The 125608-nt window shown below is 31.6% G+C and overlaps 2 protein-coding genes across 2 annotated transcripts; one reads left to right on the forward strand and one right to left on the reverse strand.

Annotated features, from left to right (window-relative positions):
- Positions 1 to 55020: 55020 nt before the first annotated feature.
- LOC132745794 (centrobin-like) lies at positions 55021 to 101226 on the reverse strand. Its single transcript, XM_060734773.1, has 12 exons — positions 100997 to 101226; positions 89546 to 89779; positions 84579 to 84721; positions 83375 to 84030; positions 82464 to 82575; positions 78584 to 78719; positions 78139 to 78211; positions 76311 to 76472; positions 74904 to 74981; positions 61676 to 61770; positions 60472 to 60681; positions 55021 to 58522 (listed from the first exon to the last, which is right to left on the reverse strand). The coding sequence occupies exons 1-12, from the start codon at positions 101197 to 101199 to the stop codon at positions 58444 to 58446; spliced, it is 2181 nt and encodes a 726-aa protein (XP_060590756.1). The 5' UTR covers positions 101200 to 101226; the 3' UTR covers positions 55021 to 58443.
- A 15071-nt stretch (positions 101227 to 116297) lies between these two features.
- On the forward strand, positions 116298 to 120750 carry LOC132745798 (snaclec agkisacutacin subunit A-like; the record flags this gene model as incomplete). Its single annotated transcript, XM_060734780.1, is given in 3 exon segments — positions 116298 to 116384; positions 119204 to 119289; positions 120660 to 120750. Coding segments are annotated over 3 exon segments (235 nt in total), but the record flags the coding sequence as incomplete, so codon positions are not given.
- Positions 120751 to 125608: the final 4858 nt, after the last annotated feature.

Here is a 125608-nt window from a genome sequence, read left to right on the forward strand (position 1 = left end):
ATTTAGATGGAATAACTCAATCTTATATTTATTTCTATAAAAACGGAACTTATATATTGAAGGTGTCTGCATTTTAGTGACATTGATAATAAATATTAGGTAATTGTAATTAAGAAAATTATGATTTTACCTTTAAAAAGGTTTAATTGAGAAAAAAAAACTGTAGAATAAACTATATAGTTGATTTATATCAAGGAAATAAATATGTGCAAAAATGTTATACTATCTCAGTATAATAAAATTGTTGAAATTTTCTGTAGATAACTGGTTTTTATTTTTACAGAATTTTTAAACACTAAGGAAAAAAAACGGCCAAGATAAGACAATCAAAGCTCTAAGATAATTGTAACAATTAACTTTAAATTCAAAACAAGACAAAGTTTTATACATAGATATATGTATTATGCCGATTTGTAACTAGCCCAGTCTAAAATCTGTCCCGGTATCACGTTGCTACGAGCCGTACGCTAGGGTACTCGGAGTTTTAAGATAACACAATGATAAAATCCTAGTTACCGGCCAACGGTGGATTTTAGAGGTGACGGAAATCCCCGTTTAGCCTATTTTGCCTTGGCCCCTATCAAGGGCTTAAGTAAAAGATGGCAATTTCATAATTACTGAAGTGTTATAATCCAGTTTCACAGGGATTCCTTGGATTTGACATTTTCCGTTATGTTACTATGCATTGGAAATCATAGTGTTATAATTACTTTAATTTCACTGTTTTTGGAATTATTCATGTACGATGTATTGCCAACTATAATTTTGTAATTTTGCTCTGTTTCTGTATGGAAAAAATAGAATCTAAAATCACATTTAAGCCGCATTCACTGAAATAGTTAATTAACAAAAAAGCTAACGTTTGGAATTAAGAAATAATATATTATAATTTTTTTAGTTGATAAACAAAATAGTTTTTAATGGGAAAAAATATGTACAAAAACGAGCTGTCGTATAAACAGATATAAATCGACGTTTGATAGCATAATGATTGCAGGAATAATATTTACAAATAAATAAGCTTTCAAGCTTTCACATTAAACTGTAGCCGGAAAAAAATGATCTAAGTTTCCGTTATAAATTTATAAAAAAAATCTAATCTAAACGAAATGACGGATAAAGTAGGGATTGTCTTTATCCAAGAACTAAGGCATTTTAAAGCACGCCCTACACAATTTCATCAAAAATCGCCGACATGTGATTAGTTATAAAACTATTTTGCATTTCCTTTGTAGTTCCCAGTTGCATTACAATTCTAAAATGTCACTGTAAAAACAGTGTCTATCTATAGGTGGCTATCATCTCTTTGCTAATTAATTTATAAAGGCTATAAAAGTGGCATTTCTGTAGCAATTGACGATTATTATTGTACAATTAAACCAATATTTCTCCAAATGGGATTTCCTTAATCTTGATAACAACAACAATTACAAAAATCGACAAAAATCTGGATAAATGTGTAATGTTTTTACAAATCATTGTCGCTTTTCAAAATTCTATTATACTTTCATAATGGCCGTTTGCACAGATGATAAGCACCAATGTAAATCTTTTGATTGTCTTTAAACGGAATTTGTTATGCTGGGATTAAGACAAAATAGGATTTAGATGCGTCTCATCCATTTAGTTATTGATACTGTCTTTAATCCAACACATTTCTTTTTCGTGTTTCTTTAAGAGATTTATTTTCCTCTCTTTTTAGAAGGACAGTGATTCGCACAGGTGCTAGTTCTTACGAGCGTACCGTTAATATTTCTTGATTATGAAGATCCATGTTTGTGCATCTTTTAAGCGAAATAGATAGCCATGTTTACAAACATTCTATTAATAAAGAAAACATACTCCTACACCGAATTAACGTTATTTTAACCAGGGTTCAACTTTGATAGTAAATGTAGCACGACTGGAACTAATCACAGAAATTTGGATAAAAAAATCTCATTTTCTTCTGTTGCAACAAAAGACTCAAAAGATGCAATAATATGAATTTTAAAACTTAAGAAGAATATAAAATCAGCATTTTTGTCCTGCATATATAGCGTTTTAAACGACAGCGTTCGGTTAAAATTTAAGATGAAAAAACTATTAAAACTAAAACGCCTTGTCATAAAATGCAACAGTATAGAATTTGAAAATTTTTAACAAGATAAAGGAAAAAAAGTTCCCATGAAGACGTTTTGAAATTGTTGAAACTTCGAAATAAAAGAATATGGAAAATAACACGATTTAGTTTTATAAATTGACGTCTGAAAACGGCTGGTATCCTAAATAATAATTCAAGTATTATTTCAAAAACTGCGATCTTTTCATTTCAAAAACTTGTGAATTTTCAATGCTTCTATAGCGGAACCAATGTTGTAAGGGTTTTGGTTAACAATGAAACTATTCAGTTCTAGGTCCTCATAACAAAATTATTATATTACATACACAAGACGCTTACTAACTCTACGGTATAATTCTTATTTCAATGCATATTGAATTCTCAACACTCAAAGCGAATTCGAATGACCTTTGAAACATTTTTTCTTAAATAATTCTCACCTTCACGTAAAAACTAATTACAGGCGAGGTGTAAAAGCCTATTTTCGTATGGATTTTGAACTTTACAGTCTCAGTCGTATACAAAAACACAAGTCTACAATTAAAATTAAAATTTAAAAGTTATTTCCAATATGTAACAGCCAAAAATGTTTTGGAAAAAAATTAGATTACATGCTTTACAAGTGGTGAAGAAAAAAAGAGAAATGACTTTATTGAAAAATAAACTAAAATGCAGGCATCTTGTCTAAGTTTAAAAAAATCAAAGTTTTTAAGTGTGAGAAATATGCCCAATTACATAAACATATCTAGCCTTTGATCTTTTGGAATATTTTTTTTCTAATTTAAATATTCAAATTAACTTAAAAGAACTTTAATTCTAGAATGCATGTTATTAAAACACTGAGTAACCATAAATGCCAACGTCACTGCAACTTAATTTATTCTAAATGGAATTTAACTTGAGTTGAGTATCAAAATTTTTGGACAATACTGTAATTTGGCTGAGACATCGTTTATTCAAACATTATATGAGTAATAAATCGAAAAGAATTGTTGCTTTACATACATTTTTCAGATTCTCAGACGAAAAGAGCATGGCTTTTTAATCTCAAATTTATCGACATTTTCAAACGCTTAAAAAAGGTAGATAATTATACTCTTACAGTTGTATTTTAAATCAAATGAAATGGTAAAATAATCAATTGAAAATTATAGCAGCATAAACAAAATATATTTATCATACATAACGTTTATCATAGAATTATAAACAGGCGTTCAAAGCATTGCCTGACAGCCATTTCAGTCTGGCAAAGGGTATCGAAATTGATTGCAATGTTTGTCAAAGAAGGCCAGTAACTTTAAAAGAAATCAAGCACTAATTTTTGACCAGGTCTTTTTATTATTTTATAATAACATTATACCTTCTACCAAATCACAGCAGAGTTATGAATTTCGGTCACGGAACTAAATGGCTTTTCGAAATTTCACTATCATTATGGACTGGATAACAACATTGTTGCTGATTGGCCTTAAGATAGGACGATAACAAAATCTGATTTTTTTTCTTGTGATTCATTAACTTCCTTCAAACATCGTCATTTTAACCAGTTAATTGGATGAACATTATAACGTGCATTGTCACTTATCACGTGCGCGCCGTGACGTAATGCAGAAGGTCAACGTAATGATACGGGGACTTTTAAAAAAAAATATTATTTCCAAATCGATATCAAATAATCTTGATCTATTATTGTACAGATCACAGTGGATGTGATTTGACCACTAATACACTGACGAATTACATTTTTGTTTTGTTTTTGATTATTTTTTTCCCAAACTAAGACACATCTTTTCTTTTTTGGTATACAGACAAAATGGAAGCGACATAAATATACACAGATTTTTTTCTTTCCGAAATTTGTTCCGATTATGTTTTGTGCGAAATACAAAATGTTACAATTTTTCTGTCAATGTTTAACCCCGACTTTCTCGCCTCCCCCCTTTAGACAAAATAATCGTAATAATGAACAACCAATAATGACTAAATCGGTGGATAAATTGATCAATACTAATTAGTTAATAGATCAATAATTAATAACTAAATTGACAAAATTAAAAAAAATACGTTTTTAAATATTCTTGTTTAGTATTGACCAACAATAATACCAGAAAAGTAAATAGAAAATACCCCCAAAAACAATAAAGAACGTAGTTCTTTATTAGTTCTTTATTATCAAAAGAACAACAGTATAATTAACACATATAGCATATCTATATTAATATACTTATTGTTGACCTTATATATGTAATAATCATAAACAAACACAACGCTTTCTTTCAATAGTTTTACTTTGGGATGATAAATCACTTTTTTTCCAAATGTCTGTGTTTCCATTCCTGAAAAAGCAAATATTTTGAAACTGTAAACTAGGTTAACAACGTGTTGAATTTTCCCTCAATAGATATATAGGAATGGAGTAAACAATTGTATTGCTGTTAACATGTGTACGAAACCTCTGTTTGATTTAATAGCAAATATAGATAGATAAATTTGTCAATTTAGGGAAGAGATTTTCGATTTTCACTCGTGAAGTTATTTGTATAAGCTTATCTTAAGCGTGTGTCTTTTGCAAACATCATTCAAAATGTGTAACTAAATAAGAGACAAAAAATGCATATCCGAACATAAGTACATTTTAAACGGTCTGCAGTGCAAACATGCCTTTCGCTATCTCGCGCAGTTAAATAGTAACCCGTACTGTATGTAGGAACATAAAAAAAACGAATTAAATTGATAAAGACGCAAACGAGATATATCATCAAAGTAGCACGGTTTTCTCGCGCAACAGAAAATAAAATTCATTTCCGTTTTTTTGTTGTCGTTCCGCTTTTTTATGTTTTTTGTTTTACCATTTTTATAAATTTCTACGGAGTACATGTCAAATGTGTAATTTCAATATACATTTAATTAATGAAATGACATTATATAAGCGCTATTCCAAATAGGGAAATGCAAATGACATGTATATTATTTCACTTAGAATCCCATGGGGTAATCATCTAAACAGAAAGTTATACGCTAAGTAAGTGATAACATATCTACTTGATTAAAATATAACGTTACTTTTCACGAATTGATGACTATAGACTAGAAAACAATCGTAAGTGGATTTTAACGATGCAATTTCATAAATACAGGAATTTATATTTTCAAAGGCATTTTAATGAAATTGAATACTGCCTTTTTTCTATTCCAATTATGCATATTCAATTAAAAAATTTTAAGGATATGACCAAGACTCGCAGAAACAAAAATCAGCGTTCTTTTATAAGCTATGGTTTAATTACAGGGTCTTTAAATATTCTATTTGAAAGACCATGACCTCAATATAGTAACTTTTAGACAAAGAATTCAACTTTGTCGATCTTTTTAAAATAAAAATTGTATATACATGTATTTTTTTTTTTAAATAAGTCTTTTAACCGTTTAGTACTTGTTGCTTTGGCTAGCAATCTAAAAGCACTCGTTCTTGGATAGAATATTAGCGAATTAGTGGTTGAATTAATATGATTGAAAGCTTCTTTTCGCTTTAATGACAGGTGCATAGATGAGATGAAACGAAAGGGGAAATATGATGTCTCGTTCAGAACTATTTTATCTATGATTTAATCCCATCTCCATTAAAAGACACAAATGCTTTTACACAAAGCTTATATGGTGAATGCCAAATAAACACACTATAGGAAATAAATGTTATATTAGACAGTGTTGTGTTGATTTAGAGATTGTAAAATTGTCATGTATTTAAGTCTAGTTTCTATAGAAAGTGAAATATATATAGGTGGTATTTTATGTTTAATAGACGAAAATGTCAGTTTTGAAATTTCCGCATGGAAATGAAATGAATTGATAAATCTCTCATTTATGTGGCTTCAAGATTGGAGAGTTTTCATTGGAAGAAAAAAAAACCAAGACATTTTTAGAGTTATGAAAATAAAATTTTAGCGTATTTGTTTTAAAGCTTTCAGTTGTATATAAAATCTTCAACAATAATTGTAACGAAAATCTATTATTAAACTATATCTACTAAAATGAGGACAAAACCTTTGGTGTTTGGGGGAATTTATTTAATTTCGAAATGTTATCTCTCGCATTAGGACAAAATGCAACGATCGCTTTTACTGTCTCGCACATCCGGTATGTCCGAAGAATATTGATAGACGGTGACAAAATTATAATCCAAATTACGTGACAGTCACACATTTAGCAGTCCATGTCGTATCTTTAAAAGTTACGTGGTCAAGCCTTTTCAATGATAAAAGATTGGACAAATTGAAATTAAATAAAAACTCCAATAAAATACTGAAAGGTGGATTTGAAACATTTAAAATGCAGTGACACTAAGCCTCTCTCCATTTAAAACTCAAAATGACACATTTGTAACATCAGTGTGTCTGCAAACAAACTTTTTGTCACTTTTCGTTTCTTAATGGACCTATTCGCGTAATAATCATTGATAGATATGGGCGAAGAATACGTACAACGTATTGTTACTTCTTTTCAATGTTTCGCGCTATTAGTGATCCTTTGTTATAGACTTGTTCTTTTGATAGTTTTATTATTGTGGTATTGGCAAAGGGAAATGGTTTATTGTTGAAGAAGCCTAAAACTAAATGTGCTTCGATAGCTAAATAAACAAGTCTTCTTTTCACACACTTGTTGTGAATTTGGACAGAAATAATTGCCCTTTAGTGGCGAAAGCTCGCAACTTTTCGAAATAGGAAACGGGATCATTTGGCCTAAAGAAAATGTCATTTTTCCCAATTTGATTGGATTAATAACATATATGTATTGCTTTTACCTAAGCGGGGTTGGTACTTCCTCCAAAAAATGAAACATTTTATCTTGCGGAAGTGTAATAAATGTCATGGTACAAATATTAATTGCAATGAGAAATTGCAATAAGAGCATTATTTTCAATAGGTTTTAAAAGGTTAATCCTAAAGGTGATTTTACCGATTATTAAAAAAAAGGATACAACTATAAGTAAATGTAAAAAGCAATGGTTACATGCAATTTTCATTAAAGCGTATTAGATAATCTAATTTATTTTTATTATTCACGAGAAATTAAAAATATATAAAAGCCGATTCGTTTTATGTCAAGGAAAATATTTAACATTCAAATGTACTTGTAATTTCAAATGTTTCTAAAAAAACTTTTTTTATAACGTTTGTCAGATATAAAAAGAAAAACACACCATGTCTGATAAAACATTTCAATCACAAAAAATACTTCCTTTTGTCACAGAAAAATAAAATAATTGTGATTATACCATTGGCGGCGACGCCTTAATTCAGACCTTTTCGACAATTTCTTTTTCTATAAACATTAGTCTATGGATATCTTTGTGCTATCAATGCTGAAAAGACCTTTACAAATCACAAGTCGATAATATGTTGATAATTTTATTCCCATATTCAAAGAAACTTCTATAAGCATTGAATATAACAGAGTCGCGACTGCTTTGCCCAATATACGGCTATTGCGCCTATCTTATTTTCCACGATAACGTCGTTCGGATACCTAATGGTTGGCTATGTATTGATTCGATACGGACTTTATTATATCGCAGAGCAAGGTAGTTTGTCACATGAAATTTATAAATTACAATGAAATAAGGTATGTAATAAATAAGACCCATATATCTTCACCATTTCTACTTAATCAGGGGGCATATTGAAGGGTTTATTTTGGGGATTGAATCATGAATCACAGGGTGCGGTGAACGGTGACAACTTAATCTTTTTTCCAAAGGACTATCAGAACATGAGGGCTAGTTTTGATTGCAGTTTGGAGAGGACTCGAAGGATTTCAAAGAGAGACACTTGTTGAAAATTAAGATGCATAATGATAAGTTTTACAAGACAAAGAGGTATGTGCACCATCATGCCGACGAGATCACTCGAGAATTTCCGAGACATTGTGCAGACGAAATTCTGCATCAGAGGGTTAACTTTTACTTAAAAAAAAACAACAACATAAAAAATCCGAACCATTGACATTCTTCACATGAGATTTACAGCACCTCCTCAAATAAATGAAATAGCAAAAATAAAGGCCGATGAGTTCTTTTTCCTTCACATAGACAGTCCTCCTCTTCAAGGCAGTGCAAAAGCAAATCACAATAACTTAAGTGATTCACAGAGGACTGTTGTCTTAAATATACATTTTTTGTTTCTTACTTCAGTTAATCCTAACTAGATAATCTGTAAATTATCAGTGAGTATGGTGCATTGTCGAACTTCACAAAATACTGTAAGAGGTGTCTTTTGAATGTGTTTATAGTTTAACTTTGTCCAATGTTCTTTATTTGTAAAAGGTATTAAGAATTCAAAATAGTTATTACCAGAAAATACTTACAAAAATGTTGTAAAATGCACAACACAGGGAAAACAACAACAGTAAAAGAGTACATGTAAATAGGTTCATGAGAAAATAGATTAATTCGATATATAAAGTACATGTCAAACAATAACTGACTTCTCAAATAACTTAATATATTTTCTCAACAAGAAAAAATGATCAATAAGCCACGAAGGTTCAGATTTTCGGATTCCCTTTTCTACTGTATGTTGGTGTAAGACAAGTTGTGTTCGAACATGCCTTGTTTACTGATGATATCCTTTGTTCTCAAATAGTGACATCAACTTCCACATCAAGATAAATAACACATATTTACGACTCAATAACTTCATTTCTGACATGCAGAGATTTAGAAACAATAAAAATTTCAAGTCGCCATTTCTTTTGATAATCTTCTCACCTTCAATTTTGAAGAGTATTTAAGAACGGGTAAATGAGTTCACAATAGACCATAACGGCTTTATTACACGGACAGATTTTGATTACTGTTTTACGACCAAGATTATGCAGTTATAAACATTCCCAAGTTCTGAGAAGAAGTGCTTGCCAGTCGATATTATGACTTTAGGAGAGCTCTGTAAACAAATTGTTTAGTTCCCATAAGTTGCATGGCAGGCGGTTATAGACCAGTAAATCGGACAATAAAATTTGTGGGCGGGAAAATAAAAACTTGCGTTTCTGTTTCAGGTCCTTTTACGGGTGAAATGTCAATAAACGTCACAGAAAAGTGAACCAAGCTACATCTGTCTTTTTTTCTTTCTTTCTTCTTTCAATAAGATATTAAAAGTGGACCTCGGATAAAAACAATAGTTGGATACGAGGCTGCGATACTTCTGTAAGGCAAAGTTTGATTTAGTATAGTTAAAACACAACTTTGACAAAGCAGATTTGGTATTGAATTATTTCTTGACTATGTTATATTTAGACACAGATTTAACACTTACCACGCTAAATGTCTTAAATGAACTTGTCTGTCTTTTAATAAGGTCAAAACCATTCAATCATTTTAGAACAAATTCCAAAATATATACTAAATGAATAGCGAACAGTGCAGACCATGATTAGACGGTTGGTACATGGTCTTTGTCGTGCACTGATCGCATAGGTAAATTGAGATGCCGCCAGCTTAGCAAAGACAAAAAATCAACAGAAAAAAATATCACCGCCCAAAAATGTGTGACATTTTGTTTTTTAAATCAAAATACGGTTATGCGCACAAAAAGTCATCATCTGGGCAAAACATTACTAATTTTATAGGTTATATTTTTAAAACAAACCTTAATCTCATCATCATAATCTTAAGAATATGTTCCCTCAAAATACAGAGCATACCTTATAATCTGTATTAAACTGGTTTGTAATACTCGTATATCTCACAAAAAGCCTTTTCTTGGAGACGCAGGAATGGCGAAATATAAATTAGGGAACGCCGAGGCAGACGATCCAGCGTTGGCGGGAAATGGACTTCCGCTACATTATGGATGATTATGGAGTGACCTAAATTTTTAAAGTTTTGTTTAAAACGCACAATTTAATAGACAAACGATCTAATGTACACCCAAACATAATAGATGGACCAAACTGATAAAAATGATTTGTTTTTATAATTTATGGATATTTCTCAAACCTTTATTGCCCTTACAAGATTCAATAAAACTGATATAGAAAGATGTATAGTCAAATTATTTTGCACTCTATATATGCTTTAGTGTCATTCTAAACTATTTACAGGCTTGGTTGTTTAGGTTTCATTAGAGAATATTCTTGACTTTGTTTATGCTTAATCATGAGGAAAAGCTGATCTGAAGCAAGGAACTTAAAAAGAGAAAGACATTACATGTTAAGTTTCCGGCGTGGAATCTATTATATATGAACAAAAAGAAAATGGTTGCAAAAAAAGACAAAAATACGTTTATATAAATAACAGACCAAAATAATGATATCAAAGTCGTCTTTTGATGGTAATATTAACATTTTAAACAATCAAGTGTTCTGTAATTGTCAAAATCCTTTGATGTTATAACTAGATACATAAGTGCTAGGCTACCTTTTGTGTTGTAGATGACGCCAAAGGCATTGACTGCTGCATCGAATGAGAAAAAGGACAAGCAAGGTGGTCGTTCTTAATTCTTTGCAATGTTTAAAACCTACTACATCATACATGGTGTCGACGATGTAGAAATTTTGATATGATTAGATGAGAATTGGTGATAGATACCTTATTCTTCTTCTTTTTGTTACTCTTCTACTCTTCGGTGCAAAAGGTCAAGGTGTAGCAAATGCAATGCAAAATGTCTTCTTTGATGTTGATCTAACACAGGCGACATGTTTAATACAAACGCTGACCTCTTCATAAATGAAGAAATGTAAAATAGGTACCTACCAAACAGATAAACTGTTGCAAATTAATTTTTGAGCTTTCAAAAGTTTATGGGGTAACGTTACTTACAACCTAAGACATAAGTAATGCTGCGACATTTTACAAACACTTTATCATAAATGATTAGCTGCACCTGCAACGAATATAATATGTAAACAATACAACAATTGCAATACAGTCATTTGTACAAAATGTTGCCGTAACATTATTAAAAACATTTTTTTAATCAAAACATTGCCATAAAATCACTAAAAGGCAAAATGTTGCCATTACATCATTTAAAACTACAACTTAAACAACAGTTTGGTGTAACAGCACTAAAAGACAACACAAGATGAAACTGTTGTCACAACATATTTGCAAGAACACCATCGTTTCAAACCATTGCCACAACATAAATGCAAGAATACCACTGATACAAATTATTGTCACAATATAATTGCAGGAGAATCACACCACAACACCATTGCTAGAGTACCACGGATACAAACTATTTCCAAAAAATCATTGCAAGAGTACCACTGATACAAACTATTTCCAAAAAATCATTGCAAGAGTACCACTGATACAAACTATTTCCAAAAAATCATTGCAAGAGTACCACGGATACAAACTATTTCCAAAAAAATCATTGCAAGAGTACCACTGATATAAACTATTTCCAAAAAATCATTGCAAGAGTACCACGGATACAAACTATTTCCAAAAAATCATTGCAAGAGTACCACGGATACAAACTATTTCCAAAAAGTCATTGCAAGAGTACCGCGGATACAAACTACATGTATTTCCAAAAGATCATTGCAAGAGTACCACTGATACAAACTATTTCCAAAAAATCATTTCAATACACCTATAGATACATATACCAGCTATTGCTGTTAATCCGTATGGCATTCAATACAACAAAATCAACCACTATTAATAACCGTTGCCATTGCAGTATTGCAAATTAACCATTTTTCAAAACTTTTGCCATACCAAAGATGCAGACGAAAACAAATGTTAAAAACTCATCACAACAACAATTTAGAAAACTGTTGCCATAACAACAAAACAAACTCAAAAGTGATGTATGTTTTTTCTCAAAATATACAATTTCCAAAAATGAGAGCAAATGGTATGTATTGAGGACATTATCTGCCGATTAAGCACACAAAATACTTCAGTTGCAACTTTCATAACTAATAAAAAAACCTATATAAGAGAAGATCTTTTATTCTCTGAATCAAAAATTTTGAAATATGATGAAAATAATAGAGCAAATAATTTCAGGAAGAAAAGAAAGATTGACACAGATTTGATTTTTTTTATTATTTTACAGGGTCAGGTTGAGTATCTCGAGACAAAATCAGTGTGTACAAATATATACACCGGTTGTGTTTACAGAATGATTGTGTATAGACAGTCGTTCTATGCAAACATTTGCATGTTCAAATAAGATGGTCTCAATTCAAATAACTTTATCAGAGAAAATTTTTAGTGTCAATCTAATATTACGGGCTTTTCATATTTAAGTTTGTATTTGTCTGTGCAAGACATGGATGTTAAGCATTTGGAAATATATATGTTATATATGTTATTATTTACTTACTTGTTTGACATATATTTTAATGGTGGATATATTAACTGTGTCCGAGAAAAGTAAAGTGAATCTATCAACTGTAAAACTTTATTAATATGGTTGGAATAAGAGACTTTGTTTTCAAATTTGGGATTTGAATAAGTGTTCGATACTTGAGATAACTTTGGTGAAAATTAATTTTCCGTAATCACTATTTAGTGATATCTTTCTTTGAAAATATTGTGTGTTAATTATTTAAATAGAAATTAAATAGTTTTATATTCATAATGAATTAAAACGCTAAGTGTTGTTTTTGCTTAGATCAATACATTTAGAAAATAATTTTAAGCTGGCATGATAAAAAATGTTGAAGCTTGTCGGTACCGAATCATTTGAATGATTTATAATTGTCCTGAAGTAAAAAGAAATTAATTGATCAATATTGAGTAAAAATAGTTCAACATTTTGCCCTTTGTGCCGTTGACGCGTGAATCTTTCATAAGGATCAGTTTGTACACAGACACCGGCACGCGCGGAACAATATGGCGAACAAAGCCAACTGTCAGAATACATGTAATCAATTAGTAACGCAACTGTATCGCTTCAATATCAACACACATATTGCTGAAGTGACGTTACGGGTGTTTGGTTGTTTGGTCATCGGACTTTAAAGAGTCTGTTGGCCATTACAATATTTTTAAGATACAATGGTGTGGTCACGTGTGCCTCGTTTCCAAAATAATGTTGGTCATTGTACAAATATTGTAAGGAAATAAAAGTACACAAATAAATCAATTAACTATCAAATCAACTCATGAGCATAAGATTATAATATAAAAACTTCCTTTCCGCCGTTTCATATTTTTAAAGATCATCCTTGAAGCAATATACAAAATAATAAAGTGCACATTAGTGCGTTTCAGGTTTTTATCTTTGGCTTCTAAAGTAATTATACATTACCTGTTCATTTTAGCCGTATTTTTACCTGTTGTCATGTGAGTATTTTATAAAATCACGAGGCTCTCAGATAATCATAGGAAGTGGGCCATTAATAAACGTTCAATACTGGGAGATATGCATGACACAAACAGATAACACATCAATCCGTAACCCAGGTGGGCAATTCACTGCAACGTCATTTTTGTCATTTACGATTCAATGTTTGTTTCATCATGCTGTTTGGTAAAAAATACAAACATTTAAACCATCAGTACGCCGTTGAGTGTTATAATTATTTGCATCTGAAATTAATTTTAATGTTCTGAAAATTACACTTCTGAAAAGGCCTGATCTCTATTTGATCAAGAGATATTTCTTATATTTATAATATACTTTACACCGGGAGTCGGGGCACGGGTGTTGTGGGGGATAGGGGTGGTAAACATTATATAATGTGTTTTACTATAGTTAGTATGATAAAAGAAGTGGAAAACTTATATATAATAATTTTTATACATCTAGTTTTTATCCTGTTTTGAGAAAAGGGGTGTATATTTTTTATCTTTTATTTTTAGAAATGTACCAAGTTTTACCATTTTTAAAAGTTCAACTGAAACAGACAGTTGTAAATAACAACATAGTATAAATAATATAGTACATTTTATATCAGCATATCATTGTAACTAACCCAGTCACAACTTGACGAATCGTGGGATTGTCGCAGACCCCAGTATGAACAAATTCACCTTGAAAATTTAAAACATCCTCAAGAGTAGTCATAAACTGCCGTTATCAGTTTCCGTGTGTCAGTGCGATTATAAATCTGAGGGACATCAAAAGTTGCGCTGTTTTATCTCTAGTACTCTTTGGCGATTTGAAATATTTCCCAATAAAATTTTATTACGGATTAGAAATTATCAGTAATTTACGGTAAAATCCGTACACCAGGTGTAAGACAAACTACTAGTACCGTAAACCGTAAACTAATCTTAGTTCGTATCATGTTTATCAGAGTACCAAGCTTTGAATACCCGGTTGTTCTTTTTGTTTTATAACTAACGCTGAATATAGTAATTTCTAGATTTTAATAATGGTATTGGTATAGTTGGCATTAGAACTTCGTAACCTAACAATAGTTCTGAATCAAGCATTCTGTGTGGTGCAAAAGAGAGCAAAGCATATCTGAGAAGAGCATAGTAATTCAAAAGAGAAATTTGAAAATTTACGGGACAAAAATTTGTATCACTAATTCCATGAAACTTTTGCCTAGAATGATATTCCAAGCATTCCGGCCATTGTCATTAACAGTTTCTCAAAGATGTAATGGTATTTATAATGTGGGCAAGTTACTATGGACGGAACATTTTGCTTTTGCAAAACGTGCATGCAGTTTCAAAAGAAGCTTGTTTTCCCCTGAAAGAAAAAGCAATCATGTCCCGGATTCTGAATGACTGCCGTCCTGAAATATTACACAATTACAATCAAACAATTAATTATATTATCCTGCTTTACTGTTTAACCATTGATTTTCATTTCACATTTGTATAGTTTATTGCCACGGTTATTGCAGTATGATCCGGGAAACAAACAACTTAAAGCACCGTATCTTGGTCGATCTGCCGGGGTAATCAATGAGTCAACTGTCGATAAAAGGAAACGTCACGGTGTAAATTATTTCCGGGCAGGTGTAAACGACAATTTCTCCCAAATCATCATCATCGTTATCGTCCACATCTCATTTGTCATCCATCCATGAGCTCTAGACTCCGCTACTGGAACAATCAGTGATATCTTTTTGAAAACCGATATGCTTGTATATAAGAAATTAATGGATTTAAAACATTTAAGTTCTATGGGTATTATGGCGTTCGAATGAAACAATTGTGTCGTCTGATTTTGTCTCTAAGAGTACAATTGCAAATCAAATTAATTTCTAATCATTTAGTGTTTTTGTACGATTGCGTTTTGGCTGCAAAATGTTAGCTGCTTTTAAGTTATTGTTTTTGCTTTTTTTGCTTCGTGTGATAAAATTTTCATTAGAAAAAATGCAATAAAAGGACAATTCCATGCGCGTGCTCAAACGTCTGCATGAAAGTGCTTTATAGCGGTGAATGTGTATATTTTTACTAGTGCAGATGTTCCTCATACAGCCGAAAGTTTTTTCTTTTAATTTTACCAAAGACGGTAAATTTTCACACCTTAAGTCCAGTTGATGTCCATATATTTACATCACATTTTAGACTAAAATTATTTATTTATCTTTTATGAATATTAAGATTTCACATAAATATAAAGAATTTTACATAGATAAATACACGGTTAATGAAAAAAAAAATGAAACGAGTTCACTAGGAAACTCCCTGAATTTATAGCTCTGAATATGCACTTAAAGTGTTTAACAATCATGTACACATTTTTGGGCGGTTACAGAAACTACGTCATAGCTTTAAATTCCTTATTCAATTTTAAAATCACCTTTATGGTTTTTCGAGTAATAATTTTCCTGTAGACTTCAATTTTATTTGGATTTATTTATTGCTTTAAGTATTGTTTTCCTCCTACAAAAAGCTTTGACAGTTTTAGTTTCAAATTAATTTCGATGTACATGTATAAGATTTTAAATCTCGAAGTACTCAAACTGTCGGGGTCCAGTGCGATAACACACGGCAAATTGCCCACAACCTAATCGCGGTATATCTTGACAAATTAGCACACCCGTTTACCGTCAACCATTTGTACATGTTTGAAAACTTGGTAAATTATCGGTGATAACGTAACCTTGGAGTGTACATGTATATTCGATATACTTATGTATTACTTAAAGGCACATAATGCCACATAAATTTTTAAAAAAAATCCTTCTTCAGGAAAGGCATACACCAGTTTTTTTTTAGCATTTATATGATGATTTGAGAGCATGTTAGATGTTTTTAACCTGAACAAAGTAGCGACAAATGTGAAACTATTTGTCGGAAAACTAGCAAAATGTAAACAATGAAATATTCGGACTTCCATAAAAAATACTAAATCACTGTAAGCGTACTAGAAGGCAAAAGAAGCAAAAGATGGTTCAGTTAACCGCCGCCAATGAGATTATTTTTAGCTATAGGAGGACACCAAAAATAAAAGGCTTTTAAGAAATAAAAATAAAAGCATTAATGAAGCATAATGGGCCTTTACGGTATTTTGATTTTCAGGTTTCATTGAAAAACGAAATATATCTATACAGTCAAACTTGTACAAAAAGAACATCCCAAATTAAGACCTTTTTGAAAAAACAAAAAACAAAAAGCAGTTTGCCTGTATGGGGTGGTCAAACTTTTTAGTTTTCAGGTATCAAAATAGTCACGTTTTACATTTCTTCTGACTGATCTTTTAAGACATGTTTTTTTCTTGCTGTTTACTAATGAATCTCTCTTTATGAACACGAGACTTTAAGGAGTTGTTCAATTCTTTATATATACATGTACTTTACCTTAGAAAAACAAAGGAAAATAATGTGTCTTTCGGTGTTGTTTTTTTTTACTTATCTTCAAAAATTAAAAAAAAATATTTACATGACATTTTCTTTATTTTCGATATTTGATAAGAACAAACAACAACAACACACTCCATTATTGTTTAAAGAAACATAATTATATAGTTTATGACATTTCTATATTTTCGATATTTGGTAAAAACAACAAAACATTCCGTCCAAAGAAACATAATTATATAGTTAATGTAATAAGCATTCAAATTGAAATTTAGTAAGGGTTGTGTTTAATGTGGATTATTGAAATTTTTTAGAGATATATTATTTATTTTAGATATAAAAAAAATAGAACGCCCCGTTGTCTTCATTTTTAAAAGGTTTAAAACTTCTATACAAAACTCATTTGATCTTAGAATAAGATAATCATCTTTATCATTGACATGTTGAAGGCAAAAACTGACCATTTGGAAAACATTCGAACACTTTTTTCATATGTTTTTTTATTTACATGTTTCTTTCACTTTGGCATTAATTTCTTTACAAAAGTATACATATAATATTAATTGTCAAGTATTATTAAATCCAAACTTTTTATAACTACGACTATTTATGTGTTGTCTTTAAATGTTAAATGTTGTAAATCTTGTATTTTTTGGTATTTGTATATATATGCAAATATTGAAACAAGGCTAACAGAAAAAAATATATCAATTACATCTAATTTATATTTCCTTTTCAAATTTTATTGCATTAAAATACAATGTATGTTGATAGCATAATATTATTAAGGTAGAATGGAATTTATAACAAGAACATAAAATACAATTTGGTATGAAATATATCCATATAACTGAATTAATTATTATCCTTGAATAGATATCTTTAAAAGTAACTCTCCAGTCAAATTTTGAAAAAGTATTTCCATAGATTTCAAAGAATTTGCGTAATTTTCTAATAAGTATTTCAGATTCAGACAATTCCAAAATTATGAAGTTCTGCATTGAAATTCATGAACAATAGTATTAAAAATAATGTCAAAAATGTATTTTCTTAAGGTCAGTTTATTGTGGACCTGTAAACAAAAAAATGACATAAGTTTTTAAATCATTTTGACATAAAAGAAACAATTATTAAGTATTTTTTTCGTATCTTTGTATGTTTGTATATCTTAGACACTTATGTGATGAAGTACTAAAGTCTAGCACAATTCTATTTTTTTTGTCCTGAAGCTAGTCAAGACAGTAAGATTGCATGAACAATATTAGATTTGATAATAAATATTAAATATACGTTCTATAACATCGTAGTCAATTAACATTTTAAATGAATGTTGTCAAATGTATGAAAGTTCACATAATTTTGAATTGATGCTTTTAAAAAAAACACAAAAAACTAGCATTTAAAAAAAGTGAATGATTGTTGATTGTTGAGTTAAAACTATGACATTATCATGACATTGGTAATTATCATTATTCTAACCTAAATTACCTGCATTCAGTGCTTACCCCAATTACTCACGGTAGAATATCAAATTATAATTTATCATAGAATGGGAAACGGGATTTTTTTAAAAATCATTTTATATATATTATTCATGGAACACCAATATCTACCGTTTTCGCTCCTCACAACACATGTGGCAATTCCTAAAATAAAACAAAAGCGACGCAACGATATCAGAACTGCTTAAGTCAATCTCTTTATGCAGCATTAATTAAAAGAAAAACTTGCCTGCATAGAGAAATGGCCAATGGCTGACATTGTATTCTTGGAGGGGGGGGGGGGGGGGGGGGGGTGGTGGTGGCAAGGTGGGGGTTTAAGGTTGAGTAGAATTCAAAATGCACGTGTCATCTGACTAAATATCATAGAATTTCTAGAATCGGATAAAAACATATTTTTTCTTAACTAAACTAAAAATGCAAAGTTGTGAAACTTACGCACATATCAAATATGATAGCATTTGTTTAACTATATCTACTACAAGGTGTTTAACTATGATAAAAGATTTGACAGCACATGTCAAGAAATTTTTCTTTGATACATATACGTATTTAATATGGGGTTTTAATCGTAAAATAAAAATGTTGAAGTGTGGTTAAATATATACGTTGAGTGATCCTTGAGAGTACACTGGGTTATAAAAGAAATCCACCAAAGTTTAACATTTATATGAACTTTAATGACATGTTTGTTAAAACTGTATGTAGAAGAAAATCATAATTGTACTTATCGCTGAAAGGTCATTGCCATTCATATAGAACTTATTTGGTTTGTCTTTCTTCAAGTTGTTGAACACCACCATTAAACTAAAAAAACTAAAACTAACTAAAAAATACTAAATAAACTAAAATACAACTAAAAATACACCACTTAATTGTGTTTTTTTCCCCCGTTTAAATGTTGATAATGTTTATTTTATTTAGACAAATTCTTAGATTTGTACCAATTGTGCGTTGTAATTTGATAGATTTATAAACATAGGTTATGTGCATATGTGACATAATTATATCACATTCAATATATGTTTATTCTTTGTATTATAAACTGATAATTATAAATTATACACTGATACCAGGCTCTGAAGTAAATGGATTATTTGGTACAATATATCAACAATATAAAGCTGTTCATATAAACATATAAAAGTGTTGTTTTTTTACTTCTTAGTAAACATATATACAAAAGCCTTAATTTTCAAACGTATTATATTTTACAAATGTATTTCAAATACGGTAGCGAGAGAGACGCATATCATTTTGGGTCCGTCGCGAAATAAATGTCTAGCATAAATATATAAGCATTTAAGAAAGAATACATAAAACAGGAATGTTCTTTCGAAACTAAAATTAACCATATCAATTAATGGACGTTTACTAAAATTCGAATTCATCCAATCGCCTTTTCCGCAACATAATTCTTTATTCGAAACATTGTGAAAATGTCGTTTTAGTTATTCTGATCGGCAACACCAGTGATTGAAAGACGTGTTTCTGCCCTTAGAAAATTGCAATTGAATGGTTGTTTAATTTGCTGACAGACGGTTAAGGGACCCTGTTGTTGTGAGACCCTTTCTGCTGATTGTGCGCCCTTTCTTGAGATAATTCACTAAATATTTGCTCTGTCACGCACGTGGTTTTAGCCCGTGTTTTGAAGGAATCGTTTGAAGTAGCCGGGGATACGGGGTTCCATAGTCCTGCACGGACGGCGTACTATTCTATCATGCAGTTTGTGTCTTGTGAAAGACATTTTTAAATTGAGATTATTGTTTCTCTTTCTAAAATCAGACAGAGAAAAATTATCATATAATTTCTTTTTAAGTATTGTATTGGATTACAATGGTCAATCGTCTTGTCTTTGATAAATTGAGCTTCAAAAATACAAATAGGAATTAATTAATAAATTAATATAAAAAACACAAACAAATAAAACAACCCACACATTTAAAAAAAACAGCAATAGCAATCCAGTAAAACGTACCAAAAAATGTAGCACATATTTAATGTTAAGATTAATTTATATTTAATGCTTATTTCGTGCATGTTTAGAAATCTGCTACAGATATCGTATTTAATACAATGTAGGTTTCGGGCGTAAACGTGGTCGTTTTTTTAGGACAAAACTACTATACATGTTATGCCGCTTCTATAAAGTTATAGGAATATAATTAATGATCAGTTTTCATTTGACCAATATTCGACTTAGCATTACTGATTGAAAGCTTCTAAAAATCTGGAAAAAGTGTGATCCCTCGGAAGCATTTACTACAACTAAATTACATAAAAATTGCAGACTCGGTTTGATTGAGACACATGTTTAAGTGAAAGAACGAAATTTAGTGAAAACGAATGTTGCTGGCAAAAGCAGACGAACCAGTGGTGAATGAAATTATACGGGATTAATTAATGAAGTTATATGGTATACATAAACAAACGTTTGTCATTGCCTGTCTGTTAAGATATTATATGGCACACTACAAACAAATATATTAAATCGAGAAGAAAAAAAACATCTAGTCTTCAGACAGTGTCTATATTAGTCTGCACAAAGTCTTGTACTGTCCACATGGTACTTAAAACAAGCGTCATTCGGTTATTTTTTTATCTATAATACAGATATTTTATTAGATAAGTAGCGGGTACATGACTACAATTTCATACAATGAACCGGAGAATAAATTATGCGAAAGCTGTATTTTTAAAACGGAAAGATCAACCGTAGAAAAGGGAAATCACGAACAAATTGATACGGCTAAGCTAAGATGGTAATAAAATGGCTGTTTATTACAGCTATATATTTACTGTCTCCAAAATGGTACAAATCAAAGGATAAGATATAGTCACAAATCACAAAATCCGACCTCTTGAAGAATTTTCGACTCTAAATTCATGATTTATACTGTTTATATCCACTTGTATTCAAATAAACTATTTCGAATTGAAAAAAGAGGAAAATAAAAACACAAATTGAAACAAAGAGACGAATATACTTCATGGCCATCCTTCTTTAGCCCAGAAATTACTAAGTTTTATTCGGTTCGAGTTGTAATTTATTCTCATCAGTTTGGCTCTCCGAAGTTCACCTGTCCAAAAAAAAGTTAATTAAATTATCTACCATGATATTCAACTTTTACAAGACAAGATAGATGTCCTCTTAATGAAATTTTGCATCTAGAAAATAGTCCGACAAATGAAACAAGCAAATAATCTTATCCAGAAATATATTTATCAACCTGTAAAAAAAATCGAACTTTAAAAATGAAAAAAAAAATTAGATTTAAAAGCCCATTATAATATAGGCTAAATCCTGAAAAAAAATTGTCGAACGCTCTTCTTTTTAATTTTTTTAAGCGGTGATATTGCAAAGTGATAAGTGTAGGAATGTGTTTTCAAATTGAAATTTCGTTTTCGTCTGTCTTTAATACCTTTGTAAATTGAACGCAATTTTAATACCCATCTCATGATTTGTGTTTGAAGTTAATTGAGCTTTACGAAAGATGCTGTGGGCTGATGTAACGATATCGCTAAAATTATTGATATACATATTACAGTCGGGCATCCCTGATTAATAAGCTTTCATTATCATTTTTCAAAACCAGTCTGGTGATAATTTTTCAACCAATCGATGCTCCATGCTTTATTGCTTTCGTTCCCAACCTCACTGATATGCAAATGAGATGCAAATACTGTAAATCATGATTAAACGACGTGCAACTACGGCTCTCCAGTTATTTTCTGCGGATCAATTTATTCCATGAAAATTATATTCATAAACATTGCTTTTGAAGTTTTTATTCGATTTTTCTCCCCCCTTTAATATCAATAAAGACCAGATCAAAGGGTTGCTGTACATTGTGCTAAGTACCTAGCGGACAATAATTATTATGTTTTTGAAGAGAAAAGACAGAATTACGTTGCAATAACACAATGTTTCGCTTATATTTTTTTTCAGAAGGAATCTTTTTAAATTGACGTCACCTTTTGTAACATTTCAAAGCTAAATTTATGTTTAACCTGGTGTCCCACAGAGTTGATACAAAACTGAATCGGAAATAAAAACCATATTTTTTATGAATCCTTTTGACAAAAAATCCTCCTTTTTTAAAATTATTTTTAAATACGATAATTATTATTGTCAATAGGTTTGAACAATAGGAAGAAATAGGCCTTAATCAAGCTTCCTGTTCACCAATTGTCCCGCGGATGTTACTTATTAGGACATAAAAATTTGTGTCTCGAAATACCGCTCTTTTCTATGTCAGTTTTCATTTATTGACCAAATTTAACTTCTGTACTATTCACATGGAACCACCATTTGAAAGTCGACACCAGCCACCTACAACCGGAAGCTGTCGTGCTGGCTGGGAAAACATCTTTTTTTATAAGCTATAGACGTCAATTTTTATATGTATTTCATATGTATATTTCTAAATAAAGAGAATGGATATTCGTATCTTGAAATTAACTCTTGAAACATGGCAAGAGTGTTACATAAACAGACGCGGTACCAGTGATTCAATGCATCTAGACTTATATGGGAAAATGCTAAATATAAACTTGTCAAATAAATTATGTGTAAATAAATAATACCATTTAAATATGGATTAATGTTTAATACAAACTTGCCAAATTAATTCTGTGTAAATGAATAATAATACATAATGTAAAATAATAATAATAATAATAATGATAAAAAGTTGCTGACCTAAATGACCTTATAAATGAATATATAAAGCAAAGTGTTTTACTTTTATGCAATTCTATTCTTTACGGCTATGTAAGCTAAATATTATCAATCACATTTCAAGCTTTGTTTATATTAACATGGTAAGAATTACAGTAATATCCAAACAAGTCATAAAGACACAGAAGTATATTTATCAAAACGTTGTTTCAATATTTACCTTCACCCTACTAAAACCATAGAATAACGCGTGAACGTAGCCACTTTCAACAATTTCATTGATAGAATTTTCATCTTACGTAAATATTTAGAGTTTTTATAGACCAAACCGACCTAAATGAACTCAAAGATTCAATATTTGCAATCAACGGCACTCACTATCACACGGATTTCACTATCATTCTGCGGCCATATTCAGATTGTATTTATAATGTCTGTTTCTATTTGTATATTTGTTGAACATTGTTTATATACCGATAATATCGTATATATCGATGCGTAAATTGTCAAATATAACTTCACGCCTAATGTAACAATATTAATAAATCTACACAGCGTTTATTGGTTCTATTATAGAGAGCATGTGGTGCGTTCGGGCATTTTCTGTCAAAGTGTCTGACAAGCAAACCAGATATCGTAGGTTCGAACCCTTCAAACAATGTCCTATATATCTTATTATGGGTAAATAATATTTTGTGCCAGGAGGGAGGTATTTCTTTTTATTTTCTTGATTCATTCCTTAGACTATGTAGGCGTGCTTATGTAAATTGAATAAATTACAAACTACATAAAGTATACAAAATAATGATAGAAGTCCGCACAACTCACGTCCCGCATAGGATAAATCGTTGCTTAAAGAATAAAACCTTTTTTTTTTGTACCTTTGGCCTTTTGTACATTAAATGTATAGTGCCATTATCACAGACTTCTTATTGACTGTCAAACTCTTTGGCCCATAACCCCATTCTTTATAAAGGATTGTGGTATTTCGATGTTAATGAATCCTGTATATGTTTGAAATACTAAAATTATCCTTTATTACTTGTATTCGATAAAGGTTATCTTTTAGTTTAAAATCTATACTTGGTCTTACAATTGTCAGTTGTGATGCTATATTTTGAGTTTTTCCTTGAAATACAAATGTACGTCTTTTTGTGAGTGACGTCATATGAGAGAAGCTACGGTATATGATTTTTTTCTAAGTCTACTTAGAAGCATCGGCATGTTTCATCATTAAGAAAAGAGGTAGCATTAGCGTTTGAGGTGCAATTAAGACTATAATTCCTTTAAAATGGTATTATTAAAGAAAAAAATGATTCAAAGTTTTTACGGACCTTGATGACAGAGACAGAAGATGATTTATTTATGATTTACTGTCGAATGCATTTTCAATACATTGACAAAACGCATGGTAACCACTTAACTAACGTAGTTGAAATAAGAAGCACACCTGTAGTACCATGCGCGCACCTGCAGCACCGGACAAAAATAATGAATAAATGATGCTTAACTTCCTCTTTGACTCTAGCACTTTACAAAGAGCTGTCGGTAGTCACATATAAGTATAATTTGAACATACTTAAGAAGTGAAATGTCTTTGATATCTGAAGAAAAAAAATGATTTTTTTTTATCAAGATACACGCTGTTTTCGAAGAAATGTGTCGCTGAGATTTACACTCAATCTGCTCGATGCATTTTTAATAAGTAGGGTAAATAAATACACACGTTAAGATAGTTGCAAGGTCAAACTATGGTTATCATTTTGAAAAATGTTTGTTAAAAATGATCTAAATCATCAGAAAAGAGAACCACTTTCTTGACGCGCAAAAGTAGCACCCGAAATCGCATACCTGAGTTGAAGCAAAGAAACGATGGTGCTTAGATGTGCATTGAGAAGGCGTGATACATGATATGTAACCAATGTTATATTTTATTATTATTTCATTTATTGTCATAGTTAACACTTCTAAAAATTATATCCTGAGCATATAACTTGAGCATATAACTTGTATGTCTAGAATGGCAAAAGAGAAACTATTAGAACCACAAGTAATGTAACAATCTGAAACACACACATTTGTACATAAGCATAGAGTTAAAAGATTACTCTCGAAAGGATAGATGCTTTGAGAGCAACGAAAACAAAACATAAATGTGAAAATTGTATACTCAAATTGACTGAGCTTGTAACTGAGCGGTTAGTTAAATGTTAAACACCTCTCACACCCCCTAGCACCGGCTAAACTACATTTTCCGGTTCGTGCAAGAAACCTGGCTTAGTGTCTAAGATTACAATTCCTGGGAGCATTTATGAATACTAGTATATGTATTCTAGGCTAAATATAGGGTATATATGTCCTTTATTAATCAATAAAAAGTGGAATATATTTACCTCCTTAAAATTTCCACAGAGATTAATTTTGAGCCTAAAAGAAAGTGCGTGATAGTACAGTGGCCAATGACACCTAGAACGTCCAGTAACCAGACGTCCAAACCCATCCTTCATCTCCCGCCCCTGCTATTTTGCTAGTTCGTAGGACCACTCCCCTCGACTTCAGTTAGGACATCGACATATTTTCGCCGAAAAAAGTTCAATAAATCTTCTGCCGATTTCATTTGCCTGTCAAGGACGCACACATATACAGGGGAGGAGAGAGAGAGTCCGGGAACATCTTCTAAAGTAAAAACTTACCAGTACTCATCTCAAGAAACCACAAAATAAGAGAAATATGCTCTTCCTAAAATACATGATTGTATAATGTCCTTTTAGATATTAGTGAGATATTTACAATGATTTTTTGAGACAATTTTGATACAGATGACCTTTTTAATTATATTCAATAAAACGGAAAGTTTATTGATATTATTTTAAGTTGATTAAACGGAAAGTTCATCATGCCATACGAGAAATATTCACGTCCTCATTTGATGCCCTATACGGTGGTATTGAATACCAATTAATGCATAAAATGTGTCTAATTTTCCGGGTAATAAACGCCGGGAGGCAATAAACTATGAGACAATTTGTACCTCTAGTTATCCTTAACGCGAAGCATCTTGTTTCAAAACCCTAGACGCTTGCAGGTAAAATGATATCAGTTAGAACGCAAGAGGGAGAAGTCATTAATATTCCATAAAAAATCTGACAAGTTTTATTGTTTTTAATTACTTCCCAAAACAAATTAACGTTATTCAATGACATTATAGTTTCCTAAAAATGATTTAAGCACTACAAGGTATTTTTTTGTTTTCAAAATATAATGTAAATGTGATTAAGGGATCTATTTCAGTTTCCATATAATGTTCCCATTGTCGTAATTGGTTCATTGGTCTAGTCGTAGAATGTCGTCTGCGGGCAACAAGACCCTCCACGCTCATCCGGGGAACTGACAAGTCTCGTGGTAATTAGAGCAGCAGACGACATGAAACAAACCTTCTGCACGTGGCTGATAAATGCGGAACAAAAGTCAGCATGCTCCATAGCTTGGTAATTATTGTTCATCAAATTATACAGCGAAGGGTAATGTTATATACATTTATATCAGAAGATAAACTTTATAAATAAAATATTTGGAATCCTTAATATGGCAGTATATATGTTAGGTGAAGTATTGAAATCACATACATTTTATGATCCGAAACAAAATGATCCACACAATGGAAATAAGCAATATAGTTTATTTACTTACTGACCGAAATATACAATAAACATATCACAAATGCCCTTCTCTACTTGTTCATATGATAATCATGTATGACGGTAAAAAAGGCACGTTTGGACAGGTTGGAAAACAGAAGAAATGTGCTTAAAAGTACTTTGTATATACAGGTATATAAGTGTATAAATAGTAAAAATCAGGAAAGGACGGACAGGTCACTAGAGACGAATAGAAACAAAATCTCAGGCTCTATTTGATTAAGTCTGTTCATGAGAGACAAGCATTTTAGTGCAACAGGCCTCACGCGGCGACGCCCCTTAGCACCGTCTCCGACAGAATAAAATCTGCAAGTCTTGCCAATGACCTATGCTTTGACAGTTAAGTTAAAGAATGAATTTCTTAATGATTCTGATCATGGTAGATCTATGCTAACAATATTTTATATTGAAAAGCTAAATGCATTTTAAAATAAATTTCTTGTGCTTAGAGCTTATGCCATTACATTACAAGTCAAGGTTTTGCCGAGCTCGCTATTTCATAACACCGTATGAAGATTTAGTATTTATCATGAGTGAAAACAAATAAAAGCCAAAGATCACTAAGAAGATATCTCTTAATTTTCATTCATTTTAGAAGAACGCAATTTATGGCGTTGAAGATATAGAATTATATTTTAGAGAAATTGATACAGATTCACCTTATCTTAATGCAGCGTTCATTAATCTTCCCTTCATATCCCATAATACATTTCGATTTTTACGGGAATTAGTTATTTTCTATTAACGGTACAAACATTGATTGTGAAAATTGAAAATCAGATGCTTATCTGAATGCCGATTGGTGAAATTCTAGAATTGCCGGGAAACAAGGGATGATGGGAAGATATGTGGCACCTGCAGAATCTCCATGAACCAATCAATACGCTCGCGGAAATATGACACAATATTCACGGGGAAAAACAACGGTAAAATAAGAACTATAGAATCCTTGAATTGGTTTATAATGTTTAAATGACAACTCAGCTTGAATCTGATGTCTTAAGAACTATAGAATTGAATAAAAATAAGTTGTCGTCTGCGTCGTAAAAAAATGTCGTCTGCGTCAGAATATATTGCGTTTGAGCTTGAACAACAAGACGCTTGTATTCTGCCTTTTGTGCCAATTCTGTATTGGTACGATGCGAAGCAGCGTATTTGAATAAGTCATGCATTTTTAATTGATTACTGCTGTCCCATTTTTGTCTATTTACATTAGCCATTATTGTTTCACGAAGGCACCAACAAGTTCTGTAAAATATCTCTCTCTTTTATATCAAGTACGGATGTTGAAAAGAGACATACACTCAAAGAACTGTCTCCCCATTAGGAACATGCTGTCTGATACTTTCGTGGCTTCACGTCGGCGATCTCAAAGTAAGAGTCCATTTTCCCATTTTCCATGGTGACAAAAGTATGAAAATACAATTAACAGCTAATAGTCTTGATGCATGCCAGTATTGTTCAAACAATGTAAAAACTCATCTTGCCAAACATGGAGACGCCGCCCCTTTTTGTTCACTTTTTAAAAGCTTATGCCTGTTTGTGGTCAAGTGTCCGCGCGCCCACCGCGTGCCCAATTACACGGTCATTTTATTTCTATAAACACCGAGTCAAATAACACCAATTAACGCCAAACATGTTCGTGTCAACTTTTTTTGTAAGCAGACGACAACGGAACCCTCTATCTTAAATTCCTACAGGCAACTTTTTCAAGAGGATATTCTGAATAAAACATAATCTAATAGGTTGGTTTAGCTTTCAGAAAATATTGTCTCTTTTGTACATGTTACCCGCCCTATATGGCCTATGGGGTAAAAGGTCATTTCGCCTGATTAATTCAATAATATGACATCTAAACATATACAGTACTAAAAAAGACTAGTTTCTTTTTCTTTTTAGAATTTCAAAACGTCACAAAATATGACAGGTTTCAAAGTACACGTGTGTAGCGTCATTTTCCTGGTTCACCAGTTTTTATCTATATTGAAGAAACGGGCCTTTTTCATAAGATAGTATACAGTACGTGTAAATACATTCATAGAATGTATGCAATTCTAGGACTATAAAATGTCGTTTAAAGCAACAAGTTATGATGAATTTAAGCACTGGTGTATTTAGACAGTTTTTTTTTTCTCTTAATCACCGTTGACTCCTATAAAATTCAGATCAGTTTTATGACAGTTGTCATAGTCAGTAACAATCCGAATAATACCTAAGAACTTGAAACGCGTGTTATATATACTCTATATTAATAATTCTATATTTTATGGCACATTCGTTTATCATTAAAAAAATGCATCGAGTCCTTCTCAAAATACAAACATTAGAAACAAAACCATAAATATCTACTAATACAGTATAGTCAGCAACGATGTAAAAAAATTTCCCCGTATGTACATATATTATTAAAAAAATGAAAACTTCTTACTTATTTCGCAAAAATCAGATTTAATATCTTTTCTGCTCTTGAAAATGACATAAGAGAGTAAAACATCACTTACAGGGCCAAATAACCTGAAAAAAGTAGGATGGCGACCCCCGCCAATTGTTCTTCATTTATATGTTTCAGTTACGATTCTCTTTAACCATGCAAAATTTAAGAAGACTCCCTGCTCAAGTTAAAGTTTGCCTCCTTTGCCGTCGCAAAAAATCAGTAATACCAGAAATGTCTTGATTTTTGAATATTCACTTAACCGGAAGTGCTCTACAGCAGCAGACTTTACTGATTATCTATTTTTAGAATGATACACACTACGCGTATGTGCTTTTTTTCAATTTTAAAATTTTCATGAATTGCACTTATATTTGCATTTTATCCAAATTCATGACTTGTTTTTATATATAATTTTTATAAAACAACTCAACGATTTTTAATCACCACGAAGTATAATTACCTGAACCATAACAACTAATAAGTATACACGGTGTTTTTACAAAATATGGGCTAATCTGCCGGTAATCGTTGACGTCTCATGATGGATCGCTATTCTAGAAACATGACGAATTCGTAATGGAGAATGGGTGGTCTGGGATTCTATGTAAACAAACTCTCCCAATTTGGAACACTCAAGCAAGTAAAAGATGAGTTGTCGGCAAACATAGGCAACTTTTCTGAAATCTACCCATCGAATTTAATTGATTCAGTACGTGACATACACAGAATTTTCTAACTCTCGTTTGTTTAAACATAATTATGGGAAAAAACTTGTGGCTATGTTCCTATGACTTGGCATAAGAGTTTGGCACGATTCAATTTCTGATGCGTCCCCGAGTCTCAGGGTTAATAAATTTTCTTTCCGTCATTTATTCTATCCGTGTATCAAGTTTCATAATCGTTGGGTTAATTAGAAATAAATCCTCTCTGTTTTAGAAACATCTTTTGTTAGCTATTTTTGCGTTTCCGTTAAAATTTGTGCGCATTTTGTGAAAGTGTACTTGAATATATCTTCTAAACATGAAACGCCATGATGGTTACAAATATATTTGTTGTTTACATTTCATGTATTTATATAACTCTATTTAAGTCCCTTCATAATGTTGCACCGTGTGGTCCAAAACTGAGTTTGGTAAGAGTTTTGAGATGACATCTTCATCTTTGGACTTACAAAACTAAAGGACTTTGGTAAAAACAATGCCACTGTATATGGCTTTTACTAAAAACAAACATCTGGCTGATTTTTCTTCGTGGTATCTAGAAATAGGATTGTCTTTTATCGACGTTCTGTAAAAAAATCAACATTACTAAATTCGGAAAATTTTTGAAGATCCTTAAAGCCTCTAATTAGTAAAGATAAAAAGGTATGGACCAAATTCATACTTCGCCAATACATTAACAGATTTGGTGTGTAATACTCCAAACGAAAAATGACTTTACTTTAAATATGATACAATTGGTCGATATGAATAGTTATATATAAAAAGATGTTTCTGAGAAATACGGTTAATAAATACAGTTGTAAATTACGTTCAAACTGCAAGCGTTTACAAGCTGTAATGAGGAATGTGTGATCTGGGCTCCCATGGACCTGGTCAGAGTGAAAGCGCTTGCAATATAAAAGTAAATTTAAAATTACAGTATTTATTTCCTGAATTTCTCAGAGATTCACTTTTATATGTTTCTAGATCCACACATGGCAGAGATTTCTTCTTTTATGTGTGAATATTTATAAGTAATTTATTTAATATAGTGACATGTATAAACATGTCTTACAGTTCAACTTTGATAACACATGTCTTCAATGAAATAAAACAATTGCAACTTTTGTTTCATAATGGACCAACAACAAAAAGCTGTATGTAAAAGTATCTGACCAAAAATAAGGATGAGCACAAAAAACTCATGAGCAATCATTCAAAAAAAAAAAAAATACATAAAATAGTAAATCCAATTAAAATACAAAATGACATTACTTATGATGCTTGATCATAAAGTTTTTATTTGTGTTACATTTTAGCTTCAATTTCCATTGCAACCTGTTACAAATAAAATAGCCCTTGCACTTTTTCCCATAGCTACATCCGTCCATGTATTGACCAGGCCAAGGGAAAACGAACACATGACTAATTACGGCTTTGTTGACTTAATTTAGTGTCAACAAATGTTGAATAAAACATTATATGTCAACAGACGTGGTCAAACATTGTCAAACATACCAGATCTATTCAAAGTTCGAACCTAGGCCCAAGTTGCGTAAGAAGCTTTGATCACCGCAGTATCTACGTATTTTTACCGGCGTTTGTACGGGTTTCGTTACATGATAATGTTTACTATTAATTTACGGCAATCATCTAGCTAATGTTCGACCAATATCTTTATTAAAGTTTTGGTCAGTTCAAATATTTGCTCTTGTCTTTTGTCCGAAACTTTTAATTTCCTTTGTACGGCGTATATGAAAATCCCATTGTTTGTTCATGAATAGAAGTTGCGCCATTTACATCCAAACATGAAATTCATTATTTTGTGATAATAAACTGAATTCACTAAAATGAACTATAATAGTAAAGTCATAATGATAAGTTAACATAACACTTCGAATATAACGAAAAAAGAAATGTAAAAAATGTCAGTTTGAAAGTAAAATAGAGAAGTAAAGAACGGCAATTGCTCAGTCCAAAATAAAATAGTCCTGGTTTATAACTAATAGTACTAGCTATTTAAGATAACAATTTGGATATATAACAAAAACAATCCATTTCAATATTGAATCGACATTTATATGAATGGTAATAAGCAAGTCTTTAAGTACATTGTAATGTTTCTTGTTATTTTAAAAACAAAATACGATTGTTTATAAACTTCTTATAATAAAACAACTTAACGTAAATGTTTATCAGTTTTTGACTTTATGACCCTGCCGATGTGGTTATATATACATTATCAATTTCCTTAATTTTTTCATTGGCATCGCAATGCAATTATCATAAGATTCGGTTTTGTCATTATTAATACGCGCATTTCATGATTATTAACGTTCACAACCATCATGATAACCTTCGTCACTTCCCCTATCATTGCTATCATTATTATCATAATTAGTCATGTCATCTTTATCAATATCATTATCTTCATCATCGCTATCGTGTCCGTCGTCGATAACTTCACTACCGTCGTCTTACTCCTCAACATCGTCATCATCATCATCGTCATCATTTTAATCATTACCACGACCATCGTTGTCATCATCATCATCATCATTATCATCATCATCAACAACAAAAACAACAACAACAACACAATCACCATTATCATTACCACCACCACTACCAACATCATCATCATCATAATCATTATCATCACCACCACCACCACAATGACCTCCGTAGTAATAATTATTATCATCATTAACACACTCATCATTATCATCATCATCACATCATCAAAACCACCACCAATGCCATCACCAACACTACCATAATCATCATCATCTTCTCTCCACCATGAGCAACATATTTATCATCATCATCATCATCATAATCATCATCATCATCATCATCTCCACCATGAGCAACATATTTATCATCATCATCATAATCATCATGGTCTTCATCACTATTATCATGGTCATTCTCCAATATCCAGATTCTCGTCAGCTTCACCAATGTCGCCGTCATCCTCGGCTTTGTCATCGCTGATATCGTTTAAAAAGATTTCAAATTCTAATTTTTTACAACGCTTATTCAATAGCAGATTTGATTTGACACACAATGCACTAGCATTATCGTTTTGATCAAATTAATAAAGGAGTAATTTTTTTCTAGTTCCAGTTGTCGTCAAATGTGTCAAATTCTTTTGATCAAGGATATATTAATTTACTTAACACCAGTATACCTTTCTCTGTAAATATATTTTACGATTAACAAAATAGATAAGAGCATACGTCAAATCAGAAAACAAATTTATTTTATCAGTGGACATTGCAATTAATAAATACGAAATATTTACATCTAGATTTTGAATAAATACGCACAATTATGAACGGTATTTGTCATATAAATCAAGAAGAGCCATATTAAATATGATTAAACATTGTTCAGTGTGATGTTCAAATTTGCATAGTTTTTAGATAACAAATTTGTATTTCAAATGAGGAAAATATTGAAACATGCTTTGCTACTATTATTTGACTTTGGCTCACTTGTAAAACATTTGTTTTTCAACCATCCGTATTTGTTGTTAAATATTTTAGTACCAGTCTGATTAAATGTTTAAATTTGGAAAAAGTGTAAATACTTATAACGCCCTCGTAAGGCCAAGTTGTGTATGTGTAATTGAGAATATTTTGCTATATAAACGATGCTCGTATATTGTACAATGTGTTTGAATTAATGGAACAAGATGGGGGCTTTTCTGCTCTCAAACGCGAGTGAATGAAGGTTTCAAATTAAGATTATTATAATCGAATTAACACGCTTTTATTGAGAGAAAAGAACTACTAAGAACAACTCTTAATTAACAAAACATAAAAGACTATTTTGTAAGAAAGGAATTGCAAAGCAAGTCATCCGCATGGCTTCTTTGTAGCATAATTAAACATTGTCAATTTGCCCAATGTCTTCTCTTTAACATGCTGTCGGCAACAGATCCAAGCAATGCAACCATTGCAGACAAAGATAGGCCGACATGTCCGTGCAATCCGATCATGGTCTGCACTGGTCGCTACTATGTCAATGTTTATTTCTAAATTTCCCCCTAAAATTGGCAAATGGTTTTGTCCAGATTGAAAGACGGACAGGTCTATTTTAGATATTTAGCAAAGGTTTAACGGATAACAATAGTTCACCAGTACTGCATTGAGACTTACTGTACCATACCTATTTTTCTAGATTTGATATTTCTTTTCAAGCACTTTGCACAGACATATTACAGGCAATAGAGAATAAAGCTACACCACGATGAAACAAAAACTAGATCTGAAAGCTTATAATGCACCAAATGCTTCTTTCCTTTATGTAATATATTATTGTTGTAAATTGGACGGCCTTATGAAAAAAAAATGTTTGAAATATTGAGTAAATAGATAACATAACTATCGTTGACAATATATTAGATGAAGATTAAAAAATAAAACTGCTGATCTAGAAGAAAAAGTAATATTTAGAGTTGAGGTACCTTCGATGCAATGCCTATCTTTTGTATGTTGTATGTATATGGTTATTTAATTTTAAGACCTACAAAAACAAAAGTGACATAGCGCGGCTGTATATCTGAAAAGGGTAAAATTAAGAGCTAAATTGATTCATTGCAATGATAACCTTGCTACTTCATGTAGATAGTTTAATTAAGTGAATGGACGAACAGACAGAGTTATCAAAGCCTTAAATTTGCATAATAAAATAGAAGAATGATAGATTATCTTGAAATGAAACAAACAATTGATCATCCAAATAATAAACAAATACCCCGTAAAAACAAGTATCGAAGGTATCAGTATTTACACAGTGAAGAAATAGCCCTTCATCCGACCCCACCCAAGAAAAAACCATGTATGGATTTAATAACTAACTTTATCAATTATAATTTTGAAATACACAAATGTTTCGGACTGAGAAAAAAAGATAAGTTTATAATATGGAACAACGCTTACATTGACACTCGATTGCCACACCGAAACAAACCGCAATCGAGCTATCGTCTTTAATTTTCAGTTTTTCACTCGACCTATTTTTACTTTATTCTACAACGCTCTAAATACACTTGAGTAGGCAATGCCTTCTAATTAATGTTATTTTAATTACTTTTGAAAAAAGCGTTTAGGCTACAGGTGTTTCGAGGTCATTTACAATGAAGCCACTTTTAAGAGCCGATGGGCTTCACCTTTTAAGTGTCACTTTTTCGCCCTAAATAATATCTCTCGATATAAAAGCCCACACCCTGACACTCTATATTCAATAGTTTTTGTGTAGTTTGATGAAAACCCTTGAAATCGAAATGGTGTGGTCATATAACGTCACGATGCGGTCTCAGAGAAACATGGGTCTGTTAAAATCTCCGACCAATGACAATTGTTTTTATTTTGGATAAGTAAACTGATACGAATTTTCCCGTTTAACAATTACTTTACCTTTACTATCCCATGTTCATCGTGTAAATCGTCCGAAAATATTTGCATAAAAGATAGGAAAATATTGTCTTTGAAAACCGAAAAAGAGTTTGAAGAACACTTTAAATCGTGTTCTAATTTCTTTGCACTAATGACCTTTTAATAGTGTAATATTTTGACAGTTTTGATTTGAGGAAAACTAGGGTGTTTGCTTTTACATGCCCAGTCATGAAGTTTTTTTTATCTTTATCAAGTTATATATACTGATATAATATTGCTTAAATATGAAATTAAGCGACAGTATCTTTAAGTTATAAAAGAAAAGAACATAAGAGAACAGAAAATTTTATTTGGCACGAGCATAGCAAGTGTATTGCCGTATTGCAGATACCAAAATATCATGCATAAATGATACCAAATAAAGCATAATTATTGTAAATTAATGTAATATGTAAATGTTTTAACATTTTTTTTTCAAATCAGATTAACATTTGAATATATATGTATCACCCAATATCTGTAGTTTTAAAAGAAGATTCACATAAAATATTTGCATACATTATCATAAAATGAAAATATATCGAAATATATAATAAATTAATATGAACTAAAATAATATTTTGTAATTTTTTGGAGAATTTTAGTAATGCTCACCAACAGAACTCAACAAACAAAATAACCAAAGTTTCAATAACTACAAATCTTGTACATATATTTCTATCTTTGCTTTGAAATTAAACATGTGCTTTTTTTCTTTTTTTATTCTTGCAAGATTGCCGTGCTTGAAAAATCCTTTGACATATATCATACAATTCTCTTGATGCACGTTTGTTATGATGTAAAATGCAGTTCTAACGCAAAAAGCCATTTGAAACTACATGCACTTAGATATATTGTTCAATATATTTTCAAGACTATTTCCGTTAAAACACTTGGTAATGAATTATATATAGTATGAAAAAGTTTACAGCTTTCAAAAAATAGGATTTTCATAGGTGGCAATACAATTTGATAGTTTGTTTAATACATATTACATTCTGTATCATTTTTTTTTATTTTTGCAAGCAATGTTGGATTGTTTGGCTATCTTACAGTATGTTTGATATTATATTTAATTGTTTATTTTTTTCAAATTGTCCAAATAAACACAACAAAGCTGAATTTAACTGTTCTAGAAATCGTACTCAAAAAAAAATGGCATAAACTCTTTTTCAAAATATCCTTCGCTCTTTAGATGCATGATGTAATTTTAAAAAGCAAATCAAATTATGGCAAGGAAAACATTAGTTACATGAAGCCCCATTCATATAGTTTTTTGTTTAAATGTTGTATAAACAAACTAAGAAAAGTAAACAATGTATATAGGAATGACTTATACCAACAAAGAACAATTTAAGTAGTCAAATATACGTATAATAAGTACTCTAATATACTGACACTACGTAACGGTTGACATTTGGAGGACTGTCCGCAGACGTGAAACAAACACAGATTGACGCCATTTTGAAAACAAAACGGTGCTTGAAAATTTCACTTCTTTGTGAGAATAACTGTTAGGCGGGATTAGAAAACTACTAAATTTTCATGAGGTGCCACGGATAAAGAACAAGTATATTAATCTTTAACCTCAAGATTATCAGCCAAACACTTCATGACGTAATGTTTACATACCTATTCGTCAACATTTCTGCCTGACACCATGCCTCGGTCAGAATAAAATAAATGACACCAGTAAGTTTTCTAAACATTTACTTATGTATACAGATTTGTATTTTACTTTTTTGTCCCTTATCAACAGACTTACAAGCCTTTTCAAACTCGCGACATTTTTATCACCATCTTAAAACCGCGACTGACGAAATTCCAGCTCCTTTTGTCCAAATGTTCACTCTATTAGATATAGAAAGATACTTAATTTTACCTAAGTCTGCGACCACGAAATGTTTGATAATTTTAAACGATGAAAATAAACTGTCAAAGTGTTTACATCTCGTGTGAAGCCTAACTCAAAACAGAAATTGATTTTGATAAAAAAATGAAAACTGCGCACTTTAATTTTAGAGTGAAAGATCAATTTTAGACGGGAGTTTTTGCACATTAATTAAAATTTTGACAGCCGATTATCACACACACCTGTTTGTACTGTTATAATTATCGACTGAAATAAACGAGTCTTTCTTGTTTGCTTTTTAAACAGGTGGAGATAGAAGAAAAAAGAAACATGTATATAAATACTGACATATTATCCCATTTTGTGTATTTTAGTTTCCTTGATAATGCCTGAGTTATAAAATATGTATGCAAACATTTTTTTAAGTCTATAAACATTGAAAAATAATATTCATAATGATAAAAGGCTGCAGACACAAAAAAAATGTATAAATGTATCATGTCTAAAAGCAGAAATACAAAAATAAAAAAATTTTAAATTTTCATCTCACCTAAGCAGACTAGTTTGGCTTTGAAATTCGGAACAATCAGTTATTAGTTTGCGTGAGTTCAATATAAAAATTGAGCATCTAGAAATATAGAGCTTGGTCAGACTTCATGAATGTACAGACTGCCTTGGATCTGTATTCTAGACAAGACCCACTTTGCACCCATTTAACCCATAGGCTGATAGCGGCAACAATGTCTTCTAATGCAATCAGTGCTGGGCAAAGTTCAGCCGACATATCTGTGCCGTCTAATCATGGTCTGCACTGATCGCTATTCAGCCAGTACATAGAAAGTTTCCCTAAAAATGATAAATGGTTAACTCCAGATTGAAAAGTGGACAAGTCCTTTTAAGATATTAAGCATAGTTAAGGGTAACAGTGAGAGTTGGAATATATAGTCTACGGTTTTTAGTTTAAAAGGATCGCGGCATATGGTAAAATTGCCAGACTGTAAACATACAGAACACAATTTTTCTGTTTAGTTGTAGTCCGCACTAGTGTAAGCATCATAGTCTATAAAGCTAATCATGTGAAATATGTTTTAGTTTTCTTAATATTAGTTACATTGTAAGAAATATTGTCATTTTATACGTTTCGTCAAAGCTTGGTAATGTACATGTATTCATTGCGGTAGTTTAAAATAAAGCTTTGAAGTATGAAGATACCTTGTAGAAGTCAAAAACACTTCCATTATACACCGTAGATATACGAGTATATACCAACATTTGCTTGATTTGGTCCTTTGAAAAATGGTTTAGAAACATTTACATATAGATATGTATATTCACCCCGTCTGCTTTTTAAGACTTGAAAAAAATCCACCCTTTAATCAACATACAACAGTTTTCCTCTTATGTACCAAAGTTGATGGCGGATCATTTTGATGAAAGGCGTCTTTATACAAATTCTATGTGAAATCAGAAATCTGATTGCGATGGAATTAACAATTTAAAAATGTAATTTGTACGCTATTTTTCAATAGGTCATTCTTTTATTATAACATATTAAAAATGAAGTAGTTTTGTCCTACATGAGATTTTTTACGACAATGGATCTTCACGGGCGCCGTACAATGGCGGAAGGTGACTCCGTATGTTTATGAAATTTTCAAACCCAAGACTTCTATTTACCTTTTTTGTTTGGATAAAAAGTAATGGGCGAGTAAAAGCATCCAATCAATGGTTTGTGGTACGGAACATCTTCTCTTGGCAGGTGTGCTCGATTAATATTTTTCTCAAAATCGCAGAAATTGGAGACAAATCACATACCTTTTTTATTGTATTTATTGTTTTAAATTTCATTTAGTATTAGTTAGTTAAATGGTTAGTTAGTAGCGATATTTTGATACCTTGGAAACTATAAAGGGATTTGTAAATATAATATGTTAACGGATATGGTAAATAGGTTTTTTTGTATCCAGATTTTTTTTTCATTTTACGTGGTTGAGTAGTGTTTTTACGCAAATGTAGTTGTCTATGTGTATGTTTTTTCTTAAATATATATATTTTTAAATAAGGTATGATTACTATGAATATTTAAACCATATTAACTGTATGCTAGTATGGTAAACTTTCAAAATATTGAAAACTCATATAAATAAGTTAAAAAAGAATATAATACTTGTTGCATATTCAAATAATCACACAAATAATGTCACATGAAATTCTATGATTTTGAGTACCATACAAAAATTCACGTTTTAATTTTTACATATTTCCAATACATAAATAAATATATAAATGAATAGATCAATATTGGAAGGTAAAGAACTAAATGAGTAAATAACTAAATAAATAACTAAATAAATATCTAAATAAATCAATTAATTTATAAATGAATAAATAAAATATAAAAAATAAATAAATAAATAAATAAATAAATAAATAAATAAATAATAAATAAATAAATAAATAAATAAATAAGTAAATAAATAAATAAATAAATAAATAAATAAAAAATAAATTAACAAACAAAAATTATTTTCGGAAATGGTAGGAATATTTGTCAGAACAAAATTTTATGTCAGGTATATTATGTTTTCTGCCAACAGTGCTTTAACGTTTACTTTTTCATTCAGTTTCAATCAAATGAGAATATTAGATTAAAACTACAAGCATACAAAATTCCTTCACCTCGTGGTAGGGCGTATATACCGTGTCACCTTCCAAAACTACAAGAGAAAAGCAACTATTGTTTTACATGTTTGACAGATAATCTTTCTTACCTACATGTATTATTTATTGTACCATATGTCAACACAATATGCTATATTATGCTATATTTTATGCTCTTTTATGCTATGATGAGAGGAACAAAGTTCACACGGTTTAAAACAATCAATGGCAGCTCTTTTTTCCAAGCTGCCTAACTAATAAGGCAGGGCTCAAATTTTTATTATAAAAAAAACGGTGTACTTTTGCAGTGTGACGCGTTTTAATCAAAGGGGGTCGGGTTAATTTTTAATATTAGCCGGCGAGTTCTTTTGACGTGTTATCGGGTATCGTATCTTATACATCTATTTAATTGCAAATAATTAATTACCTACACTTCGAAAATGTTTGTGAACAAAAAAAGTACGAGTTGCATTTATTTGTAATGAAATTAATACGCAATAAGATCGCGACATCTCGTTGTCTGTGCGACATGTGGCACTCGGTTGGTGGCTTTATGTGAAGAGGGCACAGAACCTACGTATAAAAAATAATCGAAACTATTTCTCTAATTTCGGTAACATTTTTTTTTCTGTAAAAATTGAAGAAAAAAATGTATATAATCGAGTGAGCATTTTATTAGAGGCTACATGTATTTATGGATTTGCCAAGGGAACGACACTGGGCAATTTGCATTTTTGGCCCTTACAATAGGGACATAGACAGATGAATATATTGTTCCTGCAAAAAAAAAAAGAAATGTAATCAAATACAATCCCTCCTTACAGTGCCGACGTTGCTTAACTACAAAACCTACACAATGATTTTGCATCTAAGACGCCGTTGGCATCAAAGAGAAAAACAAAAACATCAACAACATCAACGAAAATTAGCAAATTCGAGGAAAGTGCGATTTTAATGTCATTTAAAATCGTACATGAGAAAGAACAAAATAGATAATTTACTCTGAAATTAAGAATCTGATTTGGTGTAAACTATATTTATTTCTTCTTCCATATTTTCAAACAAAATTAAAATACATAAATTTCAACTAAGATTGAGTAGAAAGCTTAAAGATTATATGAAACCCTCCAAGAGTTAGATTTAATTTCATCTCGTAGATAATTGTAATAAATATAATTTTATAATGGTCAGTAGGACATCTTTATTGATCGTAATAAACTAGGAACATATACAGCAGGGGGGGGGGGGCTTATCAACGTGTCAAAAGAGAAATGGTCCGTCCTAACGTTTGTCATTAATGTCAAAGCTTAAATGAATTTCATAAAAATATTGTTGTTTTTACTTATTAATATATATTAAATTTTACTGGAAATAATTGTTGATCATTAATTATAAAGTATATGGTGTATTTAAAACAACAACATAACATAACATGACATAACATATGTCTGAAATTAATATTATTATTGTTTTTTTTTTCTCTTTTTTTAAAAACCTGAAATGAATCTTAACATGTACAAATTTTATTGTAAAGTTCCGCTATTATATGACATAAATAAGTAAATAAGTTAAACATCCTGTACATATCTGTGATGTTAAGGCCGACATATAGAAACTAAGCGTAGATATTTTACAGCAGGAAATCTAAGCTAAGCAAATAAAACGACATTTTATAACTAAAAATTCATCTCATCAAAATTTTTAAGTTTATTTTTGAAGAGTTTGAATTTTCGTTAACTTTCTTATTCCTAGCATTATGAGGACACAGTCTAGACTCAGATATATAAAAAGTTGGTCCAGTGATGTTGAGAAAAAAAAATTAGGTGCGATTGAGGAAAACATGAATGAGTTTCAGCAAGAAGTGTAGAACTGTTTTGGTGGATATATTTTCTAATTACGATGTATTATCTATCTATTTTATTTATTTATTCATTAATTTAAGTCTCAAACATGTATATACAATATAACAATGTTTTTAAAACATGACATTCTATACCATTTATAATAATTTTTAGGGGCCCTACCATCAGTTTTATATAAAAAGAGATGACTAATAGGATAACTAAAATATTGTTTCTGCTTTCGTTGTAAGAGCGAAATTTGCAAAACTTATATAAGTCCGTTAAACTGAATCAAAAATAAAGAATGCTGAATAAGTAATAGAAATGATAATAAAATGAAAGCAAAATATAAAAAAGTGTGCATAAAAACTTACAAGTTACTCAAAGAAGACTCATGAATTTCTATGAATAAGTGGTATGCAAAAGATTTTTGGTTGGGTATTACGACGCATCAACACAGTCTATAGGTCACATGGCGATTTGGTGGAGTGCACTTCCGTGCATTATTTTAGACACGAGCGGGCACCTAAGTAGAAATGCCGACGTTCCGTTAGCTAGCTGGAAACCTTCCTCCCATGAAAGATTCCAAAAGTCGAGATTCGAACCAACAGCGGCGAGGGGCAAATGGTTTGAAGTCAGCGACCTTAGCAACACGGCCACAAACGCCCATTAGCTGAAGAAAATGATGCCGGATCATAAACAAATCTAAGTATAGCTCGCAACACTGCTTCCGTAATTAGCCCGTACGTCGCTAATGTTCCTAAATGGACTTGTCCATCTTCCAGACTGAACTTTTATCATTATCTGACTGAATAGCGTTGCAAACTATCGTTAGATAGCACGTGTGTGCCGGCTAATCTTGGTCTGCACTGGACGCATGGGTAGCAGACTGACGTTTTATACAAAATACAGTGGCAATAATAATGATAATAATAATAATAATAATAATAATAATAATAATAATAATAATAATAATAATAATAAATAATAATAATAATAATAATAATAATAATAATAATCATCATCATCATCATAATAATAATAATAATGGTAATAATAATAATAAATAATAATAATAATAATAATAATAATAATAATAATAATAATAATAATAATAATAATAATAATAATAATAATAATAATAATAATAATTATAATTATAATAATTAAAATAATAATAATCTAATCTCGAAAAATAGAATATTAAATTTTCATATGCGTATAAAAATTGTAATTTGATACACAGTACATTATATATTTTGTCCACGTACATAACATGATTGCTGAATATAATGACATAATAAAGGGACATCTGCACTAAAAAGTACAACAAGAAATCCGAATCTGATTTAGTCGTCAAAACACATTGTGTCAAGATTAGTAAGTCCTAATAGTTTTAGTTCTGATTGGGAAAATGGGGAAACACTTATGTAAATAAGGAATGGAATATAATTTAAAAAGAAAATGATAAATAAACGAAAAAAATAATGAAGAAAAAAACACAACAAAAAACAAAAAAACATTTGACATGTAAAATGAGAAAAATGTGAAGAAAGAACTATGTGTCAATTTCATTTTATAAATTTCATTTCTCTAATTTCAACCTTTCTAATTCTTTATTTATAGTGAATTTAGTTTATTTATTTTTATTTATTTAGATGGATTAAAGATTTTTAAAGAATGCCGCTGCTTTAGAAAATGCCTGTTAGTTAATTTTATATGAGAAAGAAAACAATATATTGCTCCTTTATTTTTTTTATTTGTACATGTTTACTGTAAAAAGCTTATAGTTTTAAAATCTGCAATTTGTGCTGGTTGATAATTTGATTTTATACCGTATTTTACACAATTCATTCATGTGCGTGTGTTTTTTTTTTCTCTTGTGTTTTTGTTTGGTTTTGTTGTGCCTTTTTCTGCTGATTTGTCGAATTCTACATTTTCAGTACGAACAATGTATACAATTCTCTAAATTTTATTTTAATATGACACTTTCAATATTCAAGAAAAGTACCAGAAATTTTACACATGACGCCCTAGTTTGCTTCATTTTACAAATGTGTCAAAAAATGAAAACACACCTCTTCTACAGATACTTTTCATTTTCATTGTTATGGGAGTTTTTTTACACAGATGGTCAAATTTAAATATCATCCTAGATGTATTATCATATATCTTATTTACGTTGTTATGATGAAAGTGCACATATTATAAAACACATATGACGTGTGGTTGCCCCATAGGTCAAATCTTGCAATATTTGGATGTTGCGTTGCTCCCATAAATCATGAAGCTTGACGTTATGAGAATATACATGTTGAAGATATACTATGCTCAAATTTGATATTTCAAAATATTATGAATTGATTCAGTCTCCTTTCATGTATAAAATAAATATGTTTTGACTTCACATAAAGTAGATATGTTATTTTTAAACTATACACACAACATGAATATAAAGTGTCATTTAAAAAACAACAACAACAACAAAATGGCATTTATTTTTTACAAAGGGCAAATTTTTCTTCACCCGTTATAGGGAATGCAGCTTTCCATGCGCAATTTGTACATTCTTCCATTCAAATAAGACATATTCAGTCACAATTTTAAGATTTTAGATTTTAATAAGTTTCTGCAATTAAAAATATTCACCAGCATAGTATATCTTTAATGAAAGACAATGTCCTTTTTTGCAAAACTGTGGTAAAGATGAAATATATGTAATTACAAAAATATTTTATGTACGCATCAGTTAAAAATTTGACTTTGACAAAGCTTAGTTGAGAATTTCAACGTATTATCAAGGTTTAAAGGTTTCAAAAGTTATTAGCCATTGGCATTTAGTCATATTTACATAAACTTATATACTAAGACAGAAGTATGTATAGTATATACAAAAGCATACAGATATTTTATATAGTATTATAATATTTTTTCGAACATTCTAAAAAAAAGTAATATTTTCCAGACGGTATTGTTTCTCGTGGTAAAAACTTTTTAATATATTAAGCAATGTTATAAAAAATTCTTGTTCTTTGGTTTCATATAACTGTGAAAAATATCATTTATGCAAGATTAATAATCAATTCATATTTACATTTCTAAGATTCTTATTTACTCAACAAAGCATTAAATGATATTCACAATTATTCATATCTATTGAACATGTATTTGTAAATACTTAATGGCGAGAAAGTTTAATATTAATTTTCTTTTCTGTTTTGTTCCGTTTTGATAGCTTGTCAAAATTTTCTTATCAAATCTGCTTATATGTAATAAAACCGAACCGAACAGAATTATCATAAAAGATATGTCGTATGTCAAGAATTGGCGAAATATGTTATATAAAGAATTGGTGAAATATTAACAGAACATTTATTTTTTATTTGTACATAGTACATCTTCATATACAAATAGTTTTCAAGTAGCATGCACATTTATTTCGGGGTCCGTGCCTGAAAGGTTGGATGGACCGTTATCAAGCTTAGAACATACACACATGTTCATTTATTTGTTATATCAAGAACTGGTGAAGTATGTCTTACCCATGGCTAACTCATTTTTGATTACATGGAAAACCTTTATTTTCATTAGATGTGGTCTTCATTTTTTTTAATTCGTAAAACGCACAACTTAAATAACATCATTTAGCATGATTAACATAATAAAAAAAGAAGATTTTTTCCTCTAAAAATTGAAAATTTTACACACTGTGCGAATTTAAATCAGGCACGCGAAAAATAAAACAAAATGAAGTACATCGCGCAATCAAAACCATATCAAAGGAACTAGTTTTAAAAATATTGAAAATTCATAATCGATTGATCGTCTAATTGTCAAAACAAAGATTGAAATATTTTGACTCCAACCTTTACACACTTTTGCCGACAAAGTGGGGTTAATCTTGCGTTATGCAAGTCAGTTTATGAATAAATATTCAAATTCCAATCGAACAGTACCGTCTCCCAACTTACAGGACCTTGCTAATGGGATTTACGGCTGACTTTTAAAAGGTAGATTATTACTTTCATTAGGTAGATGCACTTCAAGAACATGTTCTACAACGGTTTGTGATTTTCTAACCGAGCACACTACCATGTTATCGCCAAGACGGAGAACCTTTTAAGAGTTCTTCAAAAAAAATCAAACGCACTTCTTCCATGTTCCGGTCTTTGAGAGTTTTTTTTAACTTATTTTTTACTGTGAAGTGTAGTTGGGACTGCAATGTTTTAACTGCAATGAAACATATCTACAGTTCTAATTCTTAAACTTTACAGAATATTTGTATTTCTATGTTTGAACATATAGTTAGTCAACTTTGTCCTTAAAATTTACCACGCAACAAATGTAGATAGATGCACATATTTCTGTAAGATTTTAAAACAAAAATAATTTTATTTTGAAATCATTCTGTGCGTCGTTTGGGATGTGACGAAAATTGCACTTCTATTTTAACTATTATTACGCCAGATATCTTGAATGGAAGTACCAATCGCAACCATTTATTATTGCTCTTGGAAATTTCAAAATAAGTACTGACTGAATAGCGAACAGTGCAGACCATGATCGGACGGCCTGACGTGTCGGCACGGACTAGGTCTGCACTGGACGCATAGGCAGAATAAGTCGCCGTCAGCAGGCTATATGTTAAAAACTTTTTACGGGATTTCAGTGCATTACATTGTATGTATTTAATCTAATGTTGTATTAACAAGATACATGCATTATATATGTTAATAAAAATTCTGTTCTGTTTTTGATATCAGTGCGGTAAATGATTTTTTTCTACCCAACATGTCGACCAGACTGTGCCAGGTGCAGGAAATTGGGTGAGCGGGGGGTGTGAGGATGGTGGTTTCCGCTGAAATAAATTATGAAGAAAAAATATGGAAAATTATAACATACCAAAAAATAAAGAAATATATACAGTCAAAACTGTCTTATGTGACCCTACAGGGGACTTTCTTAAGAAGGTCACATAAGACAGGGAGTCTCTTAATACAGGTTTACAGTAAAACATCCAAACACTATTAAAAAGTTAAATAATACTAATACAGCATATACATTTAGTGTTAAAACATTTATTTATGATAAGAGCATTAAAAGTGTCTACAGTGTTAAAATTCTATACATGTAAAATGCTATTGAATATTTGATTGTAAAATTGATTATTAAAAATTAATGTTTATATATTTAATAAAATATTAAAATGTCAGAATTATTGTTTCTTTACCGTGTTAAAAATTTAAACATGTACAATGTTATTGATATTTAAAATTCATGCTGCATGTCTCCGACGTTTAGAATTCAATGGAACATTATTTTCAAAGTTCGAAATTACTTCCAATTTATGTTTACGAAGGTTTTGGATTTGTGTTTTTCCAACACAAAGTTCTTCTGCCATTTTATACGCCGGTATTCCTTTATCCAATTTTTGTAAGGCTTCATATTTCTGTTGAAGATCTAAAACAATACGTGTTTTTCTTTCTTTCCGACATTTTTTTCAACGAAACAGGAAGTAGGAACAGAGTCATCTTTTATAACATAGTCGCTAAAAACAGTGTTTAGCCCGTTCCGGACCGTTCAAATCACGGTCGCTAGTCACGTAACATGGTGAGTCGTTTAATACAGTGCAACTTTATAGCCAAAATCGTTGGGCGGACCCAAATAGGGCCACATAAGACAGGAAGTCACTGAATACAGTGGGTCACTATGGCAGTTTTGACTGTACTATTAAACACACTTTTTGGAATAATGTAAATGTAGAAAGAGCACGTAAAACTGTTGCATTAATTTGATTAATATTCCAAATAAGACCTTAATTAAATATTTTTGGACATTGATTTTTGATACACAATTTAAAAGTGAAAATTTTAAAGATGAATACTTTAATATTTTTGGTGCAAACGCCAGCTCAATTTCAGTCAAAATAAACGGGGGAAAATAAGTAATACTTTAACTAACTAACATTGTAAACAAAGAACGTTGCGACATGAAAGACATCCGCCATGTTTACCATACTAGTTTCAGGGCAAAGCAGACTCTATCTGTAAATACTTTAAGCAAAGAAACATGTAACACGTTAAAATATTACTAAAAATTCTTCACAACTTTTGTCATAACACCCACCAGACTCTAGCCGACGGTTAAACAAAAGTTACAATAGACTGCGGTAGAATTTGTTAATCCCTAAAACAATTTCGCACATCCTCCCTTCACTGACAGTTTAGATGGTGAGAAAATCTATTCCAGCGTTAATCGTTTCTTTAATTGATGTAAATATTAATATCCGAAATTTCAACATTGGGAATATTGCAGTATAAAGGTGCCGCAGATTTTGTTAAGGAGCCGCAATATTTGTGTAAGGAATAATAACGGATTGACCGCAATAGATCACACACCATGATGGTATGTCCCCCCTAACACCTACAGCGGAGATGCTGGTCAGATTCTGGTCAGTAACAATAATTTTGAACCGTCCACGTTTGCCCTCCTCCCCAACTCCGAAAAAGAAAATCCTCAAAACGATTTTGAATTGTGCCAATGGAACCTTTTTTCCATACAATACAACAATAAACAAATCTTCCTTTTATACATGTATATCAATTAACAGACTTGATTTCTATGTATGTGTGACAGCGTTATTATTTTTAAAAAAATCATTTATGAGTCACTTCAGATAAATATGAAATATTATTTTCTTACTTTTACTGTGCTGTGTTTTCTTTCACATTTTCTATACCCTAAAACAAACGATAATCAAGTTTAATTTGGATGCACAAAGACACAACTTTAAATCTGAACCTTTTTTTCTTATTTTTCCTTCACATGCAAGCGTTTAAAATGCGCATCTCAGGTCGTGCAGTTAATATGTAAAGTGTGTGCTCCTTAAACCGATACGAAAAAGAAAGAGAAATATAGTTGCACTGTGAAAAAAATTTGCATAATTTTTCTTTTGAAATTGTGCCCGTTTTTGTTTATAGATTTTCATTTTTTATGTTCGCTCTTGGTTTATTTTTTGTTCGTGAATATCACAAGTTCACCACATTAATATTACGAAAATAATAAATCGTAACCTTATCAGAACAGAATAGAACAGAACAATTTTTATTAACTCAAGTTACAAACGGAAAATATACACAAATAAACATTGGTATATCTTTATAAATTAACATATGACATGGTTCTATTTAATATTTCTACATACATTACAATATTATTTTAGGAATTTATAAAGGGAAAACTAAAAATATCATGAGAGAAAGAAAAAGACAATATCATAGCTTCATCTACTGTATACATATAAAAGAATATAAAAAAAAAAAAAAAAAAAAAAAAAAAGAAACACGGATAAATACTAGTATATAACAGGCATGTGTAGATATTCTAATGAGGATTTAATGAGAGAGACTGTTTTGCATTTTGTTGCAAAGTTACAAATGATGAAAATTTTATCTGATGATACTATGCGTATGCCTTACTTAACTTTTCTTCAGAATTTAAAGACACTTAATCACTACAATTGTACTTAATTATTGCCAGAACAGAAAAAAATGGTTAAAATAATTGGCCAGTGAAGTAACTTTTATGGAAATAAAAGTAACGGAACACCAAAAATAAAAAGCTTTTAAGAAATAAAAAAATTAAAGCATATGACGCGTAATGGGCTTTTTAATACAATGTGTGCCCTTTGGCCATATTTACTGCAAAAAAAAAAAAAAAAAAAAAAAAAAAAAAAAAAAAAACAAAAAAAAAACCCCCAAAAAACATAATTTGGACAATTCTATTGGGGTAATTTAAATAACCCTGACTAACTTGTTTCGATGAAATTTTGCGTCTGTTAGGTGGACTGACCGCCCTGTTATGACAAAATGTTTCAAAACCGGCGAAAAAACAACAACAAACAATACAAAACATAAACGAATTTAGAAAATAATCTATGTATTTATAGGTCACTTTTTGGTAGACAATAACCTTTAAGGACATGAATGGTAACATGTCCGGGGTCCATACTCTCAGTGCCAAAAAGAACGGATCCTATATTGACATACATACAATCTCTATACCCTCTAGTCCATCGCATATGTCACGGGTGGCCAAATATCACTCGCCTCTTTACAATTATCCAGGCCTTACCAAATTTATTCCAACATGTATGTGCTATATCATTTATACATCCATAAAAAGAAAACAAAATCATGAAAGTACTAAGAATTGTTTTTCATGACATAAATGAAAAATTAGAAATGCACATATATAAATTATGTTCTTCTTTTTCTTAGCGATTCTCCATGCACTTTTTATAATTTTATAATAATAATAATAATAATAATAATAATAATAATAATAATAATAATAATAATAATAATAATAATAATAATATTTCAAGAAGGTAACAAATATGTGTACATAGATAACGAAAACTTCAAATATTATGAAACATTTGAGCAAACCACTGTAATAAATATTACTAATTACATATATTTATAACTTTGCGACATTTTATACTATTGGTTCTAATGAAAACTAAAAATGTAAACCACTGTAATAAATATTACTAATTACATATATTTATAACTTTGCGACATTTTATACTATTGGTTCTAATGAAAACTAAAAATGTAAACCACTGTAATAAATATTTACTAATTATATTTATAACTGAGCGACACTTTATGAGATAAAATTTACAGGTTAGCGCACATTTTTTCTGATAATGCCCGGTGCAAATTAATAATAATAACAAACCTAAATCAAATGAATAAATAAATTTGTGAAATAATGGTATGCAACCTAGTAGGGTTCTCCGTGCACGTGGTCGAGTGGTTTCGGTCGCCGACTATAAAACGCTTGCCCTTCGCTGCTGTGGGTTCAAGCCAGTCAGGGACTTCTTTCTTTCATGCAAGGAAGCTATCCATCTAGCTTACGAAATGTCTGTGTTTCTCCTTGGGCGCTCTCTCGTGCCTAAAACAATGCATTAAGAGGCATCTGATGTCTTCCCCGAAAGTCGCCATATGACCTTGGTTTATAATACATAAAATCCAACAATATCCGACCCCAGAACGAGACTTCTTAACTACAAGGAAACGTTTACACTGACCTTGCATCCAAATTTAATGAGGAAAGAAAAAACACATATCTTGTTCAGTGTGTTAAGCATTTTAGCAAGTCATCCCCGACTTAATAAATTGTTTGAATTAGATAAAATGATTGTAATGTTCGGCATTTTTTTTTATGTTTCTGTGTCTAGGCGAGCTTCGAGTCTGAAATTAACTTTTACTAGCTGGACTTGAATCATTTTCTCTTTGAAAATATGTGACTCAGAACCTATTTACTATATACATGTAATATCAACAACATGGAGCCTGATTTTTTAATCTAGCACTGTTGCTAGAAGAGGTGGGGATAGCACTGTTGCTAGAAGAGGTGGGGATTTAACTTTCTTCGACAGCTGTTCTTTTGTTTTGTAGTAACTTCCCACACCCGCCATCTTGTTTTAAAAATAGTTCTTCAATATAGTCGTGGTCCGAAACTTTGCTTGTTCAACAAAATTTTTAAAACAACAACAACAACAACAATAAATAAATTCATATATCATTTGTAATAATAATGTAAAAGCAAAGCCTTAGAAGACGGACAGGGTAAAACGCAGACTTGATTAAAATGGCGACAACAAAAAACAAACACAGGACATTTTTTCATAACAATTTTATTAGTAATCAACTAAATTACTAAGTACTGTTAGATAAATCTTTAACAAAATATAGGCATTGCTATATAATTTCATTGTATGCGTAAATATCATATTATGGAAGGAATGTAGATTTTCTAAATGAAATCATAGGAAAACAACAACAAACAAAACTAAAAATATATTTTACTGTACCAAAAAAAGAGAAATAATTTTAAACCGGATGTGTACAGTCTGACAGGCACTATAAGCGTCTGCTTCACTTCAACCCCCTTCCCCCAAAAGTAATGGTCGGTCCCGAGTCCACATAATCGACAAGGTTAGGGCTAATACAACCATATACGTGTTATTATGTTCAATTCTTTTTTTGGAAATCTGCAGAATATATCCTTTTATAACAGAAGAATTATCACATATTCCACATTCTTATATCATTAATTTAAATCTTCAATTACCACGCTAAATAACTTAAATGGACTTCAAAAATATGTACTGACTGAAAAGGGAACTACGTTGACCATGATCAGAAGGTAGAGAATTACTTAATTATTGTTATTAAAGTAACCAATAATAAAATTTGTGAAATTCAAAAACGGCATAGCAATTACACAAATTCAAAAATGTAAGATCTAATGGACCTTTTAAATAATCATGCTGTTTTGTTCCCAAAACAAAATCCATTTTATATAAGTTTAGATTTCTTCCCATTTTCAAAGAAGAAATAATTCCCAGGTATATGTGATATGCAATTTACTGGCTTTGAAATACACATACATGTATATACATGTATCTAATCATAATTATATATAAAATATTATTTCACAACTACATTGTACACATGTATATGTAATTAAAGTGGATTGGCCCATAATAGAAGATTTGTAATACCATAAATAATTATGTTTATTTAGTATCATACATTATGAGTATATTGTATCATACATTACAACAAACCGGATAGAATATTACATGTATATAGATATTGTTGGTCAGTGTTAGATACATGATCCAATATCACATATCTATTTATAGCATAGAATAAAATGTTCTAGAAAAAACTATTATTTTTCCATTATATTACTGTTCATACTAAACCACTTATAACTCTTTCAACATTTTTTTCCAAGAAATATTTAATAAAAATACCCAAATAATACATTGCTCTTGTTTGTATCAATATCAGAAATTTTTATGGAAAATTTGCCCCATTGTAGACCAATCCACTTTAATGATACACAAAAACTAAAATACAAAAGAAAAATATCACAGAAAGAAAATTAATGTAAAATAAAATAAAGTACATACATTGTATATATTATAAAATGTAGATCATTAATTCGATCTCTAGGTCATATTAAATTTATAATTACAAAATTAACTTACCGGTAATTTACCTACAATTGGGGGAGATAATTTAAAGAAAAACGGTTTTAACTTCAAAAATCCTAGAATTTTTACGAAAAAAAAAAAAAAAGGAAATTTTATTAAATAATATTTTTACTTTTTGTCACATTTAATACACCATTTTATTTCTAAAAAAAAAATCTATTTTAATAAAACAGGCGTTATTTGTTTATGACTATTTTTACTGTCATACACCATACATGTATAATGCTCTATTGTATATACATGCAATACAAAGATAATTTTGTAGTTGAATAAATTCTCTACAAATGTTCAAAAGGTAAAAACACGATTGAGACAGACTGGGGAGATTTTTAAACATCATAATTATGCAAAATATGTATAAAAATCAAGTAAATTTCTTTCTTGAATAAAAATAAAATTTTGTAAATACATGTAAGTAATACTAGTTTTAGGCAAATATAAAAAAAAAACTATTTGTCTGGATTATAGGCTATTATAGTGTAAAGGACAATCTATTTGACTGGCTTATAGGCAAAAACATTGTAAAGAACTGTCTATTTTACTTAATTATAAGGCTATTATAGTGTAAAGGACGGTCTACTTGACTGAATTTTAGGCCAACATAATGTAAAGGAAGGCCTATTTTACTTGATTATAAGGCTATTATAGTGCAAAGGACGGCCTATCTGACGGGATTATAAGGCCAATATAATGTAAAGGACAGTCTATTTGACTGGATTTCAGGCCAAAACAATGTAAAGAACCGTCTATTTTACTTAATTACAAGCAATTATCATAGTATTGCAAGCAATCCATAAGTCCCCTACCGGTAAGAGCCCAAGCAACATTCTGAAGGGCCATTGGCCATTTACTTAGGTTCCTATTTTAAGTAAATTTGTTGAAAAAGTTCTTTAAAAGTGATCACAGGAAATAGTTTTTATGTACAGACAGACTGAAAGACACTCTAAAGTTATTTTTTAAACATCCCTGTTATCAAAATATAACATTTTTAAAATCCTATCATGATTGAAGAAGTTGGAGTAAAAATTACCAATTTCTCAAAAAAATGTCTAAGTTCAAAAGGGGCATAATTCTGGAAATAGTCTTGCTAGAGTATTGAACACTCACAAATGTTGAGTGACAATAAGAAACAATTTATATGAAGTTTGAAGTAGATACATTCAGAAAAAGAAGTTATTAAAAAAATCAATGTTTTTTTCATGAAAATTTCAAGTTCAAGGGAGGTAATTCTGATAAATTTTGTGCTAGAGTTGTAAACCTTATCACATATGATGTGGTTGATGACAAGCAACTTATATTTAAAGTTTGAAGAAAATACCTTAAGAAATAAAGAACTTAGAGTGAAAAAACTTAAAAACTAGAATCAGAAATCTTGAAATTCAGTCTATTTGTTGCCATAGCAAACAGAATTTTCAACATAGGAAGATAAGAAAAGGATGTGAATAATTTCCATACTGCCATCTACCCATATGTCAAGTTTCATAAACATATTTTCAGTACTTTTTGTGTTATCACTGGATTCAGGTTATGTGTAAAATTTGCCATATTTTCAGTCTATTTGTTGCCATAGCAACCAGAAGTTTCAACATAGGAAGAAAAGAAAAAGACGTGCATAATCTCCATACTGCCATCTATCCATATATCAAGTTTCATAAAAATATTTTCAGTACTTTTTGCGTTATCGCGGGATCCAGTTTATGTGTAAAATTTGTCATATTTTCAGTCTATTTGTTGCCATAGCAACCAGAATTTTCAACATAGGAAGAAAAGAAAAAGACGTGCATAATCTCCATACTGCCATCTATCCATATATCAAGTTTCATTAAAATATTTTCAGTACTTTTTGCGTTATCGCGGGATCCAGTTTTGTGGACGGACGGACTGACGGACGGACAGACGGACGGAGGGTAAACCTAAAGTCCCCTCCGGTAAACCGGTAGGGGACTAATAAGGCTATTATAGTGTAAAGGACGGTCTACTTGACTGAATTTTAGGCCAACATAATGTAAAGGAAGGCCTATTTTACTTGATTATAAGGCTATTATAGTGCAAAGGACGGCCTATCTGACGGGATTATAAGGCCAATATAATGTAAAGGACAGTCTATTTGACTGGATTTCAGGCCAAAACAATGTAAAGAACCGTCTATTTTACTTAATTATAAGGCTATTATAGTGTAAAGGACGGTCTACTTGACTGAATTTTAGGCCAACATAATGTAAAGGAAGGCCTATTTTACTTGATTATAAGGCTATTATAGTGCAAGGACGGCCTATCTGACGAGATTATAAGGCCAATATAAATGTAAAGGACAGTCTATTTGACTGGATTTCAGGCCAAAACAATGTAAAGAACCGTCTATTTTACTTAATTATAAGGCTATTATATTGTAAAGGATGGTCTACTTGACTGGATTTAAGGCCAATATAGTGTACAGGACAATCTATTTGACTGGATTATAGGGCAATATAATGTAAAGGATGGTCTATTTGACTGGATTTCAGGCCAATACTTTGAAGGACGGTCTGTATGAACTGATGAAAAAAAGAAAAAAACGAAGAAAATTTCAAAGAATTTTGAAATAAATAAAAAATATCACACACAAATGGAGACATTAAGAATGAGTAGCACATATAGCGTAAGAATTTGTAATAAATATGTCCGACACCAAAAGTACAGAATATATTATATTAAATATAATATAATATATTAAATGAGAATACAATTTAAATATCACCTTAAGGTCATGGTTTAAAGTATAAATATTTATAATGTACATTCAATAAAATAACTAAATTTGTCATTTTGAATTTAAAAAGAAAAAAGAAAAAGAAAATTACAATTTTTGTCAAAATAATATACACTGTATAAAAAAATGTTAGTTGTGGTTTCAAGGTTTTTCATATTATCAGTTAGAAACCAAACAGATCTATGTTTAGATTGTAACACTATACAGAGGTCAAGTCAATAATTATTTTTTTCAAAAATATCTTCAAACATGTACAACTTATATCACTTTCAATGCTTTTTAATAATAATAAAATCAAGTAAAAGAAAATCAATAAAAAAAAATCTTGCAACATTATGAAATAACATTACTTAGCATAAAAAGATCATCACAAAAAGCACAATAATTGAGATTAGGGTCATAACAGTTTACAAGAGAAAATGCACAGAACACAAGACAAAAAAAAAAAAAAAAAAAAAAAAAAAGAACACAGACCAACTAGACAGTGTAGTGCTTAAAATATATAGACAGTTGAAGACAATACAGTTTCACATTTTTTCCCGACAAAGAGTTTGTTTAATGGAACACAATGTAATAATTTGAATAATTATATACCTGTAGTACATATTCATTAATATATATGCACAACATTTCCCTATATGCACAACATTTTCCCTATTACATACAAGATATAGATCAGTTAGCAAAGAAAAAAAAACAGTAAAGAAAATCCCCAACAAATTTTATAGAAATTTGTGAATAAACAAATGTAATTACAGAGATAAAGTAACTTATCAGCTGCATATAAACTTAAGATTAATATCATAATTAATATTATGAAAAATATGGTGCACACATTTTCTTAGAGATGCATAGATTCCAGTAATTCGAACCAATATAGTTGCCCCTTACGATCACTAAGGCTTAGACAGTGGCTGAAATTCTTATGCTTAAACCCGTAAAGGCAACCCTTCAGACACAAGCGGCAAGTATATGGAAGTTAACTTGAGAAAAGTTTACGTAAGTAACAAGCTTTTGCCATAATTCAACTTAAAAATATTACACAATTACAACCAAATGTTTACACTATCACAGTCAAATATAATCTATAAATAGAATAAATACATTACATGCACTTAACATCTAAAAGAGAAAAAGAAAAATTGCAAACAGTCAGGTTGTTCAAATGTGTAAAAGTAATAACACAATTATTTACATTGTATATAAATTTTGTACATTCTTGTACATTACATATAAATGTAATTGTAACAAATGTGCATTTTTTTAATTGCTATACATTGGAAGTAAAAGTAATCGATTACAAAAATCATTTCACCAAGGAATATATGACTACCAGTTCATAAGTTCATCTATCCCAGAAGAAAAATAATGGTAATTGAATATGAAAATTATTCATTTTGACTCATAAATGGTACATAAAAGTAGTCAATACATATATATCCACATGAGATATGTAAATGTACCATATCACTTACAAGAGTAATAATGTAAAGTAATTGTCATGATCAAATTACAATTGCAAAGTAATCCCTTTACCTAAACTGATAAACAGCATTTACAAAAGCTTAATTCCCATAAATCAACTTTTTCCCTTCTAGTAAGCAAAAAATATATGTAATTGCAATTTATTACAAAATAAATCAAGTTTTTTTTCTTCTTCTATAGCAATAGTAATAAGATACAAGAAAATTAATGTATTACATAAAAACAGAGAGAAATATATAATATGGCTACTGTTATATAATTGGTTAGTATTGCATATATTGCACGAGATATGTATAATGTCTACAAAATGCTGACTTCACGAATGAGAAAACATGATTATCTTAATGAATTTATAAATATATTTGGTTAAATGTTATTGATAAACATAACTGTAATGGATAATTGATAAACATAACTGTAATGGATATACTTAATTGCTTAAATGTAATTGATAAACATAAATTGGCTAAAGGTGATGGACAATCATAATTGCTTCAATGTAATTGATAAACATAACTGTAATGGATAAACACAATTGCTTTCATATAATTGATAAACATAAAATGGCTATAGGTGATGGATAAACATAATTGTTTTAATGTAACTGATAAACATAATTGGTTGAATGTAATGGAGAATGTAAATGGCTAAATGTAGTGGATAAAGTACCATTTTATACTAATGCACCTAAACATGGCAAGTACTGGAAGCATTCCTTACTAATTTTTTCATTACAATCATTAAGGCCTCTAGTTATAAAAGTAAAAAACAATTTACAAAAAATTAAAATGCCCACATTTTTATGTAAATGTTTTAATGCATATAATGAACAGTGATTGAAATAATGATTTGAAATTACACTATGCAATTACACTATTAAATTACACTATGAAATTAATTATGTTCGTCATTTGATTAAGAACTTAACTAATCCGAATCATATTTTAATTTTTCTATTCTCCTAAAGTTCAAAATCATCAATTCAAATATAGTGATAGAATTTGTTCTCCTATTCATTCATTAATTGGGGATTTTTATCTACCTGAACTTTTCATTTACGCAACCACTGATGATCATGAATATAAATGCAAATTAGGCCAAAGATAAATATACAAATGTTTTACTGCAGCGCATCTATTAGGCTGCAGTATTTTTATACATTCATTTATCACACACCTGTACCGAGATATTTAGCCATGTAACACCCCATGTGTGTAATGCTGAAGGAAAACATTTAGTTGTGTAATACCAAAATGTACTGTCAGGGCAATATTTCATAAAAGAAACTCTGAACTTTTGTATATTTTGGTAGAAGGAGGAAAATATTTAGAAGAATAAGACTTTAAGTATAAAAAGAATGAAGAGGGAAAACATTTAGCAAAATAATGACAAGTATGTTTAAAACATAGAGAGGAAAAAAAATTGGTAGTGTAGGGCCCATCATAACTACAACAACAACAACAACAAGAGCAGCGGCAGCAGCAGACGTCAGGTTTTCAATGTTGAGCATCATCTAACTGTTCATCAGCCAGTTTGTTCAGCTTTCTTTTGAGAACATCAGTAAGTCTCCGGAGTCTGGAAATAGTGAGATTGTAAAGATGCATTATTGTTTAAAATAATATAAATAAAATGCTCAATTAATGCAACAAAAGTAAACAAACTTATATCCTACTCATCTTACTTGCAAGTGACATAACACAATCTTTTTAAAACCAAATATTTCAATTTTTCAAGGTCAATGGTCAAGGTTACAAGTCACATTGCAGTAATGTTTTGTAACATTCTAGTTTAACTGGTGGTTGAAGACCAACATTAAGTACCACTTTGTGGAATTTTTCAGAAACCATATTTCTGAGACATAACTGAATATTTCAATCCAATGAGAGAATTCAAAACCCAAAACAGATTTAAACTTGGAAATGTGAACAGAACCTTTAGTCATTTATGTCTTTTAACTAGAACCACAAGAACCGGTTGAACCGGGTGATGCTCCCCGAGAAGGTGCTGGACACAGGAAAGTATAAAAAAAATGAACAAAGGGCAAAAACTCCAAAATTAGGCAAAGCGGAGTTATGTTTTTTTGCACTGCACTTCTATTCAATGAGATCTATCTATCTATAAAGTTTCCTGATGATATCAGAGTTATGTCCCGGGTAAAGTGTAAAAATGAACAAAGGGCAATAACTCCATAATTAGACCAGGCTTTGTTTAGGTTCTTTAAGCATTGCAATTCTATCCAATTATATCTAGCTACCTACAAAGTTTCATGTTGATATCTCTAATAGTTTTTAAGTATTGTCCAGGACAAAAGTCAAAAAGTAAAAATAAACAAAGGGCAATTACTTCAAAATAAGGCAAGGCAGAGTAATGATTCTTAAGCACTGCACTTCAACCCAATGAGACCTATCTATCTACAAAGTTTCATGTTGATATCTCTTATAATTTTAGAGTTATGTCCCAGACAAAGTCAAAGTGTCAAAATGAATAAAGGGCAATAACTCCAAAAGTAGGCAAGGTAGAGTTACGGTTCTTGTCCACTGCACACCTACTCAATGAGATCTATCTATCTACAAAGTTTCATGTTGATACCTCTTAAACTTTTAGAGTTATGTCCCGGACAAAGTTCAAAGTGTAAAATAAACAAAGGGGGATAATTCAAAAATAAGGCAAGGCAGAGTTACGGTTCTTGTGCACTGCACACCTACTCAATGAGATCTATCTAACTACAAAGTTTCATGTTGATACCTCTTATACTTTTAGAGTTATGTCATGGACAAATTTCAAAGTGTAAAATAAACAAAGGGGGATAATTCAAAAATAAGGCAAGGCAGAGTTACGGTTCTTGTGCACTGCACACCTACTCAATGAGATCTATCTACCTACAAAGTTTCATGTTGATACCTCTTATACTTTTAGAGTTATGTCCCGGACAAAGTTCAAAGTGTAAAATAAACAAAGGGGGGTAATTCCAAAATTAGGCAAGGCAGAGTTACGGTTCTTGTGCACTGCACACCTACTCAATGAGATCTATCTATCTACAAAGTTTCATGTTGATACCTCTTATACTTTTAGAGTTATGTCCCGGACAAATTTCAAAGTGTAAAATAAACAAAGGGGGATAATTCAAAAATAAGGCAAGGCAGAGTTACGGTTCTTGTGCACTGCACACCTACTCAATGAGATCTATCTACCTACAAAGTTTCATGTTGATACCTCTTGTTGTTTCAAAGTTATGTCCCGGACAAAAAAGGGGACGGACGGACGGACGGACGGACAAGGCGGCGACTATATGCTCCCCCGAAATTTTTTCGGGGAGCATAAAAAGAGAGCAGCCTTTGCCACCAGTATAGAGCTAGGTCAGTCTGCAGCTCAATTTTTGTATTTTGATATTGAAATCCTTTTAACTTTGAATGGACTGTTTCAAATTCAAAGCAGGACAGATTCATTATAGAAATTTATTAATTTAAGGGTGAAATGACTTGGTCATGGAGACATGGGGAAAAATATATGTAAGTATAGAATACCTTTCTTTGTCAAGTGACACAGACTCCAGAGCTTGCTCTAACTGTCTCTTGTCAATTGTTGTACGTCGAAGTTCTGAGGCGAGGCGGCCATTTTCTTTCTGTACTGCCTGCAGCTCTTGTTTCATAGCTCTCAGCTCGTCCTGGTCGGAGACGACGGTGTTATTGGGCGACTTGTTGTGGGTGTTTTCAACGGTGAGGGACTTGTGCAAGCTGAAATGGAAAATTATTCAACCTTCAGGGCCGGCAAAATCTGGTTTTGACTTACTTGTCCATTTTTATCTGAAATTTTTCTTAACTTGTCAGTATTATATTTATATACATGTCTTTAATTCTTGAAAATGTCCACTTGTATGTACAGGCTATAGGACAACCTGGGCAATACAGACAATTTATTTTGCTGCCACTGGGCTATCTAATATTGTTTTTACAAGATAAAGGTTTTTACAATATATTAAATGAAATTTTTTTAGATTGTTCTTTTGTTGTTATAAAGACATTATAAAGAAATAAATGCACATGATCTTTTCAAGATAGAACTAAAAATTCTTATGATGATTTTCTACTTTATCAAATAATGTACATGTAACAAACTATACATTAATATTTCATGTCCGTCAAATGACTAAAATTCAAGTACAAAAAAAAAATCCTCATAAATATGAAAAATCTATTATAGTTGTTTTTAAATGCACATTATGCCTCAGTCAAATCAATAATTTCTAACTTATTCAGAAAGGTGAAACAAGTGTGTTCATAATGTTTAAAATATTTAGGTATTTAAAGCATCTTAGATGTTAAACAACTGAAAAAAGTAATGCTGACAAGCAGTGTGTCATAAAGGTAGCATTATGTAACAAAGTGGTATTTTTGACTTCCATACAAAATACTAAATCATTACATTGTATTAATATACAAATTGCCAAAGAACAAAAACAATTTATCAATATTACCAATATATAACTTGTTGAAAACTTTTTTAAGATACAAAATATAAGAAAGTTTCTGAGAAATAAAAATGATAGCATTTTGGGGGCTTATATATTATAGTGGACCTTAAATATATAACTTGCTTACTTTTGTAATTGCATGCTGCGTTCATTGAACGACGCCTTTCCTTGATGATCTTGTTTATCATATTTTTACAATACAAAATGAAGTACAGCCAGAACAAAATATTAACTTATGATTGGTAACTATAACTTACCTGTAGCAAATACGTAACGTCTGAATTTCGTCGTCAAGTTGTTTGGATTTGGCAACTGCCATGTCCCTTTCTTGTTGAACTGTGGCGAGTTTGGCCTAAAATTACAAACAAAAAACCGACATGATCATTAAGATACAAAATAATTAGTATTGTGAAGAACAAAAGAGAGGTAAAATGAATGTCTTCTTTATAGTTTGTGTTTTCTAGCTTGCATTGACTCTGTTTGCGACTGTTTAAACCTTTACAAAAATGTTGGAGGAAGACCTATGATCCTGCTCTTTTTTTATTATTTGACGAGCAAGCAGAAATCAGAGAACCTTATTAAAGTAATTATAATGAATACCTTCATGAAATGAAAAAGTTGCACATTTCTGGACTATAAAATATGTAAATTGGACAGAGTGGTTTGATAAGTAACATTATACCATATGTACAGCATTGAAAATGTCCTGAAAATGAAACAGTATGACATAGATTAAATGGTTTTTGTTTGTTTAGTATTGTTTGGTTTTATGGCGCACCAACACAGTGTAGGTCATAATTATGACACCAAAACTGGAAAGATGATTTTGGCTAACCTGAGGTGTTACAAACTTTAAGCAACACAAGGTGTCAAAACCACCTCACCTGCTGAAGCTAAGAGATGCACTAAGTCAAATAATCCCAACCCAATTTAGTTGCCTCTTATTATCAAGCAGGGTCAAACGGTGGCTGCAATTCTGATGCCTCAAACCTGTAAAGGCAAACCCTCAGCTAAAAGGGAAAATTGATGGTACAATGATGTTTTCTACTTGACATATTCAAATTATGCTCCTTTTAAAAAGTCATTTATTATACTGGTATATGCTTAAAATTAATAAAAATCCACAAAAATCTGGCAAAATCAAATCTTTCAAAATATATGTCTTGAAATAAGCCTTCGCCCCTATATGATAAATACAATATTTCTTTCACTATAGATGAAATCTAGGGGGATTGTACAACTTTCATTTTACTGACACTAAATCAGTAAACTTGTCACAATCTTCTATCATTTCATATCAAGTAAATCTCATTTAAACTCATTCTTTAATCAAAGGATTTTCATTTCTTTAATTATTTTCTTTTCACTAACAGATCTTACTTTGTATTTAGACTATTATAACCAAGCTATTGTAGGATGTTTAGAATAGTAAACATTGGTCCAATATTGGCCTTAACAAATTATTGTAGGATGTTTAGAATAGTAAACATTGGTCCAATATTGGCCTTACCAAGCTATCGAGGGATATTTTAGAATAGTAAACATTGGTCCAATATTGGCCTTACCAGGCTATCGAAGGATATTTTAGAATAATAAACATTCAGGTCCAATATTGGCATTACCAAGCTATCGAAAGATATTTTAGAATAGTAAACATTGGTCCAATTTTGGCCTTACTAAGCTATTGTAGGATGTTTAGAATAGTAAACATTGCTCCAATATTGGCTTGACCAAGCTATTGCAGGATGTTTAGAATTGTAAATATTGGTCCACTATTGGCCTTACATTGGTCTTGGGTGTCAACCTAACTAAAAATCCTTTAAATGTGTATCTTTTAAGCTAATAAAGGTAGTTGTTTCAGCTCAGATGACCCCTATACATATATGTATACACTTTATAAACTTAAAGAACAAATCGCCAGTCTAAAAAATAACCAAACCTGTGACCCTCGCCCCTCGCAGTCATTTTCCTTGTGCTTGGGATTTGAGCCTTATATTGCTGTGAAGAATTACCTCCAAAGTAATAAAACCTACTGACTGGGTACTTGTATCACTACTTCATTTTAGTTATGATGTAGGGTTCATTTTAACCCTGTTTATGCTTAAGTAACAGGTTACAAGATTTCTCATCTACATCAAAGAATATGGTGGAAATAAATATGCAAAAATTAACCATATCAACCCAAATTTGGGCAATGGACATGTCCAGTTTTGGATTGAGTGAGGATAGAGGACTAAAGGACCAAAAGGCTGAAATTAAGTAGAATTAGAATTAAGAATTTGAACAATGGACTGGAGTTGTGCAAAATAGACAAGTGTAACTTTTGTGCTTACGTCACATGTATAAAAATATATTTTTACACAGATAAGCAATGACAGAATTTCATTCTGGAGACAAGATTTTTTCTTGTAGTGTGGGCAAATCTAATTGCTTTTCAAGTGTTTTTACTGGCTTCAAAATGAGCACTTATTACTACTACCTGAGCAATTATTCATGTACCTTGAAACAAGAAAAAAAAAGTAAAGAAAAATTGTTTTGAAAATATAAAAACTGCGTGTCAAACTAAGCCCGAAACCTCATAAGGGTACAAACTTTCCCTCAAAAAACTCGCCAAAAGGGGGAAGTAAAAACCATCTATGTTGACAAGAGTCTTATAGTTTGAAAAGTTTGTAAATATTTCCTTAGTGCTGAATACACAAATATATCACTATTTAATTTGGCTAACAAACAAACTAACAAGATACATAGCTGATAAGAAGAGATTGGGGGAAAATTGTCATGATATGTTACAAATTTGACAGCTGTCAAATAATCAACTGCGAGTGATCCGAACTTGAAAGATGACAAAGTTCTATCTCTGCTTGTCCTCAGCAAGACATTAAGTTATTTTTAGAAACAAAGTTTTGGTGATGTACATGTATATATGATTTGATTATTATATATGGAGATATATAAGGGGGAGAGGTTAGTGACCTCTGTGAATCATGTGCTTGCTCCTCAATCGTTTGCCCGTAGTGGGTTCATAGTACAGGCTATAGTTGTCATAACAACCTTTTTTCATATGACATCAGTACATATTAGTCTTAAAATAAAAAGACTAGGAAAGACTAAAAATCTTTTTGTTGTTTTTTTCTGTCTGCAAGTAACTGCCAACTTCTCCACAAATATCATTTGACAAAATTGCTTTTTTATTCACAATAGTCATATTATAGACACAAAAATTAAATTAAAAGTTGATTAATTCTAAAAAACAGACACCAATGTATAAAGACCACCTTTAATAGTAAGTAAAAAACAACAATAATAAATTGTAGACAAGAGTTTAAATTTACACAGGATTTTCTCATTCTAATAATAATCAAGGGCAGGTTGCAAAACAGTTGTTACTCATTCTCTATGTCATCCGTTATCCTCGATAACCCATGCATACTGGCATAACATATACGTTCAGTGGGGTGAATCAGTACTCATGGGTTCTGATGAAGTAATGCCATAATCTGCACGAATATTATCTTCATGAATTAAAGGAATCATTGAAAGGTAGCCCAAATGATAAAGAATATCTTATGATGCCTGTCTGTATCAGAAAATGCCTGTGTTAAAATTGAAATACTGAATGTACATAATTTATACTTTGGGCTTTTGTCCAAATATTTTATTCACACTAGATGTATTTATATTCTTGCCTGAACTATAACTAGAATATACGAACCGTCTTAAATTACTTCGTCTTGTCTTTAACAAAGTACAAATTGAATTTATGATTTTAATTCGATGACAAAAAACCCCAAAAAACAAGAAAAAAAAACAGGGTGTAACAGTGAGAATGTAGAGAAATTGCCAAGGTAATCTGTGTGATTTAATGCATTGTAAATCCCACCATGAAACGACTTTATTTTTCAATTTCGTTGTCCCCAGTCGCTAGTAAATCTGACTCCTGGAGTACAATCAATCAGGTTTCAAGTTGACCGAGTGATGTAAGATTTCAAGTGGCCAGATAATGGACCAAATATTGAATATTATCTAACAAATTTATGAGGGCCCTCCATGATATAAACTTCATAAGGCCACAATTAAAAATTCTTGTGTTTCCAGTCCCAGCTGTTATTTGTTTTTTGTTTCTTTTATGAAAACCAATCGAATTATTGGACATAAAATGTAGAATATATAAACTATATTATATAAACATAACACTATTTTGTAATATTGCACATAAAACCTGTTCAAACCTTATTCATTTTCGTTTAAATATTGATGAAAGCTAAAATCATTATATTTAATTTACTTGCGAGTTTTTGCCCAGTAGACTAAACCATCACAAATTGATTACATGGCTGAAATATAAACGCATCAAAATGTTTCTATTTACATTAAATGATGTAAATAAAACAAGTTTTGAAAATTGTAAGAGCGTAATCTCAGGATTTATAGTAAGGTCACTAATCAATGCAAATGGTTTGTATATTTTCTGTATATTGTATATTTGTATTATATATTTGTATACATCTGTATCTTATTGTTGGCAAAGTAATTATTTAATTTCCCTTGGCAAATACCTTATTTTAATTAATAATCATTATGGACACTTTCAATTTAAAGGCAGGCTAGTTCCTTATAATAAATTTTAGTATGCGAGTATTAAAGGGACTTAACCCTGTCTGAACTGAATTTTAAAAAGTTAATTAAAGGAAAGGGGAACCTTGAATGTTAAAGTATTAAAAAAGGACTTTAACCTGCCTGAACTGAAGTGGTTAAGACTAAGCCTGCAGCATAACATGTATAAAAAAATTTCCTTTAACTATTAGATTCTTACTCCAACTTACATTAAAAGGGCAGGTAAAGTGTACCGCTTTAACCGTTTCAGTAAGTTAAGTTCTTAATTAGGTCAGACAAACCTATTTTTCAACTTAACACCCCTCAAATCGGTAAAGGTCACTTACCAAAATTAAAGTCAGACAAGTCTGTTTAAGAAATTAAGCAGACAAGTGCAGGCATTTAAGGAATATAGATATTATTAAATACTGTAAAATCACAAGAAACATTGAATATTTTCATAAAGCCTTGACATACCTGGTACAAAAATCTTTATCAACCCTAGCAAAGTCCGTTAAAGTAACTGAACTTCAATCTGTACTATCAGGTCGTAATCTATGTGACATTTCATAAAGTCTAAAACAAATACAGGTGTACATGTCCGTCCCTCTCGTCTCCCAGGTAACGTAAATGGCCATCCTTAACTGACCAATGAGCATTGAGTGTTTTAGAGACATTCAGATTAGGTTTTCATCCAATTTTCCAGAGAAACAGATGGTATATAGAAGAATCTGATGAATTTTTGTCAATCATGACTTAAATAAGACAAAAACAATAACATAACATTCATTCCTTTATTGTCACACATCAAAGCTGTGGGTAAATCTCATTTATTAATGTACAAAAGGTTATTTGTTCAAAAAACCTTAAACTCAGTATGCAGAGTTAATATACAATGTATTCTTAAACCATAATGAATGTGTTTTCATGAATAGCCAAGGGAAATAAACTACTCTAAAATGACAGTTTGAAGTTAAGATCTTGAGTTTTCTATATTAACAGATGAAATACAACTTCTTTATTTAATTGTCTTTTTATTTTGGGCTTGGTTTAGGTGACACAATTCATCCTTCATTTCAAGCCAAACTTTTTTTTATTATGTCCAGTTTAGGTCACAGCATCCTTTATTTCATGTCAAACATTCTGTTATGTCTGATTTAAGCCACAGTATCATTTAGTTCATGTCAAACTTTTTATTATGTCTGATTTATGTTATGTAGCATCCTTTATATCGTGTCTTTTAACTTTTAATCATGTTTGGTTTACGTTACAGCATCCTTTATTTCATATCAAACATTTATTATGTCTGGTTTCGGTCACAGCATCCTTTATTTCATATGGTAAGCTTTGTCTAATGTTTTAGATTTTAAGTCACAGAATTTTTTCCCCATAATTACAAAACATTTTTTCAATCCCTCCTATGGTACTTTTTTTCTTCAAAACTCCAAAATCAAATAGCCACAACCGGCCTTTCCCGCAATTTTTATCCAAACCATTATTTATATTCTTTAATATAATTATATGTAAATAGTGAAAGCCAATCAAATCTTTCATTCTTCTCCTTTATTTCCAGTGTTGATACATTAAGTACAAAGTCAACATGTGTGTAAAAAAAAAACTACTATGAGGACAATTTTACTACAAAAGTAAACAAGAGAATGTGTGCCTGTTTTAAATATTTGATAAATTGACATAAATACAAATAGTACTATCTCTAAATTATAACAACAATGAGCTGTTGGAGTGATCATCAGAAGTTGAATTAGAGAACTGAATAAATTTACCCAAGATCCTATGCATATAGGACCAAGATAACCCTAATGTTTACATATTTGTTGATATTTCACGATGTTACGACTTCTATTTTCATTCTTAAAAAAAACCCTCATAACCAAATCAATGGCAAATGTTACGAAGCTTTAAAAAATCTGTTAAAAACACAAATATTTTTTCTGCGTTGTCTGAAAAATGACCACCCTGTTTAAGCCTTTCGTGAATACCTAATTAATCTGTAATTTTAGCCGAAAAATTCACATAGACATATTTAAACTGTCATAATTTGGTGTTGACATACGATGTTTGATTTTAAGATGTATTCACAACTCGAACCCTATGTAAATTTACACAGCTAGAATGATGGCCTAATAAAAATCAACACTCCTCGATTTTGCACGGATAAATCTTCAAATAGCCTTCAAAACAGAGACAAACAATCTCTATTGACGGCAATAATTGTTCCCAATTACAACAAACCTTTCAAAAATCGTACCTTAATTAATGCAGAACCCTATTCCGTTAATGCGTGTTTGTTTGCTTATGGATAGAAACGAAAAGTGGCTAAACATCGTCTTTTGTCGAAAAGCTCGGCAAAACTTCACTTTCGGAAAAAACAAATATTTAAACATTGATGTAAGACTTATAGACCCTTGAAAGCTCTAGGCAGAACATGCTTCACGATGTCGGACAGGATTTTCACAAGGTTTTTAATCTCTAAAACAAATACATTTATACAAGACACTTTTGTCGTCTCATTAAAATTTGAATTTTTATATACGTGTAATAACTTATATAAATCTATTTGGAAACCCTCTGATTTTATTTTCATAAATCTTTTTTCCCAGCATTTTAAACAAACATCGAAGCACTTTAACGGTATATCATCACTCTTCAAGACTTCAATACAATGGTTCTAGATTAAACTGTTCATACAATGGTCTCTATTACAATCCATTCACAAGTTTCTGCATGAACTTTTAACTTATTTCCACAAAATCAGTCTGTGCATGAAAAAAGGATCTGAATGTGCATGAAAAACAAAGAGCAAATTTCAGCACCAATTTTATAAATGCATTTTCTTCCTTTGCATAAATATACTAAAAGAACAAAAATATCCTTTGGCAAAACATATACATGTAGCATATTCCAAGGCTTTTAGCTAGTATGCAATTCCGCGAAAGATTAAAAGCTTTACCAATATAAATCCAACAATAATTTTTTTGGTTTGGTTTTATGTTGCACCAACACAGTATATGTCATATGGTGACTTTCTAGTTTTACTGATGAAGGAAGACCTCAGGTACCCTTCAGTGCAGTTTCAGGCACAAACAGGCACCTGAGTAGAACCACAAACATTCCATAGGCTAGCTGGATATCCTCCTCACATGAAAGAATCCAAAGTCCATATAGGGACTTGAACTCACACCAGTGAGGGGCAAGTCACTGGTTTGAAGTCAATGACCGTAACCGCTTGGCCATGGACATCCCCTAAATCCAACAATACAATCTGAAGATAATTCTGCCTCAGTAACAAAAAAATATAATTTTCTCCTTTATAATAATAAGGGGCAAATACACATGTATGAGTATTATAACATTTAAATAATGGTTTTAGAGCATTGTTAGGTAAGATGTTTATCCCCTGAAGAAAGGAGCGCTGAGTGTGAAATTATTTGTTATAAAAGTCAAGCAACATAATATTTTGACTTTGATACAAAAAACTAATTCACTATAACTCTACTACATTGTAATTGCTATGCTAACATAAAATTTCAGATGAATAAATCAACTATTTCGCCACTGTATTTTTACCCCATTTCTGATTAAGTTAGCACTTTTTTGTATTGTTTTACAAGTGATTGGTTATATAAGCGGATATTAAGTGTCTATGAGTATCCTTCATTAACTATATTTGAGCCGCGTCACGACAAAACCAACATAATGACTTTGCGACCAGCATGGATCCAGACCAGCCTGCGCATCCGCGCAGTCTGATCAGGATCCATGCTGTTCGCTATCAGTTTCTTTACTTGTTATAGGGTCTGTAAGCGAACAGCATGGATCCTGATCAGACTGCGCGGATGCGCAGGCTAGTCTGGATCAATGCTGGTCGCAAAAGCATTATGTTGGTTTTGTCATGACGCGGCTCATTTGTACGTTTTAAAATAATTCTTAAACTTTCATGAAGAAAAAACCCCCACACCATCATGATCTGAATGTATGACACTACAACAAGAAATACATGAACATATTGAAAACTCCCTCGCCAAATCATGAACAATCCTATAAATATGTTGAACTAGTGTTAACTTAAGATCTACGCACACATTCAATAAGATATCTAAAAGTGACGCATAAATGCATAACACACTACTAAATGCTATACTTCAACCATCATAAATTATCATCATATCAGCTGCCGCTAATTTCTACAATTTTAACCAAATTCCGCCCAATTATCTGGCAAAGTGCATACACTCCAACACCTCTAATAAATAAATCTGCAGAAAAAATCATTGGCGACATTAGTTCATATCTTATTGAATTGCACTAAAATATTTAATGGCATATATAAATCTTGTTGCCACCACATCTGTTACTATAATTGGTTTAACTGACGTAACTTGTTGGAACTGGACAAGATAAGCCTTTGGTAACACTGAATATAGCCAGGCCAGCCTGGGCGTCTGTGCAGTTTGACCAGGCTCTATACTATTGGTATTACTTTATCTTTTATTTTTTAATTTGAAATCACTAAAAGTTTGAATTGACTTATCAAAATTCAAAACTGATCAAATCTATTACACATATTGAGCAGTTTTTTTAAAGGAACTCAAATGAGGTCAAAAAGCCTAACATAAAATTTGAATATATTATACAGATCTGCTTGGGCACTTTAAACAAATAGATATGCATAATATAATTAAGAAATATACTCAGAAATAAATTGTAAATTGTATTTTTGTGCTCATTTCAGCCCGATTTGTGTAAAAAGCTTCATCAGCATGATTTGTGTGTAAAGCATTGCAACACTTTTCAATTTCAGATCATTTTCAAAGTAAAATTCTTATTCTTGAAAAACGGAGTGAGCAAATGATCTGAATTTTTGCAAAAGTTATTGGTCTACTGGTCGGGGACCATCAACCGGACACTTTTTGAACATTTTTCCGTACAGATTTCATAATTTTTAACCTAGAGACCTAAGAATTTGAAACAGTTCAGCTAGGTTCTTCTCCTAACTAACAAACTAGTTTGTCTATTTCTGATTGTATTGACACTTATATCTGAGGCTCGAAAAGGGGGGTATAAAAATTACCTAAAATGTCTTCACTACAGTACCATGTGTCCGGACATATATGTACATGATGTGATTTAATTCAGATAAAAGCTTGGGTGTTTTAATTTTTGATTTTTAACATGTTATACAATATTTCAGCAACAAATGCTGAAGTTTTGGATATTCTATTGTTTACTTTGCAAATGATTATAGTTGGTATATGAGGTCAGGCATTGCTTTCTTGACCCCCAAATTTCAACGTCAACATTCTTGAAATAGACATTAAAATATTACCATTTACGGAGGTTGAAATAAATTTATTTACTTAATTTTAGAAGAAACATGCATTTATTGTTGATAAAAAGTAACTGACAACCACTGAACAAAGAAAATACTAAATTTAGCATTTTCTGAGCCGTCCGGTTTTGGTGGTTGTCCGGTTTTGTTGGTCCCCAACCAGTAGACTTACTTCAAACAAACAATAGTCTAAAAAAATTATTTCCAGTTATGTCATGTCCGAAAACCCTCAGTGGAGTCCCTTTAAAGGTTAGACCAATACCATTGCTAAAGAATTAAGTTATAAAGCCATAGCCCTTAAACGCCATTATGTGCTCATCTCACATCAGATTCTAATACATTTAAAAAGTAAGTAACCTCAATATTAAAAAAATTATACAATGTGAGGCTCCCTTCCATGTCGCGAGACTAAGGAATTGTCACCATTTGCCACCATGTGCATATGTACAAATCAAAATTGAACCGTTTAAACAATCAGTCAGAACAGACTGAAATCCAATGAGAGCAATGGCCTAGTAGTTTAGGTGTCTGCCTCTCGACCAATGGTTCATGGGTTCGAGACCTTCTCAGGTCACGACTGGTTAGTTCCTCTGGTTAGTTCCAGGAAGCAGACTCGAAAGTGATTAACATAAGTTGCAAGAACTTGTTTCGCAATTGAGCTTAAATAAATATGCTTTATTCTGAACATTTCATTTCCTGAAAGCTCTTAAAATCTAACAGGTACCGTACAAAATAAATTAAAATCAAAACTTGACTCATTCCTCCTACATGAATCCTTGGTCTTATTCTAATGCCTTTTTCACAAGGAAGTGTCTTCAGTGAATATTTTCGAAATATCACAAAACACTCGTGCATGATGTGCGTTACTCACCGTGACAGTGGTTCTGGGGGTGGACTTGGTGCAAATCTTATATTAATTTCTTCAGTCTAGACAAAGATCAAATCCAAAATAATTTTGTAATGGTGGATTGTTTTTTTATTCATCCATAATGATTTAACAAAAACATGCTCAATTTGGAATGCAATAATATTCTATTAATGTTTTTATAAATCACATACTCTTCCCTACACTGCAGTCATGCACTAGTCTTATGGATTTCCCGGCCCTTAAACCTTGTGGTATAGTGGAGATGAGTACCAAACTCAAAGTGAAGGCCCTTTACGCAACATACATCCAGAGTGCCTGGGACAAACAGAATGTAACATTTTGACTCATTTCTCTTACTATCCCGTACATAGGTTAAGGTCTCTGGCCAGGTACAATTAAGAAGCGCATAATTTTAATTGATATACATGCATAAAGATATATGAGCCGTGCCATGACAAAACCAACATAATCGGTTTGCGACCAGCACGGATCCAGACCAGCCTGCGCATCCGCGCAGTCTGATCAGGATCCATGCTGTTCGCTTACCAACCCTATAACAAGTAGAGAAACTGATAGCGAACAGCATGGATCCTGATCAGACTGCGCGGAAGCGCAGGCTGGTCTGGATTCATGCTGGTCGCAAACCCACTATGTTGGTTTTGTCGTGACGCGTCTTATATATATAGTGCAATGAGACCTGAAACTGATGGTTGAAGTATACTTCCCCTAACCATTGCTGAACATGGTAAATTATAAATTTTTATTTTATAAATTTTTGTATATTTTTATATTTAAATTTTTAAACATTAATTGTAATAATTGTCACTGATATAAAGAAAAAACGTATAAAGAGAAAAGTACCTTATAAAGAGAAAATGTTCACAAAGAGTTCACAAAGGGAAGTAATTCAGTAAAATAATCTTTGCTAAGGTTTTGGGTCTTTGGTCAAATGCCTAAAATTATGCCCCAAACAGCCAGGTGTTAAGTTTCAATGGATTATACAAGTACCATCAGCAGATGTGGGGAAAATCTGCTCACAGGTAATTTTCTAAGATCAAGAAGGGGTATAATAAAAGTAAATGTATATGCCAGAGTTATGGCTCCCACATAGTGAGGAATAATCATTATAATAATTTCAAGCAAACATTTAACTGGTAAATGAAATTAAACATTGCATCCATAATTTTAACCAAGTGTCCTGCATAAGCAACAATCAGTAGTTTAGGCTTTTTCTTAGAATAAATACAGTACATGTCATTTACTTAGTGCAGTAATGGGTTTAACACCCTATATAATCTAATAGGAGTTAACCTATTACTGCACTAAGGTAAGGGTGTAGTTCACTTTTTATCATTTATCTAATAAAAGGGATTTTGTAGAAAAATTTGAAATTTTATCTTTTGCAAGGTATAAATTTAAGGGATTTTCTTCAAAAAAAGAAAATAACACTGAAACCTTTAAGGGACTTTTTAAAACAAATTCATAACCCTTTAAATTTCTGTCTTCATTTTTCTAATCTTTACTCAACAGATGTTTAAAATTTTATTTTTTTCCCCTATTAAAATCTCGTTATTTCACCAGTTTTTATCCTATTTGAAATATAAAAATATATATGTAGCTAAACACCCTTTCAATAATCTTGAATTTCAAATATTTTAATGCATTATCCTGACGTATTGGTAATACCGATGATTTGAAAATATCAAAGTTTCATCTTTCTAAAAACAAAAGGAAAAGCTGATAAGCCACAAGTAAATATTGTTGGATAATAAAAGAGCATTTCAAACCTTGGATGATAAATATCGTTTCGTGACAGAGCATTTTATGGACAAAGAAATACGAAAAAATGTATCAAAATTTCACTATAGCTTGATCCCTATCTTAAACTATGTAGATTTAAGGTTGATTAAAACTAGATCAAAATATGGAAAAAATAAAGCTGTGCAAAAGTTCAGAATATTAACAGAGTTTGTATTGTTAAACATATTCCATAGATGAATCATAATAAGGTACCATAGGTTGTAAAGTATGTTAATCATATGGAAATACTTGAAATTGTAAGAAATGCAGAAATATCTATACCATATCTATATATAATAGGGGATTTAGTAACAATTTGAATATACTAGATTAAAACAGGGGTTTCATTATAACTGGATAGTCAGATAAAAGCCCCTGCAACAATTTTAAGCCACCCAGTGACTTTCAGTAATTTAAACAAGAGATGCACATTCTTTAAATCAAAATGAAAACCCATGTTTAACACCCTTAAAGGAATTCCACTGAGGTCTAACAGAAAGCCATTTTTGATTTCTCATTTTGGGGGAAACACAATCACAGTGGGGTAAGGAGGATGGATGAGATAAAAAAGGTGAGAAAATAGTTTTGACAAGAGACAATATCATTTTACTGAAATCTTCACAATTTTTGAGCTGCGTCATGACTAAACCAACATAGTGCGTTTGCGACCAGCATGGATCCAGACCAGCCTGCGCATCCGCGCAGTCTGATCAGGATCCATGCTGTTCGCTATCAGTTTCTCTACTTGTAAAAGGGTTGGTAAGCGAACAGCATGGATCCTGATCAGACTGCGCGGATGCGCAGGCTGGTCTGGATCCATGCTGGTTGCAAACCCATTATGTTGGTTTTGTCGTGACGCGGCTCAAATTCTTACCCTTATAGATTTGTCCATGCCTCCATCTGCGTCCCGCTCTTTCTGGTAACGTAAAAGTTCTTCCTCTAGCTTTCGGCACTACATAAGCAAGAAAATGGAAAGTTTTCTAAATATAAAATTGCTTTATAATTTAAGCTTAACGTGACCTACCCCCAGAAATCATCTTCCACTTTTAAGTGCTGCAAAGTTAATAATTGAAATATAGAATGCTTTAGAGATCACAGTGACCTTGTTCTTTGATCAAAATAGGTAATGTGGATTACTAAGAACTCATCAAGGTGTATTTACATATAAAGTTTGAAGTTCCAACTGTATAAGGAAAAGAATAAATTTATCATGCAATTGCTATGGTAACTGCCCGATAACACTTGCCTGATAATTATTTTTGATATCACGTCAGTAACCTGATATCAAAAATTAGCCCGGCCCATTTTAACGGACTTTTTTCAATTGCTTATATTCTCATTTTCATCAGCATGTGAATTCTACAATGTAATCTCATACCCTTACAAGTCTTGAATCAATATGCGAAATTTATTTATTTATTATTTCGATTTCAATTACGAATAAATTAGATAGCGAATAGTTTTAGCACCAACTAAATGAAGTGACGTCATAACTTATATTGCAAATGACATCATCGATGTTCACATCATACTATACATGTAATCATAACAAACAGGCTAGACGATTTTCTTTGAGAACTTGTAAATGTTAACTTTATTTCGCCGGATTATTATTTAATAAGTGAACAAATTGTTTCGTTTAAAAAATAAGATGCATGTTTGTGTAGCTTGTGTTTGATTGCCGATTTGACTTTTATTTGATTGAAATTATCGTGAACTTTTGAATTTGACAATTCAAGACAAAAATTGCAGTAAAGTTTAGTTTATGTGATTCTTAGCGGATTTTTGGATCGATGTTTTAAAAATAATAAAGGTCAAGAATGCATTCGTTATGTATGAGCACTAAACATTTCTGTTTGGTATCTTTTAATCGCCGAGTGCGACAAAGAAATATTAGTTATGTTATTTGAATTAACAGTTTATTATTGTGAATTACATTGCAATAAATAGAGGCATACACAAACAATTGTCTACTGTCTTCGCCCTTTCTAGCCCATATCAGCCTCGCCTGATAAAATTGATATCAAAAGACAGTAGCATGTTATTCTCTATTTATTTTTTGGTCATACTGCTGTCTGTTTAATATGCAAATTAGATAAACATTATTTTCAAAATAATCACTGGATTAATGATTATATGTATTATATTTATAAAACATTTTTTTTATCTTACTTTCAATGTTCTGTCAATATATATAAGGAACAAATTAACTCCTGTGGAACATTTATTTTTTTATAATTTTGAGGTAATAGGGGCATATATGCATGTTTTATTTGCTTACCTTAGCCAGGGCAACATCTCTTTGCTCCATAACAATCTGCATTTCTTCTTGAGTAACCTCCCGTTGCTTTTGTCTCATCTCTTCTACCTTCCTGGTAAATGCTGCAATGTCTTTATCTCCCGATGACTGCGAGTCCAGTCTCGACAGCAGTAAATACATATCCTGAAAAAATAAACAAGTTGTGAGTCAATTCTTGACAGCAACAAATACTTATCCTAATAATATAAACAAGTTGTGAGTCGAGTCTCAACAGCAGTAAATACGTTTGCTGAAAATTAAAACGAGTTGTGAGTCAAGAGTAAATACATATGCTAAAAATGTAAACAATTTGTGAGTCAAGTTTCGACAGTAGTAAAATACATATGCTGAAAATATAAACAATTTTTGAGTCATTTTTTCAAAAACAACTAATACATTTGGTAAAAATTTGCAGAGCCTACAACCATGTATATTGTGTTTAATATGTGGTCAAATTGCAATAAAACCTTCAGAAAGGAGCTGTCAAATGAGTGACAGTATGCTAGACTATTTCCAATTCATGGTAGTAAGAACAAGTTCACAAATTCACAAAGGGAAATAACTCTGTGAAAATTCATGCAAGTTGCCAGTAACAGGTTAAGAGTCAAAGGGAAGACAAATTATGGCTATATATAGCACACTGTTGTTGTTGTTTTTTGTGGCTTTTATTTGGGGCTTTTTTAATTTTAGACAAATTTTGCATACTGTGTCCATAAACAAATTCAAATACAGAAATACGAAATAACAAAAACATTAATATTTGCACTGTTGGCTACTTGATAACTAAACTTTCTTTAAACAAACTAAATAAACTATGCAAAAATGTGTTAATTATTTTATATGTATCTCCGATGTCCTACATATTAATTGGCCTACTTATTAACTTTTTTTATTATCAATCAATATCAACAATATTTTATTTAATAACTGAAACACTGTCACTGTCAATGTAAAATTGATAATCATACAGTTCTTTCACGGCTTAATCAATTATAAAATACAACTTTCGTGCAGAATGAATAGCAGAATCCAAAATTAAACTTTGCCGTTCAACGGCAAACCATTGCGACAAAGAAGCGCAGAATAAAAAATCGATGTGAAAAATGGGAATCTTTTAGAACGAATGCTTTCAAATAAGATACAAAGCAAAAAATATTTTCAAAAAAAAACTTTGGGCTGTGTTATATCTGGTTCAATACCAGACACCTTCATTGTTCATGTACTTTTGATAAAATGAAATTGTATGGGTAAATTGTTTGTAAAGTAGGTTTACTGTCTGAGTCAATTTAACATACCTTTTTCATGACAATTTTTGCAACATGGACTCTACCTGCTTTAAAAGTAGACTGGTCTATTGTAAATAAAAGGGGTTTCATGTGCAGAATTATAATTTTTGCAGACAACAGGTAAAGAGAAGAATATAAATGCTGATATAAGTCTATACTGTCAATATTTTTTTGCTGTCAGTCCAAAAAGGTTAAACAAAGGCCCTATGAACTTCATAACTATGACATCTCCCATGTTTATATAAGGGAATACTTCTTCAGGATTTAAATTGTAAATTTCACCTCACAAAGTAATTTCAGAACAACAATAATGATTATCTTAAAACATGCAAAAACAGCAGTGACCTTTAATCATTTGATAAACTTAAATCAAAATTTTCACTTTTATTTTTCTTTAGTTGGGTTTATAGTAACTGTGAACACTGTCAAGGTCATATGTAGGCAGGCTGGTCTGGATCTAATTTAATGGCAACTGCAAAAGCTTATAATTTTTTACTTCCAGCAGGTAAGAGTTGAGACTATACCTCATTTTCTATCTGATCTTCATCCAGTTGTAAATCTAAATCAGATCGTTCCATAAACGTTGAACCTTCATCTCTATAAAATAAAATAAGCTTTGATAACTGAATGTGAGAAAATAATTTGTAGATAAAAGTTTTGTGACCTTTTTAACATTTAAGTCTAGGTAAGGAATTCAGTAAACAAGGTCATCAGTTTTTTCTATAAATCTGAACAAGTACTTAGTTTGTTTCAGTCCAAATCTATATCATTTTTCATTAAAACTAATCAATGAAAAGGATGATTTATAACCGGTATACAGTTTCTTTAATCAAGTTTTGAATTCAGAGCTTGATTCCTATCCAAAATTTGTTAAACTATCCAATTCACTATTAAAATTCAAAGAGAATGGTTCAATAAATAGCTTTACATTACTGGTATAAAAGTTAAACAAGGGAGGTAACTACATACCTGTGAGAATCAAGCCTCATTTCAAGCTGATGTAACCTTGCCAATATGTCATCTCTCTCCTCATTGGCTATCTTCATCCTGGCAACTGTCGCCTCATCGCGCTTCTTCTGGGCAGCGTAAACCTCTTCTACCAGATCTACAAACAAAACAAAAGTTTAGTATGAATAAGAAATAATCAACCAAAGCCCATCATGTTTAAGCTTAAATTCTGAGACAGGGCTAAATTTGGCCATAAGTAAAAAAGCCATTTCCTACATACAGGTAAATTATCTTGTTGGGTTTTATGTCGCACCAACGCAGTATAGGTCATACAGTGACTCTCCAGCTTTATTTGTGTAGAAAGACCTCAGGTGCCGTTTCGTGCAGTCTTTCAGACACAACCGATGCTTTGTAAGCTAGCTGGATACCTTTTTCACATGAAAGAATCCAAAGTCCCTGGTGGGATTTGAACTCACAGCATTAAGGGGCAAGTAATTTGAATCAACAACCTTAACCACCTAACTTATATAGACATCCCCTGAATTGTATCTGATGCACTTACTACATTAGTTGTGAATTTAATGGATTTAAATGTCTCACCCATGAAATCATTGCTAATTTATTTAGAAAACTTTTATCAAAATACCATCATAACATTTTTACTCTGTATTTTTTTTATACATACATTGTAAAATATCCATGTTTGTTAAATAACAGAGTCATTCTGTTACAATTCTTCAATATAAGAAAGATGGGAACAAAACAATTTTACTTGTTATAAATTTTATACAGACTATGTCATAAAAGATACTATTTAAACAAAAAAAAATATTGAAAGATTGTTGTTTTTTGCTGCTTTATTTATGAATACATAAGGTCTGCCTAAACATGCAGAAAAATTTCACTTAAATCTATATATTAGAGTTACGGAAATAGTTTGGATATCAATTAAAGAGGACATCTAATTTATATGACAATTATCATTATATTCATATGACATCAATCTGTAAAACAATAACACTTTTAAAAGATTATATTGCACCCATTTAAAATCAACTTATAAATCAAAACTATAGAAAAAAAAAATCAATTTCATGAATTTATGAAAAATCACTATAAGTTATCAAAGGTCTTGGACATTAAATGAAATATAGAGAATTCATATGAAACCAATAAATCGGGGCGTCATCTTTGATAGTTCAGACTATAAAAATTCCGACATTAACACCTCGTTTTTATTTCAATATTATCTACATATAATCCTTTTGTCTCTATGCGGATAAAAGGAAGATTTCGAACTTTATATTGGCATTATGGATATGAAATTGATCGTACATTCAGATAAGGTGACGCATTACTTTAATTTACACGTTTTTATACGCTTTCATGTTAACAACGACTGTAAAAATCCTTTGTTTCTAACAATTAACGTCTCTATACAAGGAAAATTAAATTGATATTAAAATGTAAATCACTCTGTGCCATAGCGATCAAATATCAAATCTGAGTGCGAAAAACAAAAAAATTAAATAAAAAAAATCCATCCACGATCCGGATTAATCAAACAGATTTAATTAATTCCGGACACCCAAACTATTAATTTTTCATATATATTTTTTCCCCATTTTTTTTTTTAATACAGGTAACCCAGCGTCATCATACAGTTTATGTTTGAAGTGTAATTTAAAAAAAAAACATAATCCTATAATTTATAAACATAATGCAAACGTCCTTGGAGACAAGGTTCACAAGGTGGCAATAGCCGAGGTCTCCCATTGCCAAACAGAAATGACTGGTTTTGCCCATCTAAAACCCATTAACAATGTTAGATGGTTAGATATAACTTGAATGGAAATATGGCAGGGACTTGGCATGAGCTGGTTTTAATAGAAACACCAATTAAGATACTCATAGAAAAAAAAAATTCCCCATGTAATCTGTGCAGAATGTTACATAATGTACGAAGGTGAAAATTTTAGAAAGGTATGCAAGCTTTTAAATGAATTTCACAACAAAGTTATGATCTGAATTTTTGAAACAGATAAAAGTACCATGCTGCTGAATTTGTGAAATGGACTTTATCCTGCTTTAATTTTACAACTGTTTATGGTAAGTTTGATAGATTACGATATGACAAAAAAATTAAATGGCAGCCACTCTAATTAAATGATGCTTTACTGCATTAAAGAAATACTAAAAAGCAATAAAAGATATAATACATGTAACATGTTTCAACAATTTTATTAAGAATTTAACATTAAACATGATTTAAAAATAAGTAAACAAAATTATCATCAAGGCTAGGAAAAGAATTGTGGGAAAATATCTATTTATTCTTGGGTGTGGTCACAGTAGGGGGATATGCCATATAATTTCTTAAAATATTCAGACAAAAAACTATCAAATAAACCAACATTTTAACTGGCTATCATAATGAATTCACAAATTAATTTTTAAATATGGAGAATTTTCATCACTAAGGATCTTATCCTTCACACGTTGTTACCGGTAAAATAAAATGATTACTATCTGCATTTTTAATATCTCAATTCCATATTTTTCATTTTATTTCATAAAAAAAAAATGTTTTTCATTAGCCTCATGGAGAAAACAATGATTGTGTCTTTTGAATATTAATTCCAACATTTCTAACACGCAAATATATTGCTGTTTAATAAATGACAGCATGTTTCTAGTAGGGGGCGCTTTTCAGGAAATGTTGTCTGCCTAACTGCCTCTATCTTCCAACTCGTAATTTACACAACGTAATCCCGGAGACATGCTGGGGAACAGAATTTGCCAGGAAAGCTATTTCCCATCATGAATTATGTTTACATAAGCTGCGGCGAAACTTCAAAGTGAAATATTGCTTCACAATACAAGATGATTGGCCGCACAATTAGTCTGCGGAGAATCAATACGCGGAGATGAGAGGTAGATTGCCGTTATACCTGATCGCGAGTTATTGCTTGTCAGACCAGCCGTCAATCAATACGCCCGTTGCTACATCATACTTGATAACTTGATAAATAGGTTTTTCTTCGACTTATTCATTGTCAAAAAAAATAACAACAAAAAATGGACTTTAAAATATCCAATACACAGTGAATATGGAATCTCTACTAAAACCATTTGTCATTTTTTTTATCGTAAAAGGAATAAAATAGGAATAAAATTACCCTACATCACAAAACTATGATAAACTTGAGAATCAATTTGATTTTATCATTTTATCATCATTTTTATGTTATCTTTGTGAACATTTCATGACAGTGAAGAAAATAGTAGGCCTATGAAACCATACAGTGCCATACCAGACTAGAAAATGCATGCAGTCTGTCCAGAAGACCTGATAACTTATGACTGAAATTTTTTAGTTCTTTTTTTTCCATCTTAAAATCTCTCAAACTAAAAATGAACTCCTCCAAATTCAAAGCAGGACAACTCCATTATATAAAATTTAGGGGTAATAGTTATGAGGTGTACATCTGAAATATTTATTGACAATATTTCCACTGAGTTTTACAAAATTCTTTTACTCATATAAGCTTTATCAGCCTAGTTTCCTATGAATATTTATAACATACATAGAGTAACAACAGTTAAGATTATAATTTTTGATGATTTTCACCCACAATGCAATGCTATGAAGTCACCAGTGACTGAAACAGTTGTCAGTCTAACATAAAACCTCACAACATAAAAAAGTTCTTAAAATATGAAAACAATTTACTTCCATAACTGTTTCGAATTAAAAAAACATACTCTTAACAAAATATCTCAAAAGAAACAATTGTGAAAATGCCGCCACCCCTACCCCCACGTCCAATAAATGAAACAACTACACAAAAACACATATATTAAAAAATTTGGATATTTGTGGGGTCCAAAAAAATCTTACCTGCAGCTTTATGGGCATCCGTGGGGTCAGAGTTCAGATCTAATCCTTTGGTTTTGAGGGTCAATTTCAGCATCTCCAGCTCAGCATCCTTGTCTCTAAGTTCATTCTTCAACTGAAGAATAACGACTAGAGATAATGAATTGTTTCATAATAAGTATACTTAAGCATGAGGGCAATAAAATGGATGCACTTTACTCACAGAAATCTGTCTCTGAGACTAAATATTACTGGAAAACATTTTGTAAGGTTTCTTTTATCACAGAAGACTTTGCCTTCTTGCTTATGTATTGAACTTTCTTTTTCTAGAAAAATAATTGCCTTTCTTATCTGAAATTATTGAAAAGGGATAGGTTCTCATATATTCTGTGTAAATATTGTGGGGATACCAGTCTGAGCTGTAAACACTCTGATTGGTTATTTTCAAATTCTGGCTTAAAGAATGATGTGGACCAATCCGAAGCAAGGAGTTCTTATTGCAAATAATGTTGTTTTAAATTTGTAATACTGCAAGAAAAGTTATAAAAAAAAACCCAGATAAAAAGGTTAATAAATTCTGTCGGAACAAATTAAAGGTAAATTTTTCTTTAAGGAATTTAATTCTCCCATAACTTCAAACCAAAGTCCTGAATAATTAATGGCAGAATTTGGACTTTAGGTCATATATTAGCAGTTTCCTTCAATATAATAACCTTAAGATAATGTACCTAAACACACCGTACATTCAAAAGCAATTAATAAATTTAAAAGTGAAACCTTCAATGAAATACACAATCCCTTAATAACGTACAAGGAACATTTTAGTCTGATAACAAATTCAAACCACATTTTTTTATCCTTTCCTTTATTACTTTGGTTTTATGATAAATTTAAAGTCAATAATTATGGATAATGAATTTTTTTTTACAATTTACCCTTTTAGCTTCCTGTCTCTGTGAATCTATTTCATTGAGAAGACTGGTTATATGCTTGTTTTGATCTGGGTCTAGACTGGTCCCTGCTGCCATTGCTCCTGGACTGGTTCCGGACCCGTAGTGCAATCTGGGTGAAGCAGACGCCATAAATGGTGGATCAGGAAGAATAGAAGTATGCCTTGGGTAATATTGTTTATAATAATCTGACAAATTTGCACTTGCACCAAATCCAGGATCTAAACTCTGACCTCCTGTAGCACCGGTTGTTGTTGTAGTTTGGTTATCTGGAGATGTGTTCAGAGTAGCAGCCCCTGCCAAGGTAGGGACAGAAACAGACTGAGAAAGGTGGCGCTCTGACAACCCTAAGCCTCCAAGACTTGAATTTAATGCTGGAGATGTCATAGGTCGTTGTAAAGCTGATGGTTGTAAAAGTTGAGTGGAATGCATAAATGGATTTCCTGACAGACCTGGATAGTTGCCAGAAAGAAGGCTTCCAGTGTATGGCATATAAGGGCTAGCACCAAAAGGATGTCCATAATACCCACGTAAAGGTGAAGGTATATTTGTAAAAGGAAGGGTAGATGCTCTCTCCCTGTTTGACTGAGTTTCTTCAACATTTTGGGGACTGGAGCATGATTTTCTGTCACCTGAATAATCTGAAAAAGGTAACAAGTGTATAAGATTCTTAAAATATTAGAGTTCAGTCTTATACACATTAAATATCCAAGTTCAGTCTCCATTATCTAATACTCATTAGATTTCAATGGGAGTGCCAGATGAGTCCTGTGCTATACAACGATGTCATTTTAGTGCATTTTAAAAACAAACCATTCTAAAATGACGTCAGTATTTACGAATTAAACTGCATGCTTAATTAGGATGATGTAATTTTGCTGTTATGAAAGAAGTTGTAATTTCATACAAGAAAATAGTTACAGTGTATTACATAAAACTCAATGGAAAATTGTTTTATTAAAGTAAAGAATTTAAAATATGATGGAATACGGTAGAATATGCAAGAAAAAGTATCTGATATATGTTTGCGTTTTGGATTGGATACTTCAATCCAAACAGCAACATATGACAGATATAATTATTATGTATCATTAAATGGCTTTTCCATTTCATATTTGTTACAGTTTTTACTTCAAAAATGTTTCAATACATTTACAATTGGAAAAAAAAAATATTAAAAAAATATTACTCAATTTTCTCCTGGTAGACTTCGGGGATGGTTCTGGTGAATGTTTAGGGGAACCTTGGGGAGTTTTGGCAGTTTTCCCCCTTTTGTTCCTCACATCCGTGGATTCCAGCTCCTTTTTCTCCTTTTTTTCCATGTTTTGTTGGCTGTAATGAAAAACCAAATTTACAATAATTCTAGTCCTATTATTTTATTAAACATTAAATTTTTTATAACTGTCTGTTATTAACATCATTCTATGACCCTATTTCTAATCAAATTTAATACCAGATTTTCCTAATTTTTGGGAAAAAAATATACAATGGGTCAACAAAAATAAAGAACTTGTTATTTTCACACTGTGATAAATGATGTCATATTAATTATTATGATTTATTATCATGATTTAGGGGTATATAAAAGAGTCTGATAATCTACATTTAATTTAATGACAATAAATCCCAATTCCAATGTTAAAACAATATGCTTTTCCATATTTCTTTTGTTAAAAAATAATACTAAATTCTGCAAAAATAGATACTTTGTGCTTTTCCAGTATATATACCTGATTTATTCGACATACTTGTAATTTCATTAAATTATTTATTAGACTCTTCATAATCTTTAAATTTTCAGCAGGTTATTTCATTAAATTCCCAAATCAAATACTTTTCCCAAATTTCAAGCCATGTGTACTGCCATTCCGGTACAGAAAACTATCTATTGCAAACTCTTCGATCAACACAAATATTTTCATTTCTATTTGCTGTACCAATAGAAAGAGAAAAAAAAACCACATACATATCATTCTATCAGTAAACATAAAATTCGATCATCAAATATTGTTAAAAAGCATCTATCTATTTTCTTAGCAATTATTGCCAAGTATTTACATGTGCTCCGTGTAAAGTTTACAGATCTTAATCAAATGTTCATTTAGGAACAATGAAAATATTTACAGCCAAATAGCTTGTGTTTGTTCACAATTCTAGCTGTTGTTTGATAGATAAATAAGATATTTGCCCGTAACAAACCGTTTTATGTATTTAACAACTGTTAATCTGAGCGTATCAACTGTTTTCGATCAGTTAGTAAACTTGCATAGTGTTGAAAAATGTTTAAATACTTGCCGAGAGTAAAGATGCAGAAGCGGAGAACGAGAAAACTTGATTCTCTAAATACGAATCAATCTAGAAGATATGAGTTTATTTAGCTTCAAGGGCTATACAATAGGACCGAAATTAAATATCAGATGGGAACAAACACGGAGATAGATTTGTAAAAGCCACACAGCCTGAACATCCAATTGAACAGGACAATGACGAAAAGGCTGGAAAATGTATGACAATCGCTAATTAAATCGAGACCAATCAAAGACCGGCAGTCATTTAATACCGTACTGTTCGACAATAAACTTGTCATTGCAAATATAAACTACTACAGTATATCAATCCGGGCTTAATTACTTCATTGACGATTCTGTACTTTATTTGTTAAATCATTGCTAAAAATATCCCATGTTATTGTTGAGTTATCAAAAAAAATTTTTTTTTACAAATAGTGCCAGGTGAAGAGAGAAAGCTGGTATTTCAACACTTACTTTTAACACATTTAGAATTACTGCTTTATAAATTTCTTTTCATTATATTCCTTATCAAAGTTTTATAACTGAAAATTAAAGCATTATAAATGTCAAAGATATTTTTGGCAGAAAGTAGCTTTTCCACAACTAACAAACTAAATTCATAATTTAGACATTTGGCAACAAACTTGTGTAAGATCAATAAAAACATTGGCGGGCCTTTTGTACTGCAATTTTATTTCTACATTATTATTTGCTCTTATTTTTGATGATACATCACCTTTCAGAAAATTGGTTTAATTACAGTGTTTAATCTAGCTTTGTCTGAAAGGGGGCCCAGTGGGCACACATATGCCTTGAGATAGGGAGGCCATCTTAAAAATGTTTGTGGCATAATGTAGGCACAGAAACTGAAACAAAATGTTGAAAATAAGAAATATAGGAAAATAATTAAATCTGACCCCCTTATCATACAATGATACTCAACATTAAATTCCTGCAATATAAAATTCATTATCGCTCCAATCAAATGTCCGAAATTGGAATCAGTTACGCTATGCTTTAAAAAATGTTTTTAATTTTCCCTACGAACCAAAGAAACAAAATCAAACACGTAGTAATCAATTTCTGTGTCTTGTTTCACTAATCACCTCGTGAAACTTAACCCCGTACGAATAAATATGGAAAAATAATCAATTTCAATCACAAACCAGGTTCAAGCTCTCTTGGATTTCTGTTTACATAGTCTGTCAACGGCACGCTAAAAACTTCAGATGATAGATTCATACATCGCAAATCAGGCACAAATCGCTATCAGGCCCGTTACATTAGACTAAAACAAATTATCAGTGAGAAGGATTCTGTTTCTCTCGCTAATAATTAAATGGCGCTACATTCCCGGACAATTAGCGCGAGATTTCGCCGTACTTAATTCATCAGAAAGGTCTTAGGGAAACATTTAGCAGAGCTGAAGAAAAAATCTCTTTAATAAACATTGATAACGAGATTGTTCTTGAAAGATTTTTCAAATTCATCTGTTTTTTAAAGCCCAGCTTTTACTTGGATTAAGCCATTTTATTTTATGACAAAAACTTGTCTTTAATAAATGTGTCTTGTTTTTCATCAGTCCTTTAAAATAAATGTACCTTTCCACTTGTCCATGTCAGCATTTTAATCATTTTTATCACAAACAACATTGAAGGACAATCATCTATTAAAGAAAAATCAATACAGCATTCATATTGCTTATTAAGGGTTACCTCCCATTATTTAATCATAAACTCATTTAATTTCTTTTGACAAAATATGGAAAAAGGGAGACAACTTGCTTATTATCAAAAAGTATAATATCAGGAGTTGTCTTTCTTATTTAAAAGTCTTACATATTGATGATTTTTCTTAGGAAGAAGGAAATTATCTCATCCAAGAAAGAATGCCTACATAAATAACTCACCTTAACCCCCCCCCCACACACACACAAATAACTTCCTTAGTAACATGACAGAATACCAAATCCCTGCAACATGTGGTCAAATCTAAATGACAAAATGTTTCAACTCAAAAGATTAACAGTTGTAAATCCAATTTATTTCTTTTAAATGTTTCCCTCTTTTGAATGTTCTACTTAAACCAATAATTAATGTTTTCTTCTTTTTTTTATGCTTTGTGGTTTATTTTTTGTAAATACAGTAAGATTGTTGGAAAAAAATTCAATTGCATGATACTAGGATCTAAATGATTTCAGAGATACGAATGTAACACAAATGAACAAATGTTACACAAAAGAATTATGATGAAACTATGAATGAAACAGTAAGTTTTTTTTCTTGTCTTTTATGGTTGGGTTTAACACCATTCAACACAACAATGTAGGTCACATGTGTGAATGGTGACTTTCCAGCTTTAACTGTTGGAGGAAGATTTCAGGTGCCCTTCTGTATATCATTTTAGGCACAAAATTTTTAATGGGCATCTGTGTAGAACAACTGATATTCTGTAAGCTAGCTGGATAGCTTTCTCACATGGATAATACAAAGATGCTGGCACAGCCTGAACCTACAGAGGTGAGTGGCAAGTGGTTTGATTAGTCAATGGCCCTATCCACTGACCCATGGACCCCCCCCCACCCCCCAACAGATAGTGCAGTAATGCCGTTTATCCGGAATATATTATTGACGCAATTTCTGATGCAAATTTGTAGTGCATCAATCAAATTTGGATTGACTTTCAGACAAAGGTATCAATGAATTTGCACCAGCCAATAGTTGTTATCTGGAACTCCGCAAATATGGGTTCTTCCAAGCTTAATCCCCCCTTGTAAAAACAAACTTTAACTGTTACAGCTTCATGGTGCACTTACAGTCCCAAAAGATTAGTCAACCTTATTTTCAAAGCTGTAACTAACTTCACATGTCAATACACTGGTAACAGCTGGTGAAATTGTGAAATGATACACAAGAATGATTCAGCTGTTACAAAGCACTGCTATACAACACCTAAAGCTTCAAATTATACCAAAGGAACAATAATTATACAAAAGGAACAATTATTATTTCCAAGCATGGTAAATTGATACAAAAATAAATTACAAATGTAAGTTCCGGTTATAAGTGACTACTCAGATCTGTGTGGGGCAGCTAAACAAAAAAACAAAAGATGGTTCAGGTAGTATTTTGCTTTCCATAACTTTTAAAACATTTCGTTGTTTTTATTTTTATTTTGTTTTTTGTGTGTTTTTTTTTTATGGAATAAAGAGTAGTCTGCTTATTTTAGTGAGTAACACAAACATAATATAATATTTTCTAAGGAAAAAATGTGGGGTTTTTTTGGTAACGAAATATTTAAAAAGTAACAGAAGAAAATACTATTGAACTGTCTTATGTATTGGTTTTCTGCCCCATGCAGATCACTACAAGTCACATTGAGTAGGTGCAGTGTGTTATTTAAAGATTATCAGTATGATGCCCAGAGAGGTACATGACAATAGTAAACTTGTTTTTTTGTTTGTTTTTTTGGTTGGGGTTTAAATCCCACCTCAATATAAATCATTTGGGGACTTTCCAGCTTTACTGATGGAGGAAGACCTCTGGTGCCCTTCCATACATTATTTCAGGCACAAACAGGCACCCAATTAGCTTCCTCACATGAAAGAATCCAAAGTCCTTCTCGGGACTGAAACCCACATCCATGAGTGGCAAGTGATTTGAAGTCAGCGACCCTAAACCACCTGGCCACTGATGCCCCTTTTGATTTCTAAGTCAAATGGAGGTAGTACGTCATATATAACACATAGATTAGTTAACAATTTTCTCATGGACAAGACTTTATACAGATGTCAATGTGGTAAAACAAACACAGCAAAATAAATTGCATACTTCTAAAAAACCTGGACTAAAAAAATCAAACTCACCTGGAAGCTTTACTGTCCTCTTCCTCCACAACAATCTGCTCCTCAATAGAACTCAGGTCTGTTTCAGACTCTTCATTTAGTACTGTCTTAAATGGATCTGACTTATTTGCCCTCGGTAGTCGTTCCCTCAGCTCTTGATTGACCTCCTTACTACTGTACATGTCTTGTAAACAAGATTGAAGTTTGTCCTCGGCTTCTTGTCGTAATTTTCTTTCCTTATCCACTTCTTTCTCTCTGAAATATATAAATACATTGTATGTATATACAAAAAAAAATCATTTAATTTTCATTGCGGCTTTTTATGGCTCAGATATTTTTTTCTTTAAAAGGGGGCATAGATTTGTTAAGAGACATGTTTATAAAGCTTTTTATAACATGTGGTATTTTGACTTCCATAAAAGATACTCATTATTTTAACTAGTATAACTCATTACCAAAAAGCAATCAAAAGCACTACATGCAATGTTAATGCGCATCTGTTAAAATAACCACTTTTGAAAACCATAAGCATAATGTAGTTGGCACATCTATTCAGTCTTAAAGATATACTACGCTCAAATTTTTTATTAGAAAATATTGATCATTTCTGCACATAGGGCTGCATCTCTGGGTATGATCAACAGAAAATGTTCTCGACCTGGTAACAGTTTAGGAACATCAAAGAAAAATTGCAGCATCATGCGATAATGATATATAATGGTACACACAGTACAGTGATTTAAAAATGAAAGTATGTATACATGTAAATTATTTAGTGATATAGACATTATTTATTCATGCAATTTGCTCTTAACATGAGGCTCAGTTATTGACTAAATACATAGACACTAAGTATCTTAGGGTATTCCTTTTTGTTTTAAAGAAGTTAAAAGCACAGTATGCTGCAGACAGGTATAAATTTTTACTTCTTTAGAAACAGGCCAATCACTAGTTTTCAATGTCAGATGCTTGTAACCTGAAGAAAGTAGCACTCAATTTGAAATTTATAATGTGTCATGTATTTAGCAAATGTAAACAAAGTAGTACTTAATGACTTCCATACAAAATACTCAATCAATTTAATTGTATTAATTGCCAAAAAGCAACAGAAGAAAAAGAAATCAATGTTCTTGAAAAATGTTATTAGTAACCTTTTAGATCCTAAAAATAAAAGCATATCTGAAGCATAACAAGAATTGTTACTTTTTTCAAAGCCAATTCTAAATGGACCCCAAGAAAAAACAAATGCTACAAAAACCTTAGCCAAGAGCTCTACATGATTAATCTAGCTGAGCTAATGAATTTATTTAGGGGCTTCCATTGCCAAGTGGTTAAGGTTGTAAACTTCAAACCACTTTCATCTTGATAATCACCAAAAACTGATAATGAACAGTTCCAAAAATTGACGCTCAGGATAAGTCCATTTAAGAAATTTTCAGAACTAAAATGAAGTAAATATTCTACAAACTTGTTGATCAAGTCATGAATTGTATAGTAAGTTACCTCCCCTTATCTAGTATCTCTGTATTTGCTTGCTATCTTAAACCATAATCAAAATACTAGGACATTATTATATTCCACTAACTTCACTTATGTTTCAAAACCTTTTTACCTCAATGAATAGAAACATTACCTCAATGAATAGAAACTATCTAAACAATGACAAAATTTATATTCTCTGTAGTTTTAAAGCAGCATGCCTACAGATTCATTCTTGTTTTCATTAAAAATTGTAAAATGATGTGAAGTGAAGAAAATGATTAATTTACACATTGCAAACACCACTTACAATCCATGTAAATTTACCAAATAAGAGGTCAAAATATGCAAAAATCAGAGCCCTTGCTGCTTTAAATTTAGGCAGTAGAAATATGATGAAAATTACTGCAAAATCAGTCATTGATCACATATAACATATAAATTACTACTTGTATCCTTTAAAATCTTAGTACATTTTTCTTAAGTTTGATTATTGTTAAAATATTTTTGCTCATCTGCAGGCATGCAGCTTTAAATAAGTATAAAACTTAAAAAAATTACAATATCATGAATATGATCAGACTGATAAATATTATTATTTACAATTTACTTACACTATTTCCACATTCAACTGAATTTTTAATATCTTTTAACTATTTCCAATTAGGCGACAAACAATCATGAATCCAACACTTAACAAAAATGAAAAATAAAATAAAAAAAATCAAATAAATACTGGTAAATGAAATTTCATCCAACAAAATTATAGCTTCTATTCTATGAACAACCTGTCACAAAATCCTTTGCATTCATTATTGAATAAAAACAAATTATAATAAAGACATGAACATCAATTTTACCATAACAAGAGAGAACTGTGCACGTTTTTTTTTTATACTCCTTTTATTGATTATTAAACCTGTTGTATTGACGTTCTCATGATAATACAAGACAGTTCTTTCAGCGTGAATACAATAAGATTCCCTTTTAAAACAAGTCATTTATTATCACCGAATCTCTTAAGATATCTCAGTAGAAACTGTCAACAGAATGCACCTGCTGTAAGCCAGATATTTACCGTAAAATACTATCATTTTGATAGTAATGATTTTTGTCCCTTAAATGCGCTGAAATTGTGTACTCGGGTCTTGAAGTGCTTTACTTTGTACTAATTTATTTTAGTTAGATTGTGTTCGAAGCTATAAGCTTATAGAAACACTCTCGAATCTATTCCTGGATTACCAACCAGTACTAATAGCAATCAGTCTAAAAGTTTCGTACTCAAGGAAACAACTGCTAGCTCCTGACATTGAACCCACGTGGCTAGCAATCCTTAGATAACTAGTCTGAGTTGTTAACCACTCTGCCATGGGGCCAATGTAGTGCTTTGAATTTAGTGGTGTCTTTTGTTAGTTTTCAGGGAGGTTATTATAAAAACAGTCCTGCATTTTACCTGGAGTTTCACTTTAATAGGTAAAATTTCTGAGAAACAAACATAAGATTTTTGGCAATTTCAGACACTATAAACTTTTCAAAAAGTTTCCCTTACTTCATAAACCATAATAATAAATATACATTAATTTTATAATATTTTCTAAATCAAGAACTACTTGTTTTCATGTAAAAAAGTTAAAAAGGCACACACATCATTCCCTATAATTGTACCCTATAAAGTGAGGAACAAATGTGTTATAGTTTTTTATATGATACAGTAATTTAGATTTCAATCTTACACTAAACTAAACAAATTTTATTTTTATTATATGCAAAGAAACGTTTAGAAAGACATTTTAACATAATACTTAAAGCGCGCCAATGAATAATACAACGTGACGTCATTTACGACGTCACGTCATTAAGCTGGTTTCCAGCACTGTGCACGCTGGTATTTCACTGAAACAACGTTTTAAAGGGGCTTAAAATTCAAAACAGTGAAATTACCAAATTGATAATTTCACTGTTTCAAACAGTGAGTATATCAGTTTTATATTTCACTGATATATTTCTATAAACCACCGAAAAAGAATGTAATAAAACTTACTAAATATATCATTAATAAGCACAACATGGTAATCACTCTATTGTTAAAGGTAATATGTGAACAGTGAATCTTGGACATAAAATAGTTTGCTTATACCCCAGGATAAGATGGGAAAAAAACCTCACTTGCCTATTTCCGGAACACATCAGATCTATAGGTTTATATATTGGTTAGCCAACTGTATAGACTCAGGTCAAACGACTGCGTACATGGAGGTGCGGCACCAGCTCTTTGAGAGCTCTTGGCATAGATTTTTTTTGGTTTATATACAATAATAAAATCAACCATATCTTACATTATAAATTTCGACCAATTTAAGAGCTAAAAAAAGTAAAACATCAACACCAGGACAGGTTTACAATATTTTATCAATGTCTACTAATTTCGGTCAATTGACTTGATATCAATTCCAGTTAGTTTGCACACAAGTGCATATCCAAGTCTTAACTCATGGTCGAGACTAAATTCATTGATTATCGTGACTTAAGGACTTTTAAATTTAATAAATATGTTTATTTAATGCCTTTACAGTAAAAATTGTTTCCTAAAACCGAAAAATAATATGGTTTGTTAAAGGGTTGTTCAAATTTTACTGTTTTGCAGAATTTTTTTTTTCATTTTACAATTAAAGGTTGGCAAGGGCAAAATTTTCATTTAATGCATTCTTTTGTTTTATGCAAGTGGTCTGTGCAGATACAGTGATATATTATACATTGTATATGCACATTTGCTTACAATAAATGGAATATAAAAAGTTATTGAATGTATCACTGATAAAGGATGCCTAATGTCTTTGATGGAATAAAAAATACTGAACAAGAGCTGTCACGCAAGTGACGAATGCCCTGAGGTTTTTTTACATGATGGGACTGAAAATATTTTTTCCAGATAATTGTACCATTTGATGTAAGTTTATACCATTAATCTTTGTGCAAAATTTCAGATCATTTGCGCACACCGTTTTTCCAGAATAATTATTCAAATTGTAAAAAACTGACCCTAACTGAAAAGCATTTAAACGCTTTTCACTCAAATTAGGCTAAGAAAAGCATAAAAATACGATTTTTAATTTATTTCAAGGTATGTTTCTTAACTATCTTTGCATATATCACTGTTTAAAGTGCCCCAGCTCATTTCTGTAAGAAATTCAAATGTTATGTTTTTAGACTTTTAAACCTCAGTGGAGTCCCTTTAAGCATGCAAGTATTATGATAAAAAAAGAGACTGAAAGTAACTTAAATTGCTTAATATTGTTCTTATGAAATGAAGTGCTATTTATGCCAAGTTATTTTAAAATCCTTCAATGAATGACAATGTTACTGTTTGGAAACTAATGTGTACTTTCAAACTCTTCTTATGAACACAAGTACCTTCAAACTATTATTGTGACCTTAACCATGGAGGTGGGAACATGGGTCTTACACACAACACGTCATCTTGATGTGCAAAGTTATTTTAAAATCCTTCGATGCATGACAAATGTAATGTCCGGACATGCGCCTTAGCCATGACACATCATCTTGATGTGGCAAGTTATTTTAAAATCCTTTAATGCATGACAAAGTCACATTTCAGACATGAATGTGTATCTTCAAACTCTTCTAAAGAGAATGAGTACCTTCAAACTGTAAGTGTGACCTTGACGGTAGGAACAGGAGTCTTAAACATGACATGTTGTTTTAATATGGTTGACATTTACACTTAGTTATTTTAAAATTATTCAATGCATTACAAAATTTCAGCTTGGACACTAATGTGTGTATCTATAAACTCTTATTGTGATAAAGATAACTTTAAAATGGTAATGTGACCTTGACCTTTAAGGTAGGTATGTGATTCTTGGATGGTACACATTGTCTTAATGTGGTAGACATTTATGCCAAGATGTTCTAAAATCCTTCAATGCATGACAGTCCATACACAAATGTGTGTACACATGTACCTATAAACTCTTATTGTGATAAAGGGAAACTTCAGTTTGATCTTGACCTTTGAGGTAAGGATGTGATTCTTGAATGTGACACATCATCATGATGTGGTAGACATTTATGCCAAGTTATAGTAAAATCCTTTGATGCATGACAAAGTTACAGCCCAGACACGATTGTGTGTACCTATTAACTCTAATTGTGATAAAGTGAACTTTAAAATAGAAGTGTGACCTTGACCTTTGAGGTAGGGATGTGGTTCGTGAACGCGACACATCGTTTTGATGTGGTAGATGTTTGTGCCAAGCTTTTTCAAAATCCAACAATGTATGATAAAGTTACAGTCCAAACCAATGAAGTGGGGATGCACAGACAGACAGTTGGACGGTGAGATTTTATTATGCCACCCTTCGATGGCATAAAAATGACCACTTGATTATTTACATGCAACATGAAGTGAAGCTTTAGAGCAAGTGATTTAAAATTATTTACTTTTATCATACAGCAGCAACTGCAGTGGCAGAAATTATAGAATATTGCACAGGTTTGTTTGCTGACAAGGTGTAGTTATTAAACAAGGGGCATAATACTGAAAGCAATATTTTGAGTTATGCCCCTTTTTAAACTTAGAATTTAACAGATGAGCAATATTCCCCAAAAAATGCTCTTGTTTATAATTGTTAACTAAAAATCTTGCTTTTCATACAAATGTGACAATAAATATTGGTTTGGACTATTGTTTCGTGGTTTTAGGCATATTTTTATTGTAATATTGATCATAAAAAATAATCTTTAAATTTTGAAACTACCCTCACTTTCATTGCATATCTCAGTAAAGTACATGTATTGAATAGCATTTATTGATTTGAGCTATTGTTTCAATGTGGTTTCAGGCATATATTTTTATTTTGTTATTGATCATAAATGAAATTTTTAAATTTTGTAACTACCCTCACTTTCATTGTATATCACAATGAAGTATTGAATAGCATTTATTTCTTATCATAAAGACCAGATAAATATTTTAAGTGGATCAAATTCAAGCTCATAAATTTGTTAACTGTCAACTTAGTGTGTACATAGTATATGTTTTTCATTGTGATAACTTTAGTGATATATTAACTCTTACCCAGCTGGAAACTAAAGTGATTTGACTTCCACAAGTGAAGAGCCAGGCAGCCTGCATATACTGTTGACTGACTTTGCCCACAAGTGAAGAGCCAGCTAGGCCACCTTGCATATACTGTTGACCAACTTTACTTACAAGAGAAGAGCCAGACCAGCCTGCACATATTATAACTGTTTACTGATTTTACCCGGAAGTGAAGAGCCAGGCCATCCTGCACATAATGTTGGCTGTTTTAACCTACCTGTGAAAAGTCAGGCCAGCCTTCACATACTGTTGGCTGATTAACCTACCAGTGAAGAGCCAGGCCAGCCTGCACATTAACTGTTGGCTGATTTTACCGCGCCAGTGAGAGCTAGCCAGCCCTGCACATATCTGTTTAAACTGATTTAAACCCACAAGTGAAGACCAGACATAGGCCACACTGCACATACTGTAAACTGATTTTACCCACATTGAAGAGCAAGGCCAGAGCTTGCACATGTTGACTGACTTTACCTACCAGTGTGTTGACTGACTTAACCCACAAGTGAAGAGCCACCTGGCCAGCCTACACATACAGTTGACTGATTTTTCCCACAAGTGAAGAGCCAGGCCAGCCTGCACATACTGTTGGCTGATTTAACCTACCAGTGAAGAGCCAGGCCAGCCTGCACATTAACTGTTGGCTGATTTTACCCGCCAGTGAAGAGCCAGGCCAGCCTGCACATACTGTTAACTGATTTTACCCACAAGTGAAGAGCCAGACCAGCCTGCACATACTGTAAACTGATTTTACCCACATTGAAGAAGCAAGGCCAAGAGCCTTGCACAATGTTTGACTGACTATTAACCTACAGTGTATTGGACTGACTTAAAACCCACAAGTGAAGACAACCTGGCCAGCCCTACACAATACAGTTACTGATTTTTCCCAACAAGTGAAGAAGCCAGGCCATAAGCCTTGCATACTGGTGGATGATTTAAACCTAACAGTCGAAGAACAGGCCCAGCCTGCAACATATACTGTTGCTGAATTTTAACCACCATGTGAACAGCTCAGGAGCAGCCTGCACATGAATTGTTTAACATTTTAACCCGCAAGAGGAGAGCCGCAGCCAAGCCTAGCCACATATACTATTGCTGACTTTGCCACCAATGAATAGCCAGGCCAGCCTGCACATACTGTTAACTGATTTAACCTTCCAGTCAGCCTGCGCATACTGCTGATCTTGAAATCCCAAAAATTGGCAATGACCTGGACACTTTGAAAAACAGAAACTAAGGGACTAAATAATTTAAGAAATATTGCAGATAATATTTAAGGTAAAAGCAGCATGTTGCATTTCTTTGATGACCTTTTTTGTCCTTCAAACAATGGAACAAACCATAAACCCTGCTTAAATGTGAAATAGACCTTTCTTACATAGGAATTTGGAAGAATCCAGTAAATAATTACCGGAAGTTTAAGGGATTTCTGCATGGATACATAGATAAAGTTACTTTTAGTCAACTTTTGTGTTTAAGGTTAGACATCCAGAATGTGCTGGAGTCATTTTGTGGTAGTGACGACAGTGACCAGTATTACAAAAATTATGGTAATTCATAATTTCTAGGTAATTTCAACATCAAATATACAAAATTTGAATCAAGCAAAGTTGGTAATTTCAGATAAATTGAGATGACAATGAATCTGAATATTTTTCACAAGATTCTCAGAATTTTACAGGTGAATATAAATTTTCTTGTATCAATTAGTTTGGAGAACTTTTTGTTGAAAATGTGTCAGAATTAAATTGTATTACCATAAATACACAGTCACAGTGTTTACTGGAGTTCAGGTATTATTAATTGCACTTTCTGTCAAGAATAAAAATAGAGCATGCTCGTTGATTGGCTACATTTTTTTCTGGGGTTTACTTATTATGATGACAAGAAAAGGGATAAATATGGAAAAACTATATTCAGTTGTTGTGAACGACAGGAAAAGTGTTTTTATTTTTGCTTGTATTTTTTTTGCTTATGATACATGTACAAACGAGAAAGAACGCTATGCCCCCTAACGTAAAAATCAGTCTCTTGTTTCGATGCTCTTTCTATTACTTGTAGTCTATGACTTCATCATGAAACATACAGGACATAAAAATAACGAAAGGAGTTTCATTGCAAATGTTGGACATGTTATGCCTTAATAATAAAATTTAATGTTACAAGTAGGTTTTAAAATTTAAAAGTATTTATTAGTTTATCTCTATAATCTACTTATCTTATATGCCTTATTATTGAGTAAGATTTTAAACAAACAGTTGAAAGCTACTTATGATATAAATATTGTGATAAAATATTTTATGTTCTGGTTGGGTTTCACCTGAACAGTCGGTATAAGTCACATGTCAACTTTCCAGTTTTAATTGTGAAGAAAGACCTCCTTTGCGCTTCCATGCATTGTTTCAGACACAAAATTGCACTCAGTGAAACCTATTACAATATCAAGTTTTGAAAATATTTTCACAAAATTCGATTCCAGTTGCTTTATGATATCTGAACAGTAAAGGTGTTCAACGTAGATTTGTATTATATTATATATATTGAAGTTTACAACATGAAAGGGCCATTTACATGGCTGAAAGCTGGAAATTTTAAAAATCCTGAAAATCCTTAATTTAGCAGTTTTTCTATAGTTTTACATAGGGAATAGATTAGGCTTTCAGGAGATTGAGAATCCTGAACTTCAGGAATAATCCTTAAAACTTTCACCCATGCATTTAGTGTGGAGAAGATCATCTTGCCAGAAGTGTGTAGTAATGTGTAGTGAAACAGAGGGTGAAAAAAATATCCATAGTGTATTATTAGTCCCCTACCGGTTTACCGGAGGGGACTTTAGGTTTACCCTCCGTCCGTCTGTCCATCTGTCTGTCAGTCCGTCCACAAAACTGGATCCCGCGATAACTTGAAAAGTACTGAAAATATTTTTATGAAACTTGGTATATGGATAGATGGCAGTATGGAGATTATGCACGTCTTTTTCTTTTCTTCCTATGTTGAAAATTCTGGTTGCTATGGCAAATAGGCTGAAAATATGGCAAATTTTACACATAAACTGGATCCAGTGATAACGCAAAAAGTACTGGAAATATTTTTATGAAACTTTACATATGGGTAGATGGCAGTCTTGAGATTATGCACGTCTTTTTCTTTTCTTCATATGTTGAAAATTCTGGTTGCTATGGCAACAAATAGGCTGAAAATATGGCAAATTTTACACATAAACTGGATCCAGTGATAACGCAAAAAGTACTGGAAATATTTTTATGAAACTTGACATATGGGTAGATGGCAGTCTTGAAATTATGCACGTTTTTTTCTCTTTCTTCCTATGTTGAAAATTCTGGTTGCTATGGCAACACATAGACTGAAAATATGGCAAATTTTACACATAAACTGAATCCAGTGATAACTCAAAAAGTACTGGAAATATTTTTATGAAACTTGACATATGGGTAGATAGCAGTCTTGAGATTATGCATGCCTTATCTGTTCTTCCTATTTTTGAAAAAAATATCAGTTGCCTTGGCAACAAATAGGCTTAAAACATGGCAAATATAACAATATTTGTGATTAGTCAAAAAGAGCTGAACATTTTTTATGAAATTGCATCTTTAATTCAAGAGTTATCTCCTCTTTAAGAATTTTGCTTTTAAAATGGTATATTTTGGTAACAGGGATGTTTCAAATATTAACTTTAGAGTGTCTTTCAGTCCGTCTGTCTGTCTGTTCATAAAAACTGTATCCTGTGATCACTTTTAAAGAACTTTTCCAACAAATTTTCTTAAAATAGAGAAAAATTGAAACATTAGTGAATGGCCAATGGCCCTTCAGAATGTTGATGGGGTTCTAACCGGTAGGGGACTTATGGATTGCTTGCAATACTATGATAATTGCTTGTTTTATATAAATTCTTCTAAAAAGTTGCAATTGTTCTGTTATCGGAAAATCTCACTGAGTGTCATTGAGTTGCATTAAAAAAATGGGAGCGCCCAACTAGAAATGTCACTGAAAATATCACTGATAGGTATAGAAATCTATAACAAATTTAAGATCTAGATAGGTGTTGACTTTAATATCAGTGGTCTCAATAGTTGGGTCAAATTAAGAATAAAGCAAAGAATTTGGACTGGATCAGGTGGTCTTAAAAGTGGATAAGTGGTTGTTTTTAATTCTGGATCATGTAACCATTGTGATTGACATAAAGAACCCTGTAAAAAATAGTCTTATAAAGGGGGTGGTCTTAATTCAGGGGTGGTCTTAAGTAAAGATTCTACTTTACATTGAATGTAATCAATTATATATCAATCAATCACTCTCTTAAAATTATTGTAATTTAATTGATTACATGTAACATGTAAGCCGTCCGGTATTAGCTCAGTAGGTAGGGTGTTGGACTGTGAATCAGGCAATCCAGGTTTAATTCCTGGACAGCACAGGTCACTTTAATTGTGACTGATCATGAAATCCTTTCTAAAGTCATTAACTCATTTACATTTTACCTCTACTCTTACATGTACAGAAGTAATTATGCAGTTCCTTGCGAAAGTGAAGACCACTAGTACTAGTAAACTGCTTGACAGCCTTCTTATGAACTAAGCGGAGCTTGAACTGTGCTCTTGTGAATTCAATACGGTGATCCGGAGTGAAAACTACCAACACATCTAACGTGTTGGACTAGTCATAACAAATTAACAATAACTTGAAAGTTGAATAAACAATTAAGTCAGACAATCTGGTAATTAAGCTAGCATAGGATAAATCAAAATGTCCTATCTAAAATTATAAAATATTTGTTTAATCATATTATTACTGTTACTACTGTGATAATGATACTAAAACTACAGTAAATTAAATAGAATCTAAATGGGCACCTGTCTTCAACTTCATTTTGCAGCCGATCAATTTTATCTTTCACTTTGGCTTTTAGGGCACGATTGTAGCATATCATTTTCTTATCTGATTCGGAACGATTGTGAAAATCTTTATCTGGCGATCTGTCGAAAGGTCGAACATATTCTACTTTTAGAGGAACGTTTGTTGACTTTTTATCAATAATTTTGACATTTTCCTCCATTTTGTTTCGTGTGTAAACAAAGTTGCATTGTGGGTGGAGATAAAGGGAGTAACTCCCGTTATGCAGAAACCCGGAAATAAACTGGTCGCAACGTCCCGTACATTTTTATTTCGTCGATATTCAACTATGATCGAGCATGAGTTATTACCAAGCGATCGGTGACCTCATTTTCAGAAATAGATTGATTCAGAATGAAGCTTTATATTTTCAAAAAGATTACTGTCAGGTTCTTCTTTTTCAGTAAGTAAAAGAAAATATATACTACTACGTACTGTATAATAATAATGATGATGATGATGATGATGATGATGATGATGATGATGATGATGATGATAATGAACTCTTTATCTAACGAAGGTAGCTTATAAAGACAATACATCAAAGCATTAGAGATAACACATGTAATGCAAAATTTTATTTTCAACAAGGCATTCAATTAACATATCAATTGACATATATGTATACATTCATAATTAAAAGTAGGGGCTATATGTTAGCGTTATAAAATAATTGTTTCATATCAGGTGTAAGCAGTTTTTGAATTATTTTCAGCAGCGATATTTATAATTGCGAGTCTACTGTATATAATATAATATGTATGTACGTTAATTTTTAGTCTATATACGGTAATTCGATTTGTATAATCTATATCATGTGCACAAAGAAATGTATAATCAATAGCTAAAGAGACTTTAGCAAACAGGTTTTAAGAGCATTGCCACTGTCGCACAAAGTCATAATAAAATCGACATTTAAAGTTATGGCAACTATATAATATACAGGAAGTAGATATGTATATGTGTGCGTTTACCTACTGTGTTAATGAATGTAATTCTGCGCCAAAAGTCTTTTTTAAATCTCATTTCTAAAAACCAAACATTTGCTGCTTAAGAAATCTCAATATTTAGCTTGTAAATTTTAGTTATCTTTATCCAAAATTTTAGGAATAGATCAATTAACCATAAAAGCCATTATTTTGTATGACTTTGTAACTGGGTATAGAACGTTTCCACGTGTACGATATCATTTTTTAGAGTCACTAATTTGACTTGTTTACGTATACATGCTTATCATGAATATTATTTTTGATTCGTAAATCGACTTCTCAGACGAACCTCTAAGGTACATTTTATACATATTCAAAAATCTTCATCAGAGATAATCGTTTGTATATATATTTTTTTTTTGGTTATCTGCCCCCACCCACATTTTTGACTGCAAATCATTTGTCCCTCACAGCTGTGGGTACAAATGTGCAAAATGTGTAGCATGTGGTGAAAAAAACCCCAACAACTTGAAGAGCCAGATGTCCATATCGTTATCAAAAATAAATGTATATGAATCGAAGTAGAAATCGACAATGAAACTGAAATAATTAATCAGAATACCTTGTTCAATGCCTTATCCAAAACGAATAAAGGTTACACATTTTAAACTCTTCAATGTACCGCATTTTTGTTATAAACTCAAGTATTCGAAAAAAAACTAAGGCAATGCCTGTAAACAAATAAACAATACTGTAATTTTCTACCGTTTTGGCTGAATAATGGAATTTCAAATTCATTGTCCGTGTGCGTCAACTATTAAACAAAAAGAACCAAAAAGCCGTTTTGTTTTACTGTTTGCTTTATTGTTTATACTCGATAAAATTTCTTTCATAAATGAATTGATATTGATCGACCAAATGAGAGTTAAGTGAAACGTTTTTTTTTCCTTCGGCAAACTAAAATGCAATTATTATTAAGCCGTCGTGTTGATAAACGAAAATCAGTCATTTAGGTGTTGTCTTTATGTAATGAAACTCTTTCAGTGACTTTATAGGATGAAAAAAATCTGCGTGTCTTTATATATAGGATGAAAGCAGCGTTCCCTCACAAAATATAGGTTAAACGATAATATCATGCATTCGCCACCCGCTTCGTCAGAGATTTTCAAACATCATTATTGCTTAGGAATATGTTAGAAATTTTGCAAAAATCCCCTGTTAACCCGGTTCCACTCGCGTGGAGTATCGGGGATTCCATTCATTACATACACGTACAGGTCTCTCGAATCTTTAATTGCCCAATCTGCGTGAACAATTTTTATTGCAAATCACTGCTAACTGCGCCCTCATGACTTCTGCCAGTTGGAAATACAAACCACGCAATTTTGGCCCAAAATTTAATACAATTATACATGTAATTGTATTCGCCCGAAACTGCGGGGACAGATGGGAAGAATAAAAATTTGGAGTTTTTTTCTCTCGCTATTCCCACCATACACTTCATGGTGCATTACCTGTATATACATGTATATCTACTACAATATATAGTAAAAATATTATACTCAAATTTTACAACTAAAATTAATAAAATGGTTCTCGTAATATCAATACAAGTATAAGAATATATTTGCGGAAAGTGACCAAATTATAGCTTAATCAAAGCGGCGTAACCAACCAGGATGTATCTATATATCTACTGTAATATCAACAATTTGGTGTTTAAAAGAGACACACTTGATGATCTTTACGTTTTCTAATGTTATCCACTTAAGCAATCTAACAGGAACTGAAATACAGTTTTTTTATCATACATAAACATTTTTATGCTCCCCGAAAAATTTCGGGGGAGCATATAGTCGTCGCCTTGTCCGTCTGTCCGTCCGTCCGCCTGTCCGTCTGTCCGTCCGTTGTCTTGTCCGCAACATAACTTGAAAACCCTTGGAGATAATTTGTTGAAACTTCATACAGTGGTAGAGGGCATTGAGGGAGGGGGGGGGGTGCAGTGTCAAAGAACCATAACTCTATTTTGCCCGGTTTTTGAATTATCTCCCCTTATAGAAAAATCTTGTCCGGGGCATAACTCTAAAACTATAAGAGATATCAACATGAAACTTTGTAGGTGAATAGATCTCAATGGGGTAGATGTGCAGTGCATAAGAACAATAACTTTGTCCTAATTTTGGAGTTATTGCCCTTTGTTAATTTTAACACTTTGAACTTTGTCCGGAACATAACTCTAAAAACTAAAGAGATATCAAGATGAAACATTGTAGGTAGATAGATCTCATTGAGTAAAGGTGCAATGCAAAAAAGAACCATACCTCTGTTAAGCCTCATTTTGAATTATCTCCCCTTTTAGAAAAATCTTGTCCAGGACATACCTGTAAAAACTATAAGAGATATCAACATGAAACTTTGTATGTAGATATATCTCAATGAGTAGATGTGCAATGCACAAGAATCATAACCCTGCCTTGCCTAATTCTGGAGTTATTTGCCCTTCTGTTTTTTTTACTTTTTGAAGTTGTCCGGACATAACTCGGAAATCATAAGAGAGATATCATCAAGAAACTTTGTGAGGTTGAAAAGATCACATTGATTAGAAGTGCAGTGCAAAAGAACAGTAACTCTGCCTTGTTTAATTTGGAATTATTGCACTTTGAAATTTTTCCAGGGACATAACTGTGAAACTACAAGAGGTGTACTTTCCTGTGTCCAAAACCTATTCGGAAGCATCACCCGGCCCAAACCGGGCTCTTGTTTAAGTTTATTTTCAAATTGTATAGGTTTTGTTTTCATCTTGTGTTTTAACTTATGAAAAAACATAAGATCAGTTGTGAATACGACCCCTGTTCAACGTTTCTCGATTTTAAACTTTGAAAATAAAAACAGTTTAGTACAAAGTATTCTATAAAGAAAATAAACTTAAAAAAAAAACCTTCTTCTCGAAAAAATCAATAAACAGAGCTTGATATAAATTTGGTACGTAGCAAAACCATGTTGCTCTCTACAAAAGTTACATAAATCAAGAAGACTTGTATACTATTAGGAAAACATATTTAATTCTTATCGTAAGAAACTGCAATGCTCAAGGTGTGAAGCAATGCCTAATTGGTCTCTATAAGAGTTATATAAATCCTGTATCTTGGGTTAAAAGATGGCCAAACATAAGCGGTATATAGTGTGCATACGCACACATAAACAAGCTTTGAAAGTCTATTCTACAGCAACATAAAGAATAGTATAATTGTTTTAAATATTGTGTAGATATTTCCATACAAACACCCGTCCCAACTCCGACATTCTACTTTTCTTCGGAAAATTGGTATAAACAAATCGGGGAAATATTTTAAAACAAACAATAGGTTTTACATAGATAACACCATGATACAGACAGGCATTCGTATATTTGTATTAGACTATATTTATATGTATTTCTGCTTTAAAACATGTACGTACATACCAAAGGAGTAAGAAAGAAAACTTAGCGAACAAAACATAATATATATTTTATTGTTTATTTTCGTTCATTTTGTTACTTTAGCAAATATAAGATAATTGCAAATTGACAATGATAACATTTGTCTAAATGTTCAATAATCGTCTATGATTACAGCGGCTATGTCACTAAATCACAATTTCATTTATTAATAACAGCGTACAGGTGAACAGAGACAATATATCACTATTCTGTAGAATTATAATGTTACAGAGCCTCTTAGTTTTTGAAAGGCGCCTTTGTTGACAGTTCATCACAGGCCCCGTTGTGTGCTAGCTCAACACTGTCAAAAATGAAACAAAACTTGGTATGTAATTCAAAACCTGGTGGTCTCTTTAAGACTTGAAATAATGCTTCATTTGTAGTCTTACTGTAATGTTTCCTGCTAAGAAAATTCTAACATAAGCCAATATCATAGCAAATTGGTTATTTCCGGAACTTACTTTCAAAATCTTTTGCATTAGATTATTTACAATCACTCACCCCTTACCGCTATGTACTAAATTCCGATCTAAAACGATTAGAATTTATTAAATACTGAATATTGTGAAAAATAACTGTCCGATTTTTCACGATATTGGCCAATGTTAGAAATTTTTGGCGGGATCAATACCTTAAGTAATATGTTACAGCATAAATACGCCTTCTTTACTTATGTACAATTATATATGACACAGTTTGAAGTATAATTTTTGTTTATTTACCGAATTTACAGAATATAAGAGAGAGTCTGAAATACGCGTTCTTGTCTGAATTCACAATCTTTAAGAAACATAATAAAAACAGAGTTCTTTATACAAATTAACGCCAAATATGACACAAGTTTACAACTCAAAATACACGTTCTTTCTGCTTCTTACAAACACATACTTTTAGGATTATAGAGAAGGCATACTTCAAGCTGTGCCATCTAACTTTATTCGGAAATAAACTATGTTACATCTTACCTAATTGGTTTATTCAAATTGATTGTTCTATTTAAATTTATTTTATCAATAATAAAAGTGAACAAATACTGGGTTCATTCTTACCTGATAGAGAAGTTTAACATATAAGCATAACTAAAGCGACTCAATAATATGAGCAATCGACATAGTTGACAAACAGTTTATAAGCCCTTGGTTTCTATTTGAAATTGTATTTCATGTTTACTATTCTTTTGCATCTATTGGGTTATTAAAAATTCATTAAAATTCATTTAATATACCACAAGAAGTCTTAATGAAATTGAAAATAGTGAAAAAGTTTAACGAAAACTTAATTTGCGCATTTTCTATTGCAGTCGTTGTCGTAGGTTGTACCATCGACGCCACACACTGGTAGGTAGATTGATGTACATATACATGGGATGTCTTCAGGTTCAACAGTAGGCTGCTGACTCACAGCAGATCGCTTACGTAAGCCAGTGCATTCACCATCATGGAGGTAGGTCGCCCCACTTATGTCAAATAAAACAATTGTAAAATAGTTAATAAAACGGTCTAACTTTTATATCTATGTACATAAAACAAACATCTCGACATCATCGCGTTTATACACTAACGCAAGAATATTGAAATAACGCCGGAATAGTGCAATGGACCTGGTCACGAATTCCACATCACGTCGTCACATGCAATTCATGACCACGTCTTTTGTAAACTGAAATGCCTGGTACTTGGTCGTTATGCTATACATAAAGATCTGAATGGAATATAGATATATAACTGATTACTTATAGCGTTTCAACGTGGGCCATTTTTTCCAAGCGCTGGTGGGTCATTGAATAACGGGAAGTGGTCAATTTTCAACGTAGAAAATAAAAAAAAAATCCGTTAAAAACGACCCATGGGGAAACTTTTCAACGGGGTTAAAATTTGATGTTATACTTCCGTCAAGTTCGCGTTATATTAGATACACACAGGTGTACGGCGCGTAGCTGGGCCAGTTACTATAACACCCATTCATGATCCCGCGATAACTTGAAAAGTACTGAAAATATTTTTATGAAACTTGGTATATGGATAGATGGCAGTATGGAGATTATGCACGTCTTTTTCTTTTCTTCCTATGTTGAAAATTCTGGTTGCTATGGCAACAAATAGGCTGAAAATTATGGCAAATTTTACACATAAACTGGATCAAGTGATAACGCAAAAAGTACTGGAAATATTTTTATGAAACTTGACATATGGGTAGATGGCAGTCTTGAGATTATGCATGTCTTTTTCTTTTCTTCCTATGTTTGAAAATTCTGGTTGCTATGGCAACACATAGACTGAAAATATGGCAAATTTTACACATAAACTGAATCAGTTATAACTCAAAAAAGTACTGGGAAATATTTTTATGAAACTTGACATATGGGTAGATAGCAGTCTTGAGATTATGCATGTCTTATCCGTTCTTCCTATTTTGATAAAATATCAGTTGCCTAGCCCTTGACAACAAATATAGGCTTAAAACATGGCAAATAAAACAATATTTGTGATTAGTCAAAAAGAGCTGAAAATTTTTTATGAAATTGCATCTTTAATTCAAGAGTTATCTCCTCTTTAAGAATTTTGCTTTTAAAATGTTATATTTTGGTAACAGGGATGTTTCAAAAATTAACTTTAGAGTGTCCTTCAGTCCGTCTGTCTGTTCATAAAAAAACTGTTTCCTGTGATCACTTTTAAAGAACTTTTCCAACAAATTTACTTAAAATAGAGAAAAATTGAAACATTAGTGAATGGCCAATGGCCCTTCAGAATGTTGATGGGGTTCTAACCGGTAGGGGACTTATGGATTGCTTGCAATACTATGATAATTGCTTGTCTAGTTATATATTAACCATTAAACAGTAAAATAAATGATTATTTTTACTTACGCACATTCTAGAAAACATAGATTAGGAAACGTCATGCCACAAACGCTGCACACAGGTGAGTAAGTTCTATGGCAAAAACATGACGCTTTTGCAGTTGGCATGGTAAATAAAAATAGTATGTGATACATTATGCATATTGACAAATACATAAAGTCATGTTTTTCTATATTCGAAAGAAACACTAAAAGGTTCTTCCTCCAAAACTGAAATTAATAAGACAATCATAAGATATATCTTCTGATATTTTATGGGGAAATGTTAATTAGTAAAGTAATTCAGCCAAATTGTTAGACAACTACCAACGTTGTATGTATTATTCCCTGCGGTCTGAATTGATATACGTTTAACTTTTGAGGCATGGAGGAGCACATGATCTGTAAACCGTACATGATCGGTTTGATCTTTTCGAAAACCTAGCTAGAAAACCTTGCCGGTACGTTACGGAAATGGTCCGAATTACACCTAATTAACAACAAAAAACTATTACGTGATATTTCTAATTTTCTATAATTATTTTCCCGTTCAAGGTGGAAAAACTTGAATGATGTGTTTGAAAATTATCAACGTTTCTTTAATATTTATCTAAAATTTTACAAACAATAAATTGTTTATACTGAAAATCAACAAAATTAAAATATTCGTAGTGGCAACTGCCATACTAAATAGAGATATTTTCTGCGTAAACTTGTGTGTTTACATTATTTTTTTTGTCCGGAATTATTCAGAAAATGGTATTTAATCATTTTCTTAAAAAGAAATAATTGTTTTATGTTCGACCTTCTCCGGTCTCCGGTCTTTAACGGTCACTAGTTTCAAAAGACCTTCTTCTATCTTGATCGATTATTGTCAACTATATTTCTGATACAAACGTTTATTTATCCCCCAAACAATGTTGAAAATAGTTAAATGAAATATCTTTATATCCCGCAGAAAACCATTTTACTTGTTAACGTATTGAGTGTTAGTGTACACATTTGCAGCGTAGATAGTTCAAGTTGAATGTGACTATCTTTAATACTTCTAAATATCAAGAACTGGTTCGATTGCACCCACAACGTTTTAGAAATGAAACCATGACATTGTCCGTTGAACGAGGAAATGATCTTTCAGAAAACTTTCACAGATTTAAAAAGCATGGGCAAAGTTGCAAAAGTTTGTTTAAATCGGTTTTGCAATGGACGAGTTTTGTAATCGCAACGAGTTTTTCAATAAAATTTTGCAAAACTCGTTTTATTGCAGAACCGGTTGTAACAAAGGTTTGGCCAATGGGTATCATATATACGCCTCTAATCAACAACAGAAAATGCAAAGATTGTTTGCGCGACCTCAGACGTTTTAGCATATAACAGAAATAGTCTGTCTAGCTCCTGAAATCATTCACAGTAACAGGTTTTAAAATAAGAAAACTCGAGTGCGATCACATATAAAATATTTATTTATTTATGAGCATAAAAACGTGTCACTCAATACAAAAAGTTGGAAAACAAAACAAAATCAGTAAAAGAAATTTAATTCAAAGGTAGTAATAGAAGTTATGAAAAAGCGATATAAAATAAACTGACCAGAGATCCCAGCAAAACAAATGACTGCAAGACAAACTGAACTAATCATCTTGTTTTTGTAGCTTTAACAAAATTTTTAAAGTTTCGATCGGAATTAAACAGTTTAATATGCTTTTGTCGATGCTGAATTTAGATTATATATTGATATCTACATGATCTCAACATGTCAGTACCCCCATGTAACTGGTACATTTTCTGGTAAAGCAGCTCAGTAATAAATTGATCAAAAATTGAAAAACCTTACAAAATGAACTGTTTTTCTTTTCGCAAATACATCATTATGTTATATACACAATCTTATGCGTTTTTGATGCCATACGTTTAATCAGATTACCCATAGTATCTCGGACAAGAGTGCTGTCAAACTTGATAATTTCTTTACTGAAAAAAAACCCCAAACAACATCAACTCAGCTTTTGCGCCTACAATAACGACCTGAGTCCGAAAATACACAACAATACTTGGTATTTGTATATGAAGTCACAGTGACAGTTTATTCAGAATAGAACAGAGAAACACTTTATAAGTTACATATACTAGTATAGCAACACAAGAGAATCTACATCAATATCAATATATGTGTAGTGTCGCTTTAAAATAAGATTGGTGGTGCTGATATATCCTGGTACCGTTCAGTTGATGACAAGTTTGAGGTTTAAACTCTTTTAGTCTGACAGGATTAGAATATTCACGGCCAATAGATTTATATATATTTGTGGTCAACTAGTCAAATTCAATAAATAACAAAAATAAAAATGGCTGCACGGTGGAAGTACTAATAAAATAAAGTAGGGGGCGCTCAAGTTACGAATACAAAACATTGGTTTGAAAAGTACTTACATTCAGATTATTTAGAAATTTTAAAGTAATCTAGGGACAAACATTCAAAAAGAAATAATAGCTAAGCCCTTTATCGTGTTGTTATAATTTTTCGGGTCCTTCGGGATTCATTGATGCCAGCACTATTAAAGTTATGAGAATTGAGTAACCGCTCAAGCCGCTGCTAGGGGGCGTAGAGGATGTTGCACGTTATTCATTTATCCCTCATGTACAGACTCAATCAAACCGAGTCTGCATTTCTCTTGTAATTTTGTTGTGATTAATGCTTCCGAGGGTTCACTTTGCTTCCAGATTTTTATAAGTTTACGAAAACAAGATAATTAATTTATTTTGAAAAAAAAAGAAGACGAAGTACTTTTGTTGCGACACAGATCTTTATATTTATTAATTTGATAAAATAATATTTTATTGCAACCAATTCAATGCATTAACTTAGTATATACTTATACGTAATCGAATTATTGATGAAATAAAATGAGTATTTTCATTTTCCGTATTTTTACTGTAGTGCAACATATTTTCCGTATTTGCCCTGGTGTCTTGCCAGATTTCTTTTTTTATAAATTCTGCCAGTACATAAAATTTAAGAGAAAGTCTTTCAAATTGTGATGTCAAAAAAGAGACAAATGCATATAATAAACAGAAAATTCAAGTTTTTTTCTATAAATACAGGATTTATTTTCAACTTGTGGTTTGAACATTTTCATATTACTCTCATGGCTACCACCACTTATGAACTTTATTTTTATACTACTCAAAAATGAAAATAAATCCTGTATTTATAGATAAAATTTGAATATCCTCTATATATGCAAGGTTACATAAATTTTAAAAAAATCAGGTAATAACAATTTCAGCTGAAACTTAAAGTTGTATATCATATTTATTCCTGTTTTTAACTTAAATGATTAAAAACTGAATGTTTTCTTATGAAAATGATGAAAGTGGAAAAAAGCTGAAAAAAAGAAAAAAAGAAAAAGAAAAGAAAGATTTTAAGGCTGCCCCCCCCCCCCCCAAAAAAAAAATCTCAGAAAACATAACAAGGAATTTTCATCGCAAATGATGAATATTTCATGCAGGGTATCGTAATATATGTGGATATAAAATATCATAAGCCAACAAAGGCTTCGCTTTCACATTCGTATAGGAATCAATAGACTTACTATTGTGCAAAGAATGCTGCTTGTAAAGGAAAAATGTTCTCATATTTGCCATTGGCAAAGGAGCTTTTGATCTTTTTCTTGACCAATAGGCACTATGACAATATAATTTTTCATTCAACAAATTAAATCTGATAAGGCAGGGAGGACAGTCACAGCACAATGTTATTCAAAAGTAAGGGTATTTGCTTTGAAATAACATCTGAAATAATAAAAAAATGTTTCATTTTATATCTATCGTATTTATAAACGCATTTGGTATGATAAATCCTGTCTTAATTTCAAATTATCAAGCGTGATCTGGTGTGTGCTGTGAAGATGTATAGGCCACAACTTGATGGCAATTTCGTATTACATCAAGACAATGACCTCTCCATCCCTCTTGTTGTCACCCAAGAAACTGTTAGGGAATTTGACAGTGGGAACATCCTGATTATTTCCCCAAGATTTCGTTATATATAATTTTTCTTATATATATTCACGAATAGAGATTCGATAGAGGGCAAGGACAATTCCATTCCTGATACAAATGAAATATCGGAACAATTGACCTCTTTGTAAGTATGTTAAATCGAAAACATGATTTGTGTTATTTTTTCAGACAATAATTTGGTGGTGGTGTGTTGTAATGTGTAACATCATGCTCCATTATGAAGTTTCTTACCTCCCTACGGCGGAGGTGACGGCAAAATCTTGCACGAAAACACACCATTGGGCCACGAGTTGCTTCCTAGATGCATTATATTTGGCACCTGGTGAGAGTCCCATGATATTTAAATTATTTTTGCCAAATTATACTCAGTAAAAACACACTAACTTTCCATTGAGGTTCTAATAACACAAATTGGGAAGAGTTTCTCCATGTGACACTAGCATGACAATTTAAGTTTCGCTTAATATCTCTACAAATGTTGAATTAGTACTAGAAAGTTACATTTTTTGAATCCTTAAAACTAGCGTGTGTAAAGCAAATAAAAAGGTTTAAACACAAAAAATGTGACCTACTTTTGAACGTTGTCTGTTATAATAAAACCCAGTTTCAATTCTCAATTAGTGTTGTGTTTTTTTCGTGTCCGACTTTGTTTATCTTTTCAAAATGATCAAGGAAAATGTCAAATGTTATAAAATTTTACAAATCTATAAGTGTAAACAAAGTGGTTATCTGTCGAAAATGATCAAGAAGGAATTTGTTGACGTTAAGTATGACTTGTGTCTTTCTATTCGTTTCATATCATTCACCCTCCCCTCTCTCTCACACACCACACGCATACCTTCCTCGTTCCATTCAAAAAATAACAGCAACGAAACATTGCAATAAAAACTTGGAGATATTTAAAATATTCAAAAATGATTATATACTGATGAATAAGTGACCATGTACAATTGCGTAGTACTTAAACGTACTCAATCTTAGGTTTTTTTAATTGGTAGACATTTATCAGGAAAAAACACAATAAGAAACTATCCAAAATGTTTCCTAATGCTTTGGTTTATAATGGTTTCACTTCGTATAAATGTATCAAAGGATACTTATGTTGTTTTAACCAACTATAACATATTCCAATGTGACGCAGAAATTACTTTTTACATGCCCAGTTTAATGTCTGGTGCATGTAATATTGTTGTTTGCATCTGGTTGGCGTCCGCGCCGAAGCGCGGCGCCCTTATGTAATGAAATCAGATTTTGTGAAAGGGCGACAGCAACTTCTCGAGCCTTTTAGTCGGTCATAATAAAATCCGATCATTCCGATCGGTATGAGGGTGCTTGATTATTAATTAAGAATGAAATGTCGCAATATGTGAACTGGAGAATTTCGCGATGCAAACATTTTCAAATGAAATAACCTTTTCCGTCATCATCATCATCATCATCATCATCATCATCATCATCATCATCTTCATCATCATCATCATCATCATCATCATCATCATCATCATCATCAAATCACTCTTTTGAGCGGAGTATCTATGAAATGGTACGAATTCACATATTACCACTGTTAAAAACACGATTTTCAGGCGTATTCTAAATTCCTTTTTCCATAAAAATATCAAATTTCACGAGAAACTTTTTTTGTCGCTTTTCATGCTACCCGAAAAATTTCGGGGGAGCATATAGTCGCCGCCTTGTCCGTCCGTCCGTCCGTCTTTCCGTCCGTCTTTTCGTCCGTCCCCTTTTCTTGTCCGGGACATAACTTTGAAACGACAAGAGGTATCAACATGAAACTTTGTAGGTAGATAGATCTCATTGAGTAGGTGTGCAGTGCACAAGAACCGTAACTCTGCCTTGCCTAATTTTTGAATTATTCCCCTTAGTTTATTTTTACACTTTGAACATTGTCCGGAACATAACTCTAAAAGTATAAGAGGTATCAACATGAAACTTTGTAGGTAGATAGATCTCATTGAGTAGGTGTGCAGTGCACAAGAACCGTTACTCTGCCTTGCCTATTTTTTTAATTACCCCCTTTGTTTATTTTACACTTTGAACTTTGTCCGGGACATAACTCTAAAACTATAATAGGTATCAACATGAAACTTTGTAGGTAGATAGATCTTATTTGGTAGGTGTGCAGTGAAGAAGAATCGTAACTCTTCCTTGCCTAATTTTTTAATTACCCCCCTTTGTTTATTTTACACTTTGAACTTTGTCTGGAACATAACTCTAAAACTATACGTGGTATCAAAATGAAACTCTGTAGGTAGAAAGATCTCATTGAGTAGGTGTGCATTGCACAAGAACCGTAACTCTGCCTTGCCTAATTTTTGAATTAACCCCCTTTGTTTATTTTTACACTTTGAACTTTGTCCAGGACATAACTCTTAAACTATAAGAGGTATCAACATGACACTTTCTAGGTAGATAGATCTCATTAAGTAGGTTTGCAGTGCACAAGAACTGAAACAATGTCTTGCCTACTTTTGAAGTTATTGCCCTTTGTTCATTTTGACACTTTGAACTTTGTCTGGGACATTACTCTAAAACTATAAGAGATATCAACATGAAACTTTGTAGATAAATAGGTCTCATTGGGTAGAAGTGCAGTGCTTAAGAATCATTACTCTGTCTTGCCTTATTTTAAAGTTATTGCCCTTTGTTTATTTTTACTTTTTGACTTTTGTCCGGGACATAACTTTAAAACTATTAGAGATATCAACATGAAACTTTGTAGGTAGCTAGATATCATTGGATAGAACTGCAATGCTTAAAGAACCTAAACAAAGCCTGGTCAAATTTTGGAGTTATTGCCCTTAGTCATTTTTACACTTTGAATTTTACCCGGGACATAACTCTGATATCATCAGTAAACTTTATAGATAGATAGAGCTCATTGAATAGAATTGCAGTGAAAAAAACCAAACTCTGCCTTGCCTCATTTTGGAGGTTTTGCCCTTTGTTGATTTTTTTATACTTTCCTGTGTCCAGAACCTTTTCGGAGAGCATCACCCGGTTTAACCGGTTCTTTTTTTTTTAAATTTTATTTTATTTTGTGTGTCACAATATCTACATCTTTAAATTCTAATCATAGTTTCACAATGACAACTATATATAGACATGTGATGTAGATCTTAAATACTTAACTTGGAATTTGATCATATATACGTAACTAACGTCAAAATTGAATTTAACTTTTATTTTGCAGTTAAGACGAACTTGTCTTCTACAGCTACTGCGTCAAATTTCAACTAGAGAAGTCATAGCGCAGATTTTTTTCTTCAAAAAAATTGGTATGACGTAACAAACTTTAGAAATAACTCGGTCACGTGACATTATAAAGATGTTGCATTTGAAAATAAAAATAAACCTCCAAAACTTCCTGCGTGTATATCTATAAGTATCAGTCTAGACATATTTGTTGACAAAGACAAAACAAAAACCAAGAGATTATTTCAGTATTTTACCCATTATAAGAACATTGTTTTATTCAGTGTGTTAATTGTAAGTATGCTTATTTCAAGTTTTATATTCATCTTAATTTATATGAAGAATATTTTTATTTATTTATTTATTTATTTATGTATTTATTTATTTATTTATGTATTCATTTATTTATTTGTGAGGAGGACTCGTGCCAGTGTTCTTGTAATCGGTAACCTTACCAATTTGTCTTAGTTATGTTAACATTTGTTTTTTGTATCATTCATGTAGCATAACACGTAATTGAACATTTGAAATGAAAAAAAAAAAAAAAAAAAAAAAAAAATAAACTAAATTTGATTTACATTTTGACAGGACAATTTAGAAAACTGGTGTCAATACTGGTGTAGTGTAATGTAATGATAGTATTTTTTATTCCACTTTAATTTTAATACATTTATCTTTTTTATCAAAACTTAGACATAATGTGCAAATAATAATTAAAGCGTTTCAACAGACCAAACAATGAAATAGTACCGCTATTTATAATAAAAATTACTTAATTTTTAGGGACGTTCTAACAGCCTTGCGGTATGAAGATTGTAGCATTTTTAGTCGGGTTTTCAAGCCTCGTTCTGGGAGCCAACGCAGGTAAAGTAATTTCAATTTACGCAAAACAACCTTAGTTGCAGATATCAAAGAAAGCGAAATGATAATTGATAATTGATGATAACTTTATAAACAAAAAAACCCAACATTTTTTAACTAATTAAAAACTTCTAAATGTACTAGTGAAGCATCCGTTCATGAAGAAATGACTCTCTGTTATTTTGAAATATATGTTTTTTATGTTATAAGCGCTCATGGGATGTCCCATTTTCAGAATTTCTAAACATTGGGTTATAAGTGCCTTATGTTAGCTATAAACTATGATGGTTGATATGGAACACTAGCGACGGCACGACAAAGCGCCAGACGGCGCGTTTCCGAACTTTCGTTTTGTTGTCTTGTCGCTAACGATGCACTCCAGACTGCGCATTGTCTTGCGGCGTGTTATTGCGATGTCACGCTCAAATCGAAGGATGGGCTATTAGACAAGCGAGATCGTGACAATCTAGCGACAAGACGAAAAGGCGATAACGATATAGATTCTGTTGTCGCTATCGACAACGCAACGCACAACGTGTACCAAATTAGCCACCATAATTAACTGTTGCCCCAAAATTCATCTGAGTGATATTATATTTCACAAATCTCCACGCAGTGATCTCCTCTTCCTTCATTAGTCGCCGGTAGAAACCGGCGACTATATTTGTAACAGTTTAATATTATACCTATGGTAGGAGAAGGCATTAATTTCTGTAAATAAAAGCATAACAATTACTGAACAATTAAAGACTACAATTGTTTTCAGTAATCTCAAAAATTCAAACATACAATAATGTTGCTCAATGAAATGAAATATTCAAATATTGACATCGTAAAAAGCAACATTACAATTTTTATAAAATGAATTAATGACGTATCCCTATAGACCAGTCATTGAATTTAGGGATGCTTTTACTTTTTTTTAAAGTGTCAATCGTTGCTATTTTATGATAAATAAATCATGCATGATATTTGAAATGACACTTTTAAATTATCTGGTTGTTTGTATATTATTATATTGTATATTTGTCTATTTTTTTATCTTATTTATTATAAACAGTTTCTCCCAGAATCACGTGACTACACGTTGTATGTTATTGTTATAAAATCTATTAATCGTAACAAATGGCTGGTAAAACACAGGTAGTAGATACAGGTAACTTGTGAATGGTTGGCAGCTGATAAAGTGCAAATCAAAGTAATTTTGTATGAAAAATCTCGGTATGACAGTAGGGGCCGGAATCGTATTGGATACAAAGAGAAAACTAATAAACCATCTTTTAGTTGATAGTTTATTGCACTGAAAGGCAATTAAACGTTAACTTTATCGTATGTAACGACAGGAATATTGATTTCAGCTAAATAATATATTTTTTCGATAGTACATAAGAATAATCTTTTTATGCGGACACCACTTTTACAGTAGAATTGCATTGTTTTATGCAATAATTAAGCATATATATTTTCATAGTCACTAATAAGTCTTTGCAAATATTCGATGATCGGTAATAATTTGTCGGTAATTATCGGATGCTGAAGAAAACCATACGTACAACGGTATATGTATAAAGTAGAATTACAAGTAGAATTATAATCATATCACTTGCTTTACAAGCCTCGGTGACAAGGTGTTAGATTTTAAGTTAGTTTCAAATTGAAGACTGTAGGTTCGATAAAGTGATTTTTTTTATGTTTTCTTTTATAATACTTTTTGACCGCCTCCGTGGTCGAGGGGTTAGAGTCGATGACTTCTAATCCAGCTACCTCTCTGGCGTGGGTTCGATCCCCGGGAGATGCTTTGGTAGTTTAGCGCGGAGGAAGGTAGTCTAGTACTGGTGTAACTCTCCAGGAACGATGGTTAGGAAACTACCCGCCTATATGACTGAAATACTGTTGGGAAAAGGCGTAAAATGAAACAAACAAACAAACATAATACTTTTTGTATTTTGCAAAACTTGACCGTTTATCAAAATTATGACATAAAAAAGTGCTAGAAATGAAACACACGATTTATCAACTTATGTTTCATAAAGTTAAAAGATATAATAAAAATCAATTTATGAAAACTACACACAGGATTTGTCCGAGATTCGAACTTGCGCCTACTAAATGTAGGTTACAACTTCGTCATACTTACCACTAGGCCATCGAGCAGTATTAATTGATATAATTATACATGTTATTATACTTACAATAAAATCGTTAACATTAATCATAATAAGTTATGTAAGCAAACGAAAATATCATAACAGAAATTTATTGCATAAAACTCTCAGCAAGAAAGATATAATTGTGGCAAGTAAATGAAAACGTGTTTATGAATAAACATTACTCAACTTATTGTTCCTCTTTGTTTTATACGCAAACCATTTAACTGATATTTTCTTTTATTTATGATAATACAATCATATTTCTATCCGGCGACTTGATGCTTTAGCATCAAAATCTGTACTTGTAGTTACTGTACTGATCAAGGGAAGTAACTGCTGCAAAGAGTTTGATATTTGCCGATCTTTCTAGATTTCTGATTCCAATACTTTTGGTGTTGAGAATTGAATACCACTTAAGCCGGTGCTTCGGGGCGAGTTGGGGGTGCGTGTAAGATGTAACAGTATAATGCGGGCAGATCACGTGTTCTTGTATTTTATTTATATTTAGTTTAATATGAAATCCATAAAAAACTAAAATTGAAGAAGGACAATTTCATTACAAAAAATCCAACAATTAAATTGACGAACACGATGTTACTTTTAAATACACATAAAATATTTCGTGTAATATTTGTAGTGGCATTCGCATTTATTTGAAATATCTTTCTACAGATTGCTGTAAAAATGGCTGGCTATCATATGAGGGACATTGCTACTACATCGGTTATGAAACCCTTTTGACATTCACTTCGGCGTGGGTATGTACTTTTTACAGAAATTAGATATACATGTATACATATATATGTATATTTAGCTACAGTTTGATACATATATTTATTATATACTTGAAATATTGAGAATTATTACCAAATGCCTTCTATAAATACTAATTCCTTATTCACAACTGTTTAAATGAATCGCTAAAATCCTGTGCATGCGCAATGATGAAATGAACTGTTGACCGGTCAACATTTTTAAATCTTACACCCCTATCGACGTCACGGGGTATTTCCGTTAACGCCGCGTTATCAAACGTCGCTCAGCTCAATGTACGGCAGTGGTTTGTCTGTAAGATTCAGTTGTTAACAATTTAAACAGTTGTAAAATATGATTAGTATTTTGTTACAATATATCTTGTAGTTTGATTGCAATGTAATAGGTAATGAAACAGTTATGTCATGGGTGTTTGTGGAACAGTAAACTGTTGTCCCTTCGGCCTCTTGCAACAGTTCCAGATGTCACCCTGATACCTAAGGGCAACAGTTTTAACTGTTTCCCAAACACCCATGAAATAATTGTATAAAATTAATAAAATGAAATGCGTATTTTCATTGTCTGTATTTATTTTCACTGTAAACAATATTTTTTATTGCAGTGACACATATTTTCCGTATTTTCATTGGTAAAAATCATGTAACAAAGTCATTGACATTTACACATGACAATATAATCAAAGTACTGTAAGCACTGAAACCAGCAAAGCATTAGTTTCGACATATCAAAATAAGCAAGTGTCAATAATTCTACGAGCAGCACAAAAATTGCTTCAATTTGAAATGTACTTACGCTGATAAAATATCCTCATATCAAAATCCCACTCATTTGATAATTATTTAATAATGTATTTTAATATATATGATATTTACATGTATTTCATTTTATCACATCTCATCTATGTACAATTAACAATATTCGCAATAAACTGTCTATTTAAAACACTTTAAGATTCCAATTCATTTCCAAGCCTCATTATGGCCATGCGCCGGTAATTTGCATGATTTTAAAAACGGCCATAAGTTTTGACATTGATTTGTTAAGAAATAATAACAAATTTGAAACTGATAAAAAAGCAACTACGCAGCATAGCTGGATAAAAATAGCGTACAGTGTTCTCATTTCTTTCATTAAGAAAGTTTATAAAAGGCTCAAATTATTTAGAAATGTTTTATATACAAGCATAACAAACGTGTCTGCCGTTTATATACAACTGCAATAATTTGTATGTATATAGTTTCACCCATCCCCACACAAAAACAAGAACAACAACAACAAAAGAAGCATTTAAGTTTCTCTTTTTATATATATACATACATACATTGCTATGCTTACATTTTTATTTTTACATCAGGCGTACTGTGACAGTCGGGGCGCCTACCTTGTGCGGCTTGAGACACCTGGCGAATATTTATTCGTGAAAGAATATTTGAAGAAAACTGGAGGTACATTTATTGTAAATTACAATTGCATTTGACCCAATTGTTCAAAATGATATTTATTAAATGTCATAATTCAAAACATAAGTTTATATAGGGTTAACGCACGTTTTTCCGTGTTATAACATCTGCACTAGAGTCCCGAGGAACGGTTGGTGCCCGAGCCCGGTAGGGCGAGGGCTCCAACAGTTGAGAGGGACTCTGCAGACGTTATAACACGAAATAAACGTGCGTTGACGCTATTATAGCATAAAATTTTAAAACAGATTCATGATGTATATTATATATAAAACACAAACATTAAATCCTTGTGCTTGAACGGTATTTATCCAACTCTACATGTTTTACGTATGCGTTTTATTTTTCCGGGGCCAACAACTTGAGAACCGAACGAAATTTCGAATTTTAATTGATTTAACAAAGTTTAACTTTGGAGATATATATTAACTTAAGAATAACATAACATTACTCTACCAAAGACAAAACAGGCGCCTCAGAAATTCCTAGAATGATTACAGATTGGCGGTAGGAAAAAGATCAGTGACATCAAATTCAATTTCAGAATCGTTTTTTTAAGCACGAGTTTCGTATCGATTTATTCAGGGAATAGACATAATTATACACATACAATTTTATCACAGAAATCAACTTGCATATATATAAAAACACACAAATAAATGCACAAAAATAATGATAAGATTAATTAATAAGTATGTTCTATGTAACCCTAGGATTGCCCATTAAGCTAAAAGCTTATTTCCAAATGGGGTCCATTTTCTGTAAAATTATTACACTAACTTACATAATAATAAATGAGTTATAAAGAAGTTAAAATTAATGACAATTTTCAATAATCAAGACACATTTTTCAATATAATAAGACAAGTACATTGTACACAAACAAAATGAAATAAATTTCGTTTAAACTAAAACATATTAAGTACACATAAACATGTTTCAAAACCTTATCATAAGTTACACATCAATTTAATAATAAATAAACATATTATTCACTTGTTTATCATTTTCATTACTTGAAAAAAGTTTTACTTTCGTTTTAAATGTTTGGATATTGTCAATTGATCTAATGTTATCTGGTAAAGAATTCCAATCTTTAATGGCATTGTAGAAAAATGTATTTTCAACATAAGAATCATTTTGAGGTAAAACAAAATTAAAATTACTGGATCTTAAATTGGATATTCTACAAATCTTAAACAATTCCTTTAAATAAGAAGGGCTTTTATTGTAAAAAACTTTATGAATGTGGTTGAGTCTTAACTGTCTAACTCTATCATTGACATTTAATAATTTAAGATCGGACAGAACCTTATTTGTCACTGAAGTCCTAGGAGTGTAGTCTTTAATAAAGCCCACAACCTTATTTTGAGCTACTTGAAGTTTGTGCTTCAGTGACTTACTCAGTCCTTGGTACCAAGAAGATGAAGAATAATCAAAGTGACACAGTAAAAGGGCAGGACATATCTGTTTCTTCATTTCTTCCGATAAACAGTTTTTGTAACGGTATAGAAAATGTAATCTTTCATTTACCTTTGAAAGAATGCCCTTGACAATTTTATCTCCTGATAGGTAACAATCGATATTCAAACCAAGATATTTAACTTCAGACGAAGACTTTATTGTTTGATCATTACATGAAATGGAAAAATTTTGTAATTTATTAATTTTCGATTTAGAACCAAATAGCATACATTCAGTCTTGCCCAGGTGTAGAGATAATTTATTATCTACTAACCAATCTGAGCATCGTTCCAATACCTTTCCAAGTTTTTGGGCTATAATTTTTGGATCCTTATGCGAAAATAATATTGTGCTATCATCTGCATATAAAATTAACTTGCAATCAGAATCGATACTTGTTACCATGTCATTAACGTAGCAGAGAAATAGAAGAGGACCCAAAATACTGCCCTGAGGGACCCCACACGTAATAGGAATTGAGTCAGAAAAAAATTTACCAATACTAACTTTCTGATACCTTCCTGACAAGTATGATTTAAACCAAGAAATAGATTTGACACCTAATATATCTAATTTATCACACAAAATATCATGATTGACGGTATCAAATGCTTTTTGTAAGTCCATCATAACCATACCAGTGAGTAACCCTTTGGAGCTATTTGTACGGATATAGTCAAGTAGGTAAATAAGACATGTGTCAGTTGAATGAGATTTCCGAAACCCGGACTGGTGTTCGTAAATTAGATTATTAGTTCTTAGAAATGACTCAAATTGTACATACACGGCCCGTTCTAGAATCTTGGATACAATACATAAAATACTAACTGGTCTGTAATTCCCGACATCTAGCTTACTATTCTTTTTGTGTAGAGGTTTTACTTTAGCAATTTTCATATCATCTGGGACAACCCCCTCTGTTATTGAAGAATTCACAATATAAGTTATAGGGATTTTTAATACATCAGCACCATCTTTAAGAAATTTTGCAGGGATACCATCTAACCCAGTGCTTTTGCTTATATTAAGCCTACATAATTCTTTATATACAAACTCCTCACTTACATGATGAAGGTGAAACTCTTTTTGTGATATGTTCCTATAAAAATTCTTAATTGTATCGGATGCCACACTATAAAAATTCTTTGCTGCCGGGAGTTTCTGTACTAAATTAGATGCAATATTTGTAAAGAAGTTATTAAAATGACTTGCAACTCTACAAGGATCGTGATAAGTTTCACCATCAATCGACAAAACAATATTCGGACTTTCTTTTTTATTGTTACTGTAACCAAGGGATTTGATATTCTGCCATAGTTTCTTATTGTCGTTCTTATTATCTAATATTTGCCCTTTGAAGTATTCAGATTTTGCCAGTTTTATAGATCGTTGTACTTCTTTGCGAAGTTTATTGAACAAAATCTTGTCAGAATTATTACGACTTTTTCTATACCTTGCATATGCTTTCTCTCGCCTATGTATCAGATCTAGAATATTTGAATCTATCCAAGGTTCAGTTTGATTTTTAAGTCTAATTTCCTTAAATGGAGCAATCTTATCTAATAAATCAGTGAAAATTTTCTGAAAATTATTCCATGCGTTATTAACATTTAAAGAATAAAAGCAAGAACTCCAGTCTGTTTGAGTCAACTCCGCGATCCAATTTTCTTTAGAGTAATTTTTAAGCGATCGTATATTAACATATCTATGACAATTAACTGGATTCTTAACAATCTTTCTTGTACAAAAAGTCATAAAATGATCGCTTAACCCAAGAGGAATAACCCAGACTGAGACACTCGTTCTTTATAATTGCAGAGAATGTGATCTATAAGACTAGAACCCGTAGAACTAATTCGTGTCGCTGATTTTATAATTTGCTGAAGATTGTATAAACTCAAAATGCTGCAGTATTCTCTGAATATAACAGATTTGTTATCAAAAAAGCATATATTCATATCTCCAAGTATATATATTTCATTTTCGAAAGAAAGTTTAGATAAAATTGATTCAAGAAACTTATTGAAATCGGTTTGTTTAAGGGGTCTATATAATGTTCCAACAATAATAGGTTTATTCCGGGGCAAAAGTATCTCAACAAATATACATTCATTTGTGTTGTTTGACAAATCATATCTTACATTAAAAGAAATATCATTTCTAATGTACATACATACCCCACCTCCATTTCTATTGCGATCATTTCTTAGTACAGTATAATTTTGAATGTCAATTTCACCATCATACACACTAGAGTCCAACCAAGTTTCTGATATCGAAAAAATTGCTGCATTGCAGTTATTAGCTATCGTTTTCAGTTCGGACATTTTCGGAATTATGGATCTTACGTTTAAATGTATAAAATGTAGACCTTTGTTACTGAAGCACTTGAATACATTATCCTCGGGCGCCGTCTGTGATGTTTCGTTAATAACTGTCTGTGCTGTGATGTTATCCTGAACAAATTCGTGTTCGAAGAACGAGTCCGAAAAGCAGAAATCCTCACAATGAAAACACGACCAATTAATTGAGGAACGTTGTAATGTTGAATATAATGTCGGGTCCACCCTAGCACACTTAATGTGCCATCTAGACGCACATTTGTCGCACGTAACTGATCGATGTGTCCGTGCAATTGCCCGTTTGCATGATGTGCACGGGTTGTGGATAGGTCCTGGATTTAGCGCAATATCACCTGCCAGCGCTAAAAGAATCTTCACCGTAGCTGCTAAATTGACCGAAGTAAAAGTTCGCCTTATATAAGTATAATGATATAGAATTTGATGATAATAAGAGATGCTTTCGCTTGTAAACTGATAATTAGCAAATAAAACTTTTTCTGCATTTTCTTCTACAGTGATTTTTCTGCTCAGAGTAAATTGTTCATTTGTGGTCAAATTACCATATAAATAAGAATCCGCCGCTTCTACATCAAAATCTGTAAACCTTTGACCCGTTGTGATTTTCTGGTTAACCGAATCATGTTGAACGCACGTACAAAGAAGAGCTATTATTAAAATCTTCATCGAATTCATATTCGTTCCTTGTTCAATTTTCTGACTTCTGAATTTTCTGTAAAGATCCGCTCGATAACATCGATATTTACATCTTCAGACTTGTATTCTTCTGCGCTTTCCAAAAATATATAATTTATGACGAAAAATATTTTTTCACTTGAATTAATAAATAATTTGTTGAATTTTTTTCCGGAGCGTCAATTTAAACTTGTTATGCCGGACGTGACGTCATTCATATTACAGTATTATAGCATAAAATCGGCTATTTTTCCCTCTTTTGCCCATGTTATAACGGGGCCAAAATCATGCGTTAACATAGTCACGCGCTCTTGTTATAGCCCGGTTTTACCTATGCGCAATACATA

The sequence above is a fragment of the Ruditapes philippinarum genome, unplaced genomic scaffold, assembly GCF_026571515.1.
Source record: "Ruditapes philippinarum isolate M1 unplaced genomic scaffold, ASM2657151v2 ctg1138_1_1_1_1, whole genome shotgun sequence".
Lineage (NCBI taxonomy): Eukaryota > Metazoa > Mollusca > Bivalvia > Venerida > Veneridae > Ruditapes > Ruditapes philippinarum.

Bases quoted from the DNA above. Each gene is read 5' to 3' on its own strand.
- LOC132745794 (XM_060734773.1), bottom strand. From the start codon at position 101,199: ATGGAGGAAAATGTCAAAATTATTGATAAAAAGTCAACAAACGTTCCT. The intron at 89,780-100,996 runs GTGCCCATTTAG...TATATATTTCAG, and splicing joins CAAAATGAAGTTGAAGACAG to AGAGAAAGAAGTGGATAAGG. The intron at 78,212-78,583 runs GTATGTAGTTAC...TTTATTTTATAG, and splicing joins ATGAGGCTTGATTCTCACAG to AGATGAAGGTTCAACGTTTA.